The following is a 144,179-nucleotide window of genomic DNA, read 5'->3' as shown; positions in this document are numbered from 1 at the left end:
GTGTTGGGTGAGAGTCCATTGTCTTGAACTCATATCTCCAGCCTGTAGTATCCAACCATCTCTGGATTTATTTTCTTGGCAACTGTTATTTTTCCTGTAAGCTTCTTTATGCCAAACATACCATAATGGTTTCTTGCAATCAAAACTTCTATGTGTTGTTTCACTGAATCTAGTTAACATTAAATGATAAAAAATGACTAGAGCAATGGTGGTCATTGAATAACCTAGCTACGGGTAGCAACCCTAATTTTTATTTCCCTTCTACAAATTGCTTTGACAATTTCTGTTTTATGTGAGGATGTGTTTAATTACGATTTTCCCCAACTTCCTTTAACCATGACTTTTGTAGCAGGTTGCAACAGTGGATTGCCATTGCCTTCTGTTGAGTGTTTTTATTGATACATGCAGCGATGTATGTAGCATCTAGCATGTATAGCGTGTATAGCGTTTATAGCGTGTATAGCGTGTATAGCGTGTATAGCGTGTATAGCGTGTATAGCGTGTATAGCGTGTATAGCGTGTATAGCGTTTATAGCGTTTATAGCGTGTATAGCGTGTATAGCGTGTATAGCGTGTATAGCGTGTATAGCGTGTATAGCGTGTATAGCGTGTATAGCGTGTATAGCGTGTATAGCGTGTATAGCGTGTATAGCGTGTATAGCGTGTATAGCGTGTATAGCGTGTATAGCGTGTATAGCGTGTATAGCGTGTATAGCGTGTATAGCGTGTATAGCGTGTATAGCGTGTATAGCGTGTATAGCGTGTATAGCGTGTATAGCGTGTATAGCGTGTATAGCGTGTATAGCGTGTATAGCGTGTATAGCGTGTATAGCGTGTATAGCGTGTATAGCGTGTATAGCGTGTATAGCGTGTATAGCGTGTATAGCGTGTATAGCGTGTATAGCGTGTATAGCGTGTATAGCGTGTATAGCGTGTATAGCGTGTATAGCGTGTATAGCGTGTATAGCGTGTATAGCGTGTATAGCGTGTATAGCGTGTATAGCGTGTATAGCGTGTATAGCGTGTATAGCGTGTATAGCGTGTATAGCGTGTATAGCGTGTATAGCGTGTATAGCGTGTATAGCGTGTATAGCGTGTATAGCGTGTATAGCGTGTATAGCGTGTATAGCGTGTATAGCGTGTATAGCGTGTATAGCGTGTATAGCGTGTATAGCGTGTATAGCGTGTATAGCGTGTATAGCGTGTATAGCGTGTATAGCGTGTATAGCGTGTATAGCGTGTATAGCGTGTATAGCGTGTATAGCGTGTATAGCGTGTATAGCGTGTATAGCGTGTATAGCGTGTATAGCGTGTATAGCGTGTATAGCGTGTATAGCGTGTATAGCGTGTATAGCGTGTATAGCGTGTATAGCGTGTATAGCGTGTATAGCGTGTATAGCGTGTATAGCGTGTATAGCGTGTATAGCGTGTATAGCGTGTATAGCGTGTATAGCGTGTATAGCGTGTATAGCGTGTATAGCGTGTATAGCGTGTATAGCGTGTATAGCGTGTATAGCGTGTATAGCGTGTATAGCGTGTATAGCGTGTATAGCGTGTATAGCGTGTATAGCGTGTATAGCGTGTATAGCGTGTATAGCGTGTATAGCGTGTATAGCGTGTATAGCGTGTATAGCGTGTATAGCGTGTATAGCGTGTATAGCGTGTATAGCGTGTATAGCGTGTATAGCGTGTATAGCGTGTATAGCGTGTATAGCGTGTATAGCGTGTATAGCGTGTATAGCGTGTATAGCGTGTATAGCGTGTATAGCGTGTATAGCGTGTATAGCGTGTATAGCGTGTATAGCGTGTATAGCGTGTATAGCGTGTATAGCGTGTATAGCGTGTATAGCGTGTATAGCGTGTATAGCGTGTATAGCGTGTATAGCGTGTATAGCGTGTATAGCGTGTATAGCGTTTAGCATGCATCATGTATCGTGCATCGTGTAGCGTGTAGCGCGTGGCATGTATCATGTAGCTTGGAGCATGTATCATGTCTAGCTAGCAAGCTGTAGACGGGCAAAGAAGCTGCTTCGCCCTTTGTCTGGTTTTCTTAGCTTTGCAGCGTTGCTAGCCACCCTCTCAATCTACGCCATAGCATAGATTGAGAGGGTTGCTAGCCACCCTCTCAATCTAAGCCATAGCATAGATTGAGAGGGTTGCTAGCCACCCTCTCAATCTACGCCATAGTGTAGAATTGGGTACCGGTTTAGTCCCGGAGGACCTGGCCGGATTTGGCACAGGAGCAATTGTGGCTGGATGCCCTCTCTAACATCACCAATGGTCCTTATGTGAAGAGAACAACCAACCTTCTGCTCTTAAGCTAGCGCCCTAAACAACGGCTGTTCTCATCGCTCAGTGATTACGGCGCTAGACATTAAACATGCATCATCATTTTAATAATTTTGTTTTCCACTGGCGGCTTGTTTTGGCTCTGTCTTTTTAATATTGATTTAAACTTAACTACAAGTCATAAAAGAAACTAGGACAACTTCAGCTTAGATCCGTTGAAGCTTATTGTCACTCACTTACATCTGACGTAAAGCCATTCGCGAAGGACTCTATGGCTATTGATTAGAATGTTAACTCAAGTGAATGACATGAAAGCAAAGGTAATTACTCTTATCTGCAAACCAATCCACAATGAAATAAACATTCTTTAGCAACATATGAGGTTGCCGCAAGTAATACTTTCAGAGGTTGTACATTACATTACTATATTTTGAGTTGGAACACCAGCACCACTATAATGTTGACAATAGTTCAGCTGGCATTGGCTTTCTGCACAGTGGTAAGTATTATAAAACTGAAAGTGAAGAATTAGTGGCTCACCTAGTAAATTGTTCTATATAATATCCAAAGATAACAGTTTTGTTTAGTAACACGATGAAGCTGTCTGAGAGTTTGTGAAGTTATGCCCGTAAGACTATGACGAAATATTGAAAAAGCTTAGGTGGATTGCACCTGAATTAAATGAAGTGTTACGTGCAAATTACATGTAATGTATTATTAAAATTGGTTGAATATCGTTTCTGTTTACAGACAAACAAGTTAGTCTTTTCACATCTCCTTGTACACGCATGTTGTGTATAAATATCTTAAGCTATAAAAATGTGAGTGCACGAATAAATCTTCATGTCTGCTTATACATGTATATCTAGATTTTTGTCTAACATTTTTAAAATTCGTAATTATTAACATCTATTTAGCCTAACAATTTTAACTGCAAACTTTGCAAAGATAATTCCTTATTGTTTTTTAATCTATATATTTCTCAAACTCCATATGTCGGTATTCCGGCTATAGATCTTAAAATCTTGGAGTAACTACTCCATACCGAAGAGGATTCGATCTCGGATCAGCCGTTCACCAATCTTACACCTAACCCACTGGACTAGGTCGTCGAATTGCGAACCAGACAAAATAAGTCAGTATATCACAGTAATACCTAACTGCTTTAGGTATGGCGCGGGTCATAGCATAACGTCACGAGAAGCTATTTGCTTACATTAGTAAACTGGCTAATAGCAAAACTCTCACTACTTCTCATTGTTTATAAGACAAAAAACTCTGCTCATGATATGTAGTTTGAAAGTTAGAATGGAAAATGTTGTAATATGTTAAATACAAATCAATTTTCTGTCCAAATACTCTTCTATTACATGGGCAACGCCGGGTGGCAAAGCTAGTACTTTTATATTTTTGAGATTTTACTAAATACTTCAGGTAACATTTACTTTTGGCTTTAAATGTATGCCTTTAAAACTAAAATGTAAATATTTTATCAATGCATGCACTGGTTAGGTTTACGTGTCAGCAATAGCATGTTATTGTGGAGGTGAGTATAGTATTATACAAATGTTTTAGCTAGTAGGCGCTAATTCGAGGCTCAAGACGTTTACAAAATCAGATTTTTGTCTGGATGAAATGACAAAGACTACCCAACAAGATATACGAACAAACATAGAATGTATGACGATCTGCCTTGCTAACTATGAAACGTGTAGAGCTGTAGCATTTGATTCTAAACTTGGATACTGCTACATGGCAAAGTATCTCAAAGAAAACTGCACAGCCCACCTACAGACCTACCACAGTAAGTTCAGCTATTTGTACATTTCACTCATCTTATATTCAGTTGGTGATAGTTAACTTTTGTTAAAGATAAACTTACAAACTCTTAGTAGATTTTATCAAAAAGCATTAGTATGTTTTTATCATTTACGATTTATTTTATGTTTGAGGTGAGTATTTTTTAAATTCATAATTTTGGTTTTGTTTGAGGTGATTTGACTGCCAGCATCTTTTATGCTTAAAATTGACAAAATTTGGTCGCATTAAAACGCTCAGAACAAAAAAATCATGCAAAATTGAGGTGACGGGTCTACTGTTGCTATAGTTGCTATATGCATGTGTGTACCTGCAAGCGCACAAAATGTTTCCATAAAATATGCAGAAAAAACATGCATTTCAATATTCATCAGCCGACTCCATCCAAACTTCACAACTTGGCTTTTTCCGTCAGTAAAATGATTGGTTTTAAAACTTCATCTGGTAATTGAAAGCTAGCCTATTAAACACCCTCCTGTGTGCTATTTGACAAAAACGAAATAAATCACGACTAATGCTGGGCTTACTACCAATAAAGCTATAAACAGCTACTTGCGCATAAAAACATACTCTTAAGATCATTTTAAACTCTGGTACATACGGAATCATTCTCAAATTTTGTTTAGTTAATGTAATGTGGTTGTCTACAATGAACTATTATGGCCAAGATGTTTAAGGTGAATTTACACAAATCTTTTGTAGGCTTTATTAGAAAGTGTTAGCAATTTTTTGTTCTTTGTAGTCGTTTTTTGATATGTGAGGTGATTGGGCTGCAAGAATATTTTTAGATTAAAATTAAAAAAATATGTCTAAGATGAAAACGCTTAGAAGAAAAGTACATGCAAAAAGACATCACTAAATTTTGTCATTGCAGTAGCTGATATCGGCTAATGCATTCAAGTTTTACTGTTATGTTCCTCTCTTCTGTTGGTGCTTTTCCAATTACAGTCGTCATAATTGAACTTTTAATTAGTCCTAGTGCTTCAACCGTGATCAAATTGTTCGATTTTAATAATGAAACATTTTGACAACAATATTATCTCAAACATAAAAAAATATTTGTAAATGATAGAGAAATACCGACACTTTCTGATAAAAGCTACAAAAAGCATTGTAAGCTCACCTTTAAACTGTACAATAGCAAGTACTTCTATGTCTAAGGAGTTTGCCATTCAAGCTGAGGGAAATTCATTTACATGCAGTAGTTGATGTTTGCAATGTGAATTTTTACAGCCGAGTTAATCTGCACCGATCCGTACACATTCAATCCTATATCAGAGACATGCTTTCGTCTCATTGAGACAGCTCTAAGCTGGGACAATGCAGATGCTTACTGCAGAGCTAATGGAGAGTACCTTGCTACCTTTGCTACAACAGAAGCCTCAGAATGGCTGAGAGCTAAAGTTAAAGCAGACCTTTACCCTTCCAACTCAGGTAGATCTCTCCATTCTTGTCTATCACTTGTCAATTGTACGATTTAATCTGGTTTCCAAACTCTGTAGTTGTAAGCACTTTGGAAAATAGGTTTCCAAGTAAATAGAAAAAAATAGTTAGTCTGGTGTTTCAATAGCAAGCCAATACAACACATTAGGTGTTGTTATGTAGCTATCCACACTTATTGATCTGGTGTTAACCTATACTGTAATAAATGCAGGAGCCACACTGAAGGCTTTAGAAAAAAAGAGTGCACCACATAACAATTTTTGTAATTTGTTTTGTTTGATTGAAAAAGTACATGACAGTAAAATAAAAAGTAGGCACAATGAGGAGCCACATGCGCTGTAGCTAGTGTTGGGCCGGTAAAGAGTTATCCGCTCTTACCGACACCGAGAGGATTTCGGTATCCGGAAAACCAATTATTTTCGGTGACAGCTAGTTATTCACGGCGGGGTTGATATGATCGGTATTTATCCGTTATTCGTAGTTATCTTCAAGACTACGAATGAGATTGACCTTGACCTGCGAGGACATGATTTTAGGAGCTCTTCTCAGATTTTGAAAATTTTCGGCTTTTTGTTTTATTATTCCATTTTATTACATATCTTTTACCCCTTTTATCCTTATTTATAATCACTGACACAACATATTGTTTATTGGTTTACGATTGGGCAGTTTGGCCACTTCAGGCTCTGCTTTGAGCCTTTGGCTAATACATAGTTGGAAGACACTGAGTGGGAGATTGGTTTTGGACTCAGTGATAATGGCTGGTGGTAGCAATAGTAGAAGAGCAGGTTCTGAAAGCAGTAACAGAAAGACCAGTAAAAGTCTGACATCAAATGCTATGAAGTGTGAGAGCTGTGTTAAGCCAGTATCAAATGAGGATAGTGGCATTGAGTGTGAAGATTGCCTCAAATGGTTTCATGGTAGCTGTGTTGGTATCATGGATCCTAGGCTGTATGACTTGTTTTCGGCTCTGCCGGGTGCTCATTGGTCATGCTCAGTATGTGACAAGGCAGGCTCGAGATTGCTGAAGTTGGAAAGAAAAGTGGATGAAATTCCAAATGAAATAAAAAAACTGAACTCTAGTTTAGAGGAAATTCAAACCATGTTCACGAATACAGTGACACGTAAACTTGATTCAATGGAAGTTTCGTATGCTAATGTAGTTAAAGGACTTGAGTCGAACTCAACAGCAATCAATGTGACAGCTCAAAAAGTCACTAAACTAAGCGAAATTGAAGCTCAAGACATGAGAGATAAAAATCTCATAATTTTTGGTATCAGAGAATTTAAGACCAAGGAGGAAACAGTTGAGGAATTGCAAAATCTTCTCAAAGACTGTCATCTATCAAAATGCATAGATCAGAAAAACATGTACCGACTCGGTAGACCTAAGGTAACTTCGGACGCTGATCAGAGTCAACACGAAAATAGTAAGCCTAGGCCTATTAAAATAAGCACTACCTCTAAGGAGGAAAAATGGGAGATAGTCAGGAGGATAAATGGTCTTAAAAAGGGGGGTGTTTTTGCTAAGCTTGACATGACCAAGGAGGAAAGGGCCGAGGATTTTCAATTATACAAGACATTGATGAAGACTCGAGAAGAAAATCCCGAAAACACATACAAGATAGTAAAAAAGAAAATTGTGCAAACAAACATCTAAATTTGGTGCTGGCAAATGCTAGATTCATTAAGGGCAAGTTAAACGAACTGCATATCCTTTCTTATCAATTTAATATACTTTGTCTCACGGAGACGCACATTGATAGTACATTTACAAATGATGAAATTATATTCTCATCAAACAAAACAATTTATAGAAAGGATAGAAGTATACACGGGGGAGGAGTTTTGATTGCAGTTGAGCCCTCATTGCCTCACCAATATTTCAGTATTGATTTCGAGATTTTCCCAGTGAAAGCCGTTTGTATTCAAGTAGAACTGGACTCACATAATAATTCTAGATTAATTATACTTTGCGTATATATTCCACCTATCATGGTAAAAGACTCGATCGTTCCTTTGAGTGATTTGTTAGATTTTATATTCAAGCGGTTTGCTGGTGACTTTGTGATGATAGTTGGAGATTTTAATTTTCCAGATGTAGATTGGGAGCATATGGCCGTTAGGCCCGGTTCAAATCAAAGAGAGGTACACAAATGTTTTTTAAACTTAGTTTTGTTTTATGGGCTCCACCAATTGGTGACACAGCCGACTCACGTTAGAGGGAATATCTTGGACCTTGTTCTTACTAATAATGAGAAGCTGGTTGACAATCTGAATATTGTTGAGCCTGGCCTGAGTGACCATTTCATGGTGGAGTTACAGCTCCAGTCAGTCCAAAGCCATCTTGATACCTCAAAAAAGTTTTTAAATTTGTACAAAAAGGCTAATACCCCAGCTGTCATAAAACATCTGGATAATACACTGGTGAAAGTAAAAGATCTAATTAGGGATAATGCAAATATAAATGTGATTTAGAACTGTTTTCAGAGTGATTTACAGATGGCAATTGAAAGGTTTGTTCCCAAATACCAGATCAAAAATTCGAAACCAAATGAGCCTATGTGGTTTAATAAAGAGGCCAAGACAGCTGTTATGCAACAAAAAAAGACGTATAACAAAGCTAAAAGATCGGGCTTGCCAGAGGACCTTGAAGAGTACAAGATACTCAGACGAACAAACAAAAAGGTTTTCAGAAAAATGGAACATGAGCATTATATTAGAACTCTTTTTGAACCGCTAAGCAAGGGGGACAGTAAGCCTTTTTATTCTTTTTACCGAAGAAAGTGTGGCCGGAGTGGTGGTAGCGGTACGTCAGCTTTTAAGGACAAGTCTTGCTCAGAGACAGCTGAGATTTTTAACACATTTTTCCAAAGCGTATTTTCAAAAACAGACCACAGGCCTACTTTTTATAGTGATGGGGTAGCAAAAAGTCTGATAGTTGTTTCTAAAGATGGTGTCATAGTAATGTTGAAAGGTCTTAAAGATGGCAAAGCTCCGGGCCCAGATGGCTTGACAAAAAACGATCTTAGTGTTGATATAAATAATACCGCTGAAATTTTAACACTAATTTTTCAATACTTTTTGGATACTGGAGTTTTGCCAGACATCTGGAAAACTGCAAATATTGTACCAATTTTTAAAAAAGGGAACAAAGAGCTCCCTGGAAATTTTAGACCGGTGTCTTTAACATGTATTTCATGCAAACTTTTAGAGCATATTATTCTTAGCAATATAAGCCCAATACTTGAGGAGTTTTTAAGCCCTGACCAACATGGGTTCAGGAGAGGACTCTCCTGTGTTACTCAGCTTGTTTCTACATCAAATGAAATAATGGCGGCTGTTGATAATGAAACATCAGTACATGCAGCAGTCTTGGATTTTTCCAAGGCTTTTGATAAAGTCTCCCATGGTCTGTTAATCGACAAATTGCTTCGTACTACAATTGACAAGTAAATAATCAAATGGATAGAAAATTTTTTGTTTGATCGATTTCAGAGAGTGGTTATCCAAGGAAGTAACTCAGGCTTTTTGGCAGTTACATCCGGAGTCCCCCAGGGTTCTGTTTTGGGCCCTTCACTGTTTTTAGTTTATGTTAATGATATTGGAAGTTCTCTTCAACATTCTTCTATAAGCCTTTTTGCTGACGACGCTCTCTTATACTGTCCAATTACAACGCCTAGTGATACGCTTTTATTTCAGCAAGATCTTTTATCTCTTGAGCGATGGGCTAACACATGGAAAATGGAGTTTAATGTTAAAAAATGCCTGGTAGTTTTGTTTGGCTGGAAGCCACCAATCAACCAAGTTAATTTATCGTATACCCTTTATGGCGTACACTTGGAGATTGTGGAATCTTTTAAATACTTGGGAGTGAATGTCTCTAATGACTTTAAATGGGACATACACATCGATGACATTACCTCTAGAGCATATCAAAGGTTGGGGATGTTGAGGAGAGTATTACACGGAGCACCCAGAAACGTCAAAAAAACTGCATATCTTAGTCTGTGCAGGCCCGTTTTGGAATTCGCTTGTGAGGTATGGGATCCATACCTCATAAAACATGAAACACAACTGGAAAATGTCCAGAGGCGCGCTGTGCGTTTTATTGCGGATCTTAAAGGGGTGGAAAGCGTAACTATGGCCAGAGACAAATTAGGGTTGGAGTTGCTTAAGGACAGACGGAAGTCGGCTCGAATGGTTTTACTTATGAAAATTCTCTCCAGCAGTGTGCATGAGTCTTTAATCAATAATTTTAACAATATACACAATGACACACACTCACATCATACCAGATCGGTATCCAATGACGTACCTAGGGCTGTTCCAGCCAGCAAAACATTTTATCATAACAGTTTTTTACCGAGAACTTCTCGCGACCTACGAGGAAATTTTTAACGCACTTTTTATAGTCATGATTTTACTTACTTCGAATATTACTTGACTTTTATTGAAAACATTTGAACTAGATCTAGATACGTACATGATGGCCCTTTTTTTCCTCGGGGATCGAGGTCTTAGGGTTCGATTGACCAAGACCAAGACCAAGAAAGCCTATCGGTAAATGGTTATCCGGATAGATTTTTATATTTGACAGGCTACAGCATTACAAGCTACGTGTGTGCGGGAGAATCTCTCGCACATCAGCTGCTTATGAAAGAGCTCATTTGACGTCTCACGCCCAATCGCTATGTAACGGAATGAGAAATAAATGAGAAAAATCACGCGGCAATTGATATTATGGTTAATAGCAAAACGCATCTTCGACGAACACGCTAACCAAAAAGACTCTTTCAGCATACATTGGCAATCACAAATTTTTTCTCAGACATTCTGAAAACACAACACAAGCGAGTTAAATTATAACTCTTTCTTCAACGAACATTACCATGCTTACCTATAGGTATCTAGTATTATATTACGACTTACATTGATAAAATGTGAAACGTAATATACGTTTTATACTTTATCAAATATGAAATATATATTACGTTTTATATTTGATAAAACCCCCGTTTGATATTTGATATGTTTGATATGCATGTATTTATATGTTCTATATTTGATTTATCCTCCCACATGTGTTATAAAAAAATGGGCAGTAGGTAAGCTGAAGTTGAACACACACTAAAAACCATATACCGAGCTACAATTCTGACAACACCGAACTTTCTTAGTTGGCAAAGGATACCGAAGATGGTAAATACCAAGGACCCGACACCGGAAAAACCGATTAAAAAGTGCAAGGATATCCTACCTGACACTAAATTACATACCAACCTAACACTAGCTGTAGCATAGATATTCATGGGTCTGAATCTGATTAGCAGTTATGTATCAAGTTATTTAAAGTATTAATTCAAATGAATCAAGGGTGTGTTGCTTGAGACTTGATTTGAAGTTTTTAAAATTGCTTACTTGTCGGAGATTAGTTGAGAAAGAGTTCATCACCGGCAACGCCTGAGACATGACCTGTCAATGAACAGGTGTAAAAAAGGAAGGTGGCAGCAGTAGAGCCATTCAGGAATGGCGTGTGTTATATGTAACCGACGGATAGATGTATTTAAAAGTATGGAGAGCTAAGAGAGAAATATGAAGTTTTCAAACTGTATGAATAAGCAAAGTTCTAAATTTCTCAAATAATAAAACTGATGAAACTTGAATTGAACCAAATATTCAGATTCTCAGCCAAAAATGCTACCATTTGCATCACTCAACCCCATTGCCACATATACTGTAAGAATAGTTGTGTGCATAGCTATTACACATGATGATGCTCTCACTGCGCATGAGCCTGCCAAAAATACGTTGATTAGGAGCTTACTGCATCCATCCATATTTTAGCCAATAAAGGTTAACAAATATTCCAGTAAGTACATGTTATAATAAACAGAAAAATTCGATAGTCCGGAGTGATCGATAGCTCATAGAATATTTTTCTAAAATCTTTCTAGCAGTTTTTAAAAATAAATATTATGAAAACACTTTTCTATGTTAAGGGCTTTTTTATTTAGTCAAAATAGAATAATTAATAAAATGATATTTTGTTCATAGGATTTTTGTGCTATTTATCTTTATTAAAATAAGTTTCGAGTTAATCCATCGGTCGGTCAATTTGAAGCCACATATGGATAATGGTAAAAAAGATTGCATCGTACTGACTTCATACTCAAACATTTGGCTTAGCAGCTACCATATGTGTCACACGACTAACTTATCGCGCTTCAGAATAATCGTGTCTGTATACTTATTCCTTGTGCTTTATTGGCACTCTTGGCAAACTTTCACAGGAAACTGGAGTGCCAGGGAACTAGTGTAATATATAACCCACTACTTTATAAATATCGATAGCATTCCATTGTCATCGTAAATAATGACAACTTCTAAGCGTACCGACTCCATAACTCCCGTAATCAAAAATAAGACAACAACTGAAACTTTGTATGTAATGACTTTCATTACCGCTTGCTATAATGTGCTGGAGCTAAAGTATGATGTAGTGGAAACGAACAGTTTTTCGAACAAAAGATAGAAAACTAACTTCTAAAATGGAACTACTTTGCACTTTTCAGGCTGGGGTGACTATAGCTTCATCGGTGGCCAGAAAGACTTAACTGAGTTTGAATGGAAAGGATTAGTAACAGGAGTCATTCCTGGAAACCGCCAACCCAACACTGACTGGGATGGCAATGAGCCAGGCAACAGTGCCTCTGAGAAATGTGTGTGCATCAAGGGTACAGGAGGAGGCTGGCATGACATCAGTTGCAGCGCAACCAAACGATTCATTTGTGAACACAATTAACTAATTTGGTAGTTACATAAATATCTATTTAACTGCATATATGTGCATTGTATATATTGAACATTATATGCAACCATTTCTAGATACTGTGAGCATAAAATAACACAGTGCAGGAGGCACCATAAGCACTAGTATTCGCAATTATGCATTACATTTGCATTATTACATTACCAACAAGACTAAGGCATTTAAAACAGCACTAATGCACTACCAACACCACTAATGCAGTTCCATCGGCACTAAAACAATAAAACCAGCGCTAAAACAATACTTTCAAAGTTATTGGATTACCATCACAACTACTGCATTATTATTAACAGTATTGTATTAGCAAAAGCACTAATGCATTAGCAACAAAACTAATGTAGTACTAACAGTGTTAAGGCTTTATCCTCAACACTAATGCTTTACCATCAGCTCTAATACATTACCATCTACACTAGTATGTTTCATGAGCAATAAAGCATTACCATCCGCGCTAAAGCATTACCATCAGCACTAAAGCATTACCATCAGCACTAAAGCATTACCATCAGCACTAAGGCATTACCATCAGCACTAAAGCAATAACATCAGCACTAACATAGCATCACCAAGACTATTGAGATGCCAGCTAAACTGATGTCTTGCTAAGAACATTCATGCAACATCGTTTGCAGCCAATAAGATAGCGTCTCAACTAGATCACTATCTGGAGAACTCAAGCAGAATTCTGAAAGCTGTCAAAAAGCTACCACAAATTATGAGGACCTACATATAAAATCAGAAGGATAATTAAGATTTTCTGACATGTTTATGAATTTCAAGCAAATGTTAGCTCAACCTTTCATAAAATTTTTAGAGAGATTTATCACTAATTTGGCTTTTAACTTTTTGAAATATTTTTAGAATCAGTAATATACATGTATTATGCATTTGAATTTTTTATTATATTGTTGAACAATGAGGTAAAGTTTTTCTATGTATGCTATCAATTAGATAACGATTAAAGTTCAAAAAACTAGTTTAAATACTTGAGAAACTGCAATTTCAGCTGTAGTGGTTTGTGATATCAAATGACACCTTCGGTTATATGTTATTCTACCAAATACCTAACTAAAAAATTTTAGTCTAAATGTAGCAATGATAGTTTTAAAAATTTCCTGGCTAAAACATGGTTCATTAAATTTAGCAAATGAGTTTGACGCTTGTTAGCATATATACGCGTTCTGTCAACCTCGAAAGACTTATAATCTCTTCAACACCATTAATTTCTTTGACACTACTACTTCTATAATTACTGGTAGTTTCTTAGTTATGGCTAATTCTTTTGCTGTTGAGGCAAAGAATAATTAAAGAAAATATAATGTAAAGGTTTGTGGTCAAGTAAGCGTAAGGAATTTCATCTGGCGCTACTAGGTTCAAGAAACTGATATGTTCAGCATGCCGATCACTCAGATACATGCAATGAGTACCAGTCACTCAGATGCATGCAATGAAGACCAGCCACTCAGATGCATGCAATAAATACCCATCACTTAGATGCATGCAATGAATACCAATCACTCAGATGTATGCAATGTGTACCAGCCACTCAGATGCATGCAGTGAATACCGATCACTCAGATATATGCAATGTGTACCAGCCACTCAGATGCATGCAATGAATACCGATCACTCAAATACATGCAATGAATACCAGTCACTCAGACGCATGAAATGAATAAATAGAAATCTATGAGTATAGAGGGACAAAACTGAGAAGTCACACTATTGACACTGTACACATTCTAATGGAACAAGTCAAATTGTCAACATATTAGTTTAAATAATAAACGTGACAACATGCAGAAGCACTGTTTTCTAGTAAGAAGTACAAGTACAAGTAAGAATCAATAATTCCAAGCGGTTTTGTGCAAAGTTTGTTCAACTAAGAGCCATCGATATCTCACACAAACTATTTATGTATATCATGGGAGCAAGCCGCTTACAGATAAATTGTGTAAGGCATTTAAAGTTTTTAACTATGAAAGTTACTTATCAATAAATAAAACTGGGACATGAAATTCCTAACAAAGTATTGAAAAAATGGCTTAGTAAAGTTTCCTTCAAGAAGAGTTTGTTTTAAATAAGTGATGGCAAATTTAAATTTTCATTATAAAACTGTGGTGCTACCAATGCCTGTTCTGCCATCTATAATTTATAACTTCGCTGGCCCTTCATTTACATGTAGACATAACTACTATGGTACAAGCTGATGTTTTAAAGAATTTCTTTAAAATCTTTAAGACAAGGTACATTAAAAAAGCTGCTAGAATCGTACTCGCTAATAATTTGTTTAGCCAATTGAAAGTGTTTCATCAACAATTTTGGTGTGCATGCACAGCTCTGAAAATTCTGTAAATTTCGGCCGAATCATTTTGTGTTTTTCGTTCATTTTGGGATTTTGGTCAGAACCAGCAAATAAATTGTTACGTGTGGCCCGTACCTATAAAGTGAAACAGGACTTGTAAATAGAAAGAATGAATCAACTACGTGAGACTACTTGGGGTAAAGGATTTCTTTGTAAGGGATTTCAAATCATGACTTTCAGTTTAGCCACTCTACATTATAACACCTGGGATAATCATTGAACTGAATAGCAAATATTAAATAGCTGCACACATAAAGACTCCATACGCTGTATCAGCATATGTGATACCTCTCACGACACACTAGATGCATAAGGCATTAGTGTACAATAAGCAATACTTGAAGAACCGTTTGCATATCAACCTATATGCACATAATCACACTAATATGTTTAGCACCAAAATATTTTGATTACCCTGACAGGATTGGACAGGAAATAGACGCTACTGAGTCTGCTTACATAATCATTAGTGTAAATTTTATTTTTGGTTTTGGTATAAACTTTCAGCATTCAGGCTTCTAAACATTGTCATTACAAACAGATTTACATTAGTGTTTGTAAAGCTACATAAATAGGACTTGTAATAGGATTTAATTGTAGGCCGTATGTGTCACACTAATCTTCAAGAGGCTTACAAAAAGGGATTTGTGTTTAGACGAAGTGACAAAGACCACCCCGCGTGATATACAAAAAGACAAAATGTATGGCAAAGTACCTTTCTAACTATAAAACATGTAGGGTTGTAGCAATTGATCACAGACTTGCATATTGTCACATGGCAAGGTACTTTTGGCCAAGATGTACAACCACCTATAGACCTACCATATAAGCAGCCCAACCCATTTACAGACATACCATATAAGCTGCACAATCCACTTACAAACCTACCATAGTATGTACTTTTATTTATGGATGTTCGTAAAATTAGATAATAATATTGTGGTAATTTACTATGGAAGGCATATTTTGTGAACATATTAGTCTGAGAAGAAAGAGTTTGCAAACATTATGCATGTGCAAAATCACGAGTGTTATCAGACTGATTTTTGCCACCGAGAGGTTGTGTAAAAAGACCACTATTGGAACCTATCAATTTAGGTAGCACTATCAGAGCACCTCTATTTTCAATGCCTGCAATGAGCTAACCACCAGTAGATTATTTTGAAAAACTGTAAGTGAGAAAAACAAAAAGTACTGTGGGCTGTAACTTCTTAGTTTGTAATAAAAAATATTTATGTTCACAGGCCAGCCTTTGTTTAGAACCATCGACAGAAAGCATAATTTTTGTAGCTTTCAAAAGGTGAATGTATCAATTTTTTAAGCTATCATGATAGATATATCTAATCAGCAATGATCAACAGTATCTAACAATGATGTTAGAAACCACTCTATGTCACTTTCTTGGCTCTGTCAAAATGAAATTTAGCCAACATTACCTGTGTTTTGTCTTCTTTTATAATACATCCAGGGATTTGCTATTGACCTGGAACCTTTCCAACATCACCCTTTGTAAAAATAGTATTTATGTGACTTTTTCTAAGTAATAAGGTCAGAAGGAGTATTCAATATTGACTGAGTCTGAAGTAGCTGCTGGTGTACACAATAATTAGAATTAATTGAATTTTAGCTAATCCATATTTGTAGACACCGCTATTTCTATTCAGTTTATTTATGCTGCCTACTTAAGTAGGTATTCACACCTGTAGCAATAAATAATTATATTGAAATATTTGTAGAGAATTGCAGTGTTAAACACTAGCAACCAAAAATTGCTCTTGTTATAAGAAATATAATCGCTTTTTAGCCTGTAATAAATTTTGCTCTATCGACAAAAATAAATGTAAATTTTCACCGCTGATTTAACCTGCACGGGCCCATACATACACAACCCTGTATCGGAGACATGATTTCGTCTCATTGAGACATCTCTAGTTTGGAACAGTACATATGCTTACTGCAGAGATAATGGAGAGTATCAGGTCACATTCGCTACAGCAGAAGCCTCAGAATGGCTGAGAGCTAAAGTTAAAGCTGATTTTACTCATTTTAATTCAAGCAAGTCTCTCTATTCATGTTTATGTTTTCCTAAGTATATGAACAAACTTAAGTTATCTCTGCTTCTTGATAACGAGAGATTATAACCTTCTAGCAGTAAAACCTGGTTTCCATATACGCCTCAGACACTAATGACAGCACCGCAGGGCTATCAGCGGTAAACTGTGAACTTACATGTCGAGTACCGCCGACTATCGACGGTAGTTGACAGCGATCAATGCAAGAGTTCAGCGCTGATAAACTTTCGCGAAGAGTCACACGCAAAACCTTTCGGATATGTACTGTACAGGGGAAGGTCAGCATCATTGAAATGGCATGGCGACCGAACATCATCTAAGCATTTATTAGCAATGCAGATTTCTGTGCACAGAAGCAGCTGAGCCTAAAGTAGCAAGTATTTTGCTGTATAAGATTACCAGGAATTTTTTTTTTAATTCTACTTGCTAGGCATCTTTTACGACAGTGGTTCTCAACCTTTTTTTGCTTTCACCCCTTTGCAAAATTTTCAAATACAAATTCCCCACCCCTGGAAAAAGTGAAGTGTGAACCTGTAGGTCTACTATATATTGTATTCACTGAAAGGGCTACACAGGTACATATATGTAGGTCAGCAGCATTTATACATATATTTATTTGTTAAATAACTGGGAGTAGCATATATAGTAATAAATCACTTCAACATTATTGTTATTCCGGTACACTCAACGGGTGTGGGGTGAGATTATGAGTTTTAACGAGACTGCTGATGCCTCTGTGCAAGTTTTCACAAATCAAGCTTTGTTTTTATAATGCGCATCTCAAGTCGCTCTCAAGGTCAAGTAGATTTCTTTTCTCATTTTTAAGGTGCTGCATTGATGAAAATCCTACTACGCGTAGGATTTTCATCAATGCTGAAGGATTTTTACGTGCAGCTAAATGGCATCAGAATCATTATTGCCTTTTTAGCAATGAGTAGAGAATTTTTTCTCGCTGAGAGCCAAAACTGGTCAATAGATGTTGATCTGAGATCATCTTTCAGTGCAGAAATGTTAACCAACTCAACAAATTCCTATTGTAGCTCCTCTAGAATTTCTTCAACAGTGCGTTGAAATGGATTTCGTGTGATGTTGAGCATCTTTTTTTCTGAACATAGCTCAGGGAAGTAGCATCCCAATTTGGTTATGAAATCGAACAGGTGTTCAGTAATGGTTGCCACTAGACTACCAAGAGCAGGTTTTGTGTTCCAATAATTCAGTGAGTGTAAGAAAGGATACCGTTTTCCCAGTGCAGGTTCGTGTATGCCACAGTACTAGCTTTGCTTTGAAAGCATCAATGCTGTCATAAAAGGCAAAGAAATGATGATTGCTCCCTTGTAACTTCAAGTTCAACTTGTTTAGCGAGGCAAATGTATCAACCAGGTATGCAGTCTCAAATACATAGTTATCAGCTTTCATGGCTGCTGAAAGTTCATGCTGGCCTTTACTTTCAAGAGATTTCATAACCTCGGACATATGTAGCTCAAAGAGCCTGCCTAACATGTTTCCTTTGGACCACCACCTTACTTCAGTATGAAATAACAAAGTTGTAAACACGACATCACTTTCAGAACATAGTGCTGAGAACAATCTGGTATTTAGTGCTGATGCTTTGATGTAATTCACAACTGTTATGTTCACATCCAAGTTTGATTTCAACGCTTGTGGAAGAGTTTTTGATGCCAATGCTTCACGGTGAATGAAGCAATGCACTCTTTCTATATCAGGCTTCTTCTGCTTGATCTGTTTTACAAAGCCTGATCTACATCCTAACATAGCAGGTGCTCCATCAGTGCATACACTTATTAACTTCCCCCAACCTAACTCGGCCTTTTCAAGAAAATTTTCAACTATTTTTAACACATCTCTTGGTGAAGTTGTTTGAAGCAAGGGCTGACAAAACAGAAACTCCTCTTCAATGGATGTGTCATGCACAAATCTACCATCCACCAGTAGCTGGGAAAGACTGGCAACATCAGTTGACTCATCAAGTTGTATTGCTCAGAATAAGGATGCTTTAATCTTAGCAACTAATTTCTCTTCAATACTTGCTGCAATATCATCAATGCATCGCTTCACAGTGTTGTTGGATGGTGGGATGTCTTGAAATATTTGCCCAGCTAATTTTCAAAGTACTATTGATGCGCAGTCTAACATACATGGCTTGATCAAGGTCTCTCCTATTGTATGTGCCTCTTTACACTGAGCAATACGGTAGGAAACAGCGTATGAAGCTGTAATAAGTGCATTACTATGAGCATAGAGATCTCCACTTGCATCAAATCGACTTCTCTTTACTTGCCGCTTTTTGGACTAAAAGTAATTCCGGTCGTTCTCAGCTAGTGTGGGGTAAATGTTTTGCAAGTTTTGCTTCAACTGAAAGAGTTTCATGGAGTCATTTGAGAAAGTTTTCAGGCATATCACACATTTCGGAGGCCGACGACCGTTTTTCATAAGATACGAAAAACCATAATCTAAGTAACTCTCAGTGTAGGTTCGTTTCTTTGCCTTTGACATCTTGCACTAATTAATAGTTGTAAAAATAAAGCGGTGGCTAAAAATTATTATAAACGACCTAGAATCTGTTTGTACAATAATAATCATCTGGACTGTATTAATATTTTTTATTTAATCTACTACTATAATAGATACATGATTATGTGACTTATTTGCAGGAAAGCAAGTAAGACAACATGAGTGATAATAGGAAACAATAATGTGAGCATAGATGTAATTATACTTGTACAAAGAATCTTACAGATTTTTTTCTTTCACTTGTGATGCAGTAGTTGATAAGTGAGTGTGTCCTTGTGTCAAATACATGTGCGCTGTGAGCAGCACAATTTCAAACTAAGCCTTAGTTTGACCTTAGTTACTAAGGTCATTAATTAAGGTCAAGCTGGTTTATTGGAATTTTTCCAAATTGTTGGCAAAGATTATTACATTTACAGTACCTACATGCAGGCTGTATTACCATGAATGTACAGTAAAAGGTACTTGGTCTACTACCCCAGCCAGAATATACATGTAATAGAAGAGGAATGAGAACAGAAAACACATCTAGGATTTTGTTAAGGCTTAAAAGCGCGTTCGTAAAATGTGAAATTATAAAAACTAAAATTCCCCCCTTTAAAATGCCAAATTCCCCCCTAGGGGGAATTCCCCCCAGGTTGGGAACCACTGTTTTACGACAACAATTTACATGCGCGTTCTTTGAGGTAAACTGTCCTTAACGCATGTAAAAGCAGGTTTTTGAGTTTTTAATTAAATTGATTGTAGCATATTTATATGGAAAATGAAAGTTCCAAAATTTTCATTTGGCCTGGAATTGCCTAGATAGGGCTTTTTTATATTAGACAAACATTAAACGCTTAGCCAACATTGGAACTATAGGATGTGATTCTACTGTCTGGGTCTAGAATGAGATGACAAATTATTCATTGGTGGCAAGAAAGACACGATTATGCTTGAATGAAAAGGATTAGTAACAGAAATCATCGCTGGTAACGGCCAACCTAACACAGATTGGGATGGCCATGAGCCAATCGACCTTGACTCTGAGAAACGCTTGATTATAAAAGCCAGAACAGGAGAAGGCTGGTATGACTTCAGCTGCGACTCGGCATTGAGATCTGTTTGTGATTTTAATTAACAACCTATAAATGCGAGAGTTATATGGCTAACTTGAGCTGCTTCCTGTATGTCTGAGACACCAGACACATTAAAATGAGACACAATGTTTATTCAAGCAATTCCACTATTTTCCAATTTTACAATTCCAGCAATTTGCACTACTTTATGCACTATCATAGCGATATAAAACTAATACATCTTTAGTTGATTTAATAAGGCACTTCTAAGAAACTACAGACTCAGGCAGCATTCTTAGAGCTGACATAATTTGGTAACAATCTTATATACATTGTTTCAAAACCATAATTTATTGTTGATTTACGTTTTAAAATAATTACGTTATGGCGACCTGTAAATTCTGTTGAAAGCTTACATCATTCTGTTTAATCTGCTTACTCTGTTTGACACTTTTATATAGGAATTCCATCAAACAAGGCGTGACATATTTGATTGACGCTCAGCAGAAATTTCACAAACTATTAGAATTCTTAACTATTGGGTATAAAAAAATTTGTGGTAGCTATAATATTATATTTTAATTATTTGTGAAATTATACATTCAACCTACATGTATGCTATAGATTTTACCGCCGAAAAAGTTTTGTGAGCTTCTACAATAAAACTAATTGAAGTGAACACACAAGCACTAACAGTACCATTTTTTTGGTGACAACCAATAATTATAAAGTAATTTGAAATGATACCATTAATTATATTCGTCCATATGATAACTTATACAAAATAATAAGAAAAATGAGAGTGTAATGTGTTAAGTGGTGCACCATGAGAGATCATCTTGAGTATGCATCAAGTGCATAAATATCTCCTGATGTAGCAAGGTAGCTAAGAAGTTTAATGGTTTCATGGTGGTCAGTATAATGGTGGGTCTAATTTAAGTTTTGTGTAAGGCAACTTTTTTCTGCTTCTAATTATGTTACCGTAGCTATGGGGACAGCCGGAAGGATGGATGCAGCTTTTATTGTAGTAAAGATTTTCCCATTATTAGAAGTTGGTTAACAAAGGTTTATTACTCCGGTGCCTTATGTGAACACAAATGTGATAGAAATACACATTAAAAAAACATTTATATTTAAAATACAGTAATCCTTCACTAGAATCCAACAGTAATCCGGTAGTGATCCAACAGTAATCCAACAGTAATCCAACAGTAATCCAACAATAATCCAATAGTAATCCAAAAGTAATCCAACAGTAATCCAACAGTAATCCAGTAGTAATATCTGATCTGGACTGACACTCTCTGCGATAAGTGAAAACTGAAACGAATAAACTCACATCTACTAATGCCTCTTTTTCAGTAATTCTAAGCATTTACATCTTCTTCATTGGTTCAATAGACAATTCTAAGAATCATAGGTATTTAATAAACATGGTGGAGGGCATCACAAACCCATTGCACTTTTACATTTCATAACTCGTAAAAAGTTAGCAAACTTTGATGGCTACTAGCAGAACGGTACTCGTGGAGGAATCTCATTGGGCAAAAGTACGAAGGAAACTTTTGAGTTTTTTGCAAGTTATTTATTTATTTTTTGATTTGTATTTATTTTTGTTAATTTTAAAACTTTAATGATTACTTTTTACTTTGCAAAATACAAAAACCGAAAAAATTGAACCGAAAGGCAAAGAGGGATTTCTACATATACATAAAATATTATAATTTCAATTTTAATATTATGTATAATAATTTATAAAATTTCCATATATACATATTCTTCTATACAAACATTGAATTGAATAACCTTTCTGAGTTTTTTTAACACAAACGCCGTCTTTGATTTCACTGAGATAACTTGTTCAAGAATGTTCTAACTAAAAAACTGAGTTGTCACGATAACTATTTGGCTTGTTGTAGCTATCTGCTGAAAACATGGCCTATACACTAAGTGTATAAAGGAACCACTAACAACTGTCTTAAAAGAAACCACTAACAACCGAAACTTATCTCACATAAACCTACAACCATGTTGGTTCTAGTGACATATGCAAATCACAGGCACATCATGTTACATATCGATTCTGCTCACAAGTAGAATTCCTTGACTTATATTTTATAAAAACAACCTATGATATTAATCAATAAGGCACAACAAGTTATAATGAGTAATTTCCTGTTAGGGGCGCAACAGCTTTGCACTTACAAAAAGTTAAAAGGGTTTATTTAAACTTATATTGATTGTAGGAAATGGAATTACTCAACACCCTCTCTGCTCTGACGTCTGAAAAATGTTTGATTACTGCTAGGTGAACCTTTACATCAAGTTCATAATGTGTTTCTGACGAGAGTATTTTAGGAATTTTGTTTATGCAAGGCCAGTCAGTATGAATGTCAGTATGACTCCACATCATAAAAGCCACCATCGTAAATTTTTCTTTTAAAATTGCTATTTGCCTCTTCCATCTAAGTAATTTATCACCAAGGCATAATTAAATATTTGGTAAAACAATCTAGTATATCGACAGCATAAACCTTTTCATCAAACATGGAAGAATAGCTCTTTCAAGATGCTGGTGCAACACTTGGAATAAAATATACTGTAAAGTGGTTGTAAAAACAAGTTAATACTTTCAATCAGTTAGTAAATGTATATATAGAAAAAAATTTAGCTTTTAGAATAAAGGATTAATTAACATAGCATAGACTTTCTCATTTAAATATGCTTCAAATATCTTTTTTGGCTTTTGAATGCATCAAACAGAGCATTTGACATACTGTATGTTTTGCGGCCAAACTCTATATGAAGCATTTACAATTTTAAACAATCTGAGATTTAACTATGCAAATTATTGCGTAGTAGAGAAGACTGCTAGAAGTTTAGCTATGTAACTCAACTCGTTCGCTATCAATTTAATTTTTTCAAAGGGACATAATTAAATATTCAATAAAACCTAATATTTTACATTGCCACATATAAGCTGTCATAGTTTTCAAACTACAAAAACTATTAAACCAATTCTGATACCAGTTTTACACAAAATTTTATGTCAGCTGATGCCGTGAAAAAGACAAAGAATCTGTTGCAGAATGAGTTTGAACACTCTTTTGACCCATTTCACTACTTCTGTGATTTACAAGTTGAGCGTGTTCCTAGTCAGCTTCATTGTCGCTATTACTATGACTTATGGTATTATTATTATTAGTATTATTACTGCTAAAAATAAATTAGTTACCATCACTAGTGCTATTGCTCAATAGATATTTATCAGAAATCTATATTTCAGCCATTTGTCAAGCCTTCATAGTGGTACTGCCTCATATAAGACTGGTTGTTGCAAAGGAGAAATTGCAACAAAATTAATCTTCTTGCAAAGTGAAACTACGCTCAATGCAGGCTGTAAACCTGTTATTTATTAGCTCAGCAAGGGCAGATGGTGGTTTCATTTTATTAAACTATACATTTAATAGGCTGATTAACTAACTACCCTCTAGTCAGAAATGTTTTGTACGAAGCCTACTAAAGCTGCACCATGTGGCTCTTGGCCATATACAATTGCTGTACCGAGGCGCAGTAAGTGGTTTGTGGTATGCAGTGAGTTAAGCTTTATCATGTAAAAATTTGAAAAGTAAATCTATGTGCATTTTTGATCATTTTAACAAACTTGCCATACATTACTTTTTCTAGAAAAAAGAATGTTTTATCTGTTTTGACTTCAGAGAAATAAATTTTTATCCCTATAAGGTCTTGTAATACCCAACACAATTAAACACTAATTAATAGGCGAGAAGGTAAAACTATACAGCTTTTATTTTAAGGTAAATAATTACAGCTCCTAAAACAACCCTGTACTACATAACGGCAAACTACTCTCACCACACGCTTTTGAAGAAGACCTTCAGACATTTCTCTAACATTAGGCCAATGTAACTTAAAACTATTTTTGAAAGGCTAAAACGCAACGATGGTTAGCGAAAAATACTACTCCAGCATACAAAGTAGAAATGAAAGTGCTCCTTTACGGAAAAGATCTAGTCTTTTTACACTGACATTCCTAATGAATTACTTCCTAGTATTTCTAATCTATTGAGTTGTATAACAAATTGCCCAAAGTGCAAGCTTAGAGAAAATGCTCTAAAATTTCCCAAGTTGGAGCTAAATAAAGTTGTTCACGTAGAGGCAGGGAGATTAAACATAACAGCTTACCAGATTGGATAAAATAGCCAAGCTTTCCATTATCTCCAGTGTCTGCATCATACGCTATCACAGTGCCAATAGTAATGTTCACAGGAGTTTGGTAAGAGCAGTAAATGTTGCATTTTCTCCGGATTTTATAATTGGGATGTTGTCATTTTCGTCGATGACATCAATAGTAATCGTAGCCTTAGCACTTCGAGCTGACATACCATAATCTGCTGCTACTATGACTACTTTTCAGAATACAATTGTTATCGGTTGACAAAACAGGCAAACATATAAAGCATATAAATATATATAAGTATCAGTAATTATCGTAACAATTTTGCTTTTGTCAATTTTATTGAATGTGGAGTTATCTTCACAATAAATGAATTTAAAATAAAAAGGGAAAATATCCGTAATCAGTTGATATAGTTGAAGCTACTTGGAAATATGCTGATGGTCCAAATAAGTAAAAAATCATGAACCTATTTATGTCCAAAAGCACCAAGTGTTGCATGCAAGAACTTTAATGGTCACTACTTTTTGATAATGCGTAAAGATTGGGTGCATCAGCTTTTCTGACAGCTAACTCAACACCCGTGTTTGGAGTTCTAGCACCGTTCGTAGCTTTTACTTTTTCGTTGAAAAAAACAAAGCATGCTTTTTTCAAGAACCATTTTCTCTCCAGCTTCACAGTATTTGTCCATTTTTGCTCTTTTAAAAGGGTTTACATATAAAATCTCTAAATGAACACCCATATAAATTTAATTAAAATATGGTTATATTTAAATTTATAATTTACATGTTAAACCTGAGATAAAACTGCTTTGATATGTCGTACAATAACATAGTACATGTAGCAGCACACACAGGGCATTCTTGAGCTGAGTGAGCAACGTGCAGGTAACACAGCTACTTACTCTAATGCTTGTCTCATTTGCTAGTGCAGTCTGCCAAACAAACCAACAAACTGAAATGAGCTTTTGGAGACAACTGCAAGTTATTATGGATAGTTTCACCCGCTATATCAGCTATGCATTACTTACAACTACGTACACGTGTATAGTTTAAATAGAGAGTGACAGCTGTAGTTGGCAACAGAAGTTAGGGCAGCCAGTGTCAAGCTTGCGACTCAGAAACAATATAGTATAAGTTTGCATAGTTCCAATGAGTAGCGATCTCAACATGGCGAGAGCAGCATTGATTTTTGTTCCAACAATCACAATTGCATTCATTAACTGAACTATTGTGAAGAACTTGATTGCATTGTTTTAAACAGCATTTCCTGTACCTGATAATGACCTCCTCCGATCCTCTCATGGTCTAGTGGAGTGCGAGTGTAGATAATTCCAGTGTCATGCTCAATAATAAATGGCCCACGAGCTGCATTTATTATTTGAAACCAGATGTCCCCGTTAGCTCGAATATCTCAGTCATACGCATCAACCTGTATATGTAAAAATTATGAAAATTGTGAGAAAAAAGTAACACGCTATTAAGCTGATCTATGGAAACATATTTTGTTTAGAGATTATCTATTCAACAAAAAAACTTTAATATTTAGATTTAGGCCGCCTTCTTAAGTATGTATTCACACCTGTAACAAAGAATAATCATTTACAAATTCTTCTGAGAGAAACGCAGTGTGAAACACTTGCTTCTTGTCAAGACTAGGACCCTCGCAGTCTTGTGAGCTGTGAGAGATGTGTCAGGTGTTATTACTAACTATACGATTATTCCTAAACGTCAAAAGGCGATTTATTGGTGCACTTGGTAGTTTGTTGGTCTAACAGGTGTAAAGTCGTAGGTCTAAACTCAGTTTTTGATTTTCAATTAATTTTAACCACGAGGAGGCTGGCATGACTTAAGCTGAGACTTCCCACTGAGATCTATTTGCGAAATTAATTACCTACCTATAAAAGCAAGAGTGATATGACTTACTTGAGCTACTTCCTGTATTTCTGAGACACCAAACACATTAAAATTCAATTCTGACAGATTGAATAAGAGACCATGTTTATACAAGTAGCCCATCATGACTAATGCACTACTTTACGCACTATCATAGCAATATAAAACTAATACATCTTTAGTTGATTTACTAGGGTACTTCTGAGAAACTAGAGACCTAGGCAGCATTCAGAGAGCTGACAGAGTTCTTTAACAACTTTTTATAAATTGTTTCAAAGCCATAATTTATTATTTACATATGTTGTAAAACATTCATGTTGTAGCAACCTGTAATACAAGAACTTCCATCACATTGTTTGATGTTTATTCCGTCAAACGTTTTTATATAGGAATTCCATCAAACAAGGTGAGAGAACTTTGGTTGACTCTCAAATTTATTTAGACATTTTATAAGCTATTGAAAACATTTTCTATTGAGTATAAAATATTTTGTGGTATTTTGGTGCTTCTTAGTATACGTCAGCAGCCACAGTCATGTAAGAAAAACATTAAAGTGGCTTTCAACGTTAATGTTGTATTTGAGTGCGTTTTACAAAGTTATACTCACGTTTAGTAGAATTTTAACAGTATAAAGTAATAAAGGAAAATACAATAAAAAATGGTATAAATATATGAAAAGCGTTCATAAAGCATTTGTATCGAGTATTAGCAGTTTATAATGTTAAACAGGCAAAAGTTAAACATTGTTTAGTGTTGACAAGTGACAAAAATTCATTCGTCATCATACGACACTTTGTGATTGGTAAGCAACTAAGGTTAGCATTCCGTTTTTTTGTCTTCAGAGACAAAAGCTGGTACTTGTTTGTCATATTAGTAGAATCACAAAGATGAAACATTGATACAGACTAGAAGAAGTAGGACTAAAAGGACCACACAGGTAGTACTGATAAAAAATGAACCGTATCCTTCTTACATGGACATATTTTGTATGGGCTAAAACAATGCACTGGCTGAACCTGTATACAATATAATATTCAGCAACTTAAATAACCTATACATTTTATCATAGAATTGCGTAATTTAACAACATAAAATGCTATTTACAACATAAATCATTCAATAATTACTTAGTCATCTATTGTCTAATACAATATATATACTACTACAAGGATGTCTAGAGCATATCAGAAAAGAAAAGGTCATCTATATGAGCGCAAAGCCTCTCTCCATTAATTGTCTGATCAGACATTTCACTGGTATTCTGTGCTGGGTAGTTGTCAGATCCACTTTCTTGAGGAGGGGGCAGATGATGAGGCGACGCAGAGTGTTTTGGACCAGAAGCTATGCTAGATTGTTGCTGTTTGTGATTATGGCTGGTGTTCTGCAAGGAAAAAGTGGGAACGGACTACAATGGGTGTGAATGAAGGAACACTGGGTTAGATGTTCTAAAAATTAGTGACATTGTCTATGCCCACACGCGTTTTACCAATGCAAAGAGGAGCTAAAATGCAAAGAGAAGGAGCTAACACTATAGCGGCTATAGATAGCTGTGCCTTATGCATTTACTACATTCAAGTGAAATGAGTATTACTAAAAATTCCACTGTAGTCTCACACTGGTTCTGGAAAAGTTGAGGAATGCCTTTATTACACTATCTTGTATGCTAGAAATCTCGCGCAAGATCATCTTGTTTATCAAGTAAGAGCACAGTTATTTTTGGACGTGAAAAAGTGGCTGAGTGGTGCAGATGTAGGGCACTTTGCTGAGAATCTGAATATTTGGGTTGGACACCCGTTCGCTGGAATTTATTTTCCAAGTGTGCTTAGCGTGCCGTCAGACAGATTGGCGGACATGACTCTTATCCCACAACCAAACACAAGCAAAGCGATTGTTTGGGAGATTTATGATAAATGCATATGTGCACACAACTCACGAAAATTATTCATCAATAGACGTTGAAAACCCTTGTACTGAAATGTCATCAACAAATTTAACCATTTTTCAATGGAGTCGTTTAAGTATAATAACGATACAAAACACATATAAAATCTATATTACTACTAGTACTCTGACAATCTAGTGTGCTGCCAGAGATGGTCAGCTGTACTAATAAAGCATAGAGTATAAATATTTGCACAATTATTCTGGAACAACAAAAGATAGATTGATAAGAAAAGATTGAGTTGAAAAGGGCAGGTGTTCTGGCAATGTTCTACCATAGCAAATAACATTAGTTTGAATACGATTTGATGTAATCGTTTTTCTACCTCCATTCATTTCTTTGGACAGACGGACATGGTTTTTATTGTAGTAGTGATTTTTACTTTGTAAATTTTTATAAACGACTTAAATTTTTCCGAAAAAATATACATTATGCAAAATATAAAAATATAATTGTTTATTACAGTTTGAGTAAAAATAGATCAGGATCTTTAAAAAATGAACAAATACCACAGCAGTCCTTTTGTGTAGCAGAAACTCATCAAAAAATTTAACATACTATAACACCATGCATGTACGATCTACACACCTGTGAAGTAGCTGGAGATCCATTTTGACTTGAGTTCGTGTTCATAGAGTTGTTTCCACTGCTGATACTACTGGGTACTTTGTGGTCAATCCCTTGTTCCACTCCAGTAGTAGATAAGAACTTACTTTGGAACGATTTAAGAATGTTCGGTGAAGATTTGCAGGCATCGTGACTAAGTTGGGGCGTGGAGTTGTGTACGCTACAGACATCATCACAGTTTCCAGAATCGCTGTCTGGCTCTTTCGCCTTGTTTAGCGACCTCTAAACAAAGAATAAAAATAAAATGTTACATAATAATAAAAGTTTAAAAAACTTTGTGTATAGTTTAGAAATGAACTTACAAAAGAGTTTAGTAGCTGTTATTTAAAATTATTGGCATTTATTTTTATCGTCAACTGTTTTTGATTTTTGAGATGATTTGACTGCCAGGATGTTTCAAGATTGACATCAGCAAAACTTGATTGCGGTTAAAACAGCTAGAAGCAAAATGCGAGCCAAAGTGATGTCACTAGTTTCTCGGCTGACTTTATCTCTCACTATTGACATAGGTATTGCAATAAAGTTGCGGAGTTACGCGTCTTTATTCTGTTAGTCTCTTTGCAGCTATAAACATCAAAGTCACACTTGCTTGGTTTGAGTGTTTTAACTGCAATCAAGCTTTCTCGATATTAACCTTGAAACATATTGACAGTCAGATTATCTCAAACATCAAAGCAGTCGCAAATGATATAAAAATGATGATAATTGCTTATGAAATCTACTAAAGATTTTTCTATGCTCATATGTAATAAAAGGATTGCTTTGAGTAAACGTCGATGTTATAGCCGTTGCATGGTCTATGCTCTGAACGGTCTCAGCAGTTTAAGTAGCGATTACATAGTAGTTTTGTAATGAACACAGATAATACTAAAACTAATTCAATACATTCTTACATGCTAAAAATACTTTTGGAAAAAATAAAAAACTGAAAAATGTTTTTGTTGCACCGAAGCCTTAGAGTCAACCAAAACCAAAATAAAGTTGGACATACCTATTTATGCACTTGTGCAAGTGCTATTTATATTTTATGTAGCTCAGTAACTAACCTGTAATGAAGCTGGTGTTGGAACTGTAGTAAGGTGACCCTCAGATGAACCCAAAGAATGTTTAGCCAAGTTGTTTTTGTCATAACTTTTAAGTGCAGCAATCACTGGATTTTTGGGAGATCCATTGGTGAAAGTGGTCAGAAAGGTCTAAAAGAGAATAATTCCACATAAAATAGCATTAGTTCCTTGATAATCAATATTTTAGTGGTTCTCAGTTACACGATGTATCATGTCTAGCATTTGTTTGAAGCATTTACATGTACTTAAATTTTGAAATGTTGAAGAGTGTAGGAAGAGACGTTGCAAAGAAGTCTATACATGTGTGTGAAATAGTCAATCAATCGATGAATAAGGTGTTTTAAAAAACATTGTAAGTTGTGAGCATGCTCGATATGAAATGAGAAACAACTGTTTAATATATGTTGCACTTGTTTATCTAACAATTAGACTGTCCAACTTACTTTAAAAAAAAGACTAATCATAACGGTAAATACTGCATAAATGTTTAGAAAATCAACATATTTGATTTAGGTTGTACAGTATCAAACAATCCATCAATGAAACAAAGCAACATGGTTACAAAGCAAACAACTGGACTTGCTATAGTTATTAGAAGTTGCTAGTTGTTATTGCTTCATTGTTTAGTAGTTACAATGGTGTGCAAATTTATGGCAGCACCATAAACAATGCAACACATGCTGTTTAATTGAGGTTGTGTTGAAAATCACCAAAACTAAGCAACTCTTTATATTGTTTTTATTTAGAATTTTTGTGAAGTTCAAATTTGTAATTAAAAATATATATTTTAACAATGTTTCATTTAAACTAAAAATATGTTTCATGTTGCAAATATCTGTAAATTAGCTTTAAACTTTGTCACTGCCATCCTTTTACAAAGTTAGCTATCGGCCTACTGCGAGCCATTTTACCAGAAATTGCTGATTTTGCTTCATGATATGTATACAATTTTTTTCTATCTGTTATCTATCTGTATTTATTTTCTATCAACTCTGTCTAGAACATTCTCGCTATATAATTCATTTTACCAACATATTACCAAACAGTTCTATGCAAAAAAACTCAATGTATGTATACATTGTGCATTGCTAAATCTATGTGAAACTACGATCACTACGAAGCTAAAACGATCCATTACGATATTCCTTACTCTTACAAATCTATTACTTTCACCACCATCAGTGTCAATGCTGCTACTTTAATTATCTGTGTAATTACTAAAATCTTAATCGGCAATAATGTCATCAACAAAATTAATTCAATGCTTTTAACTTTGGAGGTACTTTTGAAAGTCATAATAACACTAAACAGATCAAAAGTCCGAGAGAAAAAATGTTTGTTTTTAAGCTAAAAAATCCTTTAAAAAAATTAAATTGCTTTGTGATTTTAGGCTAATTTTACAGAAAAGTTTTTGAACAACATTATCAAAACTATAAAAACTCTAGAGATCATTCAATAGGTTGTTAACGACTAATAAAATTAGGTTACTATGCAATCATTTGGGCAAGTCGTATAAATGCGCTTTCAGCAGTGAAAGGGTAAAAATAGTTTGAGCCAAACTAATAGCCAGTTCTTGCTTTGAGATATCTTTGCCTTTTGCTAAGTTCCTCAAATGTTTTCTGCATTCATTGTAGCACAACACGACATTTTACAAAATATGCAATGATTGACAATTATAGGCTTACTCTTAATTTTGGAATTAGAAATTTTCGGTTTGGAATTTAACCTATTGTAATCATGGAGCCAAATGTTTTTATTTAACTAGATTATACTTATTTGATTAGTTGAATGGAGTCAAAAAAATGTATGCACTTGGAGCTAAGCTGACATGGGTGATGAAAGAATCATTCAATCAGCAACGAACGATAAGGGAAGGGTGGGTGTGCAGCTTTAATGTTACATACCACTGTATACTTTAGTCAAACTTTACTTTCGACTCAATCAGCGTAAAAGAGAAGAGTGGGTAATATTGACGAGTTGTCAATAGGAACAAGGATGAGGAACTTGGGAAGAAAGATAATCACACTTTAGATGTCGTCGCTGGACAAACAGAAAATGTGCTGATGAAAGTTTTTAGGAATTTGAGTAAATCGTTTTGCACTCTTGATTTGGACATTGACGAGTAGCATTGGCTTTTAATGAAAGAGTAGAGTGAATTACTGATTTTCATTCAATCATGAAAAAGTCACCATTTATTGTTCAAAAATCAATTTGTACAATGACATCAAACACAAACTAAACTTCAGGCTTTAGCAGGATGGCCAGTAAAGATGAAGCTAGCTAACACAATGTCAGGAAGTGAAAACTTTAAAATCTTTACATTTTCGAATACAAACTTCAAACGGAAGGAAGAAGCTTACAATGACCAATGAAACATAAATTTATAGATATACTTTGCACATTTTCTTTAGACACATTGGTGCAACAGACTCCTGTAAACATAAATTATTGTTTCAATTCAGTAATTTCACTTTTGAATGTTACCTGACTATTCAGAGGCTCTGCGGCATCACATTCGGTAGCAGAGCTGACTCTGCTAAACACTGAACTTCGATCCGTCGTGCTAATAGCACCCCAGCTCGAGCCGCAGGAAGGCTGGGACTGTTCGCTGGAGCGACCGCTGTTGAATAGTTTTTGAGCTTCTGTGCGACAGTTATAACTATGGTTTCCTTTGGTCTGGAATGCAGAGATGTGTAGCATTTTAAATGTTCAACAAGATAGCATTAGTGCTACAGAAAGCTATGCTAAAATAGGCTTTATTGTGAAGAAGCTAATATTACAAAATGCAACAGCATGGCTCAACACATATGATTTTGGGCTTATTTTGGGTTCGTTTAAGTAGTCAGGGCTTTGATGAAGTAGGGTTGGCTAATTTTAAAATTTTAATTCATAAACATTGTCCTTTTTCAAGAAAATTGATATTTATAATTTTATAATAAGATCAATTCAGAACCACATCTTAGAGCATATCTACTTCAATTAGAAACAGAACAGCTGCTCTCTATAAGACAAATAAATGATTAACATACAAACAGCTACAATAATGCCACAATGCATTTTTAAGGTAATTACACATTTCTCTAGAAACTCTGCGTAAGCATTTCCCTAAAAATCAAGTATGATATTTGCTGAGCTCAATGGAAACAGAGGCATTGCAAATTTTTGTTGAGGGCACCGTTGCGCAAGAAATGGCTCTACAATTTAAAAGCTCTACAGTTTAATGGCTCTACAGTTAAAAGCAAATTAGACTCTAAGACACAAAAACAAAAAATTGTCATATAACTAATTTGCTAAGCAAATAATTTTGATAACTATAGATAGATATGTTTAGTACATAGATAAATACTTCATGTGCATAACGAGCGTACTGAATTAGACTCTTGGCCTCATTATACAACTAGCGAAGAGCTGCTGAATAAAACATGTCGTGTAAATTAATTATTTTCCTGCAATGCCAACTTTAAATTATGGTTATGCTAGTAATACTAGACAGATGGCAATTTACGCAGATCGATAAAATTATTTAAAATATTTATGTGTTGATCAAGGCCCGTCATCCCTTTAAAAAACTTCATCTGATTCAGCCAAATAACTGCTAAACATGCCATTCTTATAATCAAAAACATGCCTAACATACCACCTGTGTTAAACTGATTGCACTCAATAATTCCCATACCTGTCGCTTTATCCTAATGATGGCTGCAATTAGTATGAGGCTGAGAACTGCAGATGTTGAAGAGAGGACAATTACCACTATCAAGTTTACGTTATACGTCCGCTTCACATCTGGCTTGCTACTACCCTGTTTTTGTGTCAGCTTGTCTGCTGGTATATACATATCCTGCAAATATGAGATAAATTTGATAAAAAAACTTTATAAATATAAACATTTGGACCCAAAATGCTACTCACGTTTATAGATAGAACTATTAGTCATTTACATTAATAACAGCAATGCGCAAATCAATCAACGGAAAGTTAACTTGCTTGAAGAGGCTGTCGTAATTAAAAACATGACTATAATAAAGTATTTAAGGATGTCTATATGAGTTCCTAAACGTGTGCCCAAAACTAGTGCTGCACGATATTTTTGCATGTACATTCGATTATTTGGTCTTAGAATATATCAAATATCGAAAAATATCGAACATTGGAGTTGTCTTCTTTCGATATATAGTGTCAAGCTTTAACATGAACAATATGAGAGGATATGGGGTTAATATCGGTTGAAAACTAGGAGTTGTCACCTCGTTACAATAAAGAGAATAGACAACTCCATTTTTGCAAAATAAAATGCCTCATCTCGATAAAATATCGGCTTCCATATTCATATCGACTTGAAAACTGACCAAATATAAAATAATCCACTAAAATATATGGTCATATCAAATTATATCGTTTTATCGTGCAGCACTACACAAAACAGTCCTTGTAAGCAAAGGTTTTCAATTGGACAGAAATTCTGCTTTTCATTAGCTTATGCCAGAGTTATCATTTTCTATATGTAGAAGCAGACAACTCCAACAAAATACAGTGTACTAAATTAGGTTGAGCCAGATCCAGATGCACACTGTAGACTATACTAAGTTTTTCAAGTACTTGACTACTAATTACTATAACTCAAAGTACTTACAGTGGTAACATCGACTCCTACATTAGTCACTACAGTGTTGGGTGAGAGTCCATTGTCCTGAACTCCTATCTCTAGCCTGTAGTATCCAACCATTTCTGGATTTATTTTCTTTGCAACTGTTATTTTCCCTGAGAGCTTCTTCATGTCAAACATACTATGTCGGTTCCCTGCAATCAATATTTCTATATGTTGTTTCACCGAATTTGATTCACCTTAAATGATAAAACATGACTAACGCGATGGTGGTCGTTGAACAACTTAGCTAATGGTAGCAACCCTAGTTTTTATTTCCCTACTACAAATCGCTTTCACAATTTCTAGGTTGTGGAAGCATGTAGTTAATTATGACTTGCCCCAATTTCCTTTAACCATGACTTTTGTAGCAGGTTTCAACAGTGGTTTGCCATTGCCTTCTGTTTTATGTTTTATTGATAAATGCAGCGATGTATGTAGCATCTAGAATGTATAGCATGCATCTAGCACGTATAGGGCATATAGCGCGTATATCCCGTATAGCCCATATTGCGCGTATAGCGCGTATAGCGTGTATAGCGTGTATAGCATGTAGCATGCATTGTGTATCGTGTAGCGTGTTTTGTGTAGCTTGTAGCATGTATCATGTCTAACTAGCAATCTGTAGACGGGCAAAGAAGCTACTTCGCCATTTGTCTGGTTTTCTTAGTCTTGAAGAGTGGCTAGCCACCCTCTCAATCAACGCCATAGCGTAGATTGAGAGGGTTGCTAGCCACCCTCTCAATCTACGCCATAGCATAGAGTTGGGTACCGGTTTAGTCTCGGAGGGCCAGACCAGATTTGACACAGGAGCATTTGTGGTTGGATGCCCTCCTTAGCATCACCAATGGTCCTTATGCGACTGGAACCACCAACCTCTTGGTCTTAAGCTAGCGCCGTAAACAATGGCTGTTCACATCGCTCAGTGATTACGACGCTAGACACTAAAAATGCATTATCATTTTACTATTTTATTTTTCCACCCGCGGTTTGTTTTGGCTCTGCCTTTTTAATATTGACTTAAACTTAACTACAAGTCATAACAGAAACTAGGGCAACTTCAGCTTAGATCCGTTGAAGCTTATTGTCACTCACTTACGTCTGACGTAAAGCTATTTGCGACCGACTTTATGGCTCTTGACTAGAATGTTAACTCAAGTGAATGACATGAAAGCAAAGGAAATTACTCTCGTTTGCCAATCAATCCATAATGATATAAACTTTCTTTATCAACATATGAGGTAACCGCAAGTAATACTTTCAGAGGCTGTACAATACATTACTATATTTTGAGTTGGAGCACTAACACCACTATAATGTTGACAATCGTTCAGCTGACATTGGCTTTCTGCACAGTGGTAAGTATTATAAAACTGAAAGTGGAGATTTAGTGGCTCAGCTAGTAAATTGTTCTATATAATATCAAAAGATAACAGTTTTGTTTAGTAACACAATGAAGCTGTCTGAGAGTTCGTGAAGTTATGCACGTAAGACTATAACGAAATATTGAAAAAGCCTAAGTGGATTGCACCTGAATTAAATGAACTGTTACATGCAAATTACATGTAATGTATCATTAAAATTGGTTGGATATTGTTTCTGTTTACAGATAAACAAGTTAGTCATCTCACATCTACCTGTATGTGCATTTCATGTATAAGTATTATAAGCCATAAAACTGTGCGCGCATAAATTTAATTTATATTGAATAAATCTTAATGTCTGCTTATATATCTAGATTTTTGTTTAATGTTTTTTAGCATTTATAATTATTTACATTTATTTAGCCCAGCATTTTTAAGTGCAAATTTGGCAAAGATAATTTTTTGTTCTTTTTAATACTTTCATATTTTTGAGATTTTACCAAATACTTCAGGTAATATTGATTTTTAGCTTTAAATGTCTGCCTTTAAAACTAAAATGCAAATATTTAATCAATGCATGCAATGGTTAGGGTGTCTGTGTGAGCAATAACATGTTATTGTGGAGATGAGTATAATATTATAAAAATGTTTTAGGCAGTTTGTGCCAATTCGAGGCTCAAGACGTTTACAAAAACGGATTTGTGTCTAGACAAAACGACAAAGACCACCCGACATGGTATACGAACAAATATAGAATGTATGACAATATGCCTTGCTAACTATGAAACGTGTAGAGCTGTAGCATTCGATTCTGAACTTGGATACTGCTACATGGCAAAGTATCTCGGATAAAACTGCACAACCCACCTACAGACCTACCACAGTAGGTTCAGCTATTGGTACATTTTACTCATCTTATATTAAGTTGGTGAAAGTTAATTTTTGTTAAAGATAAACTTACACAAACCTTAGTAGAATTTATCAAAAGTTATAAGTATTGTCTATCATTTACGATTTCTTTTATGTTTGAGGTGAAATTTTGTTTAGTTAGCAATGTGGTTGTCTAACGATGAACTATTTTTGGCTGAGCTATTAAAGGTGAACTTACACTAAGCTTTGTAGATTTTATTAGGAAGTATTGGTATTTTTTATTATTTATAATCGTTTTTTGATGTGTGAGGTGATCTGACTGCTTGGATATTTTCCCACGACCAAACACGAGCGGAGCGATGGCTTGGTAGATTTATAATGAATGCATATGGGCACACAACTTACGAAAATTATTCATCTACGGCCCGTCGCAAACCCTTGTACCGAAATCTCATCCACGAATTTAACGATTTTCCAATGAAGTCGTTTGAGTATAACAACGATGCAAAACACATATAAGCCTATTTAAATATGTTAACAAGTCTTTATTATTTGTAGAAAACTTCTTAAACATTACCCATTTGATCGGATTATACATAAATAGACAGATAAATTTGGCCTGAAATTGTTATTAAAACTTGACAAGCCTTATTTTTAACAAAGTTAAGACCGACAAACAAAACGCCGAGCGACAGAGAATAGAACATCAAGTCGTGCGCATTTTACAAAAAAAACGTGCACATCTCACCAGTCTATAGCATTGTTCAATTGCAGAAGGTGTCTGTAATTAATGTAGAAGTACTGAAAAGCAATCGTTTCTTTTTAGCCAATTTCAAAGTAACTGATACTTTGGACACTTATGAGTACTTTGGTATTCCAACTGATGTCCAAAGCAGTGAAAGTAAAAGAAATGACTATTATATTTTTTAATGATTCTTATGAGATTATTACAATATTTTATTATAAGAATAATTATTCGATTAAATAAGATTTAATTATAAGAATAATTATTCGATATTATAAAATTTAATTACTGTATAAGAATAAGCATTCGAATTTACAAGATCGAAGTATATAGTGACTGATGTTGGGAAATATGTTACTGTTATTATCTTTTCTAAATAGTTTTGTTAAATAGATTTTCTAAAATTTATATAAATATCACAACCTCTTGATATTGTTAGCTATAACGTTTTGAAATGTAAACAAAATTGTGCATTGGTTTTTTATTATTACTGTATTACTATATTAATAATACTGGTTATTCTAATAATATCAGTGCATTTCACTTCTAATATCGCATTTTTCATATTGCGGGAGAGAGATATGAACATATAATCTTTTCCTTTCATTATCGCTGTTTGTTGTACATAATAACACCCAGTACATTACAGCTCTTAATGCAGTTATCCTATTGCTCTGCAGTGCCATTTGACAGCTAATATTGCATTTCTCAACCATCAGTACCCTTTCTTTTTTCCAATATCACTTTGATCAAGGGCTGTATGACAAGAGAATTTCTAGTTAGAGTAAAATTGATAAAATTTGATTGTGATTAAAATGCTTGAAAGAAAAATAAATGCAAAATGACATCGCTAAACGGTATCATTGCGGTAGGTGTTATCGGCTATTGCATTCAAGTTTGAGCGTTATGTCCCCCTACTCGGTCGGTGCCTTTGCAGTTATAAAACCCATAATTGATCTTTCAATTAGTCCGAGTGCTTCAACTGAGTGATCAATATTTTTTTATTTTAATGTTGAACCATCTTGGCAACCAGATCATTTCAAACATAAAAAATATTCGTAAATGATAGACAAATACCGACACTTTCTGATAAAAGCTACACAAACTTATTGTAAGCTCACCTTTAAACTGTACAATAGCAAGTACTTCTATGTCTAAGGAACATCTTCAAATACCAGAAACCTATATAAAATATCTTATCTGTCGTTGCTAGCGGAAGGAAAATCATATACATGGAGTAGTTGATGTTTGCCATGTGAATTTTTACAGCCGAGTTAATCTGCACCGATCCATACACATTCAATCCTATATCAGAGACATGCTTTCGTCTCATTGAGACAGCTCTTAATTGGGAAAACGCAGATGCTTACTGCAGAGATAATGGAGAGTACCTGGCCACTTTTGCTACTACAGAAGCCTCAGAATGGCTGAGAGCTAAAGTTAAAGCAGACCTTTACCCTTCCAACTCAGGTAGATCTCTCAATTCCTGTCGGTCACTCGTCAATTATACGATTTAATCTGGTTTCCAACATATGTAGTTGTAAGCGCTTTGGAAAATAGGCTTCCAAGTATATAGAAAACAATAGTTAGTCTGGTGTCTGAGTTGCAAACAAATACAACACATTAGGTGTTGTTATGTAGCTATTGAGGCTTATTGATCTGGTGGTAACCTATACTGTAATAAAAGCCGGAGCCACACTAAAGGCTTTAGAAAAGATAGTGCAGCAGATAAAATATTTTGTAATTTGTTTTGTTTGATTGAAAAAGCAGTAAAATGACAATAAAATAAAAAATAGGCACAATGAGGAGCCACATAAACAGTAAGATAGCTATTCATGGGACTGAATCTGGTTAGCAGTTATGTAATCAAGTTATTTAGAGTATTAATTCAAGTGAATTAAGAGTGTGTTGCTTGAGACTTGATTTGAAGTTTTTAAAATTGCTTATTTGTCGGGGATTAGTTGACAAAGAGTTCTTTACCGGTAAGTCGGTAGTGAGAAGTGATCGATAGCTCATAGAATATTTTTCTAAATTTTTTTAGCAGTTTTTAAAAATAAATATTGTGAAAACACTTTTCTTTGTTTAAGTGCCTTTTTATTTAGTCAAAATAATCAATAAAATGATATTACACTCATAGGAGTGTTGCATTACTTATCTTTATTAAAATACATTTTGTGTTAATCCGTCTGTCGGTCAATTTGAAGCCACAGATGGATGTTGGTAAAAAATTGCATCGCACTGAATTCAAGCTCAGACATTTGGCTTAGCAGCTACCATATGTGTCACACGACTAACTTATCACGCTTCAGAATAATCGTCTCTGCACTTATTCATTGTGATTCCATGCCACTCTTGGCAAACTTTCAAACAAAACTGAAATCCCACGAAACTAGTTTTATATAGAACCCTCCACTTTATAAGCATCGATAGCATTCCAATGTCATTGCAAATAATGACAACGTCTAAGCACACCGACTCCATAACTTTCTTAATTAAAATCAAAAATCCCTTAATCAAAAATAAGACAACAACTAAAACTTTGTATGTAATGATTTTCATTACCGCTTGCTATAATGTGCTAGAAATAAAATATGATGTAGTGAAAACAGATAGCTTTTCAAACAAGTGATAAAAAAGACTAACTTATAAATTGTAACTACCTCGACTTTTTCAGGCTGGAACGGATGTCACATCATCGGTGGCCAGAAAGACTTAATTGAGTTTAAATGGAAAGGAATAGTAACGGGAGTCATCCCTGGAAACCGCCAACCTAACACTGACTGGGATGGCAATGAGCCAGGCAATAGTGCCTCTGAGAAATGTGTGTGCATTCAGGGTACAGGAGGAGGCTGGCATGACATCAGTTGCAGCACAGCCAAAAAATTTATTTGTGAACACAATTAACTAAATTGGTAGCTACATGAATATCTATTTAACTACTTATATGTGCATTGTATTTATTGAGCATTATATGCAACCATTATTAGCTACTGTGAGCATAAAATAAATTGTTTATTAACACAGTGCAAGAGGTACCATCAGCACTAGTGCACTAGTATTCGCAATTATGCATTACTGGGGGTCCTCCTATGTTTTGTGATGATTTTGACGACCCGACAACAGGGATATTTGAAAAGTGACAAATGAGACGACCATTTATCAATGTAGGTGACGAGGTGACGATGATTGTGTAAGTAGGATTACCAAAGGTAAAGCTACACGTAACGAATTTTTTGTTGGTTTTGAGTTCCTGCTAAAATCACGATAAACACAGAATTATTCGGTCGAAATTCACATAATTATTTGAGCTGTGCATGCCCACCGAATTCCTCGACAAAATGGCTAAACAAATTATTAGTGAGCACGATTCTAGCAGCTTTAGCAATTAGTATAGTCCAAGACAAATATTGCGACACACAATAAAAGTACGAAGGCAATTCAACATAGTACACACAATGTAATTGTCTAAATTGTGCTATTGTTAGTTAGCGCGCACGATTCTAGCAAACTTTACATAATGCAGCACACAACATAAAGCAACATAATGCGACACGCAAAAAAAATATCACGGCAATTCACCATAGTAAATATGATGCAACCGACTTGATTGCGCTAGAAATGGCAACTTTTTCTACCACAAAACTTTTGCTGCTAAAGAGGAAATTTTTATTATTAAAAATAAACTATTTGTAGCCATAGTGTCCAAACAATAAATACATACAGTAGCGCAATCTAAGCAGTTGCATCTTGTGTACTATTTTGAATTGCACTTATACTTTTATTGTGTGTCATTATACGTGTCTTGAACTATACTAATTGCAAAAGCTGCTAGAATCGCGCTCGCTAGCACGATTCTAGCAGCGCAGAATAATTCTGTGTATTTCGGTCAAAACGAACAAAAAATTGTGTTACGTTTGGCCGTACCTTTACTAACTTATTATTTGTCCTTAAATCAACACGATCCCACAAAACTTCACTAGTTTTGGTTTGAAGGATCTGGTCCGCCATTTATAGACTGCCAGGTAATTAAAGTAAACAGCAATTAAATGCCACGACAATTACAGCAAATCCGTTGCCAAGTCTGAGACTGACAGTGATTATTAAAGACAATCTCGGTCTATTTGCAGTACAAGAAATGTAGCCCTAAAAACCTAAGACGGCTTTCACTTTTCGCTGAGTAATCAGCAACGATCCCAAACATCACAAATATGTTTGTGAAGGTCCCTGGTTGAGCCATGCTGTTGATTAGCAGAAGTTCAAGCTGAGCAAGTTTCAGGTTTTTAACGCAACCCCGTGCCACCAGAATGGATATTTGTATTAAAATAACGAATGTGAAGAAAAAGGTTGTTTTAATTACCAACTTGAAAAAGGTGACTATTCTGATGATGACTTTGTGTGGTAGGACCCCCATTACTATTAGCATTACATTTGCATTATCACATTACCAACAAAACTAAGGCATTTAAAACAGCACTAATGCACTACCAACACCACTAATGCAGTTCCATCGGCACTAAAACAACAAAATCAGCGCAAACAAAACTTCAAAGTTTTACGATTACCATCACAGGTACTGCATTATTATTAACACTAACATTAGCAACAGGACTAATGCATTAGCAACAGAACTAATGTAGTACTAACAGTGTTAAAGCATTATCCTCAACACCAATGCTTTACCATCAGCGCTGATACATTACCATCTGCGCTAATATGCTACCATGAGCAATAAAGCCTTACCATCAGCACTAAAGCATTACCATCAGCCCTAATGTAGCATCATCAAGACTTTTGGGATGCCAGCTAAACTAATGTCAAGTTAAGGTAATCCATGCAACATAGTTTGCAGCCAATAAGATACCATTAACTAGATCACTATCTGGAGAACTCAATCAAAATTTTGAAAGCTGGCACAGAGCTACCACAAATTGTCAGGATCTAAAATCTCAAGGATAATCAGAATTTTGGGGCAAGTTTTTAAACTTCAAACAAATTTTAGCTCAAAACTTCATAAAAATTTCAGAGAAACTTATTATATACTCGGCTTTTAAATCCTTAAAATCTTTCTAGAATCTGTAATATACTGTATATTTAAATTCTGTAATATGTCATTGAGCATGGAGAGAAAGTTCTTTCATCTTTCATATATGTCACCACTTATATATAATAATTAAATTTTTAAAAACCAGCTCAAATACCTTAGAATATCCAATTTTTGCTGCAGTGATTTGTGATAGTAAATGACATCTTCAGTTATATATTTGTCTACCAAATCCCTGACTAGAAAGTTTAAATGTAACAGTAAAAGTTTTAAAGTTTTCATGACTAAAACACTTTTCATTAATTTTAGCAAATTAGTTTCACGGATCATAGTATGTGTACATGTTCTGTCAGCCTTGAAAGACTTCTAATTCCTTTGACACCATTAATTTCTTTGACACTGCTACTTAGATTAATGCAGTCAGTTTTTCATTACCGCTAATTTTTTTGCTGTATAAGCACAGATCAATTGAAGGAAATATAATACAAAAGTTTGTGGTCAAGTAAACGTAAGGAATTTCATCTGACATTAGTTTTTTCAAAAACTGATATGCTCAGCATACCAGTCACTCAGATGCATGCAATAAATAACAATCACTCAGATGGATGCAATGAAAAAATAGAAGTCTAGGAGTATTGAGTGACAAAACTGAGAAGCCACACTATTGACACTGTACACATTCTAATGGATTAAGTCAAATTGTCAACATATTAGTATAAATATTAAATGTGACAGCTTTCTAAAGTCTTGTTGTCTACCAATAACAAAGTAGTAATCAATAATTCCATGCTGTTTTGTGCAACGTTGGTTCAAGTAAGAGACATTGACATAAGACTCAAATAATTTACGTATATAATGGCGGCAAGTCGCTTACAACTAAAGCGTGTAGGGCATTTAAGGTTGTAATTATGAAAGTCACTTATCACTAAATAAAGCTATAACATGAATTTTCTAACAAAGTATTGAAAAAAGTGCTAAGAAAGTTTCCTTCAAAAGAAGTTTCTTTTAAATAACCGATGGTAAATTTAGATTTTTACTATAAGAATGTGGTGCTACCATTCCCTGTTCTGCCAATCCATAATGTATAACTTCACTGGACCTTCATTTACATCTAGACATAGTTGCACTGGTACAAGCTGATGTTTTAAAAGAATTTGTTAGAGCTTTAGATTTAAAGCACTTAGAAATTGATTATATTTGACAAAATGTAAAACGTCTTATGAATAATTTACTCTCATCCGTAACATTAGTGTGTTTCTCATCTAGATAGAAAGTCTAACAGTAGTAAAGTAATAAGACAAGTTCTTCTGGCACTAAATATTCACAGTGAGGTGAATCTGTATAACTGCTTGTTTGAAATTAATTTCTGAGTTGGTAAACTATGCTATATTCTAGTGAGAGAATTTAGTGGTGTTCAGCAAAGTTGAATTTTTAAAGCATCCAAATTTATTTAATTAATCAGAGAAAATCTAGAATCTATTGAAATATTTACCGTTCATAATTAACTAATGTTTACACATTGCATTATGCATGTATAACTATACTGATGTTTTGTCTCGGATGACTTGGACACTAACTGCCCTACATACATGTATTGACAATTATTGTTCAACCAAGCCCACGTGTTTTAGTTCTAGAATTATTTTTGATATTGTTGTTTTTCCCTAGTCTTGTCAATATTTTTATTCAGTTGTTATATTCATCTGAACAAGCGGATAGATTTATAGAAACGCTTAAGACTTTTACGCCAACTAAATACTATTAAGGTTTGTCACACGTAACAATTTATTCCTTGGTTCTGACCAAAATCACGAAATGAATGAAAAACACAAAATTATTCAGCCAAAATTTACAGAGTTGTGTGAGCTGTGCACACACATCGAAATCATCGACAGAACACGTTTACTTGGCTAAAAAAGTTGTTAGCAAGCATGATTCTAGCAGCTTTTGCAATTTATATAGTCTAATACACGTATTACGACATACAATAAAAGTAAGACCGCAGTTCAATATAGTACATAAAATGCAACTGTCTGAATTGTGCTACTGTTAATTCTCTATCATTTAGACAGCATGCAAAGCTACAAATCAGTTCTTTTTTAATAATAACAAATTATTTTTAGCAGCAAAAATTGAAAAAAAAGTTGCCCTCTTTATCGCAATCAAGTTAATTGCATTGTATTTACTCTGGTGCTATAGTATTTTTCTAGTGCACCGTTTTATGTGTCTGAGACTATATAAGATAGAAAAGCTGCTAGTATCATGCTCGCTAATAATTTGTTTAGCCAATTAAAAGTGTTTCAATAACGATTTTGGTGTGCATGCACAGCTCTGACAACTCTGAATTTTGGCCATATAATTCTGTGTTTTTCGTTCACTTTGAAATTTTGGTCAGAATCAGCAAATAAATCGTTATGTGTGGCCGTACCTATACAGTGAAACAAGACTTGTAAATAGAAAGAATGAATCAACTACTTGAAACTACTTGGGGTAAAAGATTTCTTTGTAGGCAATTTGAACTCACGACCTTCAGTTAAGCCGCCCCACAGTATAACATCTGGGCTAATCATTAAACTAAATAGCAAATATTGAATAGCTAGACACAAAGATTCTATACATTGTATCAGCAAATTTGACAACCTCTCCCGACACACTAGGCCCCTAAGGCATTAGTGTACAATAACAAATACTTGAAGAATTATTTGCATGTCAACCTATATGCACACACTCACATTGGTAGGTTTAGCACAAAAATCTTGTACTGGTCCTGACAGGATTGAACAGAAAATTGACGGTACAGAATCTGTTTACAAAATCATTGGTATAATTTTTTTTGTTTGTGTTAACTTTAAGTTATCAAGCTTTTTAAGCATTGTCATTGCAAACACATTTACATTAGTATTAGCAAATATACATGTTTACGACGTTGCCATTTCCTTGTAGGCAGTAGGCTTCACACTAATCTTCAAGAGGTTTACAAAAATTAGATTTGTGTTTAGAGGAAGTGACAAAGACCACCCAGCATGATATACAGACAGACAGAATGTATGACGATGTGCCTTGCTAACAATAAAACATGTAACATGTGGTAACTAAAAAACTGAGTTGTTAAGATAACTATTTGGCTTGTTGTGGGTATCTGTCTTATAGCTATTTGCTGAAAAAATGGTCTATACGTGTAGAAGGAACCACTAACAACAAAAAGTTATCCCACATAAACCAACAAACATATTGGTTTTAGTTACATATACAAATAAAAGGCACATCATGTTACATATTGATTCTGCTCACAACTAGAGTTCAATGACTTATATTTTATAAAAACAACCTATGATATTAATCAATAAGGCTCAACAAATTGTAATGAGTATTTTCCTGTTAGGGACACAACAGCTTTGCACTTACAAAAAGTTAAAAGAGTTATATTGATTGTAGGAACTGGAATTACTCAACACCCGCTCTGCTCTGACGTCTGATAAATTTTTGCTTACTGCTAGGTGATCTTTTACATCAAGTTCATAATGTGTTTCTGATGAGAGAATTTTAGGCCTTTTGTCAATGCAAGGCCGGTCAATATGTAGGACTCAACATCATAAAAGCCACCATCGTAATTTTTTTTCAAAAATAGTTATTTGGCTCTTTCCATCCAAGCAATTTATCACCAAGGCATAATTTAATATTTGGTAAAACACAACCCAGTATATCGACAGCATAACCCTATTCATAAAACATGGAAAGATAGTCCCGTTCAAGATACTTGTGTAAAAATTGGAATAAAAATTCTTGTTAGGTGGTTGAGAAAAATAGTTAATAATTTTAATCAGATAGTAAATATAGAAAAAAATTTAGCATTAAAAAAAGAACAATTAACATAGCAAAGGCTTTCTCATTTAAATATGTATTGAATATTTCCTTATTTGGATTTTTGAATGCATCAGACAAAGCATTTGACATACCGTATATTTTGAGGCTAAAATCTATATAAAGCATTTACAACGTTAAACAACCTGAAATTTAACTATGCAAATTAGAGGGTATTAGAGACGACTGCTAGAATTTGAGCTATGTTACTTAACTTATAGACATAATTAAATATTCGATAAAACCTAATATTTTGCAATACCGCATATAAGTTGCCACAGATTTCAAACCACAAGATATATTTAAACAATTCTGAAATTACTTTTACACAAAATTTTATGTCAGCTGATGCCATGAAAAAGACAAAGAATTTGTTGCAGAATGAGTTTGAACACACTTTTGACCCATTTCGCTACTTCTGTGATTTACAGGTTGAGTGGGTTCCTAGTCAGCCTATAGTTATTGCTATTATTATGGCTTATGGTATTATTATTATTATTATTACTGCTAAAAATAAAATAGTCACCATCACTAGTGCTATTGTTCAATAGATATTCATTGGAAATCTAAACATCAGCAATTTGTAAAACCTTCATAGTGGTACCCCCTCGTATAGACTGGTTGTTGCAAAAGAGAAATTGCAAGAAAATTAATCTTCTTTGAAAAGCGAAACTTTGCTCAACACAAGCTGTAAACATGGCTATGTAACTACTGGCAATAATTAATTATGGCATGTAACTATTGGCTCAGCGTAGGCAAATGATCGTTTCATTTCATTAAACTATACATTTAATAGGCTGATTAACTAAATATCCTCTAGTCAGAAATGTTTGTACGAAGCCTACTAAAGCTGCACCATGCGGCTCTTGGCTATATACAAATGCTGCACCGAGGTGCTGTACGTGGCTTGTGGTACGCAGTGAGTCAAGCTTTATCATGTAAAAATTTTGAAAGGTATATTTATGTGTCCTTTTGATCATTCTAACAAACTTATCATACTTTATTTTTACTAGAAAAAAAAAGTTTTATCTGTTTTGACTTCAAAGAAATAAACCATTATGCTTACGGTTTTGTATTACCTAACACCATTAAACACTAATTAATAAGTGAGAACAAATCAATTTAAAGGACAAATAATTACAACTCCAAAAACGACCGCATACCACATAACAGAAAAGTAATCTCACCACACATTTTTGAAAAAGACCTTCAGACATTCCTCCAAGATTAGGCCAATGTAACTTACAACTATTTTTGAAAGGCTAAAACGCAACGATGGTTACTAAGCAAAAATACTACTCCAGCTTACAGAGTAGATATGAAAGTGTTACTTTACTGAAAAAATTTAGTCTTTTTACACGGACATTCCTAATAAATTACTTCCTAGTATCTCTAATCTATTGAGTTGTATAAAAAAACTGCCCAAAGCGCAAGCTTAAAGAAAATGCCCTAAAATTTTCTAAGTTCGAGCTAAATGAAGTTCACGTAGAGGCAGGGAGATTAAACATTACAACTTACCAGATTGGATAAAATAGCCAAGCTTTCCATTATCTCCAGTGTCTGCATTATATGCTATCACAGTGCCAATAGTAATGTTCACAGGAGTTTGGTAAGAGCAGGTAAACGTTGCGTTTTCTCTGGATGTTATAATTGGGATGTTGTCATTTTCGTCGATGACATCAATAGTAATCATAGCCTTAGCACTTCGAGCTGGCATACCATAATCTGCTGCTGCTACAACTACCTGTCAGAATACAATCGTTATCGGTTGACAAAACAGGTAAACATATAAAGCATATAAATATATATAAGTATCAGTAAATATTGTAACCATTTTGCCTTTTTTGTCAATTTTATTGAATGCGGAGTTATCTTCACAATAAATCAAATTATAATGAAGAGGAAACATATCCGTAATCAGTTGGTATATTTGAAGCTATTTGGAAATACGCTGATGGTTCAACTAAGTCAAAAATCATGAACCTATTTGTGTCCAAAAGCACCAAGTGTCGCAAGTGGTCACTAATTTTTAATAATGCGAATAGATCGGATGCAGCAGCTTGGCTGGCAGCTAATTTGACACCCGTTGTTGGAGTTTTAGCACCGTTCGTAGCTTTTAATTTTTTATTAAAAAAAAACAAAGCATGCTTTTATCAAGAAGCATTTTCTCTCCAGCTTCACAGTAGTTGTCAATTTGCTTTTTTAAAAGGGTTTACATATAAAATCTCTAAATCAACACTCATATAAATTTAATTAAAATATGGTTATATTTAAATTTATAATTTACATGTTAAGCCTGAGATAAAACTGCTTTGATATGTCGTACAATAACATAGTACATGTAGGAACACACACATGGCATTCTTGAGCTGAGTGAGCAACGTGCAGGTAACACAGCTACTTACTCTAATGCTTGTCTCATTTGCTAGTGCAGTCTGCCAAACAAACCGACAAACTGAAATAAGCTCTTAGAGACAACTGCGGGCCATTATGGATAGTTTCACCTGCTATATTAGGTATGCATTACTTACACTACATACACGTGTACATTTTAAATAGAAAGTGACAGCTGTAGCTGGCAACAGAAGTTAGGGCAACCAGTGTCAAGCTTGCGACTCATAACCAATATAGAGTAAGTTTGCATAGTTCCAGTGAGTAGCGATCTCAACATGGCAAGAGCAGCATTGATTTTTGTCCCAACAATCACAATTGCATTCATTAATTCAAATATCGTGAAAAACTTGATTGCAATACTGTAAACAGCCTTTCGGGTACCTTATAACGACCTCCTCCGATCCTCTCACGGTCTAGTGGAGTGCGAGTGTAGATAATTCCAGTGTCATGCTCAATAATAAATGGTCCACGAGATGCATTTATTATTCAAAACTAGGTGTTCCCTTTAGCTCGAATATCTCGGTCAAACGCATCAACCTGTATATGAAAAAAATTATGAAAATTTTTAGAAAAAAATAACACGCTGTTAAGCTGATTTATGGAAACATATTTCATTTAGAGATTATCTATTCAACAACAAAAACTTTAATATGGAACTTCAGGCCGCCTTTTCAAGTATGTATTCACACCTGTAATGATGAATAATTATTTAGAAATTCTTCTGAAAGAAACACAGTGTGAAACACTTGCTTCTTGTCAAGACTAGGACCCTTGCAGTCTTGTCAGCTGTGAGAGATGTTTCAGGTGTTATAACTAATTATGCAATTATTTCTAATTTCTAATTTCTATTGGTGCACTTTGTAATTTGTTGGTCTACTAGGTGCAAAGCCGTAGGTCTAAACTCCGCTTTTTGATTTTCAAAATTTTAACCACGAGGAGGCTGGCATGACTTAAACCGAGATTCGGCATTTAGATCTATTTGTGAAATTAATTAACCACCTATAAATGCAAAATTGATACGACTTACTTGAGCTACTTCCTGTATTTCTGAGACACCAAACACATTAAAATTCAATTCTGAGAGATTGAATAAGAGACCATGTTTATTCAAGTAAGTCCATCATGACTAATGCACTACTTTACGCACTATCATAGCAATATAAAACTAATACATCTTTAGTTGATTTACTAGGGTACTTCTGAGCAACTAGAGACATGGGCAGCATTCAGAGAGCTGACAGTGTTCTTTAACAAGCTTTTATAAATTGTTTCAAAGCCATAATTTATTATTTACTTATGTTGTAAAACATTCATGTTGTAGCAACCTGTAATACAAGAACTTCCAACACTTTATTTGATGTCTATTCCGTCAAACATTTTTATATAGGACTTCCATCAAACGAGGTGAGAGAAATTTGGTTGATTCTTGAATTTATTTACACATTTTATAGGCTATTGAAAACATTTTCTATTGTGTATAAAATATTTTGTGGTATTTTGGTGCTTTTCAGTATATGGCAGCAGTCACAGTCGTGTAAGAAGAACATCAAAGTGGCTCTCAACGTTATTGTTGTATTTGAGTGCGTTTTACAAAGTTATAATCACGTTTAGTAGAATTTTAGCAGTATAAAGTAATAAGGAAAAATACAATAAAAAATGATATAAAGAGATGAAAAGCGTTCATGAAGATTTTGTATCGAGTATTAGCAGTTTATAATGTTAAGCAGGCAAAGGTTGAACATTGTTTAGTGTTGACAAGTGACAAAAATTCATTCGACAACATACGACACTCTGTGATTAGTAAGCAACTAAATTTAGCATTTTATTTTTGTCGTCAGAGATAAAAGCTTATACTTGTTTTTCATATTAGTAGAATCACAAAGATGAAACATTGATACAGACTAGAAAAAGTAAAACTAAAAAGACCACACAGGTAGTACTGATAAAACATGAACCGTATCCTTCTTACATGGACATATTTTGTATGGGCTAAAACAATGCACTGGCTGAACCTGTATACAATATAATATTCAGTAACTTGAATAACCTATACATTTTATCATAGAAATGCGTAATTTAACAACATAAAATACTATTTACAACATAAATCATTCAATAATTACTTAGTCATCTATTGTCTAATACAATATATATACTACCACAAGGATGTCTATAGTATATCAGAAAAGAAAAGGTCATCTATATGAGCGCAAAGCCTTTCTCCATTAATTGTCTGATCAGACATTTCACTGGTATTCTGTGCTGGGTAGTTGTCAGATCCACTTTCTTGAGGAGGGGGCGGATGATGAGGTGACGCAGAGTGTTTTGGACCAGAAGCTATGCTAGATTCTTTCTGTTTGTGATTATGGCTGGTGTTCTGCTAGGAAAAAGTGGGAATGGACTACAATGGGTGTGAATGAAGGAACACTGGGTTAGATGTTCTAAAAATTGGTGACATGGTCTATGCCAACACGCGTGTTACCAATGCAAAGAGTAGGAGCTAAAATGCAAAGAGAAGCACCTAACACTATAGCGGCTATAGATAGCTATGCCTTATGCATTTACTACCTTCAAGTGAAATGAGTATTACAAAAAATTCCACTGTAGTCTCACACTGGTTCTGGAAAAGTGGGGAAGGCCATTACTACACTATCTAGTATGCTGAAAAGCTCGCCCAAAATCATCTTGTTTATCAAGTGGGAGCACAGTTATTTTTTGACGCAGAAAAGTGGCTGAATGGCGCAGATGCAGGGCGCTTTGCTGAAAATCTGAATATTTGGGTTGGATACCCGTTCGATGGAATTCATTTTCCAAGCGTGCTTAGTGTGCCATCAGACAGATTGACGGACACGACTCTTATCCCACAACCAAACACAAACAAAGCGACTGTTTGGGAGATTTATGATAAATGCATATGTGCACACAACTCACGAAAATTGTTCATCAATGGACGTTGAAAACCCTTGCACCAAAATTTCATCAACAAATTTAACCATTTTTCAATGAAGTTGTTTAAGTATAATAATGACACAAAACACATATAAACCTAGTCAAATATGTTAGCAAGTCTTTATTATTTGTAGAAAATTTTTTAAACCTTACCCATCTGATCGGATTATACATAGATAGACAGAATAATTTGGCCTAAAATCGTTGTTAAAACTTGACAAGCCTAATTTTTATCAAAATTAATAAACTAATAAATAAAATGCCAAGCGACAGAGAATACAACCATGAAGTCGTGCACATTTCACGCAAAAAAACGTGCACTTTTGACCAATCTATATATAGCATGGTCCAGTTGCCTAAGGTTTCTGTAATTAGTGTAGAAGTACTAAAAAGATCCTTTCTTTGTTGCCGATTTCAAAGTAACTAACATTTTGGACCCTTTTTAGTGCTTTGGTATTCCAACTGATGTCCAAAGCAGTGAAAGTAAAGGAATTGACGACGATATTTTTTCTAACGATTCTTATAAAACTATTACAATATTTAATTATAAGATCAATTATTCGATTTAAAAAAATTTAATTATAAGAATAATTATTCGATTTTATAAGATTTACTTATAAGAATAAACAATTGAATTTACAAGATCGAAGTATATAGTGACTGATGTTGGGAAATATTAATGTTATTATTTTTTTTAAATTGTTTTGTTAAATAGATTTTCTAAAATTCTATATAAATATCACAACTTCTTGATATTGTCAGCTATGACATTTTGAAATGCAAAAAAGTTGTCCATTGGTTTTCTATTATTACTGTATTACTATATTAATAATATTTGTTATTCTAATAATATCAGTGCATTTTACTTCTAATATTGCATTTCTCTTATAGCAGGGGGAAACGTATAAACATATAATCTTTTCCTTTCATTATTGCTGTTTGTTGTATATAACAACCCAGTAAATTACAGCTACCATTGCAGTTATCCTATTGCACTGCAGTGCCATTTGACTGCTAATATTGCATTTCTCAACCATCTGTACCCTTTATTTTTTTCAATATCACTTTGGTCGCGGGCTGTATGACAGGGGAGTTTCTAGTTATAGTAAATATTCTTACTAATTTAGTTAAAAACTGATCAGACACTGGAGCCTTATGTAGTGAAGTGACTTCAAATCAATCACACTTTATTGTTAGTACTAGTTTTATCACTACTAGTACTCTGACAATTTAGTGTGCTGCCAGAGATGGTCAGCTGTACTAATAAAGCATAGAGTATACATTTTTGCACAATTATTCTGAAACAATAAAAGATAGATCGATAAGATAAGATTGAGTCGAAAAGGGCAGGTGTTACGGGGTTGATCTACCATGGCAAATATCATTAGTTTGAATACCATTTGATGTAATTGTTTCTCTACCTCCATTCATTTCTTTGGACAGATGGACATGGTTTTTATTGTAGCAGTGATTTTTACTTTGTAAAATTTTAAAAACGACCTAAGTTTTTCCGAAAAACAATATATTATGCAAAATATAAAAATTTAATTGTTTATTATAGTTTGAGCAAAAAATAGATCATGATCTTTTAAAAATGAACAAATACCGCAACAGTCCTTTCGTGTAGCAGAAACTCATCAACATTTAACATACTATAACACCATGCATGTACGATGTACACACCTGTGAAGTAGCTGGAGATCCATTTTGACTTGAGTTCGTGTTCATAGAGTTGTTTCCACTGCTGATACTACTGGGTACTTTGTGGTCAATCCCTTGTTCCACTCCAGTAGTAGATAAGAACTTACTTTGGAACGATTTAAGAATATTCGGTGAAGATTTGCAGGCATTGTGACTAAGTTGGGGCGTGGAGTTGTGTACGCTACAGACATCATCACAGTTTCCAGAATCGCTGTCTGGCTCTTTCGCCTTGTTCAGCGACCTCTAAACAAAGAATAAGAATAAAATGTTACATAATAATAAAAGTTTAAAAAACTTTGTATATAGTTTAGAAATGAACTTACATTAAGATTTTAGTAGCTGTTATTTAAAGTTATTGGCATTTATTTTTATTTTCAACTGTTTTTGATTTTTGAGATGATTTGACTGCCAGGGTGTTTCAAGATTGACATCAGCAAAACTTGAATGCGGTTAAACAGTCAGAAGAAAAATATGAGCCAAAGTGACGTCATTAGTTTCTCAACTGACTGTATCTCTCACTATTGATATAGGTATGGCAATAAGGTTGCGGAGTCACGCGTCTCTATTCTGTCAGTCTCTTTGCAACTACATGTATAAACATCAAAGACACACTTGCTTGATCTGAGTGTTTTAACTGCAATCAAGCTTTCTCGGTATTAACCTTGAAACCTATTGACAGTCAAATTATCTCAAACATCAAAGCAGTCACAAATGATAGAAAAATGATGATAATTGCTGATCAGATCTACTAAGAATTTGTCTAAGTTCATCCATAATAAAATGATTACTTTAAGTAAACGTCGATGTTACAGCCGTTGCATGTTCAATGCTCTAAAAGGTCTCAGCAGTGCAATTAGTGACTAGATAGTATTTTGTGATGAGCCCAGATAATACTAAAACTAATCCAATACATTCTTAAATGCTAAACTTACTTTTGAAAAAAATGAAAAACTGTAAAAAATATTTATGTTGCACCGAAGCCTTAGTGTCAACCGAAACCAAAATAAAGTTGGACATGCCTATTTATGCATTTGTGCAAGTGCTACTTATATTTTATTTAGCTCAGTAACTAACCTGTAATGAAGCTGGTGTTGGGACGGTACTAAGGTGACCCTCAGATGAACCCAAAGAATGTTTAGCCAAGTTGTTTTTGTCATAACTTTTAAGTGCAGCAATCACTGGATTTTTGGGAGATCCATTGGTGAAAGTGGTCAGAAAGGTCTAAAAGAGAATAATTCCACATAAAATAGCATTAGTTCCTGGATAACCAATATTTTAGTGGTTCTCAGTTACACGATGTATCATGTCGAGCATTTGCTTCAAGCATGTTCATGTACTTAAATTTTAAAATGTTGAAGAGTGTAGGAAGAGACGTTGCAAAGAAGTCTATACATGTGTGTGAAATAGCCAATCAATCGATGATTAAGGTGTTTTAAAAAACATTGTAAGCTGTGAGCATGCTCGATATGAAATGAGAAACAACTGTTTCATATATGTTGCACTTTTTATCTAACAAATAGACTTTCCAACTTACTTTTAAAAAGAGACTAATCATAGAGGTAATCATAGAGGTAATCATAGAGGTAAGTACTGCATAAATGTTTAGAAAATCAACATACTTGATTTAGGTTGTACAGCGTCCAACAATCCATCAATGAAACAAATCAACATGGTTACAAAGCTAACAGCTGGACTCGCTATATTAGAAGTTGCTAGTTGTTATTGTTTCATTGTTTGGTAGTTAAAATGGTGAGCAAATTTATGGCAGCACCACAAATAATGCAACATATGCTGTTTAATTAAGGTTGTTGTGTTGAAAATCACCAAAACTAAGCAACTGTTTATATTGTTTTTATTTAGAATTTTAGTGAAGATCAAATTTGTAATTAAAAATATATATTTCAACAATGTTTCATTTAAACTAAAGATATGTTTCATGTTGCAAATATCTTTAAATTAGCTTTAAACTCTGTCACTGCCATCTTTTTACAAAGTTAGCTATCGGCCTACTGCGAGTCATTTTACCAGAAATTGCTGATTTTGCTTCATGATATGTATACAATTTTTTTCTACTTTAAATTCTATCTAGAACATTTTTGTTATATAATTCATTTTACCAAAATGTTACCAAACAGCTCTATGCAAAAAAACTCAATGTATTTATACATTGTGCATTGCTAAATCTATGTGAAACTACGATCGCTATGAAGCTAAAACGATCCATTACGATATTCCTTACTCTTACAAATCTATTACTTTCACCACCTTCAGAGTCAATGCTGCTAAGCCCAAACTAACAGCCAGCTCTTTCTTTGAGATATTTCTGCCTTTTGGTAAATTCCTCAAATGTTTCCTGCATTCATTGTAGCACAACAAGACATTTTACAAAATATGCAATAATTGACAATTATAGGCGTACTCTTAATTTTGGAATTAGAAATCTTTGGTTTGGAGTTTAACCTATTGTAATCATGGAGCCAAATGTTTTTATTTAACTAGATTATACCTATTTGATTAGTTGAATGGAGTCAAAATGATGTATGCACTTGGAGCTAAGCTGACACATGAGATGAAAGAATTGTTCAATCAGCAACGAACGAGGAGGGAAGGGTGGGTGTGCAGCCATAATGTCGCATAACACTGTATACTTTAGTCAAACTTCACTTTCAACTCAATCAGTGCAAAAGAGGAAGGTGGGTAATATTGACGAGTTGTCAATAGGAACAAGGATGAGGAACTTGGGAAGAAAGATAATCACACTTTACATGTCATCGCTGGACGAAGAAAAAACGTGCTGATGAAAGTCTTTAGGAATTTGAGTAATCCGTTTTGCACTCTTGATTTGGAAATTGACGAGTAGCATTGGCTTTTAATGAAAGAGTAAATTGAATTACTGATTGTCATTCAATCATGAAAAAGTCACCGCTTATTGTTCAAAAATCAATTTGTACAATGACGTCAAACACAAAGCAAACTTCAGGCTTTAACCGAATGGCCAGTAAAGATGAGGCTAGCTAAAACAATGTCCGGAAGTGAAAACTTTAAAATCTCTACATTTTTGAATACAAGTTTAAAATGGAAGGAAGAAGCTTACAATGACAAATGAAACATCAATTTATAGATATACCTTGCACATTTTCTTTAGACACATTGGTGCAACAGACTCCTGTAAACATAAATTATAGTTTCCATTCAGTAATTTCACTTTTGAATGTTACCTGACTATTCAGAGGCTCTGCGGCATCACATTCAGTAGCAGAGCTGACTCTGCTAAACACTGAACTTCGATCCGTCGTGCTAATGGCACCCCAGCTCGAGCCGCAGGAAGGCTGAGACAGCTCGCTGGAGCGACCGCTGTTGAATAGTTTTTGAGCTTCTGTGCGACAGTTATAGCTATGGTTTTCTTTGGTCTGGAATGCAGAAATGTGTAGCATTTTAAATGTTTGACAAGATAGCATTAGTGCTACAGAAAGCTATGCTAAAATGGGCTTTATTGTGAAGAAGCTAATATTGAAAAATCTAACAACAACGCTCAACACACATGATTTTTGGCTTATTTGGGGTTCGTTTAAGTAGTCAGGGCTTTGATGAAGTAGAGTTGCCTAAGTTGAAAATTTTAATTCATGAGCATTGTCCTTTTTCAAGAAAATTGATATTTATAATTTCATAATAAGATCAATTCAGAACCACATCTTAGAGTATATCCAAATCAATTAGAAACAGAGTGGCTGCTCCCTATATGACAAATAAATGATTAACATACAAACAGGTACAATAATGCCAAAATGAGTTTTTAAGTTAATTACATTTCTCAAGATCCTCTGCGTAAGCATTTTCTTAAAAATCAAGTACGATCTTTGCTGAGCTCAATGGAAACAGAGGCATTGCGTGCTTTTGATGAAAGCATTGTTGATCAATGGCTCTTTTTTTAAATTCAACCCCTACATATCTTTTGTAAGTCAGGCGTTCCGGACCACTAATTCATTGCTGATCTTTAAAATTATATTTTGGTGTTAAAGTGTTTTCAATTTTTAACAAAGAGATTTAGTGTTGCCTTTTTATTTAAATGTATATGATTTGTTTATTTAACTTGTGAATGATGTTTCCAACTTTGAGCATTGTTGATTAATGTACCATTTTCATGCTAGTTTTATTTGTTTTTCTTGTCATTAAGATAGAAATATATGAATTTTATTATCACCGGTCAACTATAGCAAATGATTATGGTCTTTATTGATCATTATCAATACAGTTCAAAGCAAATTAGACTCTAAGACACAAAAACAAAAAATTGTCATGTAACTAATTTATTAAGAAAATAATTTTGATAACGTTAGATAGATGTTTTTACATAGATCAATACTTCATGTACATAACGAGCGTACGTACTGAATTAGACTCTTGGCCTTCTCATTATACGACTAACAAAGAGCTGCTGAATAAAGCTTGTCCTGTAAATTCATTATTTTACTGCAATGCCAACTTTAAATTATGGTTATGCTAGTAATACTAGCCAGATGGCAGTTTAAGCAGATCGAGAAAATTATTTAAAATATTTATGTGTTTATAAAGGGCCGTCATCCCTTTAGAAAACTTCATCTGATTCAGCCAAATAACTGCAAAACATGCCATTCTTATAATCAAAAACATGCCTAACAAACAACCTGTGTTAAACTGATTGCACTCAATAATTCTCATACCTGTCGCTTTATCCTAATGATGGCTGCGATTAGTATGAGGCTGAGAACTGCAGATGTTGAAGAGAGGACAATTACCACTATTAAGTTTACGTTGTACGTTCGCTTCACATCTGGCTTGCTACTACCCTGTTTTTGTGTCAGCTTGTCTGCTGGTATATACATATCCTGCAAATATGAGATAAATTTCATGAAAAACCGTTATAAATAGAAACATTTGGACCCAAGATGCTACTCATGTTTGTTGATAGAACCATTAGTCATTTACACTAATAACAGCAATGCGCAAAGCTATCAAGTGAATGTTAAATTGCTTGAATAGGCTGTCAAAATTAAAAACATGACTATATTAAACTATTTAGGGATGTCTAAATGAGTTCTTAAACGTGTGCACAAAACCGTCCTTGTAAGCAATGGTTTCCAATTCGACAGAAACTCTGCTTTTCAAAGTGGATTATCTTATGCTAGAGTTATCATTTTTTATTTGTAGAAGCAGACAACTCCAACAAAGTTCAGCATACTAAATTGGGCTGAGCCAGATCCAGATGCACACTGTAGACTATATTTAGTTTTTCAAGTACTTGACTATTGATTACTATAACTCAAAGTACTTACAGTGGTAACATCGACTCCTACATTAGTCACTACAGTGTTTGGTGAGAGTCCATTGTCCTGAACTCCTATCTCTAGCCTGTAGTATCCAACCATCTCTGGATTTATTTTCTTGGCAACTGTTACTTCCCCTGTGAGCTTCTTTATGCCAAACATACCATATTGGTTCCCTGCAATCAATATTTCCATATGTTGTTTCACCGAATCTGATTAAACTTAAATGATAAAACATGACTAATGCAATAGTGGTCGTTGAACAATTTAGCTAGTAGTAGGAACCCTAATTTTTATTTCCTTTCTACAAATCGCTTTCACAATTTCTGGGTTATGGAAGGATGTAATTAATTATGATTCGCCCCAATTTCCTTTACCATGACTTTTGTAGCAGGTTGCAACAGTGGTTTGCCATCGCCTTCTGTTGAGTGTTTACATTGATAAATGCAGCGATGTATGTAGCATCTAGAATGTATAGCATGTATACCACGTCTAGCGCGTATATCCCATATAGCGTGTATAGCGTGTATAACGTGTATAGCATGTATAGCATGTAGCATGCATCGTGTATCGTTTAGCGTGTAACGCTAGACACTAAACATGCATTATCATTTTAATAATTTGTTTTTCCACCTGCGGTTTGTTTTGGCTCTGCCTGTATAATATTGATTTAAACTTAACTACAAGTCATAACAGAAACTAGGAGAACTTCAGCTTAGATCCGTTGAAGCTTATTGTCACTCACTAACGTCTGACGTAAAGTCGTTTGCGACCGACTCTATGGCTCTTGACTAGAATATTAACTCAAGTGAATGAGATGAAAGCAAAGGAAATTACTCTTATTTGCCAATCAATCCATAATGAAATAAACATTCTTTATCAACATATGAAGTAGCCGCAAGTAATACTCTCAGAGGTTGTACGTTACATTACTATATTTTGAGCTGGAACACTAACACCACTATAATGTTGACAATCGTTCCTCTGACATTGGCTTTCTACACAGTGGTAAGTATTATAAAATTGAAAGTGGAGATTTAGTGGCTCACCTAGTAAATTGTTGTATATAATATCAAAAGATAACAGTTTGGTTTAATAACACATTGAAGCTGTCTGAGAGATTGTGAAGTTATGCGCGTACGACTATGACAAAATATTGAAAAAGCCTAAGTGGATTGCACATGAACTAAATGAACTGATACATGCAAATTACATGTAATGTATAATTAAAATTGGTTGAATATTGTTTCTGTTTACAAACAAGTTAGTCATCTCACATCTACCTGTACGTGCATTTTGTGTTTAAATATTATAAGCTATAAAACTGTGCGCGCATGTGCTTGAATAAGTCTTAATGTCTGTTTATATATCTAGATGTTTTTAGTTTAATAAATTGTAACATTCGTAATTATTTACATTTATTTAGCCCAGCATTTTCAACTGAAAATTTGGCAAAGATAATTCCTTATTGTTTAAATACCTTTATATTTTTGAGATTTCACCAAATACTTCAGGTAACATTTATTTTTAGCTTTAAATGTCTGCCCTTAAAACTAAAATGCAAATATTTAATCAATGCATGCTTTGGCTAGGGTGTCTGTGTGAGCAATACCATGTTATTGTGGAGATGAGTATAATATTATAAAATTGTTTTAGGCAGTTTGTGCCAGTTCGAGGCTCAAGACGTTTACAAAAATGAATTTGTGTCTAGACGAAATGACAAAGACCACCCGGCATAATATACGGACAAATATAGAATGTATGACAATATGCCTTGCTAACTATGAAACGTGTAGAGCTGTAGCATTTGATTCTAAATTTGGATACTGCTACATGGCGAAGTCTCTCGGAGAAAACTGCACAACCCACCTACAGACTTACCACAGTAAGTTCAGCTATTAGTACATTTTACTCATCTTATATTAAGTTGGTGAAAGTTAACTTTTGTTAAAAATAAACTTACACAAACCTTAGTATACTTCATCAAAAAACATTAGTATGTTTTTTTAGTAGTATTCTTTTATGTTTGAGGTGAAATTTTTTTAGTTACTGCAATGTGGTTGTCTGACAATGAACTATTTCTTAAGATCATTATAAAGTCTTGTACATACGTAATCATTCTCAAATTTTGTTTAGTTACTGCAATGTGGTTGTCTGACAATGAACTATTTCTTAAGATCATTATAAAGTCTTGTACATACGTAATCATTCTCAAATTTTGTTTAGTTACCGCGATGTGGTTGTCTGACAATGAACTATTTCTTAAGATCATTATAAAGTCTTGTACATACGTAATCATTCTCAAATTTTGTTTAGTTACCGCAATGTGGTTGTCTGACAATGAACTATTTCTTAAGATCATTATAAAGTCTTGTACATACGTAATCATTCTTAAATTTTGTTTAGTTACCGCAATGTGGTTGTCTGACAATGAACTATTTCTTAAGATCATTATAAAGTCTTGTACATACGTAATCATTCTCAAATTTTGTTTAGTTACCGCGATGTGGTTGTCTGACAATGAACTATTTCTTAAGATCATTATAAAGTCTTGTACATACGTAATCATTCTCAAATTTTGTTTAGTTACTGCAATGTGGTTGTCTGACAATGAACTATTTCTTAAGATCATTATAAAGTCTTGTACATACGTAATCATTCTCAAATTTTGTTTAGTTACTGCAATGTGGTTGTCTGACAATGAACTATTTCTTAAGATCATTATAAAGTATTGTACATACGTAATCATTCTCAAATTTTGTTTAGTTGCCGCGATGTGGTTGTCTGACAATGAACTATTTCTTAAGATCATTATAAAGTCTTGTACATACGTAATCATTCTCAAATTTTGTTTAGTTACTGCAATGTGGTTGTCTGACAATGAACTATTTCTTAAGATCATTATAAAGTCTTGTACATACGTAATCATTCTCAAATTTTGTTTAGTTACCGCAATGTGGTTGTCTGACAATGAACTATTTCTTAAGATCATTATAAAGTCTTGTACATACGTAATCATTCTCAAATTTTGTTTAGTTACCGCGATGTGGTTGTCTGACAATGAACTATTTTTTAAGATCATTATAAAGTCTTGTACATACGTAATCATTCTCAAATTTTGTTTAGTTACCGCGATGTGGTTGTCTGACAATGAGCTATTTTTTAAGATCATTATAAAGTCTTGTACATACGTAATCATTCTCAAATTTTGTTTAGTTACTGCAATGTGGTTGTCTGACAAGGAACTATTTCTTAAGATCATTATAAAGTCTTGTACATACGTAATCATTCTCAAATTTTGTTTAGTTACTGCAATGTGGTTGTCTGACAAGGAACTATTTCTTAAGATCATTATAAAGTCTTGTACATACGTAATCATTCTCAAATTTTGTTTAGTTACTGCAATGTGGTTGTCTGACAAGGAACTATTTCTTAAGATCATTATAAAGTCTTGTACATACGTAATCATTCTCAAATTTTGTTTAGTTACCGCAATGTGGTTGTCTGACAATGAACTATTTCTTAAGATCATTATAAAGTCTTGTACATACGTAATCATTCTCAAATTTTGTTTAGTTACCGCAATGTGGTTGTCTGACAATGAACTATTTCTTAAGATCATTATAAAGTCTTGTACATACGTAATCATTCTCAAATTTTGTTTAGTTACCGCGATGTGGTTGTCTGACAATGAACTATTTTTTAAGATCATTATAAAGTCTTGTACATACGTAATCATTCTCAAATTTTGTTTAGTTACTGCAATGTGGTTGTCTGACAAGGAACTATTTCTTAAGATCATTATGAAGTCTTGTACATACGTAATCATTCTCAAATTTTTTTTAGTTACCGCAATGTGGTTGTCTGACAATGAACTATTTCTTAAGATCATTATAAAGTCTTGTACATACGTAATCATTCTCAAATTTTGTTTAGTTACTGCAATGTGGTTGTCTGACAATGAACTATTTTTTAAGATCATTATAAAATCTTGTACATACGTAATCATTCTCAAATTTTGTTTAGTTACTGCAATGTGGTTGTCTGACAATGAACTATTTTTTAAGATCATTATAAAGTCTTGTACAAACGTAATCATTCTCAAATTTTGTTTAGTTACCGCGATGTGGTTGTCTGACAATGAACTATTTCTTAAGATCATTATAAAGTCTTGTACGTACGTAATCATTCTCAAATTTTGTTTAGTTACCGCGATGTGGTTGTCTGACAATGAACTATTTCTTAAGATCATTATAAAGTCTTGTACGTACGTAATCATTCTTAAATTTTGTTTAGTTACTGCAATGTGGTTGTCTAACGAACTATTTTTGGCTGTTAAAGGTGAACTTATACTAATCTTTGTAGATTTTATTAGGAAGTATTGGTATTTTTTATTATTTATAATCGTTTTTTGATGTGTGAGGTGATCTGACTGCTTGGATATTTTCCCACGACCAAACACGAGCAGAGCGATAGTTTGGGAGATTTATGATAAAAGCATATGTGCACACAACTTACAAAAATTATTCATCTACGGTCCGTCGCAAACCCTTGTACCGAAATCTCATCAACGAATTTAACCATTTTCCAATAAAATCGTTTGAGTATAACAACGATACAAACCACATATAAACCTATTTAAATATGTTACCAAGTCTTTATTATTTGTAGAAAACTTCTTAAACCTTACCCATCTGATCAGATTATACATAAATAGACAAATAAATTCGGCCTGAAATCGTTATTGAAACTTGACAAGCCTTATTTTTAACAAAATTAAAACCGACAAGCAAAATTCCGAGCGACAGAGAATAGAACATCAAGTCGTGCGCATTTCACAAAAGAATTGTGCACAACTCACCAGTCTATAGCATTGTTCAATTGCAGAGGTTTTCTGTAGTTAACGTAGAAGTACTGAAAGGCCATTGTTTTTTTTTTGCCGACTTCAAAGTAACTGATACTTTGGACACTTATGAGTACTTTGGTATTCCAACTGATGTCCAAAGCAGTGAAAGTAAAGGAAATGACGATGATATTTTTTTAATGATTCTTATGAGATTATTACAATATTTATTATAAGAATAATTATTCGATTAAATAAGATTTAATTATAGGAATCATTATTCGATTTTATAAGATTTAATTATAAGAACCATTATTCGATTTTATAAGATTTAATTACTGTAAAAGAATAAGCATTCAAATTTACAAGATCGAAGTATATAGTGACAGATGTTGGGCAATATGTTACTGTTATTATCTTTTCTAAATAGTTTTGTTAAATAGATTTTCTAAAATCTATATAAATATCACAACCTCTTGATATTGTTAGCGATAACGTTTTGAAATGTAAAATAATTGTGCATTGGTTTTTTATTATTACTGTATTACTATATTAATAATACTGGTTATTCTAATAATATCAGTGCATTTTACTTCTAATATCACATTTTTCATATTGCGGGACAGAGATATAAACATATAATCTTTTCCTTTCATTATTGCTGTTTGTTGTACATAATAACACCCAGTACCTTACAGCTCTCATTGCAGTTATCCTATTGCACTGCAGTGCCATTTGACTGCTAATATTGCATTTCTCAACCATCAGTACCCTTTCTTTTTTCCAATATCACTTTGATCAAGGGCTGTATGACAAGGGATTTTTTAGTTAGAGTAAAATTGATAAAATTTGATTGTGATTAAAATGCTTGAAAGAAAAATAAATGCAAAATGACATCGCTAAACGGTATCATTGCGGTAGGTGTTATCGGCTATTGCATTCAAGTTTGAGCGTTATGTCCCCCTACTCGGTCGGTGCCTTTGCAATTATAAAACCCATAACTGAACCTTCAATTAGTCCGAGTGCTTCAACTGAGTGATCAATATTTTTGTATTTTAAGGTTGAACCATCTTGGCAACCAGATCATTTCAAACATAAAAAATATTTGTAAATGATAGAGAAATACTGACACTTTCTGATAAAAGCTACACAAACTTATTGTAAGCTCACCTTTAAACTGTACAATAGCAAGTACTTCTATGTCTAAGGAACATCTTCAAATACCAGAAACCGATATAAAAATATCATATCTGTCGTTGCTAGCGGAAGGAAAGTCATATACATGGAGTAGTTGATGTTTGCAATGTGAATTTTTACAGCCGAGTTAATCTGCACCGATCCATACACATTCAATCCTATATCAGAGACATGCTTTCGTCTCATTGAGACAGCTCTAAACTGGGACAACGCAGATGCTTACTGCAGAGATCATGGAGAGTACTTGGCCACTTTTGCTACAACAGAAGCCTCAGAATGGCTGAGAGCTAAAGTTAAAGCAGACCTTTACCCTTCCAACTCAGGTAGATCTCTCAATTCCTGTCTGTCACTTGTCAATTATACGATTTAATCTGGTTTCCAACATATGTAGTTGTAAGCACTTTGGAAAATAGGTTTTCAAGTATATAGAAAACAATAGTTAGTCTGGTGTCTGAATTGCAAACAAATACAACACATTAGGTGTTGTTATGTACGTAGCTATTGAGGCTTATTGATCTGGTGGTAACCTATACTGTAATAAAAGCCGGAGCCACACTAAAGGCTTTAGAAAAGATAGTGCACCACATAAAATATTTTGTAACTTGTTTTGTTTGATTGAAAAAGCAGTAAAATGACAGTAAAATAAAAAAATAGGCACAATGAGGAGCCACATACACAGTAGGATAGCTATTCATGGGACTGAATCTGGTCAGCAGTTACTGTATGTAATCAAATTTTTTAGAGTATTAATTCAAGTGAATCAAGGGTGTGTTGCTTGAGACTTGATTTGAAGTTTTTAAAAATGCTTATTTGTCGAGGATTAGTTGACAAAGAGTTCCATACCGGTAATTCGATAGTGAGAAGTGATCGATAGCTCATAGAATATTTTTCTAAAATTTTTAGCACTTTTCAAAAATAAATATTGTGAAAAAACCTTTCTCTGTTAAGTGCTTTTTTATTTAGTCAAAATGATTAATAAAATTATATTTCATTCATAGGATTGTTGTACTATTTATCTTTATTAAAATACGTCTGTCGGTCAATTTGAAGCCACAGATGGATGTTGGTAAAAAAAATTGCATTGCACTGAATTCAAACTCAGACATTTGGCTCAGCAGCTACCATATGTGTCACATGACTAACTTATCGCGCTTCAGAATAATCGTGTCTGCACTTATTCATTGTGATTCCTTGGCTCTCTTGGCAAACTTTCAAACAAAACTGAAATCCCACAGAACTAGTTTTATATAGAACCTACCACTTTATAACTATCGATAGCATTCCAATTTCATTACAAATAATGACAACGTCTAAGCACACCGACTCCATAACTCCCTTAATCAAAAATAAGACAACAACTAAAACTTTGTATGCAATGATTTTCATTACCGCTTGCTATAATGTGCTGGAAATAAAATGATGTAGTGACAAGGAACCGCTCTTCAAACAAAAGATAAAAAGACTAACATATAAATTGTGACTACATCGACTTTTTCAGGCTGGAACGGATGTCACATCATCGGTGGCCAGAAAGACTTAACTGAGTTTGAATGGAAAGGAATAGTAACGGGAGTCATTCATGGAAACCGCCAACCTAACACTGACTGGGATGGCAATGAGCCAGGCAACAGTGCTTCTGAGAAATGTGTGTGCATTCAGGGTACAGGAGGAGGCTGGCATGACATCAGTTGCAGCACAGCCAGCAAATTTATTTGTGAACACAATTAACTAAATTGGTAGCTACATGAATATCTATTTAACTGCATATATGTGCATTGTATATATTGAACATTATATGCAACAATTTTTAGCTACTGTGAGCATAAAATAAATTCTTTATTAAGGCAGTGCAAGAGGTACCATCAGCACTAGTGCACTAGTTTTTGCAATTATGCATTACTGGGGGTCCTCCTATGTTTTGTGACGATTTTGACGACCCGACAACAGGGTAATTTGAAAAGTGACAGACGAGATGACCATTTATCAATGTAGGTGACGAGGTGACGAGGTGACGATGATTGTGTAAGTAGGATTACCAAAGGTAAGGCTACACGTACTGAATTTTTCGTTGGTTTTGAGTTACTGCCGAAATCACGACAAACACAGAATTATTCGGTCAAAATTCACAGAATTATTTGAGCTGTGCATGCCCACCGAATTAAACAAATTATTAAACAAGGCTAAACAAATTATTAGTGAGCTTGATTCTAGCAGCTTTAGCAATTAGTATTGTCCAAGACAAGTATTGCGACACACAATAAAAGTACGAAGGCAATTCAACATAGTACACACAAAGTAATTGTCTAAGTTGCGCTATTGTTAGTTAGCGCGCACGATTCTAGCAAATTTTACATAATGCAACACGCAACCTAACGCAACATAATGCGACACGCAAGAAATATATCACGGCAATTCACCATAGTAAATATGATGCAATCGACTTGATTGCGCTAGAAATGGCAACTTTTTCTACCACAAAACTTTTGCCGGCAAAAAGGAAATTTTTATTATAAAAAAATAAACTATTTGTAGACGTAGTGTCCAAACAATAAATATATACAGTAGCGCAATCTAAGCAGTTGCATCGTGTGTATTATTTTGAATTGCACTTATACTTTTATTGTGTGTCATTATACGTGTCTTGGACTATACTAATTGCAAAAGCTGCTAGAATCGTGCTCGCTAGCACGATTCTAGCAGCGCAGAATAGTTCTGTGTATTTCGGCCAGAACCAACGAAAAATTTTGTTATGCGTGGCCGTACCTTTAACTTATTATTTGTCCTTAAATCAACAGGATCACACGAAACTTCACTAGTTTTGGTTTGAAGAATCTGGTCCGCCATTTATAGACTGCCAGGTAATTAAAGTAAACAGCAATGAAATGCCACGGCACTTACAGCAAATCCGTTGCCATGTCTGTGACTGACAGTGGTTATTAAAGACAATCTCGGTATATTCGCAGTACAAGAAATGTAGCCCTAAAAACCTAAGACGGCTTTCACTTTTCGCTGAGTAATCAGCAACGATCCCAAACATCACAAATATGTTTGTGAAGGTCCTTGGTTGAGCCATGCTGTTGATTAGCAGAAGTTCAAGCTGAGCAAGTTTCAGGTTTTTAACGCAACCCAGTGCCACCAGAATGGATATTTGTATTAAAATAACGAATGTGAAGAAAAAGGTTGTTTTAATTACCAACTTGAAAAAGGTGACTATTCTGATGACAACTTTGTGTAGTAGGACCTCTATTACTATTAGCATTACATTTGCATTATTACATTACCAACAAGACTAAGGCATTTAAAACAGCACTAGTGCACTACCAACACCACTAATGCAGTTCTATCGGCACTAAAACAACAAAATCAGCGCTAAAACAAAGCTTCAAAGTTTTACGATTACCATCACATGTACTGCATTATTATTAACACTAACATTAGCAACAGGACTAATGCATTAGCAACAGAACTAATGTAGTACTAACAGTGTTAAAGCATTATCCTCAACACCAATGCTTTACCATCAGCGCTGATACATTACCATCTGCGCTAATATGCTACCATGAGCAATAAAGCCTTACCATCAGCACTAAAGCATTACCATCAGCCCTAATGTAGCATCATCAAGACTTTTGGGATGCCAGCTAAACTAATGTCAAGTTAAGGTAATCCATGCAACATAGTTTGCAGCCAATAAGATACCATTAACTAGATCACTATCTGGAGAACTCAATCAAAATTTTGAAAGCTGGCACAGAGCTACCACAAATTGTCAGGATCTAAAATCTCAAGGATAATCAGAATTTTGGGGCAAGTTTTTAAACTTCAAACAAATGTTAGCTCAAAACTTCATAAAAATATCAAAGAAATTTATTATATACTCGGCTTTTAAATCCTTAAAATCTTTCTAGAATTTGTAATATACTATATATTTAAATTCTGTAATATGTCATTGAGCATGGAGAGAAAGTTCTTTCATCTTTCATATATGTCACCACTTATATATTATAATTAAATTTTTAAAAACCAGCTCAAATACCTTAGAATATCCAATTTTTGCTGCAGTGATTTGTGATAGTAAATGACATCTTCAGTTATATATTTGTCTACCAAATCCCTGACCAGAAAGTTTAAATGTAACAGTAAAAGTTTTAAAGTTTTCATGACTAAAACCTTTTTCATTAATTTTAGCAAATGAGTTTTTAGGATCATAATATGTGTACATGTTCTGTCAGCCTTGAAAGACTTCTAATTCCTTCGACACCATTAATTTCTTTGACACTGCTACTTAGATTAATGCAGTCAGTTTTTCATTACCGCTAATTTTTTTGCTGTTTGAGCACAGATTAATTGAATAAAATATAATACAAAAGTTTGTGGTCAAGTAAACGTAAGGAATTTCATCTGACATTAGTTTGTTCAAAAACTGATATGCTCAGCATACCAGTCACTCAGATGCATGCAATGAATAACAATCACTCAGATGGATGCAATGAAAAAATAGAAGTCTAGGAGTATTGAGTGACAAAACTGAGAAGCCACACTATTGACACTGTACACATTCTAATGGATTAAGTCAAATTGTCAACATATTAGTATAAATATTAAATGTGACAGCTTTCTAAAGTGTTGTTTTCTACCGATAACCAAGTAGTAATCAATAATTCCATGCTGTTTTGTGCAAAGTTGGTTCAAGTAAGAGACATTGACATAAGACTAAAATAATTTACGTATATAACGGGTGGCAAGTCGCTTGCAAATAAAGTGTGTAGGGCATTTAAGGTTGTAATTATGAAAGTCACTTATCACTAAATAAAGCTATAACATGAATTTTCTAACAAAGTATTGAAAAAAGTGCTAAGAAAGTTTCCTTCAAAAGGAGTTTTTTTTAAATAACCGATGGTAAATTTAGATTTTTACTATAAGAGTGTGGTGCTACCATTCCATGTTCGCCAATCCATAATTTATAACTTCACTGGACCTTCATTTACATCTAGACATAGTTGCAGTGATACAAGCTGGTGTTTTGAATAATTTGTTAGAGTTTTAAATTTAAAGTACTTAGAAATTGATTATATTTGACAAAATGTAAAATGTCTTATGAATAATTTACTCTCATCCGCAACATTAGTGTTTCTCATCTGGATAGAAAGTCTAACAGCAGTAAGGAAATAAGACAGGTTCTTCTGGCACTAAATATTCACAGTGTAGTGAATCTGTATAACTGCTTGTTTGAAATTAATTTCTGAGTTGGTAAACTATGCTATATTCTAGTGAGAGAATTTAGTGGTATTCAGCAAACAGTTGAATTTTTTAAAGCATCTAGATTTATTTAATTAATCAGTAAAAATCTAGAATCTATTGAAATATGTACTGTTCATAATTAACTAATGTTTACACATTGCATTATGCACATATAACTATACTGATGTTTCTTTCGGATGACCGGGACACTAACTGCCCTACATACATGTATTGACAATTATTGTTTAACCAAACCTGTGTGTTTTAGTTATAGAATTATTTTTCATATTGTTGTTTTTCTCTAGTCTTGTCAATATTCTTATCCAGTTGTTAGAATTCATCTGAACAAGCTGATAGATTTACAGAAACACTTGAGACTTTTACAACCAAATACTATTAAGGTACGGTAATACGTAACGATTTTTTCGTTGGTTTTGACCGAAATCACGAAATAAACGAGAAATGCATGCAGAATTATTTACAAAGTTTAAAAGTTTACAAAGAATTATTTGCAAAATTCACAGCATTGTTGGAGCTGTGCACGTGCACCGAAATCGTCGACGAAACACTTTTAATTAGCTAAACAACTTATTAGCGAGCACGATTATAGCAGCTTTCGCAATTTATATAGTTCAAGATACGCATTACGACACAAAATAAATGTAAGACCGCAATTCAACACAGTACATACGATGCAACTGCCTAAATTGGACTGTTGTTAGTTTTTTACTGTTCGGAGAGCATAGCTACAAATAGTTTCATTTTTTAATAATAACAATTTCTTTTTACAGCAAAAGTTCCGTTGTAACAAAAATTTCCATCTTTATTGCAATCAAGTTAATTGTATCGCATTTACTATGGTACTATAGTATTTTTCTTGTGCACCGTGTTATGTGTTTTAGACTATATAAATTAGAAAAGCTGCTAGAATCGTGCTCACTAATAATTTGTTTAGCCAATTAAAAGGTTTTCGTCGACGATTTCGGTGTGCATGCACAGCTCTGACAACTCTGTGAATTTCGGCCGAATAATTTTGTGTTTTTCGTTCACTTCGGGATTTTGGTCCAAACCATCAAATAAATCGTTACATGTGGCCATACCTATACAGTGAAACAAGACTTGTAAATATAAAGAATGAATCAACTACTTGAATCTACTTGGGATAAAACATTTCTTTGTATGGGATTTGAACTCACGGCCTTCAGTTTAGTCACATGATATTATAACACATGGGCTAATCATTGCATTGAATAACCGATGTGGAATAGCTACACACGTAAAGATTCTATCTGTTGTATCAGCAAATGTGACAATAACTCCCGACAATAATCCCGACTCCCGACAAGTGTACAATAATAAATACTTGAAGCATTGTTTGCATGTCAACTTATATGCACACACTCACATTGATATGTTTAGCACCAAAATCTTCTACTGACTCTGACGGGATTGAACAGAAAATTGACGCGACTGACTTTGTTTACAAAATTATTATTGTAAACTTTATTTTTGGACTTGGAGTTAACTTTCAGCGTTCAGGCTTTCTAAACATTGTCATTGCAAACAAATTTACATAAGTATTCGCAAACCTACACTTGACTTTGCCCTTTCCTTGTAAGCCGCAGGCGTCACACTAGTCTTCAAGAGGTTTAAAAAGTTGGATTTGTGTTTAGATGATGCGACAAAGATCACCCAGCATGATATACAGACAGAGAAAATGTATGACGACATGCCTTGCTAACAATAAAACATGTGGAGCTGTAGTATTTCATCCCAAACTTGGATATTGGCACTTGGCAAGGTATCTCGAAGCAAGCTGTACAGCCCATCTACAGACCTACCAAAGTATGTACAGTTACTTATGGCTTACACTTATTTGATATGATGTTAGTAAGGTTTGATAATAATATTATAGTAACTTACTATGCAAGGCATATTTCCTGAGCATGTTAGTCTGAAAAAGAAGAAATTGCAAAAATTATACCTGTACAAAATTACCAGGGTTATCAGACTAATATTTGCTACTGAGGGGTTATGTAGAAAGAGAGCACTGTTGGAGTACCTCTATTTTTAACGCCCGCAATGAGCTAATCACCGGTAGATTATTCCGTAAGAAACACAAAAAATGTTATGGGCTCTAACCTTTTAGTTTATAATCAAAAATATTCATATTCACAAGCCAGCATTTGTTCAGGAACATCAACAAGAAAACAAATTTGTTGTAGCTTTCAAATGGTAAAAGTATCAATTTTAGGCTATCATATAGATATCTATACATCATGATCAATGGTAATTTACAATTATGGTAGAAACCACTCTGTCACTTGCCTGGCTCTGTCAAAATGAATTTTAGCCAACATTAAGTATGCTTTTGTCTCCTTTATAATACATCCAGGGATTTGCTATTGACCCGGAACCTTCGCAACATCGCCCCTTGTAAAAATAGTGTTTATGCGACTTTTTCTAAATTATAAGGTCAGCGGGTGTATTCATCATTGACTGAGTCTGAAGTAGCAGCTTCGGTAAAAAATTAATTAGAAATCATTGCATTTTAGCTAACCCATATTTTTAGATACCGCTATTTCTATTCAGTTTATTTATGCCGCCTTTTCAAGTATGTATTCACACCTGTAACAAAGAATAATCATTTAGGAATTCTTCTGAGAGAAACGCAGTGTGAAACACTTGCTTCTTGTCAAGATTAGGACCCTCGCAGTCTTGTGAGCAGGGAGAGATGCGACAGGTGTTATTACTAACTATACGATTGTTCTTAAACGTCAAAAGGCGATTTATTGGTGCACTTGGTAGTTTGTTAGTCTAACAGGTGTAAAGTCGTAGGTCTAAACTCAGTTTTTGATTTTCAATTAATTTTAACCATGAGGAGGCTGGCATGACTTAAGCTGAGACTCCCCATTGAGATCTATTTGCGAAATTAATTACCTACCTATAAATGCAAGAGGGATATGACTTACTTGAGCTACTTCCTGTATTTCTGAGACACCAAACACATTAAAATTCAATTCTGACAGATTGAATAAGAGACCATGTTTATTCAAGTAAGCCCATCATGACTAATGCACTACTTTACGCACTATCATAGCAATATAAAACTAATACATCTTTAGTTGATTTACTAGGGTACTTCTGAGAAACTCGAGACCTAGGCAGCATTCAGAGAGCTGACAGTGTTCTTTAACAACCTTTTTATAAATTGTTTCAAATCCATAATTTATTATTTAATTATGTTGTATAACATTCATGTTGTAGCAACCTGTAATACAAGAACTCCTATCGCTTTATTTGATGTTTATTTCGTCAAACGTTTTTATATAGGAATTCCTACAAACGAGGTGAGAGAAGTTTGGTTGACTCTCAAATTTATTTAGACATTTTATAGGCTATTGAAAACATTTTCTATTGAGTATAAAATATTTTGTGGTATTGTGGTTCTTCTCAGTATACAGCGGCAGTAACAGTCGTGTAAGAAAAACACCAAAGGGGCTTTCAACGTTAATGTCGTATTTGAGTGCATTTTACAAAGTTGTAATCACGTTTAGTAGAATTTTAGCAGTATAAAGTAATAAAGGAAAATACAATAAAAAATGATATAAAGAGATGAAAAGCGTTCATAAAGCATTTGTATCAAGTCTTAGCAGTTTATAATGTTAAAAGGGCAAAAGTTAAACATTGTTTAGTGTTGACAAGTGACAAAAATTCATTCGTCATCATACAAGACTCTGTGATTGGTAAGCAACTAAATTTAGCATTTTGTTTTTTGTCTTCGGAGATAAAAGCTGGTACTTGTTCATCATATTAGTAGAATCATAAAGATGAAACATTTATGCAGACTAGAAGAAGTAGGACTAAAAGGACCACACAGGTAGTACTGATAAAAAATGAACCGTATCCTTCTTACATGGACATATTTTGTATGGGCTAAAACAATACACTGGCTGAACCTGTATACAATATAATATTCAGTAACTTAAATAACCTATAAATTTTATCATAGAAATGCGTAATTTAACAACATAAAATGCTATTTACAACATAAATCATTCAATAATTAGTCATCTATTGTCTAATACAATATATATACTACTACAAGGATGTCTAGAGTATATCAGAAAAGAAAAGGTCATCTATATGAGCGCAAAGTCTTTCTCCATTAATTGTCTGATCAGACATTTCACTGGTATTCTGTGCTGGGTAGTTGTCAGATCCACTTTCTTGAGGAGGGGGTGGATGATGAGGTGACGCAGAGTGTTTTGGACCAGAAGCTATGCTAGATTCTTTCTGTTTGTGATTATGGCTGGTGTTCTGCAAGGAAAAAGTGGGAATGGACTACAATGGGTGTGCATGAAAATTAGTGACATTGTCTATGCCTACACAGGTGTTACCAAATGCAAAGATAAGGAGCTAAAATTCAAAGAGAAGGAGCTAACACTATAGTGGCTATAGATAGCTATGTCTTATGCATTTACTACATTCAAGTGAAATGAGTATTACTAAAAATTCCACTGTAGTCTCACACTGGTTCTGGAAAATTGAGGAAGGCCATTATTACACTATCTAGTATGCTGGAAATCCCGCGCAAGATCATATTGTTTATCAAGTGGGAGCACAGTTAGTTTTTGATGTGGAAAAGTGGCTGAGTGGTGCAGATGTAGGGCGCTTTGCTGAGAATCTGAATGTTTGGGTTGGATACCCGTTCGCTGGAATTCTTTTTCCAAGTGTGCTTAGCGTGCCACCAGACAGATTGACAGGCATGACACTTATCCCACGACCAAACACAAGCAAAGCGATTGTTTGGGAGATTTATGATAAATGCATATGTGCACACAACTCACAAAAATTATTCATCAATGGATTTTGCAAACCCTTGTACTAAAATCTCATCAACAAAATTAACCATTTTTCAATGGAGTCGTTTAAGTATAATAACGATACAAAACACATATAAACCTATTTAAATATTTTACCAAGTCTTTATTATTTATAGAAAATTTCTTAAACCTTACCCATCTGATCGGATTATACATAAATAGACAGAATATTTTGCCCTAAAATCGTTGTTAAAACTTGACAAGCATTATTTTTTATCAAAATTAAGACTGGCGAACGAAACGCGGAGCGACAGAGAATAGAACCATTAAGTCGTGCGCATTTCCCGCAAAAAAAAACGTGCACATTTGACCAATCTATAGCATGTTCTAATTGCCTAAGGTTTCTGTAATTATTGTAGATGTACTGAAAAGTTCGTTTTTTCTGCCTATTTCAATGTAACTGACATTTTGGACACTCATGAGTACTTTGGTATTCTAACTGATGTCCAAAGCAGTGAAAGTAAAGGAAACGACAAGGATATTTTTTCTAACGATTCTTATGAAACTATTACAATAATTAACTAATTATAAGATCAATAGTTTTATTTAAAAAAATTTAAATATAAGAATAATTATTCGATTTTATAAGAGTTAATTATAAGAATAAACATTTGAATTTACAAGATCGAAGTATATAGTGACAAATGTTGAGAAATATCACTGTTATTATTTTTTCAAAATAGTTTTGTTAAATAGATTTTCTAAAAATCTATATAAATATCATAACCTCTTGATATTGTTAGCAATGACATTTTGAAATGTAAAAAAAATTGTGCGTTGGTTTTCTATTATTACTGTATTATTATATTGATAATATTGGTTATTCTAATAATATCAGTGCATTTTACTTCTAATATTGCAGTTCTCTTATTGCGGGAGAGATATAAACATATAATCTTTTCCTTTCATTATTGCTATTTGTTGTACATAATAACACCTAGTACATTACAGCTACCATTGCAGTTATCCTATTGCACTGCAGTGCCATTTGACTGCTAATATTGCATTTCTCAACCATCTGTACCCTTTCTTTTTTGTAACATCACTTTGGTCGCGGGCTGTATGACCGGGGAATTTCTAGTTATAATAAATATTCTTACTAATTTAGTTAAAAACTGATCAGACACTGAAGCCTTATGTAGTGAAGTGACTTCAAATCCATCACACTTTATTGCTACTACTAGTTTTATCACTACTAGTACTCTGACAATCTAGTGCGCTGCCAGAGATTGTCAGCTGTACTAATAAAGCATAGAGTATAAATATTTGCACAATTATTCTGGAACAACAAAAGATAGATTGATAAGATAAGATTGAGTTGATAAGGGCAGGTGTTACGACATTGATCTACCAAAGCAATTATCATTAGTTTGAATATCATTTGATGTAATTGTTTTTCTACCTCCATTCATTTCTTTGGACAGACGGACATGGTTTTTATTGTAGTAGTGATATTTACTTTGTAAATGTTTAAAAACGACTTGAATTTTCCCGAAAAACTATGCATTATGTAAAAATATGAAAATCTAGTTGTTTATTACAGTTTGATTAAAAAATAGATCATGATCTTAAAAAATTGAGCAAATACCACAGCAGTCCTTTTGTGTATCAGAAATTAATCAACAAAATTAACATATTATCACACCATGCATGTACGATCTACGCACCTGTGAAGTAGCTGGAGATCCATTTTGACTTGAGTTCGTGTTCATAGAGTTGTTTCCACTGCTGATACTACTGGGTACTTTGTGGTCAATCCCTTGTTCCACTCCAGTAGTAGATAAGAACTTACTTTGGAATGATTTAAGAATATTCGGTGAAGATTTGCAGGCATTGTGACTAAGTTGGGGAGTTGAGTTGTGTACTCTACAGACATCATCACAGTTTCCAGAATCGCTGTCTGGCTCTTTCGCCTTGTTTAGCGACCTCTAAACAAAGATTAAAAATAAAATGTTACATAATAATAAAAGTTTAAAAAACTTTGTGTATAGTTTAGAAATGAACTTACAAAAGATTTTAGTAGCTGTTATTGAAAATTATTTGCATTTATTTTTATCGTCAACTGTTTTTGATTTTTGAGATGATTTGACTGCCAGGATGTTTCAAGATTGACATCAGCAAAACTTGATTTCGGTTAAAACAGCTAGAAGCAAAATGCGAGCCAAAGTGACGTCACTAGTTTCTCGGCTGACTGTATCTCTCACTATTGATATAGGTATTGCAATAAAGTTGCGGAGTTACGCGTCTCTATTCTGTCAGTCTCTTTGCAGCTATAAACATCAAAGTCACATTTGCTTGGTTTGAGTGTTTTAACTGCAATCAAGTTTTCTCGATATTAACCTTGAAACATTCTGACAGTCAGATTATCTCAAACATCAAAGCAGTCACAAATAATAGAAAAATGAAAAACTGTAAAAAATATTTTTGGTTGCACTGAAGCTTTAGGATCAACCAAAACTGAAATAAAGTTGGACATGCCTATTTATGCACTTGTGCAAGTGCTATTTATATTTTATGTAGCTCAGTAACTAACCTGTAATGAAGCTGGTGTTGGAACTGTACTAAGGTGACCCTCAGATGAACCCAAAGAATGTTTAGCCAAGTTGTTTTTGTCATAACTTTTAAGTGCAGCAATCACTGGATTTTTGGGAGATCCATTGGTGAAAGTGGTCAGAAAGGTCTAAAAGAGAATAATTCCACATAAAATAGCATTAGTTCCTTGATAATCAATATTTTAGTGGTTCTCAGTTACACGATGTATTATGTCTAGCATTTGTTTTAAGCATTTACATGTACTTAACTTCTCAAATGCTGAACAGTGTAGGAAGAGACGTTGCAAAGAAGTCTATACAAGTGTGTGAAATAGTCAATCAATGTATGAATAAGGTGTTTTAAAAAACATTGTAAGCTGTGAGCATGCTCGTAATGAGATGAGAAACAATTGTTTTATATATGTTGCATTTGTTATCTAACAATTAGACTGTCCAACGTTTTTTAAAAAGAGACTAATCATAAAGGTAAATACTGCATAAATGTTTAGAAAATCATCATATTTGATTTAGGTTGTACAGTATCAAACCATTCATCAATGAAACAAAGCAACATGGTTACAAAGCTAACAACTGAAGTTGCTATATAAGAAGTTTCTAGTTGGTATTGTTTCATTGTTTGGTAGTTACAATGGTGTGCAAATTTATGGCAGCACCACAAATAATGCAACACATGCTGTTTAATTGAGGTTGTTGTGTTGACAATCACCAAAACTAAGCAGTTCTTTATATTGTTTTTATTTAGAATTTTAGAGAAGTTCAAATTTGTAATTAAAAATATATATTTCAACAATGTTTCATTTAAACTAAAGATATGTTTCATGTTGCAAATATCTTTAAATTAGCTTTAAACTCTGTCACTGCCATCTTTTTACAAAGTTAGCTATCGGCCTACTGCGAGCCATTTTACCAGAAATTGCTGATTTTGCTTCATGATATGTATACAATTTTTTTCTACTTTAAATTCTATCTAGAACATTTTTGTTATATAATTCATTTTACCAACATGTTGCCAAACAGTTCTATGCAAAAAACTCAATGTATGTATACATTGTGCATTGCTAAATCTATGTGAAACTACGATCACTACGAAGCTAAAACGATCCATTACGATATTCCTTACTCTTACAAATCTATTACTTTCACCACCATCAGTGTCAATGCTGCTATTTTAATTATCTGTGTAATTACTAAAATCCTAATTGGCAATAATTTCATCAACAAAATTATTTTTTTGCTTTTAACTCTGAAGGTACTACTTACAAAAGTCCTAATAACACTAAATAGATCAAAATTCAGATAGAAAAAATGTTTGATTTTAAGTTAAAATATCTTTGAAAAAAATTTAAATTGTTCTGTGAATTTAAGCTCATTTTACAGAAAAGTCTTTGAACAACACTATCAAAACTATAAAAATCCTAAAAATCATTGAATAGGTTGTTAACGACTAATAAAACTAGGTTACTATGCAATCATTGGGAAAGTCGCATAAATGCGCTTTTGGCAGTGAAAGGGTTAAAACAGTTTGAGCCCAAACTGATAGCCAGCTCTTGCTTTGAGATATTTCTGCTCTTTGCTAAGTTCCTCAAATGTTTCCTGCATTCATGGTAGCGCAGCAAGACATTTTAAAAATATGCAAGAATTGACAATTATAGGCTTACTTTTAATTTTGGAATTAGAAATCTTTGGTTTGGAATTTGACCCATTGTAATCATGGAGCCAAAAATTTTTATTTAACTAGACTAAACTTATTTGATTAGTTGAATGGAGTCAAAATGATGCATGCAATTGGAGCTAAGCTGACACATGAGATGAAAGAATCGTTCAATCAGCAAAGAACGGGGAGGGAAGGGTGGGTGTGCAGCCATAATGTTACATACCACTGTATACTTTAGTCAGACTTTACTTTCAACTCAATCAGTGCAAAAGAGGAAAGTGGGTAATATTGACGAAGTGTCAATAGGAACAAGGATGAGGAACTTAGGAAGAAAGATAATCACACTTTAGATGTCGTCGCTCAACAAAGAGAAAACGTGCTGAGGAAAGTCTTTAGGAATTTGAGGAAACCGTTTTGCACTCTTGATTCGGACATTGACGAGTAACATTGGCTTTTAATGAAAGAGTAAATTGAATTACTGATTGTCATTCAATCATGAAAAAGTCACCGCTTATTGTTCAAAAATCAATTTGTACAGTGACGTCAAACACAAAGTAAACTTCAGGCTTTAGCAGGATGGCCAGTAAAGATGAGGCTAGCTAAAACAATGTCCGGAAGTGAAAACTTTAAAATCTTTACATTTTTGAATACAAGTTTGAAACGGAAGGAAGAAGCTTACAATGACCAATGAAACATAAATTCATAGATATACCTTGCACATTTTCTTTAGACACATTGGGGCAACAGACTCCTGTAAACATAAATTATTGTTTCAATTCAGTAATTTCCCTTTTGAATGTTACCTGACTATTCAGAGGCTCTGCGGCATCACATTCAGTAGCAGAGCTGACTCTGCTAAACACTGAACTTCGATCCGTCGTGCTAATGGCACCCCAGCTCGAGCCGCAGGAAGGTTGGGACTGCTCGCTGGAGCGACCGCTGTTGAATAGTTTTTGAGCTTCTGTCCGACAGTTATAGCTATGGTTTTCTTTGGTCTGGAATGCAGAGATGTGTAGCATTTTAAATGTTTGACAAGATAGCATTAGTGTTACAGAAAGCTATGCTAAAATAGGCTTTATTGTAAAGAAGCTAATATTACAAAATGCAACAGCATGGCTCAACACATATGATTTTGGGCTTATTTTGGGTTCGTTTAAGTAGTCAGGGCTTTGATGAAGTAGGGTTGGCTACCCATGTTTGCTGTAAGTTTTGAAGTAGTTTAATTCATAAGCATTTTCCTTTTTCACAAAAATTGTTATTTATAACTTGATAATAAGATAAATACATGGCCACATCTTAAGGTATATCCAATTCAATCAGAAACAGAGTAGCTGCTCGTTATAAGACAAATAAATGATTAACATACAAACAGCTACAATAATGCCGCAATGAGTTTTTAAGTTAATTACATTTCTTCGGATACTCTGTGTTAGCATTTCCTTAAAAATCAAGTATGATATTTGCTGAGCTCAATGGAAAATGAGGCATTGCGTATTTTTGTTGAGAGCACCGTGGCGCAAAAAATGGCTCTGCAATCTTGGCTGAACATGTCCGAGACCAGTAGCAATGCAACCTCGATAACTGAAGACATGCTCAAATACAGATAAGAATTTCATGATAGATGTCATTTCTGTCACCAACAGTTACCTTTTTAAAAAAATCAACCCCTACATATTTTTTGTAAGTCAGAAGTTCCAGACCACTAAGTCATTGCAGATCTTTAAAATTATATTTCGGTATCAAGGTGTTTTCAAATTTTAGCAAACACATCTAGTGTTGCCTTTTTATTTACATGTATATGATTTGTTTATTTAAATTGTGAATTATAACATGCATAATGAGCATACTGAATTAGACTTTTGGCCTTTTCATTATACCAATAACAAAGAGCTGCTGAATAAAGCTTGTCGTATAAATTAATTATTTTGCTGCAATGCCAACTTTGAATTTTGGTAATACCAGACAGATGGCAATTTAAGCAGATCGATAAAATTATTTAAAATATTTATGTGTTGATCAAGGCCGGTCATCCCTTTAGAAAACTTCACCTGATTCAGCCAAATAACTGCTAAACACGCCATTCTTATAATCAAAAACATGCCTAACATACAACCTGTGTTAAACTGATTGCACTCAATAATTCCCATACCTGTCGCTTTATCCTAATGATGGCTGCAATTAGTATGAGGCTGAGAACTGCAGATGTTGAAGAGAGGACAATTACCACTATCAAGTTTACGTTATACGTTCGCTTCACATCTGGCTTGCTACTACCCTGTTTTTGTGTCAGCTTGTCTGCTGGTATATACATATCCTGCAAATATGAGATAAATTTCATAAAAAGACGTTATAAATAGAAACATTTGAACCCAAAATGCTACTCACGTTTATAGATAGAACCATTAGTCATTTACATTAATAACAGCAATGCGCAAAGCGATCAAGTGAAAGTTAACTTGCTTGAATAGGCTGTCGAAATTAAAAACATTACTATAATAAACTATTTAGGGGTTTCTAAATGAGTTTATAAACGTGTGCACAAAACAGTCTTTGTAAGCAAAGGTTTCCAATTCGACAGGAATTCTGCTTTTCAAAGTGGATTAGCTTATGCCAGAGTTATCATTTTCTATATGTAGAAGCAGACAACTCTAACAAAAAACAGCATACTAAATTAGGCTGAGCCAGATCCAGGTGCACACTATAGACTGTATTAAGTTTTTCAAGTACTTGACTATTAATTACTATAACTCAAAAGTACTTACAGTGGTAACATCGACTCCTACATTAGTCACTACAGTGTTGGGTGAGAGTCCATTGTCCTGAACTCCTATTTCTAACCTGTAGTATCCAACCATCTCTGGATTTATTTTCTTGGCAACTGTTATTTCTCCTGAGAGCTTCTTTATGCCAAACATACCATATTGGTTCCCTGCAATCAACATTTCCATATGTTGTTTCACCGAATCTGATTAAACTTAAATGATAAAACATGACTAATGCAATGGTGGTCATTGAATAACTTAGCTAATGGTAGCAACCCTAATTTTTATTTCCTTTCTACAAATCGCTCTCACAATTTCTGGGTTATGGAAGGATGTAGTTAATTATGATTCGCCCCAGTTTCCATTAATCATGACTTTTGTAGCAGGTTGCAATAGTGGTTTGCCATTGGCTTCTGTTTAATGTTTTATTGATACATGCAGCGATGTATGTAGCATCTAGAATGTATAGCATGTATACCGCGTCTAGCGCGTATAGGGCGTATAGCGCGTATATCCCGTATAGCCCGTATTGCGCATATAACGTGTATAGCGTGTATAGCTTGTATAGCATGTAGCATGCATCGTGTATCGTGTAGCGTGTTTCGTGTAGCTTATAGCATGTATCATGTCTAGCTAGCAGTCTGTAGACGGGCAAAGAAGCTACTTCGCTATTTGTCTGGTTTTCTTAGTCTTGAAGAGTGACTAGCCACCCACTCAATCGACGCCATAGCGTAGATTGAGAGGGTCGCTAGCCACTCTCTCAATCTACGAAATAGAGTAGAATTGGGTACCGGTTTAGTCACGGAGGGCCAGACCAGATTTGGCACAGGAGCATTTGTGGTTGGATGCCCTCCTTAACATCACCAATGGTCCTTATGCGACGAGAACCACCAACCTTTTGGTCTTAAGCTAGCACCGTAAACAACGGTTGTTCCCATCGCTCAGTGATTACGACGCTAGACATTAAACATGCATCATCATTTTAACAATTTGTTTTGGCTCTGCCTTTTTAATATTGATTTAAACTTAACTACAAGTCATAACAGAAACTAGGACAACTTCAGCTTAGATCCGTTGAAGCTTATTGTCACTAACTTACGTCTGACGTAAAGCTATTCACGACCGACTCTATGGCTATTGACTAGAATGTTAACTCAAGTGAATGACATGGAAGCAAAGGAGATCACTTTTATTTGCAATTCAATCAATAATGATATAAACTTTCTTTAGCAACATATTATATAGCCGCAAGTAATACTTTCAGAGGTTGTACGTTACATTACTATATTTTGAGTTGGAACACTAACACCACTATAATGTTGACAATCGTTCAGCTGACAATGGCTTTCTGCACGGCGGTAAGTATTATAAAACTAAAAGTGGAGAATTAGTGGCTCACCTAGTAAATTGTTCTATATAATATCAAAAGATAACAGCTTTGTTTAGTAACATGATGAAGCTGTCTGAGAGATTGTGAAGTTATGCGCGTAAGACTATGACGAAATATTGAGAAAGCCTAAGTGGATTGCACCTGAATTAAATGAACTGTTACATGCAAATTACATGTAATGTATCATTAAAATTGGTTGAGTATGGTTTCGGTTTAGAGGCAAACAAGTTAGTCATCTCACATCTACCTGTATGTGCATTTCATGTATAAATATTATAAGCTATAAAACTGTGAGCACATGTGCTTGAATAAATCCTAATGTCTGCTTATATATCTAGATTTTTGTTTAATTTTTTTTAATATTCATAATTATTTACATTTTTAGCCCAGCATTTTTAACTGCAAATTTGGCAAAGATAATTTTTTATTGTTTTTAATACTTTTATATTTTTGAGATTTTACCAAATACTTCAGGTAATATTTATTTTTAGCTTTAAATGTCTGCCCTTAAAACTAAAATGCAACTATTTAATCAATGCATGCATTGGTTAGGGTGTCTGTGTGAGCAATACCGTGTTATTGTGGAAATGAGTATAGTATTATAAAAATGTTTTAGGCAGTTTGTGCCAATTCGAGGCTCAATACGTTTACAAAAACGGATTTGTGTCTAGACGAAACGACAAAGACCACCCGACATGATATACGGACAAATATAGAATGTATGACAATATGCCTTGCTAACTATGAAACGTGTAGAGCTGTAGCATTTGATTCTAAACTTGGATACTGCTACATGGCAAAGTATCTCGGAGAAAACTGCACAACCCACTTACAGACCTACCACAGTAAGTTCAGCTATTTGTACCTTTTACTCATCTTATATTAAGTTGGTGAAAGTTAATTTTTGTTAAAGATAAACTTACACAAACCTTAGTAGATTTTATCAAAAAACATTTGTATGTTTTTATCATTTACGATTTCTTTTATGTTTGAGATGAAATTTTGTTTAGTTACTGCAATGTGGTTGTCTGACAATGAACTATTTTTTTCCCACGACCAAACACGAGCGGAGCGATGGCTTGGCAGATTTATGATAAATGTATATGGGCACACAACTTACGAAAATTATTCATTTACGGCCCGTCGCAAACCCTTGTACCGAAATCTCATAAACGAATTTAACTATTTTCCAATGAAGTCGTTTGAGTATAACAACAATACAAAACACATATAAACCTATTTAAATATGTTACCAAGTCTTTATTGTTTGTAGGAAAATTTTTAAACCTTACCCATCTGATCGGATTATACATAAATAGACAGATAAATTCGGCCTGAAATCGTTATTAAAACTTGACAAGCTTATTTTTAACAAAATTAAGACCGACAAACAAAATGCCGAGCGACAGAGAATAGAACATCAAGTCGTGCGCATTTCCCAAAAAAAACGTGCACATCTCACCAGTCTATAGCATTGTTCAATTGCAGAAGGTTTCTGTAATTAACGTAGAAGTACTGAAAAGCAAACGTTTCTTTTTTGCCGATTTCAAAGTAACTGATACTTTGGACATTTATGAGTACTTTGGTATTCCAACTGATGTCCAAAGCAGTGAAAGTAAAGGAAATGATGATGAAATTCTTTTAATGATTCTTATGAAATTATTAAAATATTTTATTATAAGAATAATTATTCGATTTTATAAGATTTAATTATAATAATAATTATTCGATTTTATAAGATTTAATTATAAGAATCATTATTCGATTTTATACGATTTAATCCCTGTATAAGAATAAGCATTCGAATTTACAAGATCGAAGTATATAGTGACTGATGTTGGGCAATATGTTACTGTTATTATCTTTTCTAAATAGTTTTGTTAAATAGATTTTCTAAAATCTATATAAATATCACAACCTTTTGATATTGTTAGCTATAATGTTTTGAAATGTAAACAAAATTGTGCATTGGTTTTTTACTATTACTGTAATACTATATTAGTAATACTGGTTATACTAATAATATCAGTGAATTTTACTTCTAATATCGCATTTCTCAAATTGCGGGAGAGAGATATAAACATATAATCTTTTCCTTTTATTATAGCTGTTTTTTGTACATAATAACACCCAGTACATTACAGCTCTCAATGCAGTTATCCTATTGCACTGCAGTGCCATTTGACTGCTAATATTGCATTTCTCAACCATCAGTACCCTTTCTTTTTTCCAATATCACTTTGATCAAGGGCTGTATGACAAGGGAATTTCTAGTTAGAGTAAAATTGATAAAATTTGATTGTGATTAAAACGCTTGAAAGAAATATAAATGCAAAATGACATCGCTAAACGGTATCATTGCGGTAGGTGTTATCGGCTATTGCATTCAAGTTTGAGCGTTATGTCCCCCTACTCGGTCGGTGCCTTTGCAGTTATAAAACCCATAATTGAACTTTCAATTAGTCCGAGTGCTTCAACTGAGTGAGCAATATTTTTTTATTTTAATGTTGAACCATCTTGGCAACCAGATCATTTCAAACATAAAAAATATTCGTAAATGATAGAGAAATACCGACACTTTCTGATAAAAGCTACACAAACTTATGGTAAGCTCACCTTTAAACTGTACATTAGCAAGTACTTCTATGTCTAAGGAAAATCTTCAAATACCAGAAACCGATATAAAAATATCATATCTGTCGTTGCTAGCGGAAGGAAAATCATATACATGGAGTAGTTGATGTTTGTCATGTGAATTTTTACAGCCGAGTTAATCTGCACCGATCCATACACATTCAATCCTATATCAGAGACATGCTTTCGTCTCATTGAGACAGCTCTAAACTGGGACAACGCAGATGCTTACTGCAGAGATCATGGAGAGTACTTGGCCACTTTTGCTACAACAGAAGCCTCAGAATGGCTGAGAGCTAAAGTTAAAGCAGACCTTTACCCTTCCAACTCAGGTAGATCTCTCAATTCCTGTCTGTCACTTGTCAATTATACGATTTAATCCAGTTTCCAACATATGTAGTGGTAAGCGCTTTGGAAAATAGGTTTCCAAGTATATAGAAAACAATCGTTAGTCTGGTGTCGCAAACAAATACAACATATTAGGTGTTGTTATGTAGCTATTGAGGCTTATTGATCTGGTGGTAACCTATACCGTAATAAAAGCCGGAGTCACACTAAAGGCTTTAGAGAAGATAGTGCACCAAATAAAATATTTTGTAATTTGTTTTGTTTGATTGAAAAAGCAGTAAAATGACAGTAAAATAAAAAAATAGGCACGATGAGGAGCCACATACACAGTAGGATAGCTATTCATGGGTCTGAACTCTGGTTAGCAGTTACGTAATCAAGTTAGAGTAATTAATTTAAGTGAATCAAGGGTGTGTTGCTTGAGACTTGATTTGAAGTTTTTAAAATTGCTTATTTGTCGGGGATTAGTTGACAAAGAGTTCCATACCGGTAATTCGATAGTGAGAAGTGATCGATACCTCATAGAATGTTTTTCTAAAATTTTTTAGCAGTTTTTAAAAATAAATATTGTGAAAACACTTTTCCCTGTTAAGTGCTTTTTTATTTAGTCAAAATAATTAATAAAATGATATTTCACTCATAGGAGTGTTGCATTATTTATCTTTATTAAAATACGTTTTGTGTTAATTCGTCTGTCGGTCAATTTGAAGCCACAGATGGATGTTGGTAAAAAAAATTGCATCACACTGAATTCAAACTTAGACATTTGGCTTAGCAGCTACCATATGTGTCACACGACTAACTTATCGCGCTTCAGAATAATCGTGTCTGCACTTATTCATTGTGATTCCTTGGCACTCTTGGCAAACTTTTAAACAAAACTGAAATCCCACAGAACTAGTTTTATATAGAACCCACCACTTTATAAGTATCGATAGCATTCCAATGTCATTGCAAATAATGACAACGTCTAAGCACACCGACTCCATAACTCCCTTAATCAAAAATAAGAAAACAACTAAAACTTTGTATGTAATGATTTTCATTACCGCTTGCCATAATGTGCTGGTAATAAAATATGATGTAGTGAAAAGGAACAGCTCTTCAAACAAAAGATAAAAAGACTAACTTATAAATTGTGACTACATCAACTTTTTCAGGCTGGAACGGATGTCACATCATTGGTGGCCAAAAAGACTTAACTGAGTTTGAATGGAAAGGATTAGTAACGGGAGTCATCCCTGGAAACCGCCAACCTAACACTGACTGGGATGGCAATGAGCCAGGCAACAGTGCTTCTGAGAAATGTGTGTGCATTCAGGGTACAGGAGGAGGCTGGCATGACATCAGTTGCAGCACAGCCAACAAATTTATTTGTGAACACAATTAACTAAATCGGTAGCTACATGAATATCTATTTAACTGCATATATGTGCATTGTATATATTGAACATTATATGCAACCATTTTTAGTTAGTGTGAGCATAAAATAACACAGTGCAGGAGGCACCATAAGCACTAGTATTCGCAATTATGCATTACATTTGCATTATTACATTACCAACAAGACTGAGGCATTTAAAACAGCACTAATGCACTACCAACATCACTAACGCAGTTCCATCGGCACTAAAACAAAAAAACCAGCGCTGAAACGATACTTTCAAAGTAATAGGATTACCATCACAACTACTGCACTATTATTAACAGTATTGCATTAGCAAACACACTAATGCATTAGCAACAAAACTAATGTAGTACTAACAGTGTTAATACCTACATTTGTCAATGTAGGTGACGAGGTGACGATGATTGTGTAAGTAGGATTACCAAAGGTAAGGCTACACGTACTGAATTTTTCGTTGGTTTTGAGTTCCTGCCGAAATCACGACAAACACAGAAATATTCGGTCGAAATTCACAGAATTATTTGAGCTGTGCATGCCCACCGAATTAAACAAATTATTAAACAAGGCTAAACAAATTATTAGTGAGCTTGATTCTAGCAGCTTTAGCAATTAGTATTATCCAAGACAAGTATTGCGACACACAATAAAAGTACGAAGGCAATTCAACATAGTACACACATAGTAATTGTCTAAGTTTCGCTATTGTTAGTTAGCGCGCACGATTCTAGCAAATTTTAAATAATGCAACACGCAACATAACGCAACATAATGCGACACGCAAGAAAAATATCATGGCAATTCACCATAGTAAATATGATGCAATCGACTTGATTGCGCTAGAAATGGCAACTTTTTCTACCACAAAACTTTTGCCGGCAAAAAGGAAATTTTTATTATAAAAAAATAAACTATTTGTAGCCGTAGTGTCCAAACAATAAATACATACAGTAGCGCAATCTAAGCAGTTGCATTGTGTGTACTATTTTGAATTGCACTTATACTTTTATTGTGTGTCATTATACATGTCTTGGACTATCCTAACTGCAAAAGCTGCTAGAATCGTGCTCGCTAGCACGGTTCTAGTAGCACAGAATAGTTCTGTGTATTTCGGCCAGAACCAACGAAAAATTTTGTTACGTGTGGCCGTACCTTTACTCGTGTGTTTCAGTTCTAGAATTATTTTTCATATTGTTGTTTTTCCTTAGCATTGTAAATTTTCTTATTCAGTTGTTAGAATTCATCTGAACAAGCTGATAGATTTACAGAAACGCTTGAGACTTTTACGCCAACTAAATAATATTAAGGCTCGTCATACCTAACAATTTATTCTTTGGTTTTGACCAAAATCACGAAATTAATGAAAAACACAGAATTATTCAGCCAAAATTCCCAGAGTTGTCTGAGCTGTGCACACACACCGAAATCATCGACAGAAATCTTTTAATTGGCTAAAAAAGTTATTAGCGAGCGCGATTCTAGCAGCTTTTGCAATTTATATAGTCTAAAACACGTTTTACGACCCACAATAAAAGTAAGAACGCAATTCAACATAGTACATAAAATGCAACTGCCTGAACTGCGCTACCGTTAATTCTCTATCATTTAGACAGCATGGCTACAAATCAGTTCTTTTTTAATAATAACAAATTATTTTTAGCAGCAAAAGCTACGTTGAAAAAAAGTTGCCCTCTTTAGCGCAATCAAGTCAATTGCATCGTATTTACTATGGTAATATAGTATTTTTCTTGCGCACCATGTTACGTGTCTGAGAATATTAAACTAGAAAAGCTGCTAGTATCGTGCTCGCTAATAATTTGTTTAGCCAATTAAAAGAGTTTCGTTGACGAATTCTGTGGGCATGCACAGCTCCGACAAATCTGTGAATTTCGGCCAAATAATTCTGTGTTTTTCGTTCATTTTGGGATTTAGGTCAGAACCAGCAAATAAATCGTTACGTGTGGCTGTACCTATACAGTGAAACAAGACTAGTAAATAGAAAGAATGAATCAACTACTTGAAACTACTTGGGGTAAAATATTTCTTTGTAAGGGATTTGAACTCACGACCTTCAGTTAAGCCGCTCCACATTATAACACCTGGGCTAATCATTGAACTGAATAGCAAATATTGAATAGCTACACTCATAAAGATTCTATTTGTTGTATCAGCAAATGCGACAATCGCTCCCCACACACTAGACACCTAAGGCATTAGTGTACAATAATAAATACTTGAAGAATTATTTGCATGTCAACCTATATGCACACACTCACATTGATATGTTTAGCACCAAAATCTTCTACTGACCCTGACAGGATTGAACAGAAAATTGACGGTACAGAATCTGTTTACAAAATCATTAGGGTAAATTTTATTTTTTTCTTTGTGTTAAATTTCAGTGTTCAGGCTTTCTAAACATTGTCATTGCAAACACATTTACATAAGTATTTGCAAACCTACACTTAACTTTGCCTTTTCCTTGTAAGCCGCAGGCTTGACACTAATCTTCAAGAGGTTTAGAAAAATTAGATTTGTGTTTGGAGGAAGTGACAAAGACCACCCAGCATAATATACAGACGGACAAAATCTATGACGAGGTGCCTTGCTAACAATAAAACATGTAACATGTGGTAACTAAAAAACTGAGTTGGTAAGATAACTATTTGGCTTGTTGTGGGTATCTGTCTTATAGCTATTTGCTGAAAAAATGGTCTATATGTGTAGAAGGAACCATTAATGACAAAAAGTTATCCTACATAAACCAACAAACATATTGGTTTTAGTGACATAAAAATAACAGGCACATCATGTTACATGCCGATTCTGCCCACAACTAGATTTCCATAATTTATATTTTTTTAAAACAACCTATGATATTAATCAATAAGGCACAACAAGTTATAATGAGTAATTTCCTGTTAGGGATGCAACAACTTTGCACTTACAAAAAGTTAAAAGGGTTTGTTTAAACTTATATTGATTGTGGGAAATGGAATTACTCAACACCCTCTCTGCTCTGACGTCTGATAAATTTTTGCTTACTGCTAGGTGATCTTTTACATCAAGTTCTTAATGTGTTTCTGACGAGAGAATTTTAGGCCTTTTGTCAATGCAAGGCCGGTCAGTATGTAGGACTCAACATCATAAAAGCCACCATCGTAAATTTTTCTTCTAAAATAGCTATTTGGCTCTTTTCATCCAAGCAATTTATCATCAAGGCATAATTAAATATTTGGTAAAACATAACCCAGTATATCGACAGCATAAGCCTATTCATAAAACATGAAAAAATAGTCCCGTTCAAGATACTCATGTAATACTTGGAATAAACATTCTTGTTAGTAGTTTGAGAAAAATAGTTAATAATTTTAATCAGATAGTAAATATAGAAAAAAATTTAGCTTTTAAAAAGGATCAATTAACATAGCAAAGGCTTTCTCATTTAAATATGTATTGAATATTTCCTCCTTTGAATTTTTGAATGCATCAAAAAAAGCATTTGACATACTGTATGTTTTGAGGCTAAATTCTATATAAAGCATTTACAACTTTAAACAATCTGAGATTTAAATATGCAAATTAGAGTGTATTAGAGAAGACTGCTAGAATTTGAACTATGTAACTTAACTTATAGACATAATTAAATATTCGATAAAGCTTAATATTTTACAATACCGCGAATAAGTTGCCACAGCTTTCAAATCACTAGGTCTATTAAAACAATTCTGAAATCACTTTTACACAAAATTCTATGTCAGCTGATGCCACAAAAAAGACGAAAAATCTGTTGCAGAACGAGTTTGGACACTCTTTTGACCCATTTCGCTACTTCTGTGATTTACAGGTTGAGCGGGTTTCTAGTCAGCCTATAGTTATTGCTATTATTATGGCTTATGGTATTCGCATTATTATTAAATAAAATAGTCACCATTACTGGTGCTATTGCTCAATAGATATTCATCAAATGTCTATATATCAGCCATTTGTAAAACCTTCATAGCGGTACTGTGTCTGATAAGCCTAGTCGTTGCAAAGGAGAAATTGCAACAAAAATAATCTTCTTGAAAAGCGAAACGATGCTCAACACAGGCTGTAAACATGTTTTCTATTGGCTCAGTGTAAGCAAATGATCGTTTCATTTCATTAAACTATACATTTAATAGGCTGATTAACTAACTATCCTCTAGTCAGAAATGTTTTGTACAAAGCCTACTAAAGCTGCACCACGCGGCTCTTGGCTATATACAATTGCTGTACCGAGGCGCAGTAGGTGGCTTGTGGTACGCAGTGAGTTAAGCTTTATCATGTAAAAATTTTGAAAAGTAAATCTATGTGCATTTTTGATCATTCCAACAAACTTATCATACATTAATTTTTCTAGAAAAAAGAATGTTTTATCTGTTTTGAGTTCAAAGAAATAAACCATTATGCTTACGGTTTTGTATTACCTAACACCATTAAACAGTAATTAATATGTGAGATCGAATCAATTTTAAGGTCAAATAATTACAGCTCCCAAAACGACCGCATGCCACATAACAGAAAAGTACTCTCACCACACACTTTTAAAGAAGACCTTCAGGCATTCCTTCAACATTAGGCCAATGTAACTAAAAACTATTTTTGAAAGGCTAAAACGCAACGATGGTTACTAAGCAAAAATACTACTCCAGCTTACAGAGTAAATATGAAAATGTTCCGTTACTGAAAATATCTAGTCTTTTTACACTGACATTCCTAATGAATTACTTCCTAGTATTTCTAATCTATTGAGTTGTATAAAAAAATTGCCCAAAGCGCAAGCTTAGAGAAAATGCCATAAAATTTCCGAAGTTCGAGCTAAATAAAGTTGTTCACGTAGAGGCGGGGAGATTAAACATTACAAATTACCGGATTGGATAAAATAGCCAAGCTTTCCATTATCTCCAGTGTCTGCATCGTATGCTATCACAGTGCCAATAGTAATGTTCACAGGAGTTTGGTAAGAGCAGGTAAACGTTGCGTTTTCTCCAGATGTTATAATTGGGATGTTGTCATTTTCGTCGATGACATCAATAGTAATCGTAGCCTTAGCACTCCGAGCTGGCATACCATAATCTGCTGCTACTACGACTACCTGTCAGAATACAATTGTTATTAGTTGACAAAACAGGCAAACAAATAAAGCATGTTAATATATATAAGTATCAGTAAATATTGGAGCAATTTTGCTTTTTTTGTAAATTTTATTGAATGTGGAGTTATCTTCTCAATAAATGAAATTATAATGAAGAGGAAACACATCCGTAATCAGTTGGTATCGTTGAAGCTACTTGAAAATATGCTGATGGTTCAAATAAGTAAAAAATCATGAGCCTATCTATGTCCAAAAGCACCAAATGTCGCATGCAAGAACTTTGATGGTCACTACTTTTTGATAGTGTATATGGATCGGATGCAGCAGCTTTGCTGGCAGCTAATTTGACACCCGTTGTTGGAGTTTTAGCACCGTTCGTAGCTTTTAATTTTTTATTAAAAAAAAACAAAGCATGCTTTTATCAAGAAGCATTTTCTCTCCAGCTTCACAGTAGTTGTCAATTTGCTTTTTTAAAAGGGTTTACATATAAAATCTCTAAATGAACACCCATATAAATTTAATTAAAATATGGTTATATTTAAATTTATAATTTACATGTTAAACCTGAGATAAAACTGCTTTGATATGTCGTACAATAACATAGTACATGTAGGAACACACACATGGCATTCTTGAGCTGAGTGAGCAACGTGCAGGTAACACAGCTACTTACTCTAATACTTGTCTCATTTGCTAGTGCAGTCTGCCAAACAAACCGACAAACTGAAATAAGCTCTTAGACACAACTGCACGTCATTATGGTTAGTTTCACCTGCTATATCAGCTATGCATTACTTACACTAACGTACACGTGCATATTTTAAATAGAGATTGACAGCTGTAGTTGGCAACAGAAGTTAGGGCAGCCAGTGTCAAACTTGCGACTCATAACCAATATAGTGTAAGTTTGCATAGTTCCAGTAGCGATCTCAACATGGCGAGAGCAGCATTGATTTTTGTTCCAACAATCACAATTGCATTCATTAACTGAAATATTGTGAAGAACTTGATTGCATTTTTTAAACAGCATTTCCTGTACCTGATAACGACCTCCTCCGATCCTCTCACGGTCTAGTGGAGTGCGAGTGTAGATAATTCCAGTGTCATGCTCAATAATAAATGGCCCACGAGATGCATTTACCATTCGAAACCAGATGTCCCCATTAGCTCGAATATCTCGGTCATACGCATCAACCTGTATATGTACAAATTATGAAATTTGTGAGAGAAAAAATAACACGCTGTTAAGCTGATCTATCGAAATATATTGTGTTTAGAGATTATCTATTCCACCAAAAAAGAATAAATGTAGGGCCGGCGCTGCTAAACAGTGAAACAAATTCAACCTATTGGAATTTTATTTTTTTGTGTTTTTACAAATCTATTCTATTCAGTAACCCTGTAGCTACAAAAATACATACCTTTCCAACAAATGAATACTTGGGCATGTTTTCTGCTACTGACATCTGGTAGTAAGACATGTTGAAGACAGGTGAATTATCATTTACATCTTTGAGTGTGACATAAACAGCCGCTGTCGCCGTCAATGGAGGCACGCCCTTATCTGAGGAAACAAAGTATTTATAGAAGCCGGTGGATTACAAATGCTGAGATTACTAAAAGACAAAGGTACTGCTGTTCCTAAAATAGACTTCATAAGACAGGTTGATGTTGGCACAGAAAACCTTTGAATATAGTAACCCAACTAGCGAATTATACTTGCACCAAGTGAGTTTTGAGTAGCTACCAGAATCAATTAGACTGTAGTCGTTTTGCAATTAATAAAAATGAAAGAGAAATCATTTACTACATTATCAAATAGATAATTTTTTGTCACCAGACGGCCAATGCAAATGTTACAGATAAATAGCGATCTTTTTAAGAAATATCGCTAACAACATCAGTATGTTTGATTTGTGCTGCCACTTATGCATCAGCTCATTGTATGTTTTCTGTCCATTAATGATCTACATTGATCAGCAATGGACATAAATTCGTAGATTAGATCAATCTAATGTCAGAAAATCATCGGATGTAAATTTATCTGCTGATCACAAAATAATCAGTAGACTAATTTACATCATCTACTTTAGATTATAGGCCTATGTAAGGCCTTCTTAGAATATCTGAAAATGCAAAGACAGGTATGTAACATTGATCAAAAACAGGACTATACCCTATATATGTCTACATACATACACCTGATGTTAAATTAGTGTCTGCAAGTATAAAACTCTTTCTGTTTTCTTACATGAACTTTATTGTTGTTGCTGGGCTACCTGATATGAGAGCAAGCCAAAGCTTTCAGTTTCCAACAGTCTGTCTAAGAATACACAGAACACTAGCACCCTGACACTCTGGCAGTCTGGTGAGTTGTGAGAGATCGTCAGGCATGCCACAACAGCACAGTAAGTAACTACAGTCTTTCCATAATTACTCAAAAAGGCTAGATAGGGTCAATCATTGCAGGAGTTAGAATGCCAGATTACCAAGCTGATAGTTGAGAGTTTGAATCCTACATGATGCAATCCTTTTCTCAACCTCCTATTGTGGCTTTGGACAGACAGACAGACAGACAAGGGTTTTATTATAGGGAATATTTTCAGAATCAAAATTTTTATTCAGCAATTAGAGCTTACAAGGAAAATCAATATTTCTTGCTCAATTATGCAAACCTGACGTAGTTCATGCTTTAAAAAATTCAAATGGCATGTATAATTTAAAATCACCTCATCTTGTTTGCTAACGAACATAGTAACTAGAGATGCTAAGCACTCCATAATGAGATAATAAAGGACAATTGTTTGCTCAGAGACAGGCATACACTTTATTAACATACACTTAGCTATGTTTGTTTATTATTCTTTGAGATAAGAACTTGCTATTTTTGCAACACAATTGTCTAGGCAGTATGCTGCTTGATAAACTTACACAATGATAACAATTATTGATTAATTTATCAGGTAAGAAATCTATGTGTATAACATATTTGGAAACAATCAAAACAAAATATTTTATGTAATAGGAGTCGTGTCATTTCATATGTTCCCAGCCACAGTGGGAGGTTTGAAAAAAGACTGCAATTTTTGGGATTTGAGCCTGCATCATTTTGTTAGCTGCACAAAGTGCTACAACCTGTGCCAATCATTCATCTTCCTGAACTGTGAAATTATTGTGTGCATAGTCTTTGTTTTTATTGGCGCATCTGGAAATCTCTCAAGACTTCCAAAGTACTAGTTACACCTGGTTCCCATATCGACCCCGGCGGTAATAATATGCAGCAAAAACCTTGTGGCGCTAGACCCGACAGCTTTTTTCACATAAAGCTGCTTCGCTAATAATCACATAAAAAATTCTCTCTTGCAATGCCGTTTTGATAATGCTGACTTTTACTTGCACAGTGCATTTTGAAAATGTTTTGCCTACGGCTCTTTGCGAAATTTGAACAGCGGTAAACTTTTGCATTGCCTCCGGCAACTACTGGCGATACTCTGCAGTACCCAGCGTGTAGGTTCACATTTCACCGCTGATAGCCTGCGGGGCTGTCACCAGTGCTTTGCGGTGGTTATTGGAACCAGGCTTTAAGTATTAATATACAAGCAGTACCGAAGCATTTTAAAAAGACATAAAACATGTTAAACAAGGTGCTGATGCAATCAGATCTCATTGATGATACATAGCTGTTTTTTAGAAGCTCACTTGATCATCCTAGCCGGAGTACAAACAGCTACTTTTTATATTGATAGATTCTGGTATATTAAAACCATTTTAGAACAAAAGTTGGAGTTGTCTTACCTATAGCCAGCACAGAAAATGTGTAATCTTTTTTGTCTTCTCTATCCAAAGATGTGCGTGCCGTTATCAATCCACTCAGCTTGTTAATGGCAAAGTAAGTTGCATCAAATTCGTCACCCAACTCATACTACAAGCATTTAAAAAACCCCAATTTGAATCAAATTAAAATGCACAAAATACACAATGCCAAGCACACTGCTCAACTTTCAAAAAAGACTAAAGGCTTGCTAAAAGTAGCCAAAAAAATATAAATTTGCTAACATTTAATGAAAGTCATAGAAAGATTTTCCAATTGCCTATAAATTCACTCCACATGTGTTCAACTTTTGTAGTCTTACAAATAGGAAAAATACAGGTCATTATAACAATAACAATAGAAACGGATTTGGTGGACAAACATTATTTTAAATCAGAATTTAACTTCTGCTCTGACTGTAAAAGTGTAAAAAAATTGTTTTAATCATTTTATAGTTACAATATGGACAGCTAATTGAAAATGTGAAGACAACAAGTCTTTCCTCACTGCGTATTTTATCTGAGACCAAACCTGACATTCCACTCCGAGTTTGCAGATGAGAAACAAAACCGAGCAGCTTGATCATCACTTCTTTTTAATTTTGAACATAAAAATAATTATGTCCAACTAGTGTCCAACTCTTATCATTCCAAAGAAATTATTAGTAGAGTTGTCAGCACAACATGGTAAAAAAAACTTCTAATTGTTTGCCTCACCTTGCCAACTTATGTTGAAATCTGGGTAAGAGTGATTGGAATGAAGATGTCAGGAAAATCAGATCAAACTGATGTTCAAATTGTTACAGCTAGTAACTAATTACAGTTAGTAATTAGCACGAGAATAATAATTATGGAAAATCTTTAGTTATTCTCAAGAACGCCTGACATTAAAAATTGCTTCTGACCTATTCAATGTTTCAACCAATAATAGTTGTCCATCTGCTGAAGAAGCTCTTTAGTAAGACACAAAATATTGCAGCAGACCATAAAAAAAGAGTTGTCCACTCCACATTGATGGAACAACCCAATATAACTTATTACCATAAATTATTTTGATACCTTTAGAGCTTTGTCACGAGTAATAATTTAAGTTCAAAAGGGAGACATACCTGTAGTTCTGCATTCGCAGCGATGTCTTTATCAACGGCCTTTACTTGAACTATCGGTGCACCGATGTCATTGTTTTCTTCTATGGGTTCAACATAGTATACAAATCTATCAAATGCTGGCTCCTGGTCATTCACATCCATTATTGTCACCTGTTAAAGAAATGGCCAATAAATTCAAAACAATACAAATTCTCAAAACAGTTCATGCAATATAGCATCACATTGAAATTTGATTGTTTTATGCTATTTATGTGAGCGGTTATGTGATTTGTGTAAGTCAAGAGATATATGCATTAATTCATCAGCAATAATGTCATTTCAAATGGACACTTTTTTTAAATTATGCCATAAAATAATCATAAAACAAAGATAATAAGCCGATGGCTAGTTAATAAAAACAAATAATTGGTTGCTGCCAATTACGTGCCAGAGTTGTAAATATTATTTATTTTTGCTAACCTTGGTTAAGTGTTATACACCGAGGGTAGGGCTAGTAAAAGTAAAAATATGCAGCGATTATAGTAAATAGTAAGATTTTGTCAATGTTTGAAACTGCAACCACCATGCATTTAAGTAATCAATGTATTGCTTTGGCAAGTGTATCAGATTGAACCATTCAAAAATAGCATTGGTATGAATGAATCTGAAGAGTGAACATTTCCTAACGTGCTTTTGGATGTCTTATGCTAAGTAGTACCTGCTAGGCACTTGATATCTATCCATTCAATTATCACACCTCTAAAATAATTGCTGTAGTCTTGGGAGCAGCCGTGGTGTGGTAATATTAGCGCAGTGAACCACCGAGGAGCAGATCAATGATTTGAGCATCACTAACGGATTTCAAAAAGTGCTTCTGGGCTTAATATGCTACGAGTGCCTTGGCTACGAATTTAGCCTTATCAACCTTCGTGCAGTAGCAGTTTAAGGACTGGATCGAAATTTAAGGTGACCTAAACAGAAAACCTGAGAAAGGCCACGATAAATCAACTCAGTATCTTAAGAAACTCAAATAACTTAAACATCTAAGCATTGGAAGATTATAACACAAGGAATCTGATTACAGTAGTTTACTTCTAACTACACGGTACATTGATAATCAATAATGGCAGGTGTGTATATTATAATGCATCAGAAAAAATGGTAGCATGCAATCGTTTCAATATTTGACTGATTTCGGACTGCAACAACGAAACCATTGATCTATAACAAATGTTCATGGAGTATGCTAGAAATGTTTTATTAGAATCACTTGTACATCATTTATGGAGTAATTACCATGTCAGATAGGAATTGTGGCAAGTGGCATGTAGAGGATAACTCCATAGACAAAAGATAAATACTACATGTAGTTTAAAGATTTACTTATTGTGTACTCTTCAAGGAGTGGAATATCTGAAAACACTCTTGCATTTAGTATTCTAATAATTTCCACTACAACATGCTATGTTAAAAATAACGACAAAAAAATATTAAAAAACGTCTGAGTGAAATGCTTGCCTTTTCTGATAACAAAATTTACTTTTTTTTAAGTGTTATAAATTCTTTTCAAACTTTCACAAGGGATTTTGAAACAAAGCCAAAAAGAAACAAAGCTATTTTCTAATTTTAGGTTGAGTGGAAACAACTCCTAGGTCATGATTAATTTTGGCGAGGCCTTCAAGCTGACCTCTCTATGACTACCCTATAACCCTATGTATAGTGTCATCAACGACTATGCATAGAATGTGCAAACCACTTCAACATTAATGTTATATTATCACTTGGCAGTGTTTCAGAGAATAGGCAGCTTGCAAACTTAAATAGATTAGTATTGTTATTGTATTTTTCATTATTGTTTGTATTGTTATCATTTTTTATTTGTAGCTGACCTTTCTTTTAACAAACTTTATTAAAGTTCATAATGAAAATACATAAAAAATAAAAATATTTTTCTGAAGTAATTCAAATATATTTTCTTCTAGAATTTTTGTTATAACCGTTACTTAAACCACATTGAAAAAATCTAAGACATTTAAAAGTTAAAGCACTTAAGTTTTTATCTATATTATTAATTTTTAGCTGTAATTACTTTCTTCTGAATGTCTTTTACTAGCTATAATGAAAAGAGTTTTAAAACTAATCAATTTAGGCAGTGACCTGTCACTTTTAATCTCTTTCTTTTAAACAAAACAAGGGAGCGCAACTTACAATAAGCTGATGCTTTCCAACTCTTTGGGGACTTCCTCCATCAGAGCAAAATATTGTCACGTTCAACTCTTTGTTTGTCTCTCTGTCTAAGGCAGCATTAACAACTAAGTTATATTCATTCTACAAAAGAGTATACATAATCCTCTTTAATCAATAGGATCTAGTAGTTAATGCAAAGAGAAAATGCATAACTAATAACCAATGAGGATATGAATAAATTTGAATAAACAGATTAAAAAAAACTATTAAATATATAGCTATCATCATATATCTTTGCAATTGCAATATGTTTGAACATGCTAATATGTTTTAAACTGCAACTAAACTTGTTCACATAAAACAGAAGAATATTAGAGCCCATAAGATAATGAAGGGGGCGAAGGGGGGGGGGGGGGGCGGAGGGAGGGGGAAGGGATGGAGTTTAGTTAGCTTTTAAATAACACCTAATAAGCAAAGAGAACCACTTGATTTTATGCCAATTTCTCTAAATATCTTTGCATAAATGAGAAATCATTATACAGCGCCATTTCTAATTACTAAGCCATAAAAATGGCTGGCACGGAACTTGAATCAATTCATTCAGGAGTATAAAACTTTAATAATTCAATTTGTAGATGATACCGTATATAGTTGGTAACGGTACGTTAATATAAGAGAGAGAGAGATTGCATTCATAAAATCCTACTTCCAACCTAACTCAGTGTCTCAAAAACTTGTTTTAAATTTTAGTTACCAAATCATAAAGAAAACAACTTGTAGTCTAAACTCTAAACATTGAACATTTTCAGCTTGCAGAGATGCTGTAATCTCTTATTTAGAATGCTGCTGAATGTCAGTGCAAAATGGCAACAAGGCAAAACAGTGATTCCAATTGTAGCAAACTTAATTGACCTTTCGACTTGATAAGCATAAATATGTATCATACCAAATAAGACTGACGCAGCTGGAGGTATGGGGAGGAGATGAGACAGGTAACGAGTCCATTAGAGCCTGAGTCATGATCTTCTACTCTGACGTGAGCAACAAATGTGCCATTTGGAGAGTGCTCCCTCACCTGCAACAATGCTCCGCTTGAAACTTTTTGAACATCACTGCTATTTAAAAAATGGGAAACAACCAAAAATATATTTAGCAAAGCATGAATAGTATATAGCAATTGAATTATAGCTTGCAAATAATTATTCTATATATAAATTGTCTTTGTTTGTCTGTTTCTTTGCTATCCATAGAAACTAACTTGTAATTAAACAATCTGTCTAAATTTTGTCGAAAAACTTGTCTGTCACAAAGTTTTGTGACTATTCTTTCAAGTTTAAAGCACAAAAAGATTTTGTGACTACCGCCAATCAAGATTGGGAGGTCTCAAAGACCAAAAAGAACTTTTTTTTTAGATAAAAATGATGCTAAATCTGATTTCATAATGAGACTGCAAGCTATTGGCCAATATGGGGTTTGAACCTATGATGCTCTGCTTATTGGTCTGATGCTCTAACCAACTGGGCTACGCAGCTACCTTTTAAACCACGTATAATTGTGCCATCCCCCTTAGGTAAACTACCCATTTCAGATTATTCTAGACACTTCTAGGAGTTTCTTAAAAGGTATAAAAGTTATAAAAGAAGAAGTGTATCTTAGGTTGTCAACTTCATTTATAATTTTTCATTGAACTAGACACCATTGCTTAAAAGTATATTCAGTGATTAGCATTTATACTCATTGAAAGCGATAGCAATTTTACGTTTCAAGTAAATATCTAAACCTGGCATGAAACCATTACTTGAATTAGAAACAATTGTAGAATATGGTGTAATTGATGAGTTGAGGTAAAAGGTAAATCACAAGTGAAATTCATTTCATAGAAGTGACTCGACAATACATGATACATCTGCTACTTTCTTCCAAATGTTTCATTACTTATGTGAGAAACTACAGTTACATAACTTCTAACAAGATAATACGATCAGCTCTAGATAGCCATATGACCTAATAGTGTTAAGGACTCCCTCGAAGATGGCTCTATTGGATTTGTTTGCTATAATCAAATCACTAACAGCCTGAGTAGTTGATTGATGGCATATATTATGTAGTGGAAAAGTGTGTTACAAACAAACACTACTAAATAATGCACTAATGTCCCATAACCATTTCTATGTAGACCATTACGTTGTTTCTTTAAAGAAAATTGGATGATGGCAGCGTTTGTATGTTTACAGTTTTGAGAGTGATGTCTCAAACAAATAAACTGAATATTTATGAGAACACGCACTGTCTCTGTAAATGCTATGTCTGGTGAGGACATAGTTGATCACTGCTCTTTCCAATTACATATAACCATGACTTTTTTTAGCAGGTTTCAACAGTGGCCTGCCATTGCCTTCTGTTTGGTGTTTTCATTGAAACATCATCTCTAGCTAGCTAACTATCCGCTTGCAAAGGAGCTTATGTACTCTTTGTCAGGTTGTTTCTAGTCCTGCAGGATAGCTAGCCACTCTCTTCATCCACACTAGAGCACAGATAGAAGAACTGATTTGGTCATCAATGACTTGACCTTATCTGATTTAGCACAGGAGTGATTGTGGCTGAATGCTCTTTCTAACACCAACTATTATAGTCTTTATGTGATGTGAACCACTAACCTCTTGATGATAAGCTAGTGTCCTAATGACCAAATCACGGCTGCTCTATTAAAATACTACTTCTATAGAAACTTATCCATGAATATACTCACTTACTCATTTTTAAAATGTTAGCTGTCATAGTAATAAGCTCTAAGATCTCATGAAACGGATATAAAACCAGAAAAATAGCGAAAATAAATAACAGAGATAAATGATAGCTAATTTATTATTTGCCATAGTAAGAGCCATGTTTATTTGTTTAGCCAGCCGAAGCATTAGTAAAAACTTTTGGAAAAGGATCACACTACACAGGATTAAAACCCAAATATCTAGATCTCTGGTCAAACATTTTCCTATCTGCACCACTCAACCACCTGACATTATTGTGGAAGAAGTTTACATAATATGCAAATATCTTCAAGTGTAATAACTATATTATAGCTATTACACATGGCTGCCACATTGGACTGTCAGCATACTGTTAATATAACTTAACTGTTAAAATGAGTGATAGCTACAGTACTATCGCTAACTTACATTCTCCTAGTTTATATGTATAATTTGATTAAATATTTAGCTGAAATATCTAGAATATAAGAATTTCATGAAGTGGTCTGTGATAAATAAGCATTCTAAAATGTAAGTCTCGAGTTTCAAGTTTGAAAATGGTTTTTGGCTGTCTACTCTGTACATCCTGCCAATCGACTGATGCAGGCATATTTCACGGTATCCTTGAAACAACCCATAACCTTAAAAGGGAAAACTCAATTAACCATTTGTGAGTTCTACTTAAAAGTCACTTTAAACAGTGTTTAGTAGCCGGAGTATCAACTATTAACTATATAGCAAACATAAAACTATATCACTAAAATTGTTTTCAGCATTTATAAAATATATCCCATAGAATCTGTTCAATGATTAACTATTTACAATAATCCCAGACTCCGAGTTTAACAATGCAAAAAGACATAGCCTACCGCTGCTAGTGAGGCCTCCACAACTCAGGGTAACGTATTTAACCCCATTCATGTGGTACCTAAATATAGGAGCATGAGTTAACTCGCTTGCTCAATCCGGCCTTAAGGTCCAGCTCACCAACAAAATAATTTCTCTAGTATATTTTGTTTACTGCAGCAATAAATGAACTAGGTACATTCTACCCTTTAAATTAAATTGGCTCCTTAGAATTAGGAATTGGTTTGCTAATTACTAAATGTGAATTAATTTGAATTGTTTGTAAAAGCTTAAAAAATTGCTAGTAGTACCCTGTGTAAATTCACAAGCTATCTAGGTACCCCACCCACATCCCTGATATGTTTAGAAAATAAAAAAACACTCTAATCTTCTGCTGTAACAAAAGATATCTAACAAAGTTTTTTATACAGTGAATAATTATTCATTATTCCATTAGCATGATTGTTCCCATTTGCTATTAATTTTACCATAGTTATTTAGCCAAAAATGAGAGTTTTTTGATTTCAGATATGATAATTCTTGCATTGTATAACAGTTTTAAATGGGTGCATTTAAAAGGTAAGCTTCAATGAGACATCTGGTGACCATTTAAAGAAATCTAAAAGCAGCAGGATGGAATGTCGTGACGGAGTTAAAACTTCTGCACAGACAGTCATAGATAGGAATGCAGTTTTTCACAAGGAGCCACTGCTAATGAGTAAAATGCCTCGGTTATAAAAAGCCAAGCAAATGATGTGTCATAAACATTTTTGGGTCATAAAATATGTCACTTTATATTTCTGATTGCTGCCAGATGATGCACGACCTACTGAAAAAAGTTAGAACAAGCGAGGTAAATCTTTACAGTTTTGTATTTTATTTTAAGAAAAATATCAATTGGTTAACTTGGAGTCCAAAACATTGCAATTCTATAAAATAAAATATTGTATGAAAAAAAACTAAAACCTTAGATAGATTTTCACAAAGCAGACCAATTGCTTACATATGCATGTACAAGTGTCTAAACAATGTGCTCGACAGGTATAACATCTTGTTTGCATCCCCTGACCATGTGCGTCAAAAATTCTTGAGAAACGTTTTAATAGAATCCTGCATGGCAGAATGTTTGAATGATTGCGTCCAGATGCTACAGTAGTTATTACTATTTTATCAATTTGAGAAGAGAGAGACTTTAAGGTTACTTGAGACTATCGTTTCAAAACATTTTTATATAGCTAAAAAGCAAATGTCAAGCAAAAGCAAAAAGAAGCAATGTCTTGTGCAGACATGCAGGTTTCCTGATTTTTGACTTTATTAGCCACTTTCCATGAACTGTGAAAGCATTTATAATAGCACAACTGCTTTTGAATTGCATATCCTTTTGAAGTTCCATTCTGGTATAACTCTATGAAAAAAAAGAGCGCACAGTTTCTTTCCCAATCTTTCAAAAAAGTGATGTGTTAAAGGTACCGGACAAAACCTAATGAGTGCTGTAAACTGAGTTTGGTAGAGTTTTTATAGTGGTTATACGTGGAAAATTGCATGGCTTTAGTGTAAAGCTCTTGTTGTTGAGGAGAAGCTTTCTTGCTTTGCTTATTTTGGATCCTTCATTACCAAAGATTTCATTCAGTGTGTTATCAGAAACCAATTTTCTGTCAGCAGCCATTGTTAACTTTGTGTTGACTTAGAAGTGCCCTCAATAAGTTGACTGTATCTGAAAAACTAATCGTCAAACCAGTTTGAAACTTGAAATTACAATTAAACATATTATGCACAGAAGGACCCAAATTTTGCAATTTCACTTAAGTTGGAAGCGATGAAAACAGAGTAAATCTACGCAGTCAAGTTTGTTTGGGCATAGGATAAGGTAAAAAAACAACTTCTTTGATTTATCGTGGCCCAGGTTTATAGATGTTAAAGCTTGTTGTAGACAACAAAACAATAGTTGAGAAGAAATTGATGTAAATTTTCAATATTTTTCCCAACCTGCAAAGTTACAACTTATGCTAAAGATACTTTCCTGTTTAATAAAACTTGTGAAAGTGTGTTTAAATTACCAGATTTGATAATAAATTAAAACAGAATTTTATTATTTACACTGCAAAAATATTCAGTACATGATAAAGCATGGGAAAGCAGCAAGTGTCCCTAAAGCATGGCTCATTTACCGGTTTCATACAGGCAAAGGTTTTAGCTGGTTTAACCATTTATGACTGTACCATATGTTCTTCATGTAAACAGTGTTCCCTGTAAACCGAGCTTTGCAAAGGTTCAAACTAACCAAATTCAATGTTACCATTGACTTAACTGGGCAAAACTATTTATATTGAGTATGGTTTGAAAAAGGCACATCTGGAAAATACAGTACTTATGCATATTGCAAACTAAGTGTCATATATGTGATATATAAAGTATATGTTAAACTAACTTTTTCATAAAGTACTTTGTTTACCTACATAGCACGTAGGCACTCCAAAGTTAAAACTGATACAATTGAATTTGCCTATAGCGAATAATTATGGATTTTGGCGGTGTTGGACTCGGTGTTGACCTTGTTTGCTCACTGTGGGAAGCTATTTGACATACTGATAGGAGTCAGTAAATCTTTGCAGAGTTAGTAACAATGTAAAACAAACTTTAGATTTTTATTTTCAAGATTATTTGATAAAACATCTTTCAAGCGTAGCGTGTCGATGTGAACAATACTATGTAGGGAAAGAAGAGGTACTGTCTTGGCCTAACCTTTTGTATTTGACATCTTAATTAGGGTGCGAGATGTTGTTTGCACAAGCAGCGGGAGAATTAATCAATAAGACAAACCAAGTGTATTTGTCACTGCAACAATTTGCTCTAACTTTCAACCATTCCCTATAGTGGCAGTAAAGTGGAGTAGCCTTCAAATAGAGGCTAGCATCTTATTGTTCAAATGGCTCATCAGAACATTGAAAAAATAAATTTGACCCTTTCACAGGCTAAGTGAATGCTGCATATATTTTGCACCCTTATCTGGGTAGAGTGGCATAAACACTTTTAGATACAAACAATCTGCAAATTTACCTCGAACTTGTTGTAGATCTTTAAATAAATATGCTTTGGGAAGTCGAGAAATATCTTTACCAGTTCAAATATATTGCTTCCAATTAACCTGCAATGATATTATAGCCTGTGCCTTGCTTTGCAAGGTGGTAGTGCTTTCAATTTTTTCATTTCTTTTCAAATTTAAAGGCGTAATTTTAATTTGTAACTATATTTAATATTGTTGCATGAAAGCTAATTGTAAGCATTGATATGTTTTTGTACAGTTTGCAATCAAAATAGGCTTTTCATGTGCAATAGAAGAAGAGTTATGAGCGTCGATCCATCTTAACCCTTTGGCTTGGTTAAAGTCTCGCAAAGGCCCCAAAAGTCGTGTAATTAATTTTTGAAACTTCAATAAACTCAGTATTTTAGGAACATGCATAGTTCAAATTGAAATTTATTTCTATTAACAAAATAATTTGCTACAGCTTAGCCGTGCGAGCTACCATAACGATCGTTTTACTCTGTATATTAACAATTCCTAATAGTTTACATCACTTCTATCATCTGAATTATTTTTATATTGATCAGCAAAACGATCGCTAACGATTGCAGGATTAAATAAATTTTTTTTTGCTGTTTTGAACGTCGAACAAATGCTGACTGGTTTTTCCAACTTCCATTTTTCTCCAAGAAGTCGTGATTTCTTTAGCTTTTAGCACAAGGCAACGCCTCCCAGATATTTGTTTCATATTGTAATTCATCGACTAATATCTTGTTGATTATATTTAAAACTTACTAGCGTTCACACCATTTGTTTAGCATTACTAGGCGACAGCTTTATAAACGTTTACTAAAAGCGACATAAATGTCGTTTCCCCACGCAGACGATAAACGACATTTTTTTCATTTCCCAAGCCAAAGGGTTAAGCGTTATATAACCGCAATGATGCTATCAAAGAATGTGCTATAAACCTGCAAGCTTGAAAGTTATATAATAATAATAATAATCTATCAAATTCTGCAAGTATATATTTAAAACAAATGAAATAAACAAGTCATACTTTTAATACGTGCATAAACAAAAAATAAAAACTTTCAAACAAACACTATTTGCTTTGTTTGCTCGACCAGTTGCGTTGTGATTTTTATGTTTGTTTGGAACAATTTTATATTTTCCTTTAGCTGTTCAATACTTTTTACAATATCTTTTAACTTAAACTTTTTGTATGAAATGCTGATCCTGTCAATAGGAGCATCCAAACTGTTTATTTTGGCAAAGAAAAATCTTGGTGTATAACATTTTGCACCAATAATGATAATGTTTTGACAGTATGGGGCCTAAGAACAACTTTCAGCCTGAAACTAGCCTTCATATACGATCATATATGTAAAGCTTCATTGCAAACGTCAAAATATCAAAAACATGCTAAACAACTAACTACTATTAGCCTAGTAAACAGTTCTTTATAATTTCTACTGTGATTCTTTCAAAATTTTAACGAAAAAACTGGAAAGCTTTCTAGTTGAAATGAGTTAATTTCGATTGATGTAACCGAGTCATTACTAGTACAGTTTTGTGAACAATTTTTCACTAATAACTTGTTATTATGGGTTCATGAAGATCAAAGAATGTCAAAGTGGCAGTAAAATGGAGGTGACGTTGAAATAAAGGCAGCGTTCAACTAGAGGCTTTATGGTAGCCAGTAAGAATAGCTGATTAGACACAAATATATTTCACATGTGTCATGTTTCACATGACACAATCACATGTTTAGTAGACAGTTCTAAAACCATGTCAGACATTCTTGTTTAACAATTCAAAGGAAATATTAATATTCTTTAAGTGATTACACTAGATTTTGGCAGCTTACCAAACATGGATTACGTTATTAATATCGAATGCTATTACATTTAGATTAAATATTTGATTAGGCTCAAAAATAAATTGCGTAAGAATTTTTTATTTATGTGGCAGGAGATCGCTAAGGCTCAGATTAGCTGACTAGCCGAAATCAAAATAACCAGCGTCATGACAGTGTAAGAAGACGTGACCGGCAGTGAGACTAGCGGTCGGCCCGAAGTCAGCTGCCGAGTCAGACTTGTTACGAAGAGGCAGAGCCAATCAAGAGCAAAGGATACAGGAGATCCCTGACAGAAATCCATTGAAGTCTATTGCATGTTGTTCATTGTACATGTACAATTTGAACTACTTGTATTCTTATATATATACCTTGAAGTATGTATGTACCTCTTATTGGCGTAAACTCAGTAGTTTTGATTTCTGGGGAGCAGTAAAGAGAACTTGACCGTTTCCTTAACACTTAAACATGTTTTACGCTTATCTATTAGCTATTACCAAATATGTTTTGATATGAACTTTGAGTTCGGCTTTCAGCAAAAGCTTTTATTTGAGTTCTATTTAAACAATATTTCTAAATCAAAATCAACAGAGAAAACTCATCTATTGCCGACTACTTGATGTCTCTATCAGAACACTTGATAAAACAAAATTATGCCAAAGTTAGTCAGCAGCCTCGGGTTCAAAATGGACACCATCCTTATAACTTCATCATTTGCTACTAATGAGCCAAGATTTTTGTCTGCCGGTATTTATTGTTCAAGCACAGAAAGGTCACACGGCTTGTTTTCTAAGCGTTCTCTTTTATATTACACTAGTTGAGTGACTAGCTACCACGCTAATAAGTGTCTATGACTTTCTGATGGATCTCACATGTTGTGCATAATAATGTCACCTCATAAAAAGGTCCGGTAGCGTAAATATTATGTTCAGCATCAGGCAGCTTGCAGATAATAAGCATAGTGTCTCTTTACTGGGCGGACACAGCGAAGAGAACTTGTGCATGCGCACTCCCAGGCTCATTATCATAAGCGGATATGATATGAGTGGTTTAATGACCATTGGTTTAATACCCGCTAGTCCAAATCCGATATCTAGATTATGGAATGGGGCAACAAACAGTTGACTTGTTTGGTTCGCCGTGTCCAAATATCTTTAAAATGGATCAGTGTATTAAAATTAAAATACATTAGTTACATACCACAACTACTAACTGCAAAAACAAAGTTGGAGATCGTTTTTCTGAGAATGGATATAAAGCAACGCACACACACTAGCTGCTATTCAAGGACATACTTTAAGAGAAGTGTCTACTTTAGAATAGTTAACAAGAAATTTTATCTACAATTTGGTAACTACAATTTGCTGGCAAACTTTTTAAAACATGTCTAGAAAAGGTTAAACACATTTACCTCAAGAACTCTCCACTCAAACCTTAAGTTTTAATGTTTATATTTCCTTTTCTTACCCTTAACCTATAATGTTGCCAGATGCTAGAAACCACTGGTTCTAAACCCATATCGAGCAATTTTTTTCTATTAACAGTTATAGTCATTTTGTTTCTTTTGTTTACAACAGTATTATGTGGATTATTTTGATTGATTTCTTCAAAAAAACTAGATGGAACTGTTTCTCACACGTTTTACTATTTCACAAAGGCTGGTCTAGGCTTGAAATATTCTTAATAAGCAAATGGCACCTGACAGCAGATGCTGCTTTTACATGACCACATAACTGCCATTGTGAAAGGTTGTTGAAGTACATTTAGGTTTTTCTGACAGCACTCATATGGTCAAGTCAAAAGTTAATTTAAAGATATTGAGAGCTAGTGACAGCACATTAGCAGCAGATATTTATAAAGTTTAGCTTTAATAAAACAAAAGAAACAAACACGAAAACTGATAATTTTACCAAATACTGGCCTGAAAAGGAACTTAAGTTTGAATTAAACCTAAACGATTGTTGAAAAACTAAAAGCTAGCATAGCAGACATTACTCACAAAATACGCACAAATAATTTGCTTTTTTAGGTAAGTGTTTGTGTTATCCTATTTGCATGTTCGTCAATCCTACCACTGAGCCATTTTATAAACATTGTGTGTGACTCCATTAAAATGCTTGTACGCTTCATGTTTTGCTTTTCTCATGTTATTAATAACCATTTTAAAACACCTAAAGCAGTAAGAAGTGAAAAATACCTGAGCTGAGTTGCTGCCGACAGTTCGAACTGTGATGGCTGGGTAGTTGTCATTTTCATCGGCTATAGACACATTCACAATTGTCTGGCTGTATTGGGGCATAACGCCACTGTCACTCGCTCGTATTGGAATAAGAAAGCTCTTGTCTTCTTCATAATCTAACATTTGTCTCAGAAACAGCTCTCCTACAATATGACTACATCTTTTGAACTGTGTGAGCTTTTAGTGAGTAAACTTAACAAGACAAATTAAAATGTTAAAAATGACTAACAATGGAACAGGGAAACTCAAACAGGGCTCAATTCAACCAAACATAATTTTGTAGGACATGTTTTTGTAAATAAAGCATTCATATAATTATGAAATTTAAAAAAGAATGTTGATTTTGTTGTGTATCGTAATACACATATTCTTGCAGCATAATGAGTACTAAGAACTTTTATTTTGCAAGATATTGATGTTAGAATTTTGCCAAATTACACCCTTTTTCATTGAACACAAAATTGTAGTGAAAATGGTCAAATAATCAATCTTTTTTGTCAGTATGGTTATAATTATTATTATAATATGATTATAATGAAAAGAAAGATCACATAAATAAACAAATAGTTTATTTATTTATACAACATATGTTTATTATTTAGTTGAAGTGGCATAAATGTTTACAAAGACGTCATTCCAATCATTTGTTAACATATGACAAAATTGGTACACTACCTGTTTCTTCATTCATGCGAAATATTCTTTTTATCTTGCTGCTGGTTGAGTCTCGAATAGAATACTTTAGCTGACCATTTAGCCCACTATCTTGATCAGTGGCAATGACTCTAGTCAGCATTATTCCTGGCTTGGCTGACTCTGGTACTCTCACACTGTAGATAGGTTGGGAGAAATGTGGCTTGTTGTCATTCTCATCACCGACTGTTACATTTAGTATGATAGACCCTGACCTGGAACAGAGAAGGTATGCTGATATGACCTGGAACAGACAAGGTATGCTGACGTGACCTGGAACAGAGAAGGTATGCTGACATGACCTGAAACAGAGAAGGTATGCTGATATGACCTGAAACAGAGAAGGTATGCAGATGAGACCCAAAACAGAGAAGGTTTACTGATGTGACCTGGAACATAGAAGATATGCTGACGTGACCTGGAACAGAAAAGGTATACTGATGTGACCTGGAACAGAGAAGGATTACTGATGTGACCTGGAACATAGAAGATATGCTGACGTGACCTGGAACAGAAAAGGTATACTGTCGTGACCTGGAACAGAGAATGTATACTGATGTGACCTGGAACAGAGAAGGTATGCTGACGTGACCTGGAACAGAAAAGGTATACTGTCGTGACCTGGAACAGAGAATGTATACTGACGTGACCTGGAACAGAGAAGGTATGCTGACGTGACCTGGAACAGAAAAGGTATACTGTCGTGACCTGGAACAGAGAATGTATGCTGACGTGACCTGGAACAGAAAAGGTATACTGTCGTGACCTGGAACAGAGAATGTATACTGATGTGACCTGGAACAGAGAAGGTATGCTGACGTGACCTGGAACAGAAAAGGTATACTGTCGTGACCTGGAACAGAAAATGTATACTGACGTGACCTGGAACAGAGAAGGCATGCTGACGTGACCTGGAACAGAAAAGGTATACTGATGTGACCTGGAACAGAGAAGGATTACTGATGTGACCTGGAACAGAGAAGATATGCTGACGTGACCTGGAACAGAAAAGGTATGCTGTCGTGACCTGGAACAGAGAAAGTTTATTGATATGACCTGGAACAGACAAGGTATGCTGACGTGACCTAGAACAGAGAAGGTATGCTGACATGACCTGGAACAGAAAAGGTATGCTGACGTGACCTGGAACAGAGAAAGTTTACTGATGTGACCTGGAACAGAGAAGGTGTGCTGACGTAAACTGGAACAAAAAATGTATGCTGACGTGACCTGGAACAGAGAAGGTATGCTGACGTAAACTGGAACAGAGAATGTATGCTGACGTGACCTACAAAAGAGAAGGTATGCTGACATGACCTGGAACAGACAAGGTATGCAGACGAGACCCGAAACAGAAAAGGTTTACTGATGTGACCTGGAACATAGAAGGTATGCTGATATGAACTGGAACAGACAAGGTATGCTGACGTGACCTGGAACAGAGAATGTATACTGACGTGACCTGGTACAGAGAAGGTATGCTGACGTGACCTGGAACAGAAAAGGTATGCTGGCGTAAACTGGAACAAAAAATGTATGCTGACATGACCTGGAACAGAGAAGGTATGCTGACGTGACCTGGAACAGAGAAGGTATGCTGACGTAAACTGGAACAGAGAATGTATGCTGACGTGACCTACAAAAGAGAAGGTATGCTGACATGACCTGGAACAGAGAAGGTATGCTGTCGTGACCTGGCACAGAGAAGGTATGCTGATGTGACTTGAAACAGGGAAGGTACATTGATGTGACCTAAAATATAAAAGGTATGCTAATGTCACCTTGGACAGCAAAAGTTTACTGATGTTATGCGGAATGCTGAAAAATGTTCAGTGGTGTTTGCAGCAAATAAGTTGCTTTTAGCTACACAAACATTTTGAATAGTTACTTCACAGACTTATCACACCATATTGTTTGGCCATCAATCTGTTCTAGCACAAGCTCCTGCTAGTAGTATCCCTATCAGCAAAAGATCTAGTCTGTTGCCACTTGCTTTGAGTGTTTTTGTATTGCTCCGTATCCCATTGCTTGATCATTTTATTAGAAACAAGAAATATATATTAGACTCATTGTAAATCTACATCATATTCCTGCACATATTATTCCAATGAATGATCTTTCCAAATCTTTGTGTCTTCTTACTCCGTCTATGCTAAATGCTTATTTTACTTCAATTCAATGTTTCAAGGTTTTTCATTGTTTGTTTCCTCGTTTTTTACATGGCAGTTACAGGTTCTCCACTCATTTCAACTTAAGTGATATGAACAAATTGCATACAATCACTAACAATCATTTTGAAAATATTATTGCCAGATGCTTTAACAATCTTTTACCTAATATCCGGTCTCTTAGCAAAGAAAGGCAATTTAAACATTTGTCAAACTATTTATTCAATTTTAATGGTTAACTGTAGCTTTTTCCTTTTTTGTTGTCTTTTTTTTACTATTGTGGTCTGGCCTAATTGGAAAAACATTTCTATTTTTGAAATGAAATTATTGCCAATAAAGTACTATGTATAATAAATATATCAAAGTAATAATTCTATTTGTGATAAATACAACAATAAATTATTATTGACACTACTGTTTCATTTCATAACTTTACGGGCCAATATAAAACAAGAGTAACAAGCATTGATGACAACCTCAGAAAGCAGTGCAGGGAAACAGGACTTTACAGAATAAGCCCGGCTGTGGAGCCACTCATGAATAGATATGATGCCTTCTGACTTCTTTAATTATATTCTTAAAATGTTGCGAATCGTCTATTTACTGGCTGGACAATTTCTGATGCACTATTTACAGAATAAAAACTAACCTCTTTGTTATACGTTTCACCAATTGGAAATAAGATTTGTACAATGATAATTATCTTCATCAAATTTTCATTACTATGAATATGTCAGTACAATGCTATAAATGTGTCAACAGATGAAAGCGTAAACTAAAACAAAAAACAGAGATTTCAAAACTATCTAAATGAACTTTTTAGTATTTTCGTATTATCAGCAAATATGTTTTTCACTAAAAATGGTAAAATAATAACGTTGTAAACAAAAATCTTAGAAATTTTAGAAAGTTTAGAATTTTTCCAAAAAAAAATAAATAACTCACAACGTTCATGTATTAGTTTTGCAAATCTGCCTTGGGAAAATAAAATATAAATAGCCTATAATATCAGCCAGACATTTGCTTTTAAAATGCTCAAAAGTGTTTCTAGTCTCTTCAAAGAGCTCTTTGAAAACTAAATTAAAATTCAGTTCTCCAACGCTAAGAATAATTATGTTAATCTGATTCATATGAAATTTGTGCTTAAAGCTTTTATAAATGAACTGATGTTCAAAAATTTATTTAAAATAGCCCAATCTCTTAGAGAGAAAAGAATGTTCATTAACAAGTAAACACGCGATGCATTAGTTAGCGCTACATACTTGACACAAATTAGTTAATTGACTCGTCAAAATTAGATTATGCCGTCTTAAGAGGTATGAATGGGTAAGCAGGTTATGTTAGGTTGTTTACCAATAATTTGCAACTTCACGCATTGCTGATAAACACACATTTCAGACTGTCAGCTCCACAATAGCAGTATAAGGACTTTGTGGGATCTAATCAGGGCTATATAGGAGCCACTTGTCACTTTGTTAATGATCAGTCTATATTCTCCGAGTAGTTATTACACCAAAGACTTAGATAATCTATATAAGAGATATAAAAATGCATCTGGAGGAATTTTATTAGAGTTAGACGTCTACCTTTGTGTATATAATTTATTACTTCGTGATATTTTATAAAATTATCAGTTGTTAAGTTTCCTGTCATACTAATGAAATGATTTCTCGACAGAGTTTCCTGATGCTGTTCAGCGATTAGTCCAACATTGGTTAGGGTACACGGGATTACCAGCGTATAAGCACCATAAGCCTTGTTTTCATATACGCCGCAAAGCACCGGCAATAGCACCGGCAATAGCACCGCGAACTATCAGCCGTGAAATATGAACAAACACGCCGGGTACCGCAGAGTACCACCAGTAGTTGCCGGCAAGAGTTTAGCCTTTTTCAAAATTCGTGAAGAGCTGCGGGCAAAACCTTCCCGACATACACTGTACAGGTGAAGGTCATCATTATCAAAACGGCATAGCGAGTGATCATTTTTATGGGGTTATTAGAGGGGCCCCTTTATGTGAACAAAAGCCGCCGAGCCTAGCGTCACAGGCGTTTTGCTGCGCAAGATTACCGCCAGAGTCTCGCAATCGATATGGAAACCAGGCTTTATAAAGCATGGCAGTTTATGATGACCCAGTAATATGTAGACTACAATGTAGTCTAAACCTGTTTACTGTAATAAAATATTGATATTATGTAGTTTATACAAAAACTATGTTAGTGCAACAAAAACATACAAAGGTAGTTTTACTCGAATGTTGAAACACAACTTTCATGCTAATTGCCAACATGTTATTATAAAAGACAAAGAATATATCTATGGCAGATCAGCGATGACTCCGTGAGACAGAGAAACATCAAAGCGATGACTCGACAGCGGACAGCTTTGAAACCCTACTTAAACAAATACCAATTATAAGCATTACAGGCTCACTGGTGAATATCTCTAGACACTCAGTAGATACAGTTGTCCTACTAGAGGAAATCTTAGCCGGTACATAAACTATTAGTCGTACGATACCCACAGCTCTCAAAAGAATATGTTTTGCTGTGTACATTTTATTCCATGCTTGAAATATTCTAGACAGAAATGGCCTTTGATAGAGATTTATTTAGCTTTTCTAAAAAAAGCACATGTTTATTCATATTTTCTTTTATATGTCAGCCTATCATATCCATTGCGATTACTAGCTTACCAACTGGCCCTACAGTTTACGTTACAACGCGCTTGTTGAATTCTCAAGAGAGCCATAAGGATACATAAATCTCTAAACCTTCTCTCTAATTTGTTGTTCATGAAAGACAAATATTATGTAATACTGTATGGCGTGCTTTAGTCTGCAGAAGATAAAATCAGAGATAAAAGGACATTTGGCATTGTTGGGATGGAATCCTGCTATTCTATGGCTCACTAGTGTAGCAGATGCTTCATTAGCATTGCACAAGATTATGACTTCGTGAAAAACGTCGAAATTTGTTCAAAGTTTACTTGAAGTCAACTTATTTATTTCATTACTGCCAGAAATAGTATTAAACTTGCATAACGACTCTTTGGTGGTCTGTCAAACTTCAACAAGGTTCAACAAGGTTCAATGCCTGATGCACAAAAACTCATTATTGCAATGCAATTAGGATCACCATATGAACAGTGTAAAAAATCTCTCGACAAAATCATAAATAGTGCAACTCTATAAAATATTATATTTAGAAGCCAAATACTTTACGACAGTATTTTTACAAACGAGACCAATTGCATACATATGCATGTACAAGTCTTTAAACAATGTGCCCGACAGGTAGCCTAGAGCATCTTGTTTATATTCCCTAACCATATGTGTCAAAGATCTTTAAAAGATTCTTAATAATCTTTTTGAAAGAATGCTGCAATATTCTATGTACATATTAGTTTTAATTGAACAAGCCATGTGAACAAGCTAACGGTAAACTCGTAACGCTACAAACTCAAACCTTACCGATTTGTTATCTGACTTGAGATTCAGTTAAATTGAACCAAGCCAAATCTAGCTCAACTTAATCTGTTCAGTTTTAGGTTCAGTGTTTTTAACTACGGTGGTTAATCTCACACCCAAAGTGTTTCAATTTGGCAAACTTAATATTGGGTGGCCCATGCATGTATGGATAAACTTTTTATCAGCATTGCTAATTATCAACAAAGAGATGGTTTTTGTTACATGTTTGAATAATTGTATCAAGATGCATAATAGTTATTACTATTTTATTAACTTTACTTGAGAAGAGAAAACTTTTTGAGATTAATATGGACTGTTTTTTTCCAGCTTCTTTTAGTGCAGCCAAAGCCTTGAATACTTTCAAATTCTAGCATAAAATTCTTGCAAAATCATGCAAGTAATTCTTAAAATATCCACACAATAGAATTGGTGGCTACAGAAGGTAATACTTGAATTCACCAACCTAGAAGGCTGTCCGTAGTCTCTTGCGAGCAGCTCTAACGTGTACGCCCCTTGAACCTCTCTGTCGAGTTTATCAGTCAGCACCAAAAACAGGTCAGTCTCTCCGTACTGACCAATAGAGGTGTTGATTCTAAATGCTGTTAACAAAGGAGATGAAAGTTGTTAAAAATACAATCATATAGAGCTAGTCTGAATGTGTGGTGCTCTGTTGTCATCCTTTTAAGCTGTCAAAAGGGTTTCTGTTCGTGACTAGAGTAACTAGCACTTGCTGACTTGCTTAGTCACGATGTTCCCTAGACGCGGTTAAATAACAAGTTTTTGTCCTCCGCAAAATGAATATAGCAAAAGCCTGCAAGTCAAGGGCATTTTGTTACTCGCCAGTTTTTATCGAATGTTTCATGCTTGCTAAAGATGAAAGCAGCACTGGTAAATGATTCGAAAAAAATACCACGAAAGCTAATCCATTTTAAAAGTGTTCCACATTTTAGCCATTGCCATCTTGAAAGGCTGCCAAGCAAGACAGGAGTGTGCCACAATAACCTCTGGTGTAGAATTCCCTATCTTTTTCACAAAGCACTCGAGGTAACCCGTCACATGTTAATGTTCATTGAACACTTAACACGCAGTAATTCAACATTCACACAATTCCAAAACTTCATATGCTGCACAATAAAAACATAATATGTTACTTTCACTTGCTGATACTATATTAGCAATTTTACCCCAGATAGGCAAAACCAGATTATTATAATTTTATTGCGAATATTTTTAAAAACACAAGAGAAGCTGAACACGAATCCTCATGTGCGGCGTCAACCAAAAATAAGCTGTTGGTCATTTATGATAAACTTCACAAGGATCCCAATCAAACTTTAGATCTTACCTGAATATTCTTTGAAAGTTTAACTAATGAAAATAAAATATAAAAAAATTAGACACTCTAAATTCATGTTGTAAAGCATTTTAAGTAGAACATACCTCGAGTGTGAGACCTCAGCTCATACTCAGCAACCCCATTCACATCCGAGTCAAGGTCTTCAGCGGTTGGAAGATAAAACGATGCATTCACTTGTAAGCCTTCTGGTATATACAGATCCATTTTAGGCATAGGAAACAGAGGAGAGTTATCATTTATGTCTAGAATAGTTATCTGTAACAAAAAGAAGCAGCAACTCCGATTAGTTTGACAGGAACAAGCCTTCACATACTTCAAATGGGTTGGGTGGGTCCCAAACCTTAAAGTCTGTCTTTGGTTGCCAGCATAATAAAAACTGTTGCATGTGTCTGGAGATTTTTCTACACAAACAACTGATCACCCGTGAAACATTTACAAGGCACTTTAGTTTGTTTGCATCAATCTTTAATATACAGTGCCTAATAAGAGCCTGCCTCTCCAAAGCCTCTCTCAGAAGTTGGGAAAAAACGATGCATGGCACTGAAGCTGCACTGAAATCTTTGGTTCAGCAGCCAGGCAGTTGCACCACACAACCACCTTGTTGCATTGCAGAATAATTGTGCACATACTTATTACATATAGCCTAATGATCTCTCACCGTGAAGGAGCCTACCAGTGTATGACAATAGAATAGTATGTACATTGTTTTTGTGAAAGACCCATTATGTAGATATGTAACAGAAGTCTACACTTCAATGATTGGCTCTTTGTATTATCTGTCGGATTTTGAAAATACAGCGGTTAGTACAATGTATAGTTTGTGTTTCGGTTTAATAATATAACTAATTAATAATATATATATAATTAACAATCTTGCGATATGACGGCGTTTTCCTTTTGGAGTTCATCGTTGATTATGTGAACCACAAACCGATAGCATCGATGAAGCATTGGGGACACATTGGCAAAGTAGGCATCAGTCAAATCTTTTCGATATTTCACCTCGCGTCGACAACTACCTTTTTAATCGTAACAATTTCGGTGATAGCAGTTTGCGGTCACAGATAGCGTGGTCTATTTATTTTCATTTATGACAGTTGCTGCGAGGCTAGTATTTGATTCAAGCATGCATAAGCAAAAAAGGTTTTTTTGCAAAAACTTAAAAAGAAAAATGAGAACACTACGCCACGGAGTATTTGCTGATGCAAATGCAGCCGGGTTTGTGCCAGTGTGAACATTGTTATCATCAACGATTACCAAAGTGTTGTGGGATTAATGCTGAAGTATGGCGTTATAGTGTGAACCAGCCTTAAGGGTCGCTTTGATGCCAATAGCCTTCATCGATTAAAAATCTAATACATTCAATAACTCTGATGCCAAAGTTAGCTTTTTGTGTTAGTTTTACTGGCGCTCAACATCGCTTGCACTTATTGCCCTATTATCTTGTGACAACAAAGTTGCTAGAATATAACTATAATTTTGAATATAATCGTTACTATAATAATAGCTGTGCCTGTCCATCCTTCCAAAGCCATGCTTACAGGCTAGGGAAAAGATCGACTTTAATTGGATTTGAGCTTGAAGCTTTCCACATGGTCGACCCACGAACTACCACCTTTACTAATGAATGGCCTTTCCTTACTTTGAAACAACTGCGGAACTGCTTGGGTACTAGTGCAAATAAAAGATCATTAGAAAATAAATTTCGCCACATGAAATTATGAACTGCTTGATAATATGCATAAATAGAAGATATATTTTGTTTCAACTATGCAAAAAAGCTATTTTTGAAATTTGTCACTCTGTTCAATTACCAATAATGGTTTTCAGTTTTGTAGCAAAAGCAAATCCTAAACTAATGCCAACATGGCATTATCTAAACCGCAAGTGTTCTCACAACTAGGCGTCTATGCTCTTTTGCTTTCAACAATCCTTGTACTCTATCCCTGAGTTTATGACAAATTTGATGTCTACAAAATGCCAGCTGGTGTGTTTCCTAATACTCAAACGAATGACTCAAAAGTTGCCATGATGATTTTTAGATTTAAATGTATCTGTTCCAAATTTTAAACATATTTGGGATCAGATATCAGTCTGGAAGTCATTCTAGCTCATGAGCTTTGTTGCCTATAGCTGACAGACTGATAAAAGTCAATCTGTTGAAATGAGATATTGTTATGCTGGCTTCAAGAGCATCTCAGGTTTTCACTTGTATTGGCATACCTGTCACAAAGGTCTATTGTTTATGGAAAAGAAAACAGATTGCCAGTTTTAGTGTTCCCAACTTAGGCATTAGTTACAAGCAAACGTTAAAGGCTGGTTTACACTATGTTGTCATATGCTGATGATAATCCTAGAAAACTTCAGTGATCGTCCGCGATAAAAAAATTTACACTATCACAAACCCATCTGCTTTCACATCAGCAAATAGTCTGCAGCAGAGCATTCTCATTGTACAATGTGTTTCCAGAAGCTATGAAATGCTAGCCCCGCAGAAAGTATCATTAAAAAAACTTATATATAATTATATAAATCAAGCAATCTGCGGCAGACAATCATCTTCAAGGAATCGGTGCATACTGCACAGTCATCCGTGAAGTCTTTTGGCAAACTATTGGTAAAGTTTGGCAGCTACAAACTTTCCCGACATATTTTTGTTGTCTCGGCATTGCAGTCGGTTCAAGGTGCACATTGTCTAAAAATATTTACCTAAATGGCAATGCGAACATACGACAATATAGTATGAACCATCATTAACTAGCTTGCAAAAATTACTTAATCAGCTAAATATTTGCTAAGTGTGAGGATGTCTTAATATGAGCTAAATATGAAAGATGCATGTTAAGGAAACTTAAGAACAAACCAAAAGCAAATGAAAAATTATTTAGAGAGATTTTCTATACTATAGTAACGTATTTATACACTTCGGAATTACAATGTTGTCGGCTTTGTAGACAATTTGCTGACAACGTATTTTTAGTTGAATACAAATATTTAAAAATTTGCATATGGCATCATCAGAACTTGTGCAAACTCAAATGCAGAATCTAAAGTCATCTGTGGTTTTCATCATTACGGCATTCTACCCTAACTTACATTTAGAGCTGCACCGCTTATTCCTGACTATCCTTGGAGCTTCTTCTTTACATCTTTTACTAAAACTAAATCATATAAACCTACACAACTTTTATACATGGCTTATACATGAATGAGATTTCTCTTGAGTTGATACTTCATTGTTTACAGCTGTGAATAAGTTTAAGGTATTGATAAATAAATGTTATTTTAAAGCGCCTAAATTCTATATCTAGGACCTATTAATCATAACAGAACAAGCAAACTACAGGAACCCACCTGAACTTTGATCATCTGAAAGTGCTCAGGAACATTCGGGTTGACAAACACATCCAGCAAAATAACGCATGGGCTGTTCCGCTCATCTACGCAGAGTAATTCACGATCTAGCTTTTTGAGAGTCCTGATTTCACTGCTAATGGTATCGATTCCAAAATGGGGAGATGATTCCAAGAATGAAAACCTACAAATATTGATAAAACAATACATGATGTAAACCTTCATTAAAGTTTTCATGTTAGCACCTTGTTTTCAACTTACGATATCCTAAAAAACAATTTTATATTTTTTAAAGGAACATGCTTTCTTAGAAGTGTTTGCATCATTTAATCAACGTGAACTTTATCTTAGGACAATGTTTTCAAGGCTCTAAGATAGATATGCTCAATAATATAAGGACAGGTTAGTTTACATGATGTGAACATTAAAATCTGAAAATTGACATTTTTATTTTAAACACCAAACACAAAGATTTTTTCCCAAAGAGCAATGGTTGGATGACATAATCTATTGTTTCAGGACCTATTTGAACAGATTTACTACTGAGCAGAAAAATCCCAAATGCATGAACAAATAGTGGCAACCTGTAAAGCTTTTTTAATTGCTTACAATATGTTTTGATTCATTTCATCCATTCAGATTGTTTGTTGATCTGTAAATATTATCTGCTTCCCTGTTTAACTGACTAAATGAAACAACTTATACTGCTATGACTGCTTGAAACTGCCTGCTTGCAAATATGACGGTTGCTCAAAATGTGTTGATAGTTTTAAATATTGATTTTGCTCTTTGCATTTTAGCCAAAGCTATTCCTAGCCTTCTATGATTAAAATACATTGTTGCTGAGCCTTAACTACAATTGACTGACGCTACTTCCTGTTTTTTGCATTGATAAATAAGACCAGCACCACTCATTTTTTATCCAGAAATGTATGTATAACCTTGAATTACACTGATGATCATCAACAAAATGTTGTTTCTCAGTTCATGCTAGAAAAAAGAAAAATGGAAAAGGCAGGAGTCAGAAACTATTAAAATAAACATAGCAACCTTTTGTTACCTTTTTACTGACAGTAAATCTAAACAGAATATCATTTATGTAGAAGCTCATGCTCGGCCAGTATGTATAGTGTATACACGTTTAGGGCCTCTGTGCAGTAGAGCAAAAGGGGCACAAATCAAGGAGTAATACCAACATGCCTCTTTTGCTCAAAATTGATTTACTTAGCAGTCAAGTACTTTCACGCGTCTCAAGTATTGAGCGGCAGCAGCTACTAAGGAATCTGTTTGCTGGAGGCAGCAAATCTATCTCTTTAGTCAGCACACTGCCCGCAACCTCGGTGTATACACTAACAATCAAATACTTATAAATAACCATTTTAGCGCTGGTTTGTTAAACTTCTAGACAGGCTGGGCGCCTGAATGCTTCAGGTTAGGAAGCAGCGGCAGCAAGCCTTCTATAGTCAGCAGCGCGCCAAGAAATGAAAATGTCAACTTCCTAATTTATGGCTCAACAAGAGAAAAACTCGGTATCGAGTTTCATAGTTCATAGCTGCAGTTGAATGTTTATTAATGAATAATCAGGAGCACTGACTGAGTGGTTACACGCTAGTAGTGGAATAACTAACAGACTGTTGTCATACTCTTAGTAGCAAAACCACCCTCCAAATACAAACAAGAAATAATTGATGAAACACACTTTAACTCTGTCAAATACTTATGAAATCACTTCAAATTTTAGGTCAATATATGATCGCCCTCTTGCATCAAAATCCGCAATAATAACAAACACAACATTTTAATTGTTAGGCACAAATTTGTTTAATATTCTAACTAAGTTTTGAAGGATGAATAGAGTATAGAAGAATGAAACAACCAAATTATCAATAAAAGAGCCGAGTTTGTGGCGGCTTTCAAAGCTTTGACACTGTATTGAACTGTTTTTTCATCATTCTGCTAAAAAGGAGTTAGCTTTGGTAAAGTTTGTAACATGTGTTAAAAAACTGTTACTCTTATAAAATCTGGGTTGCAACAAATATTACTATCTAAATATTACAAAAACAAATTCAAAGCTTGCTTGCAGCCTAATAAATTTGGTAAAAAGTTTACCTCCAAAACAATTAGTGCTTTATCAAGTGACTATTTGAAACAAAAAATTGTAGCCTAATTCAAAGCAACATTTTCACATCATCATCATAATTTATGCCAATTTATTAAGGTTTTCAAGGGCTATTATTGAAAGTCGAATACTTGACTATTTTGCCAAAACCTTTGACATCGAGCCAGCTAAGAACAGATGATGAACTTCTTTGTCCAGCAGCGTATAAAAAAGCCTTTATAATACCTTGACTAAATGTTCCGCAATCAAAATATAACCATGTTTCCTGTGATCCTGTAATTGCTGTAGTGCATTATTGATAACAAGGCTAAAAAACTGACAGTAGCTTTTCTTAAGAGAGTATAGCCCTATTTGAATTACTTTGTGTAAGCAAGGGGAGGTTTGTTAGTGTATCAATTAGCGTTGTTTAATTGATCCGAGAGCAACAGCGGTGCATTTACGAGTTTAATTTTTATGAGAGAGACTAGCAACACAACTGGTAGCGATATGCGATACACATTAGCAAAGCTGAGCTGCCGTACCCCCTGCTACTGCACTGAGTAACGGCTGATAACCGACACATCTGCAGTCTGAAGTGATAAAATTACTACAAATACCAGGTCACTCAATTGCTCACTGCAATGCTTGCAGATGAGGGAGATGTACCGTTGGAACATGATTTGGATATTACACTTAGATTTATGCTTCCATGACGCAGTTACTCCGTTTGCATTCAAAATGGAATCTGGCAAAAATCCGCAAGTGAAGCGAGTTTTGTTGCCCGCAAATTTTGACCGAATGTTCTATGTTTGCAAATGAAGGAAATGGCACTGCTGAACGGTGCGCAAGAAAATGCCATGAAAGCAACTACATTTTAAATATTTGTTACGCTCAAGCCGTTTTTCTTCAATTTGAGAAGTTTTTAATGGCCCTTATAACTTCTAGTTTAAAAACCACAGGTTTTTTTAAAAACTGACCTTTTTTATCCGCAATATTTGAGTGTTCATTTAAAAACTTATTGCGCAATCACAGACTGTGATTAATATTCAAATTCTCATCATCCATTTGTTAGAAAGTGTGATTATTGCATAGACATTAAAGCAACAATAAAAAAACTACCATTAACATAAACTTTTGAAAACACCAGGTAGACATGTTATTCATTTTGAATTGTGAGGGTTTAGTCTTTCTATCTTTGGTCGAAATCTCAACCACTCTCGCTTGATCTTGTCATTTTTTTGCCACAATACTATTGCGTGATTATTGTTTCTTGTATAACCAAGCAAGATGGAAATCATAGACAGAGACAATATCTCTTGATGCACTGTAGCAGCTACAATTCATCTTCATTACAAATGGCTGTAAGTTAGTCAATGAACATATTCTGTTCAAATTAGGAAGACATTCCTTTTATAGCAATTAATTTAACTAAAAACTTCGAATGAAATTATTTTTTTCATGACAAAAATAAGGAAATTATAGCTGTTGATAATAAAAACAATGAGTGGAGATACAACCTTGGTTCTTCAATGCTGTATCTGCATACTTTAATATGTTTGATGACCAATTTCTATTGATGAGAATCTTAAGTTTTTTTTTCTCAAGGTTTTCATATTCTTTAAACCTCAACTATTTAAAATATATATGGCTAAAAACTAACAACTACAGTTGTTATAGTAAAACTGAAAACTGATCAGTGCAAGTGTCTCAAGTACCTAAATCTAAGTTAATCTCCTTAGAATCTTACAAAGGGATTTTTTATGTAGTGCACATCGTTTGGTAGAAGTTAGCAGAATGCCCAGACTTGTTGCTTATGAACTACAATAATTTTAAAAAGAAATAAAACATCAATTGTGAGAGTTTAATCAGATTATAAAAAGTGCTTTTTAGTGGCTCTTTAGATTTCTAATCGCTATATATTTTAGGACATACCCAAAACACTGAGTATTGATTGTTGTTTAGTTTGTTAAGGAACCAGTTTTAGTTTTATATTAATGCATGATGATTTTAAATTATAATAAAACAAGTTTGTAGAAAATTGGCGAGTCAAATCAAAAATTTTCAAGGGTTTTATATCTAACAATACTTGCTATGCTATTTTCTAGTCTAGCGTAACTACACATTGAAGATTATAACTGTAAAGCCTTGCTACTTCACAATTCAGTCTTGGTGGCTTGAATACTCTGAGAAAAAAAAAACTTTTTAAGTAAAAAGTATTAAAAATATCTAGAAATATAATAATAAATACATAAAACAAATCGATTTCTCTCATTATTTTGTCAAATGAGATCTCTTCACAATCATCACTGCGATAGTAGCAGTCACAGTTAACGCTTTTATTGTTACATTTTGTAAAGTGCAAAAGCAAAAAGTGCCTGTGACACTTTTGATCATGCCTCTTATATGTCGTACATGACCTTGACCTTCAAATTTCTCTAATGAGACAAAGAAAATGTTTACGAATGATAAAAAATTCCCTTATTAGCTATGAGTTCCTTAGTTTATATTTTGTAAACCTAACTAGATATAGGTTATATAGTAGTAATTCTTAAACAGCAGCCAATAAGAATGATGAAATGCAATAATAATACACATAAATTTCTTTTTAAAAAGCTGATGTTATGTAGAAGAACAAGCATGCAGGTGATGGTTAGAAATCCTCTATCAATCTATACTGACTGATACAGCAAAGCTATTATTTGCCTAACTTAATCTAGCTAATAATTTACTAGCCATTTTTAACCAAAGGAAACAATCAAGTAGTTTGCTCCCTCAAACTTTCCAGACATACAAAAAAATGCTCTCAGAACTCTTCAGTAGAATAAAAATGAAGAAAAGAAACCAAGTTATAAGGATGCGATTGTAATTCATTGATTGAAGTTCCTATAACACTTCCCGGATGAAAAGACACACAATGACAGCGATTGTCTGACTGCATCCTTCATCATCTCCAAGGAGCAGTAACAATCATTGTTAGCCGTATTATTATGCCCGAGTTCAGGTCTGCATACCCACTTGAAGAGCACTTTCTCATCTAAGCATGACTAGGCTGGACTCATTCTGCTGTTGCAATCGTCATTTATGACCTGACCACATCAAACTTCGGTCAAGCTATGCCACACTTTAGACATTCAAAGAACAGTTAGCATCAAAGAGAGCGTTTACTCTGTTTTAAGTTAGCTTCTATCAAGCCGATCAAATAGTATTTTTATTTGTAGTTGGTATTATACCGAGTTTAACAGAAACACACAGTATAATAGTCTTTCAACTATCAGCAAAAGTATTGGTTGCACATTTTAGATTACCAGAAATCAATTAACCTTGTGCCATGGCATCTTTTAGTTTACAAACTTTTTGTTACTACAACTTTCAATTCACTATCCTGACTCTTCTACGATATAATTAGATTCCATATTGTTAAACAATTTTTGGTAAACTCACTCAATAATCTCCAATTTCTGTCTTTCCATTTTTTTCTTTTTATGACATGCAACGACGAAACATTATTTTGTTGATGGTTCCCAATGCCAATTAAAAGTTACACATAGATAAATATTATGAAACCTGGAAAGCAGGTTAAAGCAACATTTTTATCCTAATATTCAGTTCGAACAAAGTGAGTTAGCCAATAGCTTTGACACAATTATGTAATAACCAACATTTTTAGAGAATAAACAGTAACAGTAAAATGAAGCCATAGCTGCTACTGCCAGTATAAAATCATCCAACTAAACTTTCTAAAAAGTGCTTGTTTTCTAAGACAAAACATTATTCTTGCTTGCCTTTTCTGTTTTATTCTGTACATATTCGTTTTAATCAAACAAGCCATGTGAACAAGCTAACAGTAAACTCGTAAAGCTACAAACTCAAACCTTAGCGATTTTTTATCTGACTTGAGATTCAGTTAAATTGAACCAAGTCGAATCTAGCTCAACTTAATCTGTTCCGTTTTAGGTTAGGTGTTTTTAACTATGGTGGTTAATCTCACACCCAAAGTGTTTCAATTTAGCAAACTTAATATTAGGCGGCCCATGCATGTATGAATAAACTTTTTATCAGCATTGCTAATTATCAACAAAGAGATGTTTTTTGTTACATGCCAAAATCAAAAAATGCAAAAACATAAGTCAGGAATTATTGAGAAAGATGAACTAACGTGCTTTAAAAGTTGGTAATCTATCAGTATTGCGGAAGAGTTGTGATAATGAATTGTGAGTTGTGGTAACAGAAAGTTTATAAACTGAAACATATGATGATGGATGTAATATGTTGGTGTCACGGAACAGAAAACTGTGGTTGTTGTACGCATGAAAAGATGAATACAAATATTCTGGGCATAGTTGAAACAAGATTTTGTAGCTTCTAAAACAAATGGAGAAATAAGCAAGTGTCAGACAAGAGTGCCATATCCCCAAAAGGTTACATGTATTTCTAGAGGGCATAGCCAACACTGCATGCTACAAGCAACCAAACTATGCCATTTATAAGTTGAGCTATGCATAATTTGTGTTATTTAGGAGGACTGTGAGACTGACAGAGTGTTTGGTAATAGCTAATCATTTTGACCTTCTCGGATAACTGTTGTTAATATCCTGGCTTTTGAGAATAATCTGGTAACTGCTATAGACCATGTTCTTACGCCTGACATACCGTGAGCTATTAACATTTAGTAGAATAAGCATTTCTGTTCTTGGCAAGTGCATTTGCTCAATGTATCTTTAGAATTTTTCAAAATAAATCGCTCTAAATTGGCAAGAAAACTTGCTCTGAAGTTGTTTTGAATATACCAAAGGTAGTCGACTCTGTTGGTTAGCAAACAGAAAGTTTTACTGTGTAATGTACCACATTGCTGCCTGCTAAGTTGCTTCATATTTTTAGTGTACATAGTGACCTTGTAAATGAAATTCTTTTCCATGCCTTATATAGTAGTGCTGTTTATGGCAACCATTTGTAAGAAAAGTTGCTATTCATACCTTCAAACCCAAAAAAACGGTTTGAAGTGCCATGAAATACAACTCAAATTTTTAAAATATAGTGGTAAACGTCATCGCAAAGTTCTGTTGCTCAGATTTTAAGATGGAATGCAAAGATAACTCGATGATAAATAGTTATATTGCAAAACTTTCACGCACTCCCAAAATACAAAGACTGAAGTAGAAATTTGGTATTAAGTCGGCAACAAAGAACTAGGCAAGTTTCATTCATGAATGTGCTGCTCATTTAAATAGCAATGTCACTTGAAAAAAACAATTTCTAGCTGCCTTTGTTCTGTGATGTTTAAGAGAATTCAAACTATGTAAGCGTTGAACAACCACAATAAAATTTATTCTGAGTTTTTTCCAGGATGATTAATGAACCCATTGATTTACTGCCTTAGTACATGTAGAGTATGTACTCAATGACGGTTTCGACTTATGTAAAAGAGCGAGAGCACGGTAAGGAGGTTCTACTAGACAATTCTATAGCAAACAAATTAGACTAAATGCTTTATTTGAATTCACTGCTTGAAATAAAGTAAAAAAATGAATTTTGATACTTTAATTGTTTCAAGCAGTTAATATAGAGAGTCATAAAAATTTAGTTCAATAAAAGAAAATTGATTGGCTTTTGCAACTTTCCTGCTAAATATCACAAACTCGCTTCGAAAAATGATGGTAGCTAATAACTTACCTCAATATTGATGGCACTTCATCTGGATGATACTTTTTAGCGAAGTCAGCGGCGAGAACTATAGAACCAACTTGGTGCCCAATAGGCTGCTCCTCTTCTACTTCAAAATTCAGCACAGTTGCTGAGCAGAGTTTCGAAACAGCAAGCCAAATAAGCAGAAGAATAGCTTTGAAAATTGCTACGTTTCCCATCTTCCTTTAGCAGCTACCAGTAGTAAATGAGATCTGTTTGCTGTCGGTCTGTACAAAAGAAGCAGCTCACACCAGCTCTTCATAAACTCCAATCAATGTGAAAATAAACGGAAAATCGGGTAATTCAGTGAGTTATTGAGGGCACAAAACAAGCACTTCAGTGATCAACCAAGGGTGGGATAATGCTTGAGCACGGCTATTGAAAGCACAATGAAATAAAACAAGTGGCATTGCGTCTCAGCTACTGAGCAAATTACATAGTCACATGACTCACAGTGGACCAATAAGCTTTCCTTCTCAAAGGAATGAGTATTAGCGCCAATTGGGATAGATAATGGTAATTAGTTGTTGTTTGCGGGTGAGAAGAAGCCAGTTAAAGTTGTACCGAAACACTTCGGGCCCATAATTCAGATTTCAGATTGTAACAAGGCTATAGAAATTTTCAAACAAGCACCCTGCTAAGGCTTGCCCAAAAACAGAAATTTTTGTCTGGTGGCTCATAAACAATCAATATTTAAAAACATATATTTGTATTTCATTGCTAATGGTGCTTGTTAGTTCATCGCTTGAACTTAAATCTCCATCTGAGAGAAAACCAGCAAGAAATATAGAAGTACAATTGCTTATAAGATAGAGAGGTTATGTTTACTTCACTAAAGCTGCATTTTCTTATTTCATCTTTGCTATAACTGCAGCCCGGATTTTGTTTTATAAAGTATGTTTTAGAAGGATTTCAACGCTTGGACTTTTAAATACTTAAACAAATTGACTGGATTCCTGAGCAAATGTGTGAGAATTAGCGCTGGCTCTCTTGTGATCGTTTAACTGGTTGCTACTGTTCTAATCTAATAATGACAAGATGTTAGGCAAAACAAACATTGCTTATAGACAAACAGTACTCAAAGTCAGTGCGTAAAATGAAACGCTTAGAGGTACCGGATAAATACTGTTGATGCTGTGCCTGATGCATAGCAGCTAAAACCATGCGCGCAAAGAGTTGCTATGTTACAGCATTGATATATCTTGACTCAGTTACCCTATGCCATGGACCGCCACACAACTAGTATGTTGTTTAGGGTCAGCCAGTTATACGTCTTTCTACACTTACACATTTTTCAAATTCTTGTATTTTAAACATAATTTCTACAAATAAAACAACCTTTTCTATAATCAGGACCACATTAATTTATCTGCTTGTCCGTCTGGCCGAAGCCACACTTAATGACTAAAAACGATTGGCAGATCAACACTCTCCCACCTGTGTTAATCAACTGCCTTACAAAATATTGCAATGATTGTGCAGTTAGTTACTACACCTGACAATCTCTCACAGCGCACTCGACCGCTAAAGGCCGAGTGTTAAAGATTAACTTACTCAAAATTTTAGTAGATTTTATTAAAAAAGTGTAAATATTTTTCTCTCATTTGCAATTGTTTTTGGCATTTGAAATGATCGACTGTCAGAATGTTTCACGATTAAAATCGATATAACTCGATGACAGTAAAAATGCTTAGAATAAAGTCTGAAATTATTTCACTAGTTGCTATCGTTGCTATAGTTGATATCGATTATTGTGTTCAAGTTACAACATTACACACCGCTATTCTTTTGGCCTCTTCACAACTATAGCCATCATAATCGTGCTTCTGCTTGATTTAAGCATTTTAGCTTTGATCACATTTCGTTGATTTTACTTTTAAAACATCGTGGTAGTCAGATCACCTCAAACATCAAAACTTTTGGACATGATAAACAAAGGCCTTTAGATGAAAGCTACTAAAATTTGGTTCAATACATTTTTAATTATAAAGATCAGCACTGGACTAGTGGTCTACACCAACCAAAAAAATTACTTTGTAACCTGACAGACACCTGCTTAGCTAGAGTTTGGTAAGAAAAATCCTAATTTTTGAAAATATACTAATCATAGCGGCTTGCAACTAACTATTAACAATATTGTACAAATTTTGAACTTACTATTGCCAATAATTCTAGTCTATAAATATCTGATTTTCAGAATTATTCTTAAAACCATCGCTGCCTGCTGCTTTCAGGCTATTTAGACAAACTTTAGAAGACCTCATAGATTATTTTAGAATTGTTTGCAACAAATAAACTGACAAGTCAGAAGTGGATGCAGATTGAAGAGTGGATGGAGTTTATGCAAGGAGCGACTGACACCGGTTGAAGGGTGCTCAGTCTACATTCAAGTATAGAAAGGATAAACAATGGAGAGTAAATAACACATGTCACTAAACAGTGCGATTCTTTGTTATAAAAAACAACACGAGTCTGTACATAAAAAGGCACATATGGTGTACATTAGATCCTATCAAGCTTTTCGTTATAGATATGGCAAATGAATCCCTGATGTTTAAATTGCTGAAGAGCATAAATAAAGGCTGCTGCTACTGTCTGTAGGAAGGAAACAATGTTGCTATGAAACCACAGCAGTGGTGAGTATTGCAAACGGGATGAAGTCAATCACACAATTTACATAACTGCATGAAGGGCTGGTTACCGGCTGATATTTTGTTCTAAAGACCGACTCGTTCTAAAGGTGCTCGTGTGACCACACCTTAATGTTCTGGTCATGCTATCAGTTTTAAGTTAAACATACCGTTATTGCTTTAAAGTGGTGTTTTCTTTTTCATGATCTTGTCAACCAATTTTAATGCTCTTATACAGTTTTAGCGAATCCAAACATCTTCCTTTTTCAGTTGCATTAACTTTTTGCGACAGTAGACATGTGAACAGGTGTTTGAAGTAGCTTTAAATACTACTTGTCAGTGGGAAATTTATTAGCCAATAAAAACTTGTTTTAAAGGTTGCCCACATTTGAAATATTTTATTAAAAAGAATAGATTTTTTTAACCTTTGAAAATTTGTTTGTTGTTTTAGATGATCTGAATGCCGGGATGTTTTTAAGACAAAAATAAAATAAAATTGATTGGAGTTGAAATGCTAAGAAGAAAAAGACGTGCATAGACTTCCCCAAAAATCACGTCAATACTCATGCATATTGTTTAGGAGTGATAAATATAATTACGGTATCACCAGCATTTGGTGCTTATATGTTTACACCGTAATAGAGTAAAACAATCGCACCAATTCTAACTAAGCTATTTCTAAATCATTTGAATCATTTATAGCAATGAATCTGCAGCTATACTTGAAACCTTATTCCAACAATCATGAGAAAGAAAACTTTGAATAAATATAACAAAATGAATATATAATACATCTAATAACATGATAATATACCAAATACAGTAAAACAAAATCTAAGTCATAAGTCCGACGTCATAGCAAGAGAGGCAAACTTCTGAGCACTTCAACGGTGATCAAGTTTTTCTCACATTTATTTTTGAAACATTCTGGCAATCTGATCACCTAAAACAACAATCAAGATCTCAAATGATAAAAAACATCTATACTTTCTTACAAAATATTTTAACATTAGACACAAGTGGCCCTTTATTTAATACAAAAATCTATGGTTAATATAATCCTAGTATTACAAGTCTAATAGCTAACACAGAACTATAATGACCTGTATAAATCTTTTTGCTCCAAATAGACAGCCTACCTAGTCACCTTATATTTGAAGTAGTGGCAGCACAATAGTCAAATGTTCATAAATTTTACCTTGTGAGTCTGTGACACAGCTAACATCTGTCTTCAATGTAATGGGAACAAAGTATATAGTTTAAGTGGTAGTAGCCCTCTGATAATGTTTAGTTTAGCTATATTGTTATATGCTAGCAGCTAGACTGTTTGAAGAAGCATAATGTAGTGACTGATGACCTGAATTCTGCCTACTTTCATTTGGCCTTATTTCTTACCAAGAAAAATTAGTATTCGCAGGGTTGAATACTTGTGTAATCTGCCTTCTGTAACCTAAATGTATCAATGAGAAATTAGATGTGATCAAATAACAGAAAATGTTACAACAATGTATTTGTTCTTATTTTTGAAAGGCTGTAGGTTTTTTTGTAGCAGTACGCAATTACGAGAGCAGAAGAGATAAGGTACATACATACATACATACATACATACATACATACATACATACATACATACATACATACATACATACATACATACATACATACATACATACATACATACATACATACATACATACATACATACATACATACATACATACATACATACATACATACATACATACATACATACATACATACATACATACATACATACATACATACATACATACATACATACATACATACATACATACATACATACATACATACATACATACATACATACATACATACATACATACATACATACATACATACATACATACATACATACATACATACATACATACATACATACATACATACATACATACATACATACATACATACATACATACATACATACATACATACATACATACATACATACATACATACATACATACATACATACATACATACATACATACATACATACATACATACATACATACATACATACATACATATGTAGCCGAGTTTACTAAAGTATTCAATTTTAAATGCTGAACAATAAGTACACTTGGAGATATCTTTCAAAACCTAGTCAGGCCAACAAAAGGTTATTTTTGCTTCTGCATCTGTTATAATTTTACTTTTCAGATTGCAGAAAAACTCATAAAGCAACATAAACGCCTGTTTTGGAGACAGAAAATGAAAGTACTGGACTATTAATATGACCTAAAACATACATATAAACTCTACAACATAGATCTACCCATATTGTTATTGTCGGTTATATTTTTGCCTGCTTGCTTTTTTGTCCTGCAGCCCAAAACATAAATATCAATACAATTCTGAAGTTTCAGAGCAGGACCAATCGGATCAGGTGATTAAAGTGTCAGTCTAAGCTGAAAGTCACAGGTAAGACCTCCAAATCGACTAAAATTTTAGGTGTTTTATTAGTTGTGTGTACCAAACTTTGTGATTGCATGAAAGCTAAATTATTTAATAAAAACACTAATGTAACACAATAATAAAAGGCTTTGACGTTCATACTGAAGTTTTGCACGGTATCATTCTAACAATTCAACATTTACTCAAAGGTCGTTCACCTTACAGTCATAGAAAACATGTGAGTCTTCTTAGATGAATAGCAAATGAAATTGATTTCACATAGGGGAATCAAAAAGAAATTGTAATCTGTCCAATGAAAACCATTCATTTCTACAAATTTAATATACATAAGTTATTTCTCTATCATCAATTCATAGGCATGATATATTATATATTAAAACACCATGGGCTTGTTTATCATTACTATTACTTTAAAAGTTTGTCTTCACAGTCGTGTGGTGGTAGGTGACCGGTTTTAGTTTGTGTTGAGTCCGGGTCTTAACAAAAGGCCTAAGGATCCAACATCTTCTTCAATTCTACTAAGAAAGGACCTTCCTCAATATGTGAGCTGTTCCCAAGATGTTTGCCTTCTGTATTGTCTCAAAAAACATTTTACTCCTACCTCGGCCAGGTATGCTATATGCCTCATTGATATTGTTCCGAGTGCATCAATTACTATCGGTATCACTTCAGTCTTCACCTTCCACAGTCTGTTTATCTCGAACTCTATATAGCTCTTTATATTTACCAATCTTCTCATCTTCCTTCTGTACTACCCTTGTGTCTCTAGGTATTGCTATGTCTATGATCTGACACTGTTTGGTTTCTTTGTTTCTTAGTATCAGGTCTGGTCTTCTAGCTTCAATAACCTTGTCTGTTTGCACATTGAAGTCCCATAGCAACTTCACTTTCTCATTATCCAATACAGCTTCTGCACGGTGGTCGTACCATGTACAAAATTTACTAGGTTTTTGTTTCCAGATAGATGAACTTTTTTTTGACAAAACAATACATTTTAAGTGAATACTTGAATCAGCATGTCAGCAGTTTTGAATATGCCAAGACCCCAACTTTTGTAACTTCTGATTAATGGTGTATGTCCTAACACTATGAGTAATCAACATTCAGTATTCATACAAGCGATTTAAACTGGATTTGACGGCGTGGCACAATAAAGTTACTACCTCAAACTAATTAAGAATAATTTGGTGAATGACCCAAAGTGTTGAAGCTATGTATGATATTCTAAACACAGCGTAACACTTATAAACTGACTGTACCAGCATAACCCACACCATTACATAAGCTGATATAGAGTTTACACATTTCTGATAAGTCTTAGTTAATTGCAAGCCTAGCAAAATTTAATCATTGAATCCTCTCTTGTTATAAATGCTTCCAGGACCGTCAAGAGTGCGTGTACGGTGATAGAACCGTTATAATAATCACAGTGCACTAGATTTCATGTTCCGTTTTACATACTTCACAAAATTTACATGTAGATAAATGTGCACTTTTTTATCCTCAGAGGTCAATGCTTATTTTTAGAGGTCAAGGTTTATTATCAGAGGTCAAAGATTATTATCAGAGGTCAATGCTGATTATCAGATTTCAATGCTTATTACCAGAGGTCAATGTGTATTATAGAAGGACAATGTTTATTATTAAAAGTCAATGTTTATTTTCAGAGGTTGATGGTTATTATCAGTAGTCAATGTTTATTATCAGAGGTCAATGTTTATTATCAGAGGTCAATTTCTATTATCAGAGATCAATGTTTATTATCGGATGTCAATGTTTATTACCATAGGTCAGTATTAATCATCAGAGGTCAATGTTTATTATCAGAGGTCAAGGTTTATTATCAGAGGTCAATGCTGATTATCAGATTTCAATGCTTATTACCAGAGGACAATGTTTATTATTAAAGGTCAATGTTTATTTTCAGAGGTCAATGGTTATTATTAAAGGTCAATGTTTATTATCAGAGGTCAATGCTGTTCAAGTAAATTAGACAATTAAATAGATAAATAAAAGTTAAGTAAAATCATGTGAATTGAAAGGAAAAGCTTTTTCTAATAACGCTGTCGTATAATGCGAATTGATAAGGTGTTGGTGTCTGGTATGAGGTGTATTGATGTATATACTGATATTCTATAATAATGTGAATTGATAAGGTGTTGGTGTCTGGTATGAGGTGTATTGATGTATATACTGATATTCTATAATAATGTGAATTGATAAGGTGTTGGTGTCTGGTATGAGGTGTATTGATGTATATACTGATATTCTATAATAATGTGAATTGATAAGGTGTTGGTGTCTGGTATGAGGTGTATTGATGTATATACTGATACTCTATAATAATGTGAATTGATAAGGTGTTGGTGTCTGGTATGAGGTGTATTGATGTATATACTGATACTCTATAATAATGTGAATTGATAAAGTGTTGGTGTCTGGTATGAGGTGTATTGATGTATATACTGATATTCTATAATAATGTGCATTGATAAGGTGTTGGTGTCTGGTATGAGGTGTATTGATGTATATACTGATACTCTATAATAATGTGAATTGATAAGGTGTTGGTGTCTGGTATGAGGTGTATTGATGTATATACTGATACTCTATAATAATGTGAATTGATAAGGTGTTGGTGTCTGGTATGAGGTGTATTGATGTATATACTGATACTCTATAATAATGTGAATTGATAAGGTGTTGGTGTCTGGTATGAGGTGTATTGATGTATATACTGATATTCTATAATAATGTGAATTGATAAGGTGTTGGTGTCTGGTATGAGGTGTATTGATGTACGTATATACTGATATTCTATAATAATGTGAATTGATAAGGTGTTGGTGTCTGGTATGAGGTGTATTGATGTATATACTGATATTCTATAATAATGTGAATTGATAAGGTGTTTGTGTCTGGTATGAGGTGTATTGATGTATATACTGATATTTTATAATAATGGACAAAGACAAGCAGCAACCAACTTTGCAGAACTTGACTAATTGATACTTTTTTTATTAGAAAAATTCTTACACTTACATTCAGATGAAATTAGCAGCATTATATCAATTGATTGAGCAAATCAAAAAAGTTTAGAATGACCAGCTAATGTAAAAATTGTTGAAAATGAAGAGTTTCTATTTAATTCAGAATAATTTAATCATTAAAATTATTTTAATCAGTCATCCAAAAGGTTCACAAACATCCTCTCCAGTTTTAAAGATATAATTTATACACATAGCGCTGTTCATGGGTACTGAACACAAGTCTTTCACTAGCAATTTACTGATGCTCATTCTCACTGAGCTGAGCTACCTTAACAGAGCATTGTTCCTAGTTGTAAACTCATTTTTGTTATTGCCATACCCAAGTTTTGTGTTAGACTCTCATCATCTTTTTTCATGAGAAAAAGGTTTTGGAAACTAGCACTGCTGTCTTTTGCAAGGTTGACGTTTAATTTTTGGGAAGAGAATTTCTAGCTCTCCTTGTTTTAAGATTACCTTAGTGACCCGCTTTAAATTCATTTCCCTTCTGTCTAGAACCTGCCGATTAGACTGGTATTTGACTGTTTTGTCTTCATGGTAACATATTGTCTGTAAAGTTATGACAACTAAATACGATGAATCTAAAATAGCCTACTAACAGTATGTGTTAGACATACTGGAGACTCTTGCAACTTTGAGCTCTTTAATTGCACTTTGACTTTTAAGTTTGAAAATCCAACATTAGTTTGTTATGAAAATTTACTTTTACTGAAACAGTTGAACCTTAATTTGTACCATATTATACCAACCTCTGTAAAGGGGACTAAGGTTAAGAAATAGCCTAACTCACAATTTAGTGTATCTGACTATACAAAACTTTTGAGTGACTTGTGCCGACACTATCAAGACATTACTCAAAATGCATTAAAGTTTAAACATCAACTTATACCACCAATTAATACTACCAACTTTCATTTTGGTGTCAGGCTCGCACATCATTTCAAGAGGTTTAATTTAAATGCCATATTACATACACAATATTTTGAATTTCATCTAATCAGGTAGTATTCACATTGACCTTGGTTTCTGCCGTTTTTGTTCCATCAGCATTGCTACTCCCCTAAATGCTAGTAAAATGTTTCAGTTGTAAGAAAAATGTATTTTTCTCAGATACATTATGATTAAGTATGTTTATATAATATGCGAGTAGACCATGTTTGAGTTTACCATTTTAGCTGGTGATCGGAAATCCGACAGTTGGCTATTGACATATTTAATGTATAGCCTAATCTTATGCAATGACAATAAAACACAGTTTTGGAATAAATCAAGCATATAATCAAATATTTAATAAGCATTTTTTTGAGATTTTTAAATTTACTTATTATCAATTAATTTGAACCCAGCCTAATTGGGCTGAGTTACAGCTTGAGGTTTAAGGCAGTTTTTTGAGACTAACTTCCACAATAGAGTTTACATATTTTCTAACGCCTTCTGTTGCTTATCATATAAGTAGGTAAAGGGTAGGCTCTAAATAATGGCAATGAGTTATTCAATAATGTACCTTCCACTCTATAAAAATAAATTGAATAAATCAGGTAGGAGTATACAACTTCTTGTTAATACACGACATCAGTGCTTCTAGAAAAACAGACCGTGAAATTTTAATCTCGTATGAGTGTGTGTTTAGAAATAAAATAGAATAATAAATCAAAAAACATTGATATATTAAATTAAATTTTAAAAAACCGGCTGGTAATGGTCGATTATGTATATTTGAATTCAGGCTATAACGCTAAACTCTCAAAAATTCTTTACAATAAAAAAAAAGCAAGCTAAAAAGTAAACTATAGGTTTTGTTACTTCTCGAGAGGCCAACATTTAATTAGATGCAATATATTGGTTTTGCAACTGTTTATGCTACTGCATCTTCACATATCTATGTATATAAAAATAATATATAATAGGAATTTATTACATTATGTAAAGCCAGTCTCTTTTATGGAAGAGCCAATATCTCTTCTTTGAGCGTTGATCTGCTTCTCTAGAAGTAGCATATTTCAATAGATTGAACTCAAGCAATTTTATGTAAAACTAAACTATTGGTTAGGAGGCTTTAATTTTTGCACTTCATTGTTAAGAATAAACTAGGATTTAAACAACAGAAACACTTATATTCAGTAAAAGCAAATAATCTGTACCATAATGCCATGTCCATCTATCTGTATGAAGCCACAATAAAAGCATTATGAAAAAAGGATTGCCTCATAAAGGAATAGAACTTGTGACATTAATTCATATGCAGCATATCGCAATTACACCACTAAAATGTTCTAATGCTTCAATGGATAATTCTCCATACACTGGTTAAATCATGACAATCTCTCATGGTGAACTGGCAAGTGTACTAGTTAACAATAATAGACAGAAGGCTGAAAAACTAGGGAGATGAAAAAGTGTGAAAGCTGAAAATTCTCTCATCAGCTATTAGGAATTGAATTTAGAAGCTCAGGTAATATGATTAGTACAGAAAGACGCTAAAAATTGGTGAGAAAAAACTACAACAGCAAATCTATGATGAGCTCCAACAACAGCGAGTCATCACAGAGGATAAGTAAAACTGAGGTCTCACACGGAGGGGAAGACATTAGAGCTTGAGTGAGAGCAACCTAATCTCCTCATAAGAAGAACACAACAGAAAGTTTATATAAACATGCCTCTAATTGCTTACAACGAATAAACAAACTTGCTGTGAGTAACAATTCATGCCAGCTACAATATAAACAATGTATCCAATCTTGAAAATTAATTCTGAAGTGTTTTGCAGACTGAGGAAACAAATTATATCCTTTTGAAGACTAGATGTAAATACTATGATTACATGGAATGCTTGAGAGGGAGGGGGTGTAAGTGGTAGAGGTGGAGGGGTAAGCAAGGGAGGAGCCTTTGGGGTATCTAAACATTGGTTAAGCTATTTTAGTTTTTTTATAAAGCCTTTGAAAAATATTTCAATTGCTCTCAAAGACCTTACTAATTTGAAAAAGCCTTCCCTGATTTCTTGCAGCACACATTTTGGAATAAAAAAGATGAAAACCTAAAAAAGTTTATTTGATGACTGAAAACTTTTTTAAAAACGATAATAAAATAAATATGATTTAGAATAGCTTGGAAACTGTCAAAATTAACATAAGTATCTCTGTTTTGATGCATGAATTAATGTAGGAACTTCCTACTTAGTTGCATAGTCCAAGATTAACTCAAACCATCTCCTATAAGTTCATGTACAATGAATGCTTCTCTGACATATAACTCAATGGACTGTATGCTTCAATAAAAATCTGAAGGTAGAGCTGGAAGTGTTTTTATATGAACAACAGTGCTGACTATCAGAGGATGTTGACCACCAGAGAGTGCTGACCATCAGAGAGTGTAGACCATCAGAGAGTGCTGACCATCAGAGAGTGTCGACCATCAAAGAGTGCTGATCATCAGAGAGTGCTGACCATCAGAGATTGTTGACCACCAGAGAGTGCTGACCATCAGGGAGTGTTGACCATCAGGAAGTGCTGACCATCAGGGAGAATGCTGACCATCAAAGAGTGCTGACCATCAAAGAGTGCTGACCATCAGAGAATGCTGAATATCAGAGAGTGCTGACCATCAGGGAGTGCTGACCATCAGAGAGTGCTGACCATCAGAGAGTACTAACTATCAGAGAGTGCTGACCATCATAGAGTGCTGACCACCAGAGAGTGCTGACCATCAGGGAGTGCTGACCATCAGAAAGTGGTAACCATCAAAGAATGCTGACCACCAGAGAGTGCTGACCATCAAAGAGTGCCGACTATCAGGTAGCGCTGACCATCAGAGAGACTGACCATCAAAGAATGCTGATCATCTGAGAGTTTGACCACCAGAGAGTGCTGACCATCAGAGAGTGCTGACCATCAGGGAGAATGCTGACCATCAGAGAGTGCTGACCATCAAAGAGTGCCGACCGCCAGAGAGTGCTGACTATCAGAAAGTGCTGACCATGAGAAAGTGCTGGCCATTAGAGAGGGCTGACCATCAGAGAGTGTGGAACATCATAGAGTGCTGACCATCAGTGAGTGCTGACAATCAGATAATGCTGACCATCAGAAAGTGCTGACAATGAGAGAGTGCTGACCATCTGAGACTGCCGACTATCAGAGAGTGCCGACTATCAGGTAGCGCTGACCATCAGAGAGACTGACCATCAAAGAATGCTGATCATCTGAGAGTTTGACCACCAGAGAGTGCTGACCATCAGAGAGTGCTGACCATCAGGGAGAATGCTGACCATCAGAGAGTGCTGACCATCAGAGAGTGCCGACCGCCAGAGAGTGCTGACTATCAGAAAGTGCTGACCATGAGAAAGTGCTGGCCATTAGAGAGGGCTGACCATCAGAGAGTGTGGAACATCATAGAGTGCTGACCATCAGTGAGTGCTGACCATCAGTGAGTGCTGACCATCAGTGAGTGGGGAACATCATAGAGTGCTGCCCATCAGAGGGTGTGGAACATCATAGAGTGCTGACCATCAGTGAGTGCTGACCATCAGAGAGTGCTGACCATCAGAGAGTGTAGAACATCATAGAGTGCTGACCATCAGTGAGTGCTGACAATCAGAGAATGCTGACCATCAGAAAGTGCTGACGATGAGAGAGTGCTGACCATCTGAGACTGCCGACTATCAGAGAGTGCCGACCATCAGGTAGCGCTGACCATCAGAGAGACTGACCATCAAAGAATGCTGATCATCTGAGAGTTTGACCACCAGAGAGTGCTGACCATCAGAGAGTGCTGACCATCAGGGAGAATGCTGACCATCAGAGAGTGCTGACCATCAAAGAGTGCCGACCGCCAGAGAGTGCTAACTATCAGAAAGTGCTGACCATGAGAAAGTGCTGGCCATTAGAGAGGGCTGACCATCAGAGAGTGTGGAACATCATAGAGTGCTGACCATCAGTGAGTGCTGACCATCAGTGAGTGGGGAACATCATAGAGTGCTGCCCATCAGAGAGTGTGGAACATCATAGAGTGCTGACCATCAGTGAGTGCTGACCATCAGAGAGTGCTGACCATCAGAGAGTGTAGAACATCATAGAGTGCTGACCATCAGTGAGTGCTGACAATCAGAGAATGCTGACCATCAGAAAGTGCTGACAATGAGAGAGTGCTGACCATCTGAGACTGCCGACTATCAGAGAGTGCCGACCATCAGGTAGCGCTGACCATCAGAGAGACTGACCATCAAAGAATGCTGATCATCTGAGAGTTTGACCACCAGAGAGTGCTGACCATCAGAGAGTGCTGACCATCAGGGAGAATGCTGACCATCAGAGAGTGCTGACCATCAAAGAGTGCCGACCGCCAGAGAGTGCTGACTATCAGAAAGTGCTGACCATGAGAAAGTGCTGGCCATTAGAGAGGGCTGACCATCAGAGAGAGCTGACCATCAAAGAGTGCCGACCGCCAGAGAGTGCTGACTATCAGAAAGTGCTGACCATGAGAAAGTGCTGGCCATTAGAGAGGGCTGACCATCAGAGAGTGTGGAACATCATAGAGTGCTGACCATCAGTGAGTGTTGACCATCAGTGAGTGGGGAACATCATAGAGTGCTGCCCATCAGAGAGTGTGGAACATCATAGAGTGCTGACCATCAGTGAGTGCTGACCATCAGAGAGTGCTGACCATCAGAGAGTGTAGAACATCATAGAGTGCTGACCATCAGTGAGTGCTGACAATCAGAGAATGCTGACCATCAGAAAGTGCTGACAATGAGAGAGTGCTGACCATCTGAGACTGCCGACTATCAGAGAGTGCCGACCATCAGGTAGCGCTGACCATCAGAGAGACTGACCATCAAAGAATGCTGATCATCTGAGAGTTTGACCACCAGAGAGTGCTGATCATCAGAGAGATCTGACTCATTTACTAAAAATTGCTAGTATCAGTAAGCAGATCTGTTTGTAACTCTCCTCAGTTAAAAGGTTCTTGTTGCACTTAGTTGGAGTTAGCTGTCCAACATCAAACAAAGAAGACAACTTTGGAGTGCTGAATTATGTAATCAACAGTCAAATAACGTTTGAAGCATGTCTCAGTGTGATGACTATTAGTTCTGACCTGAACAATTATCGTCGCCTTGTAGTCAGGTTATCATGCTAAACAATGAGTTGCAAATGACTACAGTGGGAGATAGTTACTCAAAACTCAATCAGGATGGCGCTATCATAAACCTAAAAATGTTTGATTTCCAAATTCTTTCATTTGTATTTTTTGATTGATGCATTTTATGAGGCAATGTTGTGGTTATGCGAGTAAAATTTCAAAAAGTATTCTCAACAGCTAACCTTTCAAGTCAGTTTTGCTGACGGTCATAAATCTATCTAGTTGAACTAACAGATTCCTGCTGAAATATGTTAAT

The 144,179-nt window shown here is 34.6% G+C and overlaps 3 protein-coding genes across 4 annotated transcripts; all 3 read right to left on the bottom strand.

Moving 5' to 3' along the window:
* Positions 1-27,673: 27,673 nt before the first annotated feature.
* Positions 27,674-50,278, bottom strand: LOC137407143 (protocadherin-19-like). The gene is given in 9 exon segments (XM_068093743.1): positions 27,674-27,880; positions 29,030-29,290; positions 30,115-30,261; positions 32,617-32,808; positions 33,809-33,973; positions 34,766-34,932; positions 48,177-48,402; positions 49,434-49,589; positions 50,225-50,278. Coding segments are annotated over 9 exon segments (1,575 nt in total).
* Positions 50,279-50,614: 336 nt separating this feature from the next.
* Positions 50,615-130,006, bottom strand: LOC137405729 (protocadherin beta-10-like). 2 transcript variants are annotated; one of them, XM_068092098.1, is made up of 20 exons: positions 129,643-130,006; positions 121,875-122,058; positions 118,604-118,775; positions 117,627-117,762; positions 111,509-111,741; positions 110,792-110,976; positions 101,068-101,196; positions 100,143-100,262; positions 97,956-98,105; positions 96,832-96,958; positions 94,458-94,600; positions 94,076-94,231; positions 93,710-93,739; positions 92,811-93,036; positions 59,015-59,181; positions 58,403-58,567; positions 56,921-57,112; positions 54,777-54,923; positions 53,685-53,945; positions 50,615-51,429 (listed from the first exon to the last, which is right to left on the bottom strand). In XM_068092098.1, exons 1-20 carry the CDS (start codon positions 129,831-129,833, stop codon positions 51,223-51,225), a joined length of 3,321 nt encoding a protein of 1,106 aa, XP_067948199.1. In that variant the 5' UTR covers positions 129,834-130,006; the 3' UTR covers positions 50,615-51,222. The 2 variants fall into 2 exon arrangements, with proteins under 2 accessions (XP_067948199.1, XP_067948200.1); XM_068092099.1 differs by lacking the exon at positions 93,710-93,739.
* On the bottom strand, positions 74,400-83,078 carry LOC137406132 (protocadherin-19-like). Its single transcript, XM_068092663.1, has 7 exons — positions 83,036-83,078; positions 82,141-82,307; positions 81,528-81,692; positions 80,182-80,373; positions 77,706-77,852; positions 76,840-77,100; positions 74,400-74,606 (listed from the first exon to the last, which is right to left on the bottom strand). Exons 1-7 carry the CDS (start codon positions 83,076-83,078, stop codon positions 74,400-74,402), a joined length of 1,182 nt encoding a protein of 393 aa, XP_067948764.1.
* Positions 130,007-144,179: the final 14,173 nt, after the last annotated feature.

The sequence above is a fragment of the Watersipora subatra genome, chromosome 10 (genome assembly GCF_963576615.1).
Source record: "Watersipora subatra chromosome 10, tzWatSuba1.1, whole genome shotgun sequence".
Lineage (NCBI taxonomy): Eukaryota > Metazoa > Bryozoa > Gymnolaemata > Cheilostomatida > Watersiporidae > Watersipora > Watersipora subatra.
This window is presented reverse-complemented; position numbering and strand designations above follow the sequence as displayed.

Coding starts and splice junctions, on each gene's coding strand:
- LOC137406132 (XM_068092663.1), bottom strand. CDS start 83,078: ATGGGAACAACCGTTGTTTACGGTGCTAGCTTAAGACCAAAAG. Junction 81,693..82,140: donor TAGGAGTCGATGTTACCACT/GTAAGTACTTTT, acceptor TCATATTTGCAG/GATATGTATATACCAGCAGA. Junction 77,853..80,181: donor CAGAGCCTCTGAATAGTCAG/GTAACATTCAAA, acceptor ATTCTCTTTTAG/ACCTTTCTGACCACTTTCAC.
- LOC137405729 (XM_068092098.1), bottom strand. CDS start 129,833: ATGGGAAACGTAGCAATTTTCAAAGCTATTCTTCTGCTTATTTGGCTT. Junction 118,776..121,874: donor TTCAGATGATCAAAGTTCAG/GTGGGTTCCTGT, acceptor TTTTTGTTACAG/ATAACTATTCTAGACATAAA. Junction 94,232..94,457: donor AGTATTCATTTGTTGGAAAG/GTATGTATTTTT, acceptor GTACATATACAG/GTTGATGCGTATGACCGAGA.